This window comes from Sylvia atricapilla, chromosome 10 (genome assembly GCF_009819655.1).
Source record: "Sylvia atricapilla isolate bSylAtr1 chromosome 10, bSylAtr1.pri, whole genome shotgun sequence".
Classification (NCBI taxonomy): domain Eukaryota; kingdom Metazoa; phylum Chordata; class Aves; order Passeriformes; family Sylviidae; genus Sylvia; species Sylvia atricapilla.
Window position 1 is genome coordinate 7,955,661 of NC_089149.1, and position 121,896 is coordinate 8,077,556.

Consider the following 121,896-nt stretch of genomic DNA (forward strand, 5'->3'; position numbering starts at 1 on the left):
CAGATGAGAGCAACAAAAAGAACAGACTTCATCAGAAAACTTGAGGAAACTGGATGATCTTCAGGTTAAAGAAGTAGGATTATTTTCATATCATATAATACACGTATTGCTCAGTATTACACTTTATATGGGCCAGGATAAGAAGAAAAAATTTACCTATTGGTGAAGAAGATCTAGGTTAGAGTTTCAGAAAAACTTAATGGTTTGGGGGATATTGAGCTTTTATGATTGATTTTTAGGAGCAGCTGGATGACCAGGATTAGCTGGTACAGCAGGCCTTGGGCAGGAGTGTGGGACTGGAAAACTGCTGCCCATTTTATTTCTAGAAAACAATTGCTAAAGTCCCACTGATATCAATGGTATGAAATATCTGAATGTATTTTTGGAACAAGCAAAACTGAGGATAAGCAGAAGAGAAGGAAATACAGTAACTTAAAAAACATGGAAGACTATTTTGCTTGCTATGGCTCATCATAGCATAGCATAGTTTCTTCCAGATATATTTTAATAAATAATTCATGGGCAATATGATATCAAAAAATAACACAAAATCAAATCAGAGAATATTTGGTTCTATTTGCCAATTTATAAATGTGAAGTTTCCTTCTCTGCTTTAGAATACTTTTTGTTTCAGGAAGCAAGAAGTAGAAGGAATAGTATGTCAGATGTGCACTTACAAAGAATAACTTCAGTAAGGTCTACATGAGTAGGGATAAACCTGTGGCCCAGCTTGTTCCCACTAAAGTCAGAAAAGCCTGCTATTTTTTCAGCTGGATGATCTCAGAGTTATTCTGGACAATTAGGTTCACATAATGAATTAATTACATAAAATTATAAAGCAATTGTAGACAAATACAAAGAAATTAAATTAGCTGGATAAATTATATGCTGTGACCCACTCATCTATATACTTATCTTTTGCTATGATGTGCCCCTAAAAGTATTCCAAATACGAAATACAGTTTAATAAAAGTTATTTTAAATATAGTTGTGTACAATATTGTGTAATTGATAGGTGGATTATTTTATAATTTTTTGGTGAAATTATAAATTAATTCTAAAACATTTTGTGGAAATATATCACAAAACACCATTACTAGCACAGCCTCTCTTGTTTTTCTGAGTCCAGCATTAAATCTGCACTGGATGCTGTCCCTCCTGGCTGTTTTTCATTGAGCCAGTGAAATAATTTCAGATTATAGCAGTGGCACAAATCCTAGGGTAAAATCAGAAACAGGGTCAGGTTGCTCACAGGAATTCAGTGTTCCAATGCTAGACACTGATTTATTACCAACTAGTTTGATTATAGCTATCTTAGATATCTTCTGGCTACTTTGAATTATGCATTGTTGACATACCCTCAGCCAACCTCCACTGATATTAATAAAACATGGAAACAACAGATATTCAACCAAAGACAGAGTAAAAAATGTTTGAAGACCTCTAGATTTGTTTCAACACAGTGAGGCTTAACATCTTATAGCAATAGCATCAGTACTGTACATTTCTGTGAACAAACATACAGTACTGCCAGAAACTGGCAGAAGGCTAAAAACCAAACTTTTCATTCATCAGAACCATTAGCAACTAAAAATGTCTCCTTTTCAGAAAGGCAGGCGATGGAAAACAAAACTAAAAATATGTGAGGAAATTACAAAATATGGGAGATTTATAGATTTACAGCTGCAAGCAGGCCTAGATGGAGTAAGTGAGACAGCAGAAAAGGGATAGGATAGGATTACTTATGCACTTATATAACATTTGTTCTAAATTTGATTACAGCACTCAGTAAAATGAGAACTCAGTATTCATCATGCACAGCAAAAACTTCATGTCAGCATCTTCATTTACATTTGCAAAAAATAATTAGGAATCATTTGTAAAATGCTTTAATTAGTTAATCAGCCAATGTTTTGCTACACTTTGAAGACATAAAAGATTGTAGGAACTTCAGACAGAGCAACCATATGTTTGTTTTGCCTCATTATGGCTGTAGGAACATCATCTGTCATGTTCACAGCTATTTTTTTTTTTTTTGTCTGCAGAGTCCCCAGTTATCCCTGCATGGTAGATTATTGCACCCTACTTCTAGAATATTAGGCCGTGAGGAGATTTTTAAAAAATAATAAATAGATGCACACACCCTCTCAAATTATGAGTATCCAGCTTTAGATTTATAAAGCTAAAGTGCTAAACACTTCTATGGGTGTATATATTCTGCAGCAGCTTCAGAAACTTGACTGGAATGGTAGACAGTTTTTGAAACTGAGGCTATGTGACTTTCTTAAAGCTTGGCTGGAAATGAAATGTGAAGTGTTGTGGAATCAGTGCTGCCACGACCTGTCATTAGACTTTACATATACTTTTCCTACTGATACAAACTTAAATCTCCAACCTAAAGGTCAGGAAAGACTCATTCCCCAGAGCAGTGTAAATCACCACATTTTACTATACTTTATGCCAAAATAAAGATGGAAGATAAAAAAATCAAACCAAAGCCTTTTTTTTTTTTTTTTTTTTTTTTTTTTGTGTTGTGTGTGTGATTGCTATTCAAAATTGCATCAGTATGAACCCAAAAACAATGTGCTGTGTCTGTGTGAGAGAAGCCTGACTGACATGCCAGGGACAGGGCTCCAGTGGGAGGGAGCTCAGCAACAGCTGGGAGCCAGCCTGCATTCCTGGAGGACACACCTGCATGACAGAGCTGCCCAGAGGCATCCATGGTGTTATCAGCACACTTGAGAGCACACTTGGTTTGAGTGGGAAGGATGGTGGTTGAAAGGAAAAGCTGGTGGGAAGACCAGGTCCCATCATAAATACCAGCTGGAGAGGTGATTCATTTACAGTTTCTGAAGAGCCAAAACTTATTGTAAACACTGTGTTGGAAGGAAGAAGTGTTTTTGCCAGCTTATTCTGTTTGGTAGATGCTTTTGTAAAACTCTTTTGCTGTATAAATGTATCTCTGTTAGCAAAAGTTGCTTTTACAGCTGCACTAATGAACAGTCACTCCAATGCTGAGGCAAGTACAAGTGATTTTGTCTTCATCTGTGAGATCCTCTCCTACCCACTGATATATCTGAAACCTGTGTTCATGGCCAATGCTGGCAGAACCTCTTTTATTTTGTCCTTTGTCACCCAAGGTGGCTGTATCAGTTTTAGATGAGGCATTGAATTTTCTTCACCTCCTCAAAGTGTCTGTCTTGCCTCTCCAAGCCTCTCTGCCTTGTTTCCTCAGGCATTTGTGTAACCCAGACAGGCTGGAGCCCTGGGCTTTGCCATGGACACACTGTGCAAGGAGTACCACTGCTCTTTAAGACACCTGTACAAAGCAAGATACAGGGGTAAAGTCAATGGACACAAATTAATCTCTCACCCTTGAGAAAGGGAGCAACTCGCCAAAACTGACAATATCCTAACACTTACCACTGAGGCACAGGTTTAAATGATGGGGCATTGATGGAAAGCACTGAATTATAAGGCTCTGTTAAAATTGTTTTCCCTTTTCCCTAGATGAGTTGAGAGAAAGGAAGACCCTGAAAAGGAACCTGTATAATTACAGCTCTTTGCTGCTGGGGACAGGTAAGATCCACAGGCCTCCAAGTCAGGTTTTCAGTATCAAGCTGCTACAATCCAGCCAACAGCACAGCAAGGAACACCTTCATAATTGAGTGCAGTATAGGAACATGTTAGCTGGCATTATAGGAGCTAACTCAAATACTAAAAAACTGTATCCTGGACACAAAAATTATGTTCGTTATGACAAGCTTATTTCATATCTAAATCCGCAGAGATTTATATGACTTGTAAAGTCTGACCAGAAGATGAAAAAAAAAAACAAACAAAAAAAACCTGTATCCAATTCAGCAGTTTGCCCTCCTAGACATGGGAAACTGAAGTACATGAGGGTGCTTGAAATCCTACTTCCCACTGCCTGGAGAACATCCCATATAGTAGATGTTACACTATTTTGAAGCAAGCTATTAAACCCAGAGAGAGTGTACAGCCATGAATAGAATCCCCATGTCCTTCCCCACAAAGATCTCAAACTCCTTTCCAAGGTAACATCCCATAGGTGTGTAACCGTTTGTATTACAGTTTTCAAGGGTAATGTCCCAGGTGACCGGTGTCAAGAGACCTGGATACCAGGCCCTGTGTTTATTCTCAGAATTCAATCTGTCCTTTATCCACTCAGTGGTCTTAACTGAGGTGCTACAAAGCAGAAAAAAATCCCCATAGATTATTATGAGCTTTTTACTGAGATGCACCATTTTCTACCTGGCAATTTTTTACAAAGGTTAGCCATGAGGTGACCTATGAATGCCAATAATCACTAGGGCTTGTAAATTCGAAAAGGAAATTGTTATAAAAAGATGAGGATAAGAATGAATTAATTGGAAAAGTATATTTTTATAAATCATTAAATAAAGGGTCTGGAAAAAAATTCACATTTTATAAGGTTATCTTTGTTTGTAATACAGAATTGCAAAATTATGTCACTGTCAAGAATATACTAGAAGTTAACTGACTTACTTAAACACATTTTCTAACAAAACTGTTGTTTTGCAAGATTATGAGTCCTCCACTTTCCATCAAAACAAGGCCATTGGAAATATTCCAAACTTTATGAGCCACGAGTTGAAAAAATTTATCTCTTCCCTAAAAAAAAAAATGAAAAAAAAATAGAGCATGAACAATTAGCATTTATACTTCATGAAGATAAGGGATAGGTTTTCAGGATTCCTATTTCTTCTAATCGTGGATTGCTTCCCCGGGGAAAAAGAAAACAAAACAGCTTTAGAGAAAGCCACAAGCTGAACATTACGGCCCACAGGCAACACATAATTAAAAAGTTAACAGTGAGGCTGAAAGGGAAGATGAATTTTAATGCTTTCCACAGTTTCCTGTTATCCTGGGGCTTTGCAAACTGAGTAGCACTGATTGTAAACTCTCCTGACTTGCATTTAGCAAGCCAGGCCATTCCACACAGCCAGGGATGAGGTAAGTGCAGAGCATCTTTTGGTGAAGCATGGTGCAGTGCAAAGTTCTCTGTGCCTGCAGGGACTGACAAGTTTGACTTTCTGCATGTCACACGGAGCTCCTCACCTGGCACTTGGGATCCAGCTTTCTTGAGCTTAATGTGTTGGTAAAGGTTTGAAGTTCTACACTCTCAACAAAGCTCTCAAGTGTAAGAAAAAAATTAACAATGGAAAGGTGAGGTTTTACATCAAGATCCAGGTTTTAACAACTGACAGAAAGGGTAAGAACAAATAAAAAAGTACTGCATTATTGTGGAGATCCAGTAAGTGTCTTGGAAATGTCACCTTGTGCATCCTGTCATTTAATCTGATTTTATTTCTTTCAAGGCACAAAAAGGAGTGGCAAACTGCACACAAGGTTTCCCTTAAAAAAGTTCAGTTTGTTTTCTAACTCTTTTACTTTTTTCCCTGAAGACTGGTTGCTCTAGGTAAAATACATGTCTTCAGATGAAAAGCCTTGTGACTGAAATCAGCCACTGATTATCTCTATATAATTGATGCTTCAGCCAGTAAGTTAATGCTTGAGGAATAGAGATGTCTTGAAGAAACCCTGTGTCTCTAAGGCAGACCTTTCTCTCTACGGATTAGAAACAAAACAGGCATCTTCATAGTGTACATTTTTAATTGGCATCGTATTAGCAAGTAAATAATGCATAGATTAAAATACTCATTTAGAGAAATTAGAAAATATTTAATTAAAACCTAAGTAATGACTGAGGGGAACTTTCCACCAGGAAAATGATACTGTAAGGAGCATTACTGTTTTTTGCTACACAAACCTACATCCCTACTCTGCACCTCTTTGGCTTTGCTGTTTTCAGTCCCAAAGGACAGAGGTGTTTTGTAGACACAACGCAGGAGCTGGGCTGCCCCAAAGTCAGTGCACTAGATGAGACCACCCCCTTTGTTACTGCGTGCCTTGCCTGCATTGCAGCAGCCCCCGGGAGCCTGGGATGGGGCTGGATGGGGCAGGTGAAAGGGCTCAGCTGCTGAGCACTCCAGAGATTTCCAAGGCAGGAATGCTGCAAGCAGCTCACCCTCTGGCATCAGTGCTGCACTTCCATCTCCTCTCATCACGCACTGGATGTGGCCATACAGCCTGACAGCATCTCACCAGTTCCTGCTGGAAAAAGGCCCAAAACACCATTCAAAGCTATGGAAATGTGTGAGTGTCTCGCACAGGAACAAGCTCAAGGAGCAGCACCAGCAGCCTCAGCAACAATTTGATAGTTGCATGTTCAGGCAATGATTCTGTGGTTACGAATGTTTAATTTTATAAACCTAAAGTAGCACCATTGATTATATAAGAATTACTCATGCACACATAAATAAAAGCTTGCTGGACCTAACATTTAAGTATGTGTTTTTATGTTTATGTAATATTTCTTATCAGATAGCATTTGTATCCCGATCTTGCTACACAAACATCTGAAATCATTTCTCTCATAGAAACTAAAGTGGAAAGCTTGGAGTCTAATCAAGAGAGCCTGGACAATGGGTTAAACCTAATCTTCAGAAGGTGACTTTTTTTTCTTCAGCAGCTGCATTTTTTTTTCTATATAAACCTGCTGTGTGAATTAAGGTGAAGCTCCAGGGCACTATTTTAAAGTGGGGTCTCTGAAGTGGGAATCTTAATTCTTAATACAGTTGACCTCTGATTTGAGAAGTGCTGGAGTGCTGGAGTAATCAATATCTGGCACGGCTGCGCTGCTTCAATCTTCTCTTTTGGAAACTATTTCTCTCTCAAGGGTGAGATGAAACTTCATAAGTGTCTGGTGTGGGCTTTTGAGCAATTTAAAAGGTGCAAGTTTTACTAGGCAGGATGCTAGGAATGGATGTTTTTCTAGTGAAATTTTCTTCACATTTGAAAAGGTACAGTCAGAGCCTTTGCTGCACAGAGCAAAATAATTCGTCCACTAAAATACTAACATCTTAAAGCGAAAAATACAAACTGCAGGGTTCAAATCACTTGCAAATTGCTTCCAAGTTTTGTCTGGTGAAACAGTATCATTACAGCAAATGTGGAACAGACAGCGCCAAGCAGCTTTATATAACACAACTGCAAGCCATGGAAACAGAGGCTTGCAGAAAGTGCAACTCATACTGGAATTTGGCAGGGACAGAGTGACAAATATTCTTGCACTTCAGAGTAATGGCACATGAATTTTAGTGTGTAGTGCTCAGGGACCTGTTCTACATCTGATGATAAAAGGGGCAAGAATATTGAGTGTATCAGTTCAGCTTCTGGCTTAAGGCCACTCTCCAGGCAACGTGCCACAGCTATGAAATCACTCTGTTATTTTCGACTTCACATTAGATGAATAGGGTAGTGCAAGCTGTTTGAAACTCAGCTTTGATGTATTTAAATGTTTTGAAATAATGCCTAGCATTTATACCGAGTTTTGCTAACATTAGCTTTCCTAAATGCTTGACAAAAATAGTTTTATTCCCCGCTGTTTAAACGTTATTTTTCTAATTAAATGCAGATGCTTAAACCATCAGCATTCACCACAAGATTCCGTTGCTCAGACATAGATCATCCATCTTAAATCTTGAATTACGTTCTAAATTTCTATATGAACACTAAAAACTATAGCAGCTACGATTCTGATTCGTTGCTAAAAATCCTAATTCCCTGGAACAAATGGGAGCGGCAGGAACAGTGCTCTTCACTCACAGAAACACTTCTCTTTAATTCAGTGTCGAAATTGTCACTGACTTCAGTGACAACTGTGTTTGGTCAGAAATGCTCAGGTCTTTACTGCTTAAAATAATCTCCTTTAGTTCCTAGTCACACAGGCACAGAAGCTGCAGACTCGTATAGGTGTGTCCAGTGTTTGGCGCTGAACACTGTTTTGTTTCTGTAAGCAGCAGCTGTTTTCAGAGCAAAATCACAGATCTGTCCAGGTTGGGAGGGACCTCTGGAGATGCCCCAGCCCAAGGCCCTGGATTAGCAGGGTTACCCAGAGCTGGTGACACAGGAACGCGGCCACGTGCGACGATTTCTTCCAGCGGAAGATTTCAGAGACATCCCTGCCGACATCAGCGCGTTAATACACGCGGTTTTAACAAACACCAGTTCATGGCAATGCTGCCAGCAGCAGGCGCCGATCCTCCAGCACCCGGCCCCTGCTCTGGAGACGCGCAAGCCGCCACCTTGGGCTTTAACCTTACATCGGTGATTGTTATCTGCTCTCTTTTCAAAGCCTTTATTCCAACACGTGTAGGCTTTGCAGTTCTTTCAAAGAAAAGGAAGATAAAAACAAGTTGCGAAGAAGCTTCCCTCGGGTAGAAGAGGCGCCCCGACAGGCTGCAGCCCGGGCTGAGGGCGCCGAGCGCTGCGGAGCGCGGTGCGGAGCTGGGATTCTGCCCGAGGGTCACTCGGCTGCGGGCGCGGCTCGTGTGCCGGAGAGGCCGCGGCTCTGATCGGCCGGCGCAGGCCAGGGGCAGGTCACGGCGGCTCCCCCTCACGGCTCCATCGCCCACGGCCGCCTCTCTCCGCCCCGCCACGTCACTTCCCTGGGCGGCCGCAGCCGCCGAGTGTCAGGGCGGTGATGGCGGCGGCGGCCGCGGCTCGGGGCGCCGGCGGGGCTGTGCCGCTCCTGACTCGGCGTGGGCCCCGCGCCATGGGGAGCAGCCGCGGCGGGCCGCTCGCCTGAGGCGGCGACAGCGGAGGAGGGCGCGGCACTGCCGAGGGAGCCCCGCCGCGGGGGCCGCCACCCGCGCCGCCGGGGATGCTGCGCTGGGTCCGGCAGCAGCTGGTAGGTGCCTCCCCGCAGCCCCGGGCCCGGCGGGCGCTGCGCTCGGGCCCGTCCCGGCGGCGCTGCCCGGGCCGCGGGTGCGAGGGGAAGCGGGGGAGCAGCGCCGGGTGCGGGAGGAGGAGAGTCCTTCCTCCCACAGGGCCGGGGGACCCGCGGGCTGCGCTTGGATCCTTATTGACGGGGTTTTAAATTTTATTTTAACCCTTATCGAGGGGTTGGGGTGTTTCGGTGTTTTTGGCTTTTGGTTGGGTTTTTTGTGGGGTTTTTTGTATTATTATTTTTACCTCGAAACCCCCTTGGCACAGAGGACGGCGAGTTCCCTTACGTGTGGCCCCCGTTGGGAAGAACTCCCCAAACTTCCCGGAGAAATGACGGTGCCTTTTTCCCTGGACCGGCACTCCAGAGATTCGCAGCTCCTTCCTCCTTCCCGTTGCGAAATGTTTTAAGGCTTTTCCACCCGACGTGCGCCTCTCTCGAATATTTCCCCGTACCTGAGCGCTTCGCAGCCGCTGCGTGCTGAGGATTTGAAAGTGAAAGAAATGGAAGGAAAACATCTGTGAAATGCTTTTGGTTTTGGGGGGAACCAAAGGCAGCAGTGAGGTTGTCTGTGCCCGCACACAGGCGCTGCGCTGGGTTACAGCGGGCAGGGGAAACCAGGCGGCCGTGGCTGTCAGGTCTGTGCTGCTGCAGCAGGGAAATACATCGAGTTTCACTGCTTTGGTTTGAAGTATTGGTAGTGTTTGAAGTATTGGAAGTATTCCTGCCCCGACCAGCTTTATCCTGCTTGCATTTTCTCTAAGGGAAAAACTATTTCTAAATTATGTATTTGTAAAAGAACTTGTTCCATTCATTGGAGTTACTTCGCATCACGGATGTTGTCCAGGTTAGTGCAAGAGCTTACGTTAGTTAGGTTTTCAGGTTTTGATTGTTAAAGCTTTCGTCTCACTAATGATTTAATTTGTTCCGTTGATTTTTACCAAAAAAAAAAAAAAGGTTAAAAAATTGTGTTTTCTTTTTTCCTGCTTTTCTTCCCTGACCTCATTTCTCATGGCCCATAGATTTTCCCAGTTCTGTGTCTGAGGCAGAGCTTGTGATGGTCTCAGTGCCAGCTTGACAGTACTCGGTAGTTTGGTCTGACACCAAGAGTTACTGACCTGGAAATTAATTGCTCTGTTTGAGCTCTGACTGCATTCTTCTGTTTCTGTTACAGTCCTACACACATTTTTTAGAAAAAAATCCTGTTTGCTGTAACAGAGCTGTCATTTTTTCCACTTGAAGGTGGCTTGAGGTTTGTGTTTGTGGTTTTTTGAGCAACATTATGCTGTCTTCTGTAGAGTTTAGATTAGGACTGTATCAGTGCTAGCAACTCATGTATCAAACCTGCTTGCTTTTTTCACTGCAAGTAGTACACTGACCAGCTTTCCAGAAATCTGTTTGCCTGTATTGGAAATAAAAGATTAGTGTAACAGGATGAGCAATAACTTGGCACTTGGAGGTTTTAGTGCTTCTTAAAGGAAGCTGGTGGAAAATGACTGTTTAAACTTGCACTCGTTTTGACAGGGAAGAATTAGTGTAGTAGAAAAGCAGGACAATAAAAAGTCAAGACTCTTGGCAGACATCTAAATATGGTACTGCTGAGAAAAAATTATTGCAGTGATAGGTGTTTTCTGGGTTTTTTCCTATAGACGTCACAGATGTTAATGGCTTGGTTGTTTCACAGCTCATAAAGATGAAAAATGGCTTAAGATAGGTATCACACTGCGTGTTTCTTCCTAAAGACACTCAGACAACTCATCCCTGTGTGTAATTGCTGGTTTAACATAGATCCCGCCATATGTTTGCTTCTTCCCATGGCTGTGATGTTTGGGTTCTGAAAGAATGTCAGAGGGCTAAAAACACGGGGAAGGGTGCTGACAAAATAACCAGAATGAGTGGGAAGAGTGGAGTGACAGAAATATTCAAATCAAAAGGTGCCACATTCTGTGTCTGAGAGGAGAGGAGGAATGTGTGGGTTTGGATGCCTTTGGAGAGTGCGTTTGTACCTGTGCTTTGATGTGGCAAGAAGTTTTGAAAAAGGGTTCTTATCCATACAGGAGGGTTGGAATCAGGCAAATGTGTGGGAGTGATGCAAGTGGGATGTTGTAGTAATACAAAAGAAAAACGTTGGTGTGCAGAAATGCTGGAAAAAGTAGTAAGGGATTGGAGAAAGGGGGAGGGACTGGTGCTTGGCTGAAGGTGCTTTTAGGTAGTTATTAAATACTCTCTGTATGAAACCAGTGAATTATTTTGCAACTTCTTGTTTGCTTAAGAGAACAGTATTTCATACACTGAGTGCTCATGAGTCTACATGGTTCTGAGAACTTGCATTGTTAAGAAGGGAGGAGAATGAAGCAAGTGAACTTAAAGTAATGAGAAGACCTGGTATGGAGTTCAGACTGTTTTAGCTAAGTTTTGAAAGTGGTGACTTTGCTGTGTTTTGTGAATAGCTGTGCATGCCTGTAGAGCTGCAGAATGGGATAGAAAGGCCTGAGCAGTCCTCTGGGGAGACATGCTGAGAGTGTAAGACTTCCTTCATCCTTACTATCATCTTACAGGTCCCTAACAGTTTTTTAACTGAGATTTTAGATATTTTTCAGTGATTTGTTGTATCTAAGAAGATGGTGATAGTAGTACAGCCTTCAGTGCCTACATGGCAGAAATCATCAGGTGGTTTGGTGTCTTGGCCTTCAGTCTGGTTTTCTTGCTCTGAAACAATTCACACCACCCTGCAGAGACAGTTTGTCAGTTTTTTTCCACCTAATGCTGCCTCACGCTAAATAAGCTGCATAGTAAGTCATTAACTTTCCAGTTAATGTGATGTTATAGTATGTAGTTAATAATTGGAAGTACTTAGGTTTTAGTAATGAAAAAATACAGAGCCAAATGGAGTTACAATTCATGGCTTTGAGTAAAATGCCGTGACAAAGATAAGCTTTGGGTTGGGAGGGATGTTTAGGTTCCAGCTCTGTTACCTTGAGATCTCAGAGAGCAGTAAGCGTGTGGATTTGGAGGGTTGCATAACGCCACAGGCACAGCCAACTCTGCTTGAAAAAAGCAGCCGGATAAACAACAGTTGATAGGAAGCATCGTTAATATTCAGGAATAGAAGATAATGTTTTATTTGCATTTCCAGAGATGATGGGTTAGACCTCATGGCAGATCTGTGTACCAAGTGCTGTTGTGGCTCCCATGGTTGAGTTTATGCAGTACCAACACAAAATGAGAGTACAGTGACATTTGTGACACCCACTGGACCAGGTTCCACTTCTCGTTTGGGGCTGTGCTGCTCTGAGGGTGCACATGGAGTGCAGGAGCTTTTGCAGTGCTGTTAACAGAATATACTGACACCTTCACTTGTCCGGCAAGGAAGTCTCTGAAAAATGTGGTAGAACACCCTTGTATGTATGATTTTAGCTGCATAATTTTAAATTATTAGTCCTGTCAGTTGGAGAAGGGTCTCAGGATTTCTCTTCTATTGCTGTTATGAGGAGTTGGAGCCTTTTGACCTGTTGTCTGACAGCTCAGTGAAGTACAAAGGATACTGCATGGAGAAAACCTAAAAGCTGCCTGCCTTTTATAAACAACAAATCAAGACAAGTGTTGTGCTGGATTTGGCAGAGTATCTTCGCAGTTTAAGGATCTGAATGCTGTAGTGCACAGCAGCTTTAAGGCTGTGGAGAGCTGGGTATTTGGGCAAATGCAGCTTTCTTATTTAACTGAAAATCGAAGATAAAATCTGTAGATTAGCTGGAAAACCTAGTTACCAGACTATTTTATTTATTGTTTGATTATAAGAAGGTTCAGATGGGGAGGGATGTCAGGAGTTTATCAAGTCCAGAAGTTCTCTATAGGCTGCGTTGAAGGGGGATCACAGGGAATGTTTTTGACTGCTGTGTGTAGGTAGTGCCTGTCACACCTCACACCCTCCACAGCCAGCACAGTATCTGTAGGAGTGTTCTTCATCTTCTGGATGTGTTCTAATGCAAAATTTCTGCTAATAAGGGAATGTCCTCAAATAGATTAGCACTAGAGGATTGTATGTCTGGGATGTTTTTTTTTTTCCTTTCAGATGCTGGTTACTGTTAAGATGCTGTGAGAGGACAGATGGTATTTTGTAATACCTTGCAGTTACTGGCATTCTGAACAAGGTGGACAGCATTTATCTCATTGTTTGCACTGACAAGTGTGTATTATTTTCACTTAATCATTTTACTGAATGCAGTTACTTTCTGCTCCTGCCCCCCCTTCCCCCCAGAATTCCCTCTATTTTCTGAGTGCCAAAAGTACTTTAAACTAATCCAGTGACTGAGAATCTAGCTTCTGAAATCACCTTGCTATTCTGGAGTAACAATTTCCCCCCTCTTATTTGTCAATGAAGCCTCTTCCTTTTTCTGGCTAAAACTAACTAACTACTTGTTATTTTATGGTAGAAAAATAAATGCGTATTTGCCCAGAAGAGTTCCTGTGGTACAGATTACTTAGTTGATACCTTCTGAATTCTCACTGAGGGATCAGCGAGGTGCGTGTTTGAGCAGCCCAAAGGTTGCAAAGCTTTGCTGGGGTAGTTTGAAAGCTGGGGGTCCTGTAACTTAGCATAGGAGAAAATGTGGCCTTGTTTTTTTTTTTGCTAGAGATATTCTTTGATCTGCTGGACTAGTGCTTCTGTGTGTTTGGGTCTTTTAACCTTATTTTCTCTCTGTATTCTGTGACTGCTGGGGGCTGATCCATTTGCAGCACAGTGTGTTCCAAAGCGTGCAGAACCTGGCCCAGTCTTCAGCCAGCTGTCTGCTCCAAATGGAGACATCCGTTGTGTCCTGTGTGTGATTCCTAAGTCTTACCTCATGAAAATTAAACTCTAAATCTCAGAATTGCATACCAAAACAGTCAAACCAGTCCTGACACTGATTCTTTCAAAGACTGTTTTAAAAATGGGAAGATCAGTGTTGTCTGCCTTGCTGTGAGACTTGGATATCTGACCTGTACCTTGTCCCATCCTCTTTTCTTTTTTTTTTCCTATCCATCAGCTTTTTAACCAGTAAATTTTGTTGTGCCAGATTTCCACTTATCACTCAATAGAGGACTATTTAATTGACTCTGATATTCCTGCACTCAAGGGTCCTGCTTCCTTTAACTTCTGTCTGTTTATGGTTTTTATGTGACTAAGGGAAAAGAGGGAGAAAAGTAGAATTTTGTTGACAGTGAGCAAAAACAATTTGTGTTCTGGTCAATAGGGAGTATCTGGTGGGATGGGTGAAAGGCTCTGTTTACTGCTAGAAGATTGTTTCTGTACTCTCAGTGGAAGGTAAAATTTGTAATCTAAGGCAAGTAAATATGTGCTGGATTTAGTAACATTCAACATGTGTTTTGAATATCATTGGTATTTGTTTTTCGAGTTTTAAGTGGGTTGGCTGACTTCATTAAAACTGACATTTGCTTTCCTCTGGGATGGAGAGACAGAAGTTATAAAAGAAAAATATAAACCAATGCATTTAAATTTCGTTAAAAGGATCATGACTTGTGACTTTCACTGACTATCTGCTCTCACTTTTTCTTGACTGTATTGTGATGTGCTCAGTAGTTATGACTGTTTTTGTAATTATGTCACCAAGAAAAAGTTTACCTCTCAAAAAAATAATTGAATTTCTCACATAAAATCTGTTTGTTAAGCAAGCAGATAAGAGCTGCAGCAAAATAGATGTGACAAAGTGTCTCTGTAAATGCAAGGTCATATCTTATTGCAAAACACAGGTGACATATTTGCAACTAGAGCTTTTTTTTAATACAAACCTCTTTTCACCTGCTGTTGAGAAAACCGCTTAGCATTAGTACAAACACTGGTAGAAAAGATAGAAAGTGGGACTGAGAACTACACTGTGATTTAAAAAACAAACCCCTGCAATTCCTTGGCCTCCCACATGCAGTGACTTAAGAGGATTTTTCCCTTGTTTACTTGGAGTAAAAATAAGTCTGGGAAAGGAGAACTTTCCTGTAGATGGGAAGGAGAGATAATGGTGTAGACAAAAGGCAAACTGTTTGTTTTTATCCTGAAATGTTTTACTAGAGGATGAGGTTTTACATGGTTTATCCCCCAAAATATACACTGTCATCTGTTGTTGCATTTTGTTACTCCTTTGCACGTTTTTGTGCTACTTTGTGTGGCTGTGCACATTTGTGTAGATATTTACATTTCTGCTCGAAAAGAGAATTGCAACAAAATGGAAAGGAAGCTTGAGATTTAGCAAGCTTTAAGGATAGACTAGTCTGTACACATGGCTGAAAGCAGGGCATTAAACTGACACTTAAATCAGAAATCATGTTCAAAATGGAATTAGAACTAAAAATTCTATTGGGTGGATGCAGTAGACTCAAAACTGTGATGTTTTACAGGACAGGCTTTCTCAAAGCATGTTAAAAGGAAGAGCTAGACAGTTCCAACTATGAACTAAATTCTCTCCTGTGAAATTTGTTGAGCAGCCACTGTCAGCAATTGTCAGTATAATTTTGGCACACCTTTCAAAAAAGCCCTAAGATTTGTTATTTAATGGTGATTTTGAGGGAGGATGCTTTTTGAAAGTGTTTATTGGGTTCTTTCCATGCTGAAAGAAAATATGAGTTAGACTCACGGTGCAGGAGCTGATTGGCATAAATAACTATTGCCTACTAGAGCAAATCCAAATATTGAAAGCAGAGGTTTTCAATAATGGCTGTATGAGTAGTCCAGAGCAGGAGCCCTTCATGCTTGTGTGAAATACTTTTATAAATGATTCTTCAAAGCAGAGGGTAAACAGCATTTCATTTTAAGATAATAGTGTATATAGTATGCCAGTAGCTGAAGGAATGTATGATTGCTCTGTATTTTTCCTGTCAGGGACTTGACAAATGTCATTTTTTTATGGTGAAATTGCTATCTACAAAATTTGAGCTGCTTTCTAGACTTAAGGGAAAGTTTGTAGCCTGTCACAGATTTGAATGTTTTATTTAATATTGAAAATCTGCTATAAGCCTACTTAAATACAAGGTCTGTATGGAAGGGATGCACATGGGATCTGAGATCCTATGGTCATTCGAGGTATGTGAAGGATTTGTGTGTTAAATGTTTCATTTCTTGCATTGGTTCTGTATTTTTTAGCGTGGCCTGTTTAGTAGCTGCTATTTCTGTGATTGATTATTGCAGAATTGTAGCACTTCCCATGCTCAGTGTAGTTTATATAGTTTGAGAAGTCTTATGAAAACCTGGCTTGTGAGTTTTGAGCTGTCAGTTCCTACTTTATAAAATGTGGTGCCCTCTAGTTATCTCCTGATGAGGTCTGAAGTCACCCTTCAGCTTTAAAAAATCTTGCCTGCTCTCCTTTTGTACATGCCTGACAGGAAGATGATATTGCAGATAAAGAAAACTAATTGCTGTAGCCCACAGAGGGAAACTTTTAGTTCTGAAATTAGAGCTGTGTAGTTGGAAGTTCAAAAGCATCTCCATTTCCATGTTAGAGTAATGAGCTGCCTTGGGAGCATGTGGCAGAAGTCCACTCATTTTGGACTGCAGACACTGTCAAACCTCAATGTCTCTTCAATTTCTTGGACTTTATGTAAAGTGCTTTTTTTTATTTTTTTTTTTTATTTTTTTTTTTTCCCCAGAGGAGAAAGAATTAAGAGTGCACTGTCTGGCCTTGAAATGTAACTCGGGAGCCACTAGCCCTGCCTTTGGGATTGAGGCTCCCTTCTTAGAACCCGAATGTTAACTAAGTTCTTTCCTTCATTGGAGTTGAAGATGCATTTATTGTAGAGTCTCTTTTCTTCCAAAAAGCGTCTGAGCAAAAGTTATTGATGATCTGTGTGTCTGACAGGGAGCATCCTAAAATAAAGCAAAGGACAAGGAATATATTACAGGCATCTGGTTGGTTAAGCACATTGAGGCAAGAGGATAAGCTCCATCCAACCTGGCCTTGAACAATTCCAGGAATGGAGCAGCCGCAGCCTGTGCCAGGGCCTCACAGGGAAGAATTTCTTCCTTGTACCTAGTCCAGATCTGCCCTCTCGCAGTTTAAAGCCATTCCACTTCGTCATGTCACTGCATGAATTTGTAAACAGTCCCCTTTGGCTTTCCTCTAGGCCTTTTTGGGTACTGGAGTAATAATCCTGTAGGAAAAAAGTGAATCTTGGCATTCTGTGGAAGACACTCATGAAAGAGCAGCTGTTATAAGGTCCTAGGTTTGTATTATCATCTGAAGTCCAAAATGGATTATGCTTTATAAATACTGTGATTTAGATTGTAGGGGAGGATAAGAAAGCCATTTCCTTCATTGAAGCAAGTTGGACTGTTTTTGAATTAAACCGTTTACCTGAGTCTCCATTCAAATCCTTTGCTGCTGACAGGGTCTGGACATGCCATAGCAGCCTTTGAGAGTGCTGTGTTAGAAAGCTTAACTTGTCTGTTCAGCTCATTTTTCCTCTCTGATTTTATTGATGTTACAAGACCAGTATGTTTGGCATCGGTGACCTGAGCAGAGAAACTGGCGTGGGGCAGTATGTTAGCAGTGAATGAGGCCAGTTTACCTTGCTTGTTGTATTTGCAGATAAATAAAGAGAAGATAAGTGATTTTTTTAAAAAATTTTAAGTAGGGATTTTTCCAGGTTATTTTTGGTGGTCATCTTGACAAAATCGTGTGTAAAGAACAACTTGAGCTCTGTGTGAGCAGGACTTGGTGGCAAGCACCAGTAAAACTTTTCTTAATGCAGTTCTAGGCATATTTTAACTTTGTGAAAGGTTATTGCCTCATAATTTTGCAGGCCTTGTTGCCTAGAGGGTGTGTTTTCATAAAATAATGTAATCTGGTTATAGGTCTTTTAGGAGGTTACAACATGATTTATTATCAGATATTTTGAGCAGCTGTAGATACAGTAAGAGGGAAAAGGAAGTTGCATGAACAGTTGCATGACTTAAAGTAGTTTTATTTCTTTACTGTACTGGTGTTTAAAAGGGAAGGTACAAATTGCATGGCCCTGTGTACACATCAGGGTGCTTCAGCTGATTCACTATTTTAGTTGTTAGAGCAGTGTTTAAAATTGCTGTGAGAGGCTGTTTCTTCCTTTATGTTAACCTTTGATATGGCAAATTCAGTTTGACTACTGCCGAGTTACATGACTGAAAGAATTATTGGCTGACTGTATGGAGTACAAATTTACACAGACTTCTGAAAATGGGCATGGAGTGTGAATAGATCATCTTATCTGACAGAGGGAAAAGTATTCTATGTATATTCAGAAGAAAATCCAAAGCAAGAAAATCCATTTCCTCAAAACACCTTTAATCAAAATATATCTTGACAGCAGTGTAATAGCAGACTTTTGGGCTGTCTGCCAGGAAATGTGGTGTTCTGCTTCTGCAGCCATGGTCAGTCAAGTCACTTCCCTAGGAAAAAGGGTTTCTGAGACCAAGTTTTCTTCTGTTTATTTGCTTTATTAAATAGTGTGTGATATTCAGAAAGGTTTTGGGGGAACTGCTGCTTTTGTCTGTCATGTTCAGTGTGGGTTTTGAAAGGAGGAAGATGTTCTTTCAAACCCCTTTCACTTTGCAGGGGTCACACAGCAAAAGTTCTTCAGGTAAATATAAGTTTGGGTTTTCTTCCCCCTCTGTAAAAGCTGTGAGTAATGAATAAGAAACCCTGGGTGATGATATTAAAGTATACGAAGTTAATGCAAGTCATAAGGAAAAAACCACCTGCCAGATGATTTGTGATTATCAAAGCACATATTGAAATTGATGTGTTGTTTGCAGGTCTCCCGTCAGTAATCCTGGCTGAGAGGTCTGTGGATTTCTGCTGTCACACATAACAGTGCTGTACAGTGTGTGGGGAGGGCGTTGGTGCACCCTGCCAAACGTTAATAGTGGTATTGAGGTGTTAAAAGTCTTGCAGTTGATGTGAATGTTACAGCAACAAGTTGACTACAGAAGCATTTCTTTCTTTTCTTCCTTTGCACTTGCAGGTGTTGGGAGGGTCTTTTTTGTAGTGCTGATCTGCATTTGCTTCCTGTGTGGTTGCCTGGTTTGTTATATGTGTTATTAAGGCTTCCTCAGCAGCAGCGTAAAACTCTTCTTTCATGGGGAAGCTTTTTATTATATGACCTGACAACTGGCATGACATATTAAAAAAAACTGGAAGAAAAAACCCAAGACAAAACCGAAAACACAAACCAAAGTGGGAAAATGGATGGATGAGTTTTCCTTATCTGCTGGTCGATGGGCAGTTCTCCAAGTACAGTGGTTGAGATGCAGACAAAATGTAGGAAAGAGTTGTTTGGGGGCGGCTGTGGAATCCCACGTCTTTCATGAAATAAATTGCATAAAATTGCAGTCAAATATTTCTCCTCAGTTCCTCAGGATATGTTTTCTGTGCTGTTTTAAAGGGGCCTAATTTACTGCACAGAGAATATCTTTGTCTAACTTTTAGAACAGTAATGAAATCACTGCTGAAGAAGTTCAGTAAAAATTACTTAGACTTAGCTTAGAGTCATTCAAATTTATAAAAAATGAAAGCTATGAATCACTCCTTTCTTTTTCTTGTTTTAAAGGTTATTTTCGTTTGTGCTTTACAAATCAGCTTGACTGGAGTATCTGTGTACTGTGTGTAAGTGGCATGCTTTTAGGCTGTTTTCAGAACCAAAGTATTAAATTCATCTGGATGCAGAACTTCTGCTGGGGAAGTGTGTTTCAAAGATTAAATGAGAGCTGTATTCCAAGGCTAGATAACGCCTGGTTCGTGTTGATAAATCATCTGAAGGACTGAACCTCAGCCAATAAATCTAGATTTAATTTGCAACATGAAGGGAAGAAAATCAGGTCACTTCATCTTAGGGTCAAATTTTATTTAAACATGATTTGTGTAATATATATGCCTGTAATATACCTAGCCAAGAAGCCTGAAATACCAGGCTTTGTAATATATTCAGCATTATTTGTTATGAAGTTGGTGATCTGTGCACTTGGGTAGAAATCACTTCACTAGATAACTGCAGGAAAACTAACTTTTTTTGGAAAGAGATCGGTGACAACTTAATCATTTTGCAAGACTCTAATTTAGGGTTTCTCTGCTCATGCTGTTTAGCTGCAGAAATCCTTTGACAAGGGCATGTTACCCTACTTTTGCAGCTGAGTTGGAGAATGACGTTAGAAAGAGAGAGAACTGTCTATTAAGTGAAATTAGGAAACAGTGTGCTCTCTGCACTGCTTTGCTGCCTGCACAGAGCTACTGTGGAAAATCCCTTGCTGGGCAGAAATTTGGACCACGAATCACTTTAGTGTAAGGAGCAGTGTCTATGACCAGCCTCATAATTAGAGAAGAGTTAAAGACATTTCAGCTCTTGAACAATGAAATTCAGTGCCTGTGCAGAATTTTCCTTGGAGAGATGTGTAATTAAAATTTCTCTGGATGATCTGCTTAGTTGTGGTCTCATCAGCTAATTATGAGACAGCAGAGTTGTTTACTAATTTCAAGTGATTTTTAGTAGTTATAATTGTAAAACTTAGGAAATCTGGGGTTTGTTCCCAGCTCTGACACTCACTTCCTGCTGTGACTGGAGTCAAGTCACTGAGGTTGTCAGGGATGTGTCCTTTTCCAACTGCAGCTCTGACAACTGAGGGGTTTTTGTCCCCAGCCTGCCTTGTGTGTGCTTTGTGATCTGCTGACTGCATAGCTTCTGTGCCTTCTCTGTGGCAAATGTCAACCAAACAGAATTAAATCTCTACAGACTGCAAATTTAAGCTGTTTTAGCTCCACAATTGCACGTGTAAACTTGTATGGCCTGAGATTCTGATTTATTTGGAAAATAAAGTTCTTGCTTTTAATCATCTGAGCCTGCTTCAGCAGAGGAATTCATTCTGAAAGAAGTGCTTGTGCCATGAGACTGGAGTTGTACAAAGGTCTTTACTCTTCATCATAAATGTCATCAAACTCATCAGCCTTCAGGTGCTCAGATAGTGGCCTAAAAAGGGCATATAAAAAATTCACTGATATCCTAGTCACTCAGTAATCTTTGCTTTATCTTTTAATAGCATTCAGCAAGTGGCATGCAGGTTAGCATTTATCACTGTCAGAAAGAAGACTGCAACTTGTTTTCATTGCTCTTTGTGCTTTTTTCCTTGCTTTACATCTGTTTGATTTAGAGTGGAATTTTTTTAGGCTATAGAGTCTGACTTTGCAGAGTGAGGATGTCTGGCATTTTGTGAGTGCCAGACGTGTTCTGAGATGTAGAAGGGAGCTGTGTATGAAGTCTGACTAATTAGGTGTCTTTTTTCTTGCTTGCAAAACACTTTCATTTGTGGCATCTTCTGGATTGATTTAGAAATACTGTGTCACTGATGTCAGATATCCAAAATGCTTCTGCTGCAAACTCTCTTCTCTTTAAATTTTGTGTCAGCAGTTAACAGGTACATTTTTTTTATCTTCATTTCATGCTTGTATTTCTTTTCTTAAAGCTGTGAACAGTTCCTTGCATTTTGCCTTTGGTATCCTGTGTATTTTTTTCCATCCTTTCCCCTATCTACTTTTTGTCTCCCTGCTCCACTCTTATCTTTAAACAAGTTTTCACCCTGGAGCATGTGACTAGACCAGCCTTCCACTGCTTGTCATCTAAAGTTTATTTTCTTTCAAATATCTTTGAAAAATCTCCCTTCCTTTCTTTAGACTCTCTTCATTATTCTGGACCTCCTTCTTTCTAAAACAGAATGTTTCTGTAGTAATGATGCCAAATGCAAACATTTGTATGTTTGAGAGGATTTTTAAATTATTCCTTTACTTTAAAATTACACCATTCTGAATGTGAATGTATCTAATGACCTGCATTAGAGATATTAATGGAGTAAAAAAATCAATGTTTGGTTATAGCAGCTATTTTTTATGTCAGTCATGGTGCTCACTGTTCATCTCCCGTAGTTAACTGGTACAGAGATATCTTCTGCAGTTCTGTGAAATGTCATTTTTTATTTGACATGGGTAAAGCTCTGAGCCTCATTCACAAGTGGAGCAACACAACTGCAAATGCAGTTTCCTCACCTGCAGTAGTGGAATTGATAACACCCTTTCTAGCAAAGGACACCACCAGTTGTCCTTGTACTTGGCATCAAAGAGCAAGGAGATTGTGTAAACTCTGCAAGTTGGTTCTAAGATTAGGAATGTGTGTGATGCTGATGCTGGAATTCACCACTTTGCAGACAGTCATTGATTCCTAATCAAACAACAGTTCCACATTTAATTTCAGTAGTTTGTTTCATGTCTAAAAGCTTTTTGCCTTTTTCTTTAGTAGTTTTCTTGGCCTATTATCTGAATTATTACTGTTTTGTTGTCATCTGCCATCACCTGCTTCTCCGGGTCAGAACATTTTTGCTAGGAAGGGTTCTAGTGAGTCATGTAGCCCCAGGAAAGGCTCAATTAAACATAGACTTGAATGTCCCAGATATAAGCCCTTATGTTACAGACATTACAACCTTTCCTCATCACTTATTTTGGTGTTTAATTATTCCTTTCCACAACAAAGGACTCTGTTTGCTTTCCAATACCCGGACATAAGTTTTCTTACCTGCAGCTTAAGCCCGCTTACTGCTGTTCTTTGGCCTTCAGAGCACTCATTTTCTCAATGGAACAGTCTTCTGTGTATCAGGAGATTTACTAGGATATCCCAAGTTTCCTTTCCTCCAGGCTAAATGACTCTAATTTGTTTGCTCTTTGCTTTTTAGATTGTTCAGCCTTGCGTTATATGTCATGTTTTCAGGATCTCTTGGGGCTCATGTTGCGCTCCTCTGGGTGCTGTCCAGTTGGTTCACAGTGCTTCAGCTGTGGCTCCCACTCCTCCCCCAGCCTCCTCTGCACTGAAGGCCTTTTTCTCAGTGGGATGATGTGGATGACTCATGTCTAGCCTGTGATCTGTTATAGCCTTTGACATTTTTCTTCAAAATTCCTTTATAGGCTTTTATTCTCTTTTTCTAGATGCAATTTCTTTGTGCTGGATCTTTGTGTTCTGTGCATCTGGTTGGTCAAGAATTTTCCCTTACTTGGTGTTCTTGCAGTCCCAGGGTGCTGTCATCTCCAGGTTTAACACTTGTGTTCCACTTCTTCTTGAAGATGCAGATGATGAAAACACTGACCATTAGACCTGAAACAGGGCTTTGATTCCCAGGGACCTCACTGAGATCATCTCTTTTGGCAGGAAATATGCTGCTTTTTTTTTTTCCCCCCATGAGTTTGGTTTCACTGTTGCACCATTCTCATATGAATTGGTGGTAATGGCAGGAAATCACATTTGAAATGAGATAAAATGTTAGTTCTTGGAGCTAGAACTTGTTTGGAAAAATGCTGCTGTCTAGTCAGATGCACGTGCTTTTGGCTTTTCTCTGGTGAGAATCTTTTCAAACTCCAGTTACCACAGCAAATTGGTATAGCTATATTTTGATCTTTTATTTTTCTCTATAATCTGTTTTATTAGGGTTATCATAAGCATGGCTGTGAGGTTTTCTAAATTACTTTTGTTTTCATTTCCATTTCTGTTTCTTCCTTTTTAAGTTTTGCAGGGCTTCAGGTTTGCATGTTAGCAAGTGTTCTCTATCCTTGAGACAGAGTTTTTGTCGTTATTTTTTTCAGAACAAGTACACAACCTCAAAATAGAGATTTTGGGTTTTTTTTCTCACAGCTTTTGAAAATTGTCTGGACACAGCAGACTTCAGTTTTATACAGTAATTATCTTTACTCTTTGAAAACTGCTGCTTGATATCTGAATGTCCCTTTCTACAGAATTTTACAAAACAGCAGTTAATAAAATCAACTTTCTTGCTTACTTCTTTTTTTCTTCTCTGTTCCAGGGTTTTGACCCACCGCATCAAAGCGACACAAGAACTATTTATATAGCAAATCGTTTTCCCCAGCATGGCCATTATGTTCCTCAGAAGTTTGCAGACAACAGAATCATATCATCCAAGGTAAGGAATCAATCTGTCGTGGCAAAACCACTTGATTTGTTCCTTAAGAACTTGTGTGGCCATTCTGCACGTGTGTATTGTGTCTCGTGGTGTATATACAATATTCAAAATTGTAAACTGTCAACTGTTTTGAGGGAGAAGCTGGGTTGCTTCATATGTAGTTTGTCTCGTTCTCTCACCCTTCTTTCTTCAAAATTTGAGTACAGAGCACTCAAGCAAGTTGGTCAGGCTTTCTGAAGAAAAATAGTTTTTCAACCAGTGTTGCCTAAACTACTGAAAAGGCAGGATGAAGCTGGTTGTGAGGATTTTTAAAATAGCCTAATTGAAAGCCAGTACACTCTGCATAAAATAAATCAGCAGTGGACTGCAGTTGCGGGTTCCCTCCCGGTGTGTCCTTGGATTGAAATCAATAGAGCTGATGGTGGGGATGTGCCTCGTCCCTGTAGTGTTGGAGGGAATGTTACAGCTGCAGGAATTAATTTCTTTCCTCCTACCCAGGACACAAGCAGCCAAATGACTCCAGCTGCCCCTGTCCCCGTTGGAGGAACACATTTTAAACTTGGCCTGTAGAGGAAATGCAGTTGCTACTCTGCTTCCCTGCTAGCTGTACCAGAAGGAATAAAAAGAAATGGACAAAAATTGGATACAGGGATACAGCAGTTCTGCGTGGGAGAAGAGCAAGGTCTGGGGGAGGGGGTCTGAGGAATGAGAAGATTTAGGTTAGGAAAGTTCAAGGGGAGTGGAACTGAATTTCACTGAAAAATGGTGCATTGAGTAGTAATTATTCATTTCTCTCTCCTTTTTTTCTTTTCAGTATACTGTGTGGAATTTTGTTCCAAAAAACTTATTTGAGCAGTTCAGAAGAGTAGCCAACTTTTATTTTCTCATTATATTTTTGGTTCAGGTAAGTTGAATAACACTCAGGAAATTGCAATTTTTTTTGTCAATTCTGCCACTGATTTTTGTTCCATGAATTTAACTTCTGTACTTATATATTTTGTCTATAAAAACACATTTCCAGTTTCTCTAGGAAAAGAACATAAATTCAAAAATAATTACGTCCAAACTTAAGTATCACCCTTAGGTTTTACCCTTACCCTTCATGAGTGCTAATGTATTTAAGTGTGTGGCTTCAAAGTCCATTGCACACTCAGCACAGGGATTAAATTGTCTGCCTCAAGTACAACTTAAAATCTCTTAAAAGAGAAATGAAATTCCAGATACACTTCTTGTTTTCGTGGGTGTTGTGGTGTTGAATATTTGTATATTTTCACTGTGGGTGGTTTTAAATCAACAGACTGTTGTGATATAGTTTGAAAATCCTCAAATTCAATTTGTTCAGATAAAATGAACACACAGATGTTACAGTTAAAATCAATAGTTTGCCAGTTTTGAAGACCTCAATTATTGCTGTTATTGTTACAGTTTATGTCAGAAATGTTGCTGTGGCTTTTGTAGCAGACCGTATTTCTTTTAATTAAGAACATCCACGAGCGGATTAGGACAGTCTGTACATTTTCTGATCTTTGCCTTTCCAGCTCTGTAATGTACCTGAATGCTGTGGAGCTGCTGCAGCCTTAGTAGGTGAGGGATAAGTGGGAGAAGGGTTCTGAGGAGAGTAACTTTTGAAAGACTAATTAATATGAGGCAGAGACAAGATTGTGCGTTACACAAACTTTTCTTTCATTATAAAATAGAATTATTAGAACAGGTACAGCCCTCCACAATGATTAACCAACATTTAGAGTGTGCATCTGAAAAAGATGGCACCTCATTTCACAAAGAGCAGGGATAGCCAAGAGTTCATAAAACTTGTCTGTGGTTGTGTAAGGTGTCAGTATCAGGGCCAGGTCTGCAGCTTTTAATCCATTGCATCCTGTGTCCCTTGATCTTGTTCTTTCACGTTTAGAAAGAAGGACATTTCTAGGCTGAAAATTCCTGTGCTGGACTAAAGTCATACAGTTCTAACTTAGGCTAACAAAATGTGTTGTCCATCACATCTTCCTAGCTAAGAATATTGACTGTGCTATTCTTATTGTAATGTTTCATGCTGTTGAACATATTGTAACATGAGGAAGATGGGAGCATGCTGAAGGTGGAGCATAAATTTTATTAAAGTAACCACAGATAGCCGTGGCTTTTATTTCTTTGTAATGCAGATTTCTCTCTTCAGTTCAATATTGTGTCTCAGTTCTTTCAAACTGTTGGTTTTCAGTAGTATCTAAATGTGTCGTCCATGAATAAATAAGAATCTAAGGGCAGAAATTCTGTTCTGAGTGTGATCCTTTTCTCTCAGTTTGTGTCAAGTGGATGTCATTGTGTATGGGAAATGTCTCCTTGTCTATGTCTCTGGGTTCTTGGAAACAGAACAGCAGAAAAGTTGAAGTAATTTTTGTTAATTTGTTAGAATGGAATTCTGGTTTTGTTCAAATCCCTTTTGGAAGTTCACTAATATCTAATATTTTTTCTTTTTATGAAGCAAGGCTGCCTTTTAAAGCCGACCACCATGGTACCTTCCCTGCTCTATGAATCCCGTGTGGCCAAGATGCAGTGTCTGTCATTTCCACCTTTTCCACTGGGGATGGCAGAGCTGGGGCAGGGTCTTGTTGTGTGATTTCAACAGCACAGTCCAGTCCACGTTGTTCACCACACATGTGCATGCCCAAAACAAGGTGACAGACTGCATTTTGGTGACACGAGGTGTGCCATGGATGTGTGTCCAGCTGTGTGGCAGGCAGAGGACCATGGTGTCCTTGTGGAACATGACAGTTCCACCAGCACAAAACCTGCTTCATTTTCATATATGAGCCTCTTTTGAGGAAGAACGAGAGAGTATAGATGGCAGAAATGCCATGATTAATCCTATCCAGGCAAAAATCAGGTGGTTTTGGTAGGGTTTTTCTTGGTCACGATTCTCCTAAGCTGAAATTGTAGTGCTGCAGTTAAAGAACAGCAATATTGCAGGCTAGGTCTCATCTTTGTTGTGTTCTATAAATTGTCTGTTTCAGTAAAAAAAAAAAACAAAAAACACCAAAACCTCATGTGTGCATTGTAAAGTGGCATGATCTGTTTTCTCTGTGAGATTCTTTCCCCATAACAGAGTAAACTTCATGTATGACTTTTTTTTTTTCCTTCTCTAATGATTCCCAAAGCAATGCCATAAGTCTCAGGTAAAGTGGATCAAATCAGTGTCTGTGGTTTTGACAGTTCTTGTGGATATTTCCTTTACAGCACTTGACCATGTTGGTTTTTTCCTGCAGCAGAGGAGAACCACTAACATCCCCCCCACATACAGAACCTTAGTGTGTACACTGCACTTTTGGCATGCCAGCAGTAATAGCACAAATTGTAAAAACTGCATGTTAACTTGGGGCAACCAGAAAGGTGCAGTCTAAAAAAAAAATGTTCTCTAATATCTAAACCATTGGGAATTACTGTTCTTAACTTTATTTTCACTTTTGAAGTTTATGATGTTATACTCTACACTGCTGGTAAGTGTAGAAACTTACACTGCTGGTAGTGTTGAAACAGCTTCATGAAATGCAGATTTCCTTCCTTCGTAATATGCTTTTGAATTCATTTTTGTAGGATGAAATTACACCTTCCTTTTAGTAAGGACCTTTAAAACTGACATGTGCTTTACAAATGTCACTAAGCCTTTACTATGCCCTGAAACATTTGTTTGCATCATTATTGACATACTATTTAGTTGTCAGAAACTGAGTTTTGCTTGAGAAATTTTGCAGGAAATGCAGTAAAAATAGTCACAGGTTATAATAAAGAGTTTGGAAAATAGTTGTCATTTTGCTTCATTTGTTGGGTTGTTTTTTTTTTTTTTTTGAAAGTACAATTGTAAAAGTAAAATTTGGACTAATTTCCCTATTTTCTTTTCTTTTAGCTCATGATAGATACCCCTACCAGTCCTATTACCAGTGGATTGCCATTATTCTTTGTCATAACTGTGACAGCCATAAAACAGGTAAAGTGGAAAAATTTTGCAGCATGAAGTCCTGCTGAATTAAAGTTACTTAACAGAGTCTGACTAGGGTAGTGCTTAGATACTAAAAATACATTAAAATGGTGTAATTTTTAGAAACGATTTTGGATTTAATGTTTCTAGTTAGATGCTTGAGCTTCAGCATTTGGTTGGTTGTCAAGCACTCAGTGACTCACTGCAGTACCCTAAAATGGACAGTGGATGACTGTCAGGCAGCATTTTTGTCTAAACATGTCACTTGTTATCAGACCTTCTTCTGAAAGCTCCTCACTTATTCCTTTGGCACACCTCACTGCCTGTTAGAACCAGTCCTCCCACATCACACCCTGAGAAAGGAGCTTGAGCAGATGAAGCAGTGGTGCAGGATGTGTTTGTCAGTAGTTAAAAGGCAAATTTTGCCCCAAGGGGTGTGTTTTATGTTGTAAAATGTATATTAACTGTGATCCTGTACCAGGTAAAAGCTCTGGTTTAGAAAGCTCCTGGTCTTTGGTTGCATAAAACATTTTGGAGTGTTTCATAGTGCTTGAAATATGAAAAATTTTCTCAATTTAATATAAATCTTGTTCAAACACCATATTACATCCTACTGAGACATAGAGCCTCTGGAATCAGAACGTAAAAAGAAAAGAAAAAGGAAAGAAAAAAATCTTCTGTTTTCTTGATGTCCTTAAAGCAAGAGGAAAAAGAAACAAGCTCATAAATAAAGAAGTGATGTGGATAAAAATTATAATCTCTTCTGCAGGGAGGTAATTTTCAGGAACTATCCTCTTCAAGGAGTTTGACAGTGCTGTTGGGAATAGACGCAGCCTCGCAACTGAAAAATAAGCAGGAGACTGTTTCAGAGCTGTAACTGGAATTTCAATTTGCCTTCTGTGCCAGAAAGACCCAAAGCCACCCAGAAATAGGGCAAAAGTAAAAATAGTTCTAGCTTTCAAGCAGATGGAAAGGTGTTTGGGACAGAGTGGTTCTTAATGCTAGTGTAATATTTGGACTAATATTTCATCTTTTTGCTGTGGAGTTTGTGTATGTAGAATGCCCTAATCCTATTCAATTGCAGTTGTTACCATCACCCCAAAAAAACTCACGTGTTCAAAAGCTATAATCATAAGTAGGCAATGGATAATAAAACTGTGTGAATTAAAAGAGATTATGAAACAGTTATAAATATTAGATCACTTTTTCCAGAAAGAAGTTGGACTGGTGTAAGCCTGAAATAGTCCAAAATAATCTTAACACCACCTTGCTTCCAGATGTCCAATCTTATATTGGGAAATTTAACTCTCTTACCATCAATTTCAAAGAACAGAGATTCTGTCCTTCCTTCTGGAAGCTTCAAATTGTTCATGACTTGCCAGGCATCAAGAGATCTTCTGGCTGTCTCAATATTTCTGCAAGGACTGCAGGAACCACCTAAACTGATCTAATGGACTCTCATGTTTCTCCTGCCTGCTGCAAAGGAGGCAAGCAATATTCACAGGCTGTTATCTTGAAGGGACAAGAAGTTGTGCTATTTCCAACAGGCTGCCGTCAGGGGAGAAAGATAAATCTGTTGGAGTACAGAGGGAAAACTCCCCAGTATTGCCTCAAAATCAGTTGCCATTTTCTCTAAACTGGAAGTGTAATAGGAAGCCAATTTTAAGGGAAGAACCCCCTTTTGAAAGCTGTGGGGCACTGCCTCTATACAAAGTTACATCAGGATGAATGTTAAACTATAATTTAGTATGCTGTCAAAAGATGAAGGGGAAAAATAGAAGCATTAATCATATGAGGGTTTGAGAAGCTTAGCAGTGGATGGAAAAAGTGCCATGCCTTCCAGAAGACTGGTCAGTGCGGTACCTCTTGCAGACCTCAGAACTCAGCCTTGTTTTAATCTCAGCCAAGGAGACAGAACTTTTTCTACTTGGAAGTGTAATTTGCACCTAGGTCAGAAGAAGGACATACAGGACTGCAAAGTGATGCAGCTCATGCTGTGTCATTTTGTCTGTCTTGTTCGCCAGAGCACTTTCCTCCTTTTGCCTCTGAAGTTCTATATGCTGTCCTCCAAGGAGTTCAGAATTGGCAAATAAATAAAAGCAAAACAAAAAGTTAAAAAACCCAAGTCAAAATACAACAAAATAAAGGTATTTCCCAAGGAACTTTAGGGAACAGTGCATTTTAATAAGTTCATAGGTATTTAGCTGATGGAACACAGATATTTACTCAACTGCCAGGTAAATTATAAACAACTACTTTCCAGGTTTTGGTTAACTCTAGACCTAAAATGAGAATGAAAAACCTGGTCGTATAAAATGCAGATCTTTTCTCAATTACATTAATGCAGTTATTTAAGTGAGACATAAGAATATAATTTAATTGAGCGATTTTAATCTTTAGTTTCTTTTCTTGCAAGTAGGCAACATTCCCTGTATTCCTATTGCATCTTTCTTTTTCACTGTATTTTTCCAATGTTTTCAAGTGAGGATAAGGACCTTTCAAAAATGCCGCAGTAGGTAAATCTGGGGGGAATTTGAACTGACCACACTAAGCTGGCTCTTAAGAATTCCCTGGTGTGAGGTGTCACCCTTGTGTTGGAGGTGTCAGATGGAGAAAGCGCTGAAATCTGTGCTTTCTAAAGAAGGTAAATTTCAGTTCTTTGCCAAATGCCCACATTGCTCAGCTGTTCAGGTTTGAGAGACAAATGCCCCAAGGTTACTGGATGTTAGTTAAATCCTTGTTTTCTTCTGTCAGTCACCTTTAACAAGGAGCTGTAGGTACTGACTCTTGCTTTTTCATACTGCTTAGGAAGGATTCTTAAAAGAGTCGTACTTAGGGACTTTGGGATTCTGATGTCCCAGTATCTCTGTGTATGGCTGCTATTGCTGCACACTTCTCAATGCTTGATTTTGAAGCATTTGGCACATAAAGCTCTTTTCCCCAATCCTTCTCTCTTTCATCTTTCTTTTCAAGCATGGGTAGTGCAGTTGTGCTGTCCTTATTCATTTGTGGTAGTTACACTGGAGATTTGTTGAGGTAGAACTACAGAACTACTTTTTGCAAAATTCATCATATAACTTTTCCTACAAACTCCAGTCAACCACAGACTCTCTAAACTGCATCTGCATTAGTACTTCTTGTAGTATGACATTCATACAATGTTTGTAGGATGAGTTGGGATGTATGCCTGCTGTTTCACACAGCTGCCTTCTTTTGTCTGCAGACTTCCAAGGAACTTCTTTCACAGTTCTTATACCTACAGAAAAGCATTTCAGGAAGTCTCTATTGTTGCAGATCAGTTGTAGGAGCCTTGACAGGTTGCAAGAGACAGTTGAACTTCCTGCATGATTGATCCATTTCCTGTGCTTGCTGGTGGGGCTTTCCAAACAGTACCTAGACTTGGGGATCAGAGATTATTATTATGCTATTATTATCATTCTTAGGCTGTTAAGATCTAATGCTATTAGCTTAAACAAGCAGTGGATTCATACTTTAGGAAAATAGGAGGGTGATAGTATACTTGGATTCACAATCTTGAGTGTTTGCACATGGTGTGTGCATGGGATAAAGGCTGCCTAAACAAGTGTGAAGTATCAGGTAAAGGAAGGCTGCTTAGTTGATCAGTTAAAAGCTCACTTGCTGCAGACTGTTCCATTAGGTCTCAAAAATCCTGAAAATCTTCTCAGTCATCTTCTTTTACTGGACAAAGCTGATGTGTCAACAGCATGTCACACAGAATTAAATCTTGAGATTTCATGCATGGGCTATGGCAGTTACTATAAGAAATGCTATATGGTATGACTTGAGAAAGTAATTTCAGTCTGTTACTTCTAAAAAAAAATGGAATCCCCAAAGGAGCCTGAGGACTGACTGTTCCCAGTTTTGTGGTGTATTAATCCATATAGATCAAAGATTTAATGAGTGCCTGGTCATCTGATGTGCAGAAAATGTCACTGCCTGTTTGTTTTAAGAGAACATAGGACTGTTAAGTTTCTTCCCCACTTCGGTTACTTTATTTGCCTTTACATGTTTATGTAAAGTGACAAAATTAAGAGGTTCACAGGTTCTTGAGTAACAGCTGGAGCAGAAACTCAAGAGAAGTTAGTAACTGTATTCACACAATGCAGGAAGTAGTTTGAACACATTTGCTTAACAGATGAAATTTAGTCTATTTCTTAGTTTTCTTGCTTAAGAAGTAGATTTCCATGTGTTTTCCACAGGGCTATGAGGACTGGCTACGGCATAAAGCAGACAATGAAGTCAACGGTGCTCCAGTTTATGTTGTTCGAAGTGGTGGCCTTGTGAAAACCAGATCTAAAAACATTCGGGTAAAGGACAAATTGAAAATTGTGTTTCCATTACACAGCTAAAACTCTTGTTTTCTTACTAATCATTGTGGTTTGGTGATAATGCTGAAACGAATTCTGCTCTTTAAACTTCTTTGTATCTTTCTGATCATTGTTCACGTGTTAGGTGGGGGACATTGTCAGAGTAGCCAAAGATGAGACTTTCCCTGTTGATCTGGTGCTCCTGTCGTCTGACCGAGTGGACGGTTCATGCCACGTTACCACTGCAAGTTTGGATGGAGAGACCAATCTCAAGGTCTGGGTTACCAATGTGAAATAGAGTGTTGTTAATTGGTGGGGCCACTTGTTGTTCAGCCTGTTGAAATACCTGCCCTTCTGCCTGGTAGCTCTGTAGTAACCCAATGGGTCCTGTTTTGCAGACACACGTAGCAGTCCCAGAAACAGCAGTGCTGCAGTCTGTTGCCAACCTGGACAAACTGGTAGCTGTTATAGAATGTCAGCAGCCAGAAGCAGATCTATACAGGTATCACTTTATTAGTAAATATTTTGGAATTAAGTCAAAATGAGGTGTTTAATACTCAGAATGTTACAGGTCTTGGTAGGATTAAAATAGCTTCAGACATCTGAAGCTGTTTGAATTTTAGGTTTTAATAATCAGCTTGTGTTTATACATATGTACTTACTGAAAGTTGCAAGTGACAAGTTAAACTTAAGTAGTTGAGTAGTAAACCAGACATTATATTATTTGTCTTTTTTATTTTAATTACGTACATTTCAGTTCTAATCAGTAAACTTGTTTCTAGATTTTTAAGAGTTAAATGGCCTACAGTCTGATCAGACTAAAGAAAGTTCTATAAGGTTCTGTCAGGAGATTTCAATATTATATAGGATATATTGAAGTGGAATTGACTCTAGTCTAATTCTAAAGGATATGTGTTGTTCATATTTATTTCACATATACTCCAAAGAAGATTTGAACTCCATTCTTCAACAGCAAAACCTTAGATAAAAAACAGGGATATCTGAGAGTGCTTTAACATCAGCAGGCAAGGTCATAGACTCTGTAAAGCAGCATCATGAGTAGCAGAAGTTATGTTCCCATCCAAATTTCTTCTGAATTGTATAATGGAAAATGGTAGCTGTGAAGTGGTTTTAAAATCCAAGCATATTATCACAGCTGTTCTTAAATAAGCTTGGAAATCTTTGAGAAATAGTTAAGTTTTTTTAAAACTAAGATATTTAGTTTGAACAGATGTTCAAATATTTGATATTTAGCAAATTAAGGTACAATCACTGTAGAAGTTTGTGTCCTTTTTCATGGAGTCATGCTAAATAGGTGCATGTCAGATTTTTAAAAGTGTAATAGATTGGCTTTATTGAATGAAGAGTTACTATTTCTGGTGGATAATGTGCAAACGTATTTGTTGAGGAATTATTTCTTACTGAGTCATCAAGTAGTCACAATCTGTTTTAAATTAATAGAAATTTAATCTTTTGTGGTAATTAATCAGAGTTAATAAGCTTTCTCAAATGCCTTTTCCTTTGAGGGATAAATGTTTCCGTTTTAAATGTCTCTTGTAAAATTATTCAGTTTTGCCATATTGGTTTAGTTTGATTGTTAATAAAAGTTGATATATTTTTTACTTGTGAACCATTAATGACATTTTTGTAAATATAGAGAAGGTTTTTACATTTTTGAGTCTTTATGTAGATACTTCTAAGACATATACATCTTTCACAGGTTTGTTGGAAGAATAACTGTAAGTCAACAAGCTGAAGAAATAGTACGGTGAGTAAAATTGTATAAGATGATTATGTAGAACACATGGAGTGGTTAAAATCTTGACCATCACAAGAGTTACTGTTGAATATATGAAAAGGGGGGGTATTTTTACTGAAAGTATCAACTGCAGCTGCATACCTCAGATGGAGATGAGAAAAAATGAGTGAAAGGAGTTCATTACAGACCATTTTTACAGATTTAATATAAGAGTTCTGGAAACCTTGGCTGTTGTGAAGTGGGTAATTTTTTGACACTGGTAATTAGCTGCTAACTTTGTTGTTATTTGTTAATTAAAGCATTTATTGATCTGAAACAATTTCCACTGACGTATTAACTATACTACAATAGATCCCCTGTGATCAGAGGCACTGAGAAGAAGTTTTTGCAGTTGAAATCCCTAGAAATTCCTGGTTTAACAAAGCCTCTGCTATAAATTTGTAATTTTTGGTATCTATTTCAAACTGCAGCTGGTCTGTCCAGCTAAGTGCTTACATGTATCACAGGCAACACAACTGTATGCAAATAACCACGTGCTCACCACCTTTCCTTGTGCAGTCACAGCAAATAACAAACACACATGCAAATATAAAAATAAACATGTGGAGTCATTTACAGACTTGCATCTCGACATCCTGGAAAGATTTCTAGTTGCTGTGGGTTGGTCCCAGCTACCAGCGAGGAATCCAAACAGCTGCTCATTCAATTCCCCCCCCACAGCAGGGTGGGAGAGAAAACGGGAAGGACAGGAGTGAGCAGGATCATGGTGTGAAATAAAGACACAGAAATCATTCACAGGATACTGCCAAATTTTCAGAAATATTTAGCATTCAAGTTTAGTTCTTTTATCTTGGGAGTTGTTGATTGTCCAGCTTTCAAAAAAACTTTGCCACCTCTTCTGAAAAGATGAAGTACTCTGTGTAAATTTGTCACAGGAACATGTAAATCTGTTCTGATTCTTTCGTTCATCTAATGTCCAAAACGTTATATTTTACACTTTTTTTTTTTTTTTAATTTCTACTTGAATATTAAAAGAGTACTGTGTTTCCATGTAATAACTGCCTGAGGAACTGAATGTCTCTCAGTCTGAGGCTGTCTCAGTCTCTTGTCTGTCAGCTTGGGATGGGAGTCACATGGAGTTTGGAGTTTTGCAAGAGACAGGGAAGTGTAGCAGCCAGATTACTTTGCCCCAGGTTCAGTGGCTTAGTCACCCTCACCAAAAAGCCCCACCCATGGCACCCCCAAAAACCCACTCAGCTGTTTTCTAAGGTCGCTTTTGCTACTTCATTGGCAGTTTTTCAGAATTCATTACTGCCAAGCTTTATGGGTGCAGCATTGGGATAATCTCTCAGAATAATTCAACTGACAGTGTAAAACTGAGCTGGTTTCAAGGGAGGTGAAAAAAAATAATTGCAAGTCCTGACTACTAGTGGAGCTATATCTTCTGTCTAAGATAAACTTTTCTGGTCTGTGTTGCACTGATTCAGGTTTGGTATTTTGGGTTTGTTAGGCTGATTTTGCAGAATTGAATCCAGAAATAAAAAATATGTTTCTTATATGAAAATTTTAAATGCTCAGGCATTTAGTTGCTTTTAGTTCAAATTTTCAGTTAAATTCTGAGTCTAGCCTAAAATATTAATATATGTATGTTTAATTTAAGGAATCTCTCATAATCTTTGTGTATAATCGGTATACATGGTATTTGTGATGGTAACTGTTACATTTGCAGTAACATTTAACTAAATTTTTGATTGTGGCAGGTGGGTCGTGGGTTTGGCTTTGGTATTTTTTTAATAACATCACATTATACTTTCAAAGGGACTTCAAGTTTAAGAGGTTTGTTTATATAATAGTGATCATGACCTGCATGTAGCCACAGCTAAAGGAAAAGTAGGGTAAACCCAAGGGCTTGCATGCCAAAGCACTTAGCATCTGAACTTTTAATTCTTCTGTTTCTACCCAATATGTCAATCTGGCCACTGCGGTTGTTAAAGTTCTGCTTTCATTTGAAATAGTGGGAGAAATGCCTTTTTTTAAATTTCAAACCAGCCCTGCTGGCAGTTTCTAAAGATGATACAGCTGCTGCAGTAGAACATATGGTTCTGACCTTATATTAACCTTGTTTCTAACTAGACCCTTATTTTCACAGCACTGCTTGCAGTGAACTTAGCCAAAAAAAATGAATGTGTTATTGTACTGTGATAGATGTGAGGAAAAAACATCTGTTTTACCTCCTGAAATTTTACTTTCTGTGTTAGGAAATGAAATTGGCATTGCTGTTGGTGGTGTCCATCTAATAGTTTGTTTCTTTGGTATGAATACTTTTGAACTTCCTAGATAATTTCAGTCTAACAGAGGGGTAGAGGACTGGTAAATTAGCCGAACCTAAATCAGCACTTTGGGTGCACTGAGCTCAGCTGCTTTCTTGCCTGCTTCCTTCCCAAGTACCTTGTGGCCATTTGGAATATTTAGCTCAGTCAGTGGGATATGGAACAGTGGTGGGGGAGTATGGCAGTGACCAAAGCAGACATGAAAGGAAACAGAGAGCTCTGTGGAGATGTGTGGGAGGTGTGGTGAAAGGGGTAAAATCACTGATTGAGTTGCTGCTTTGGGAATTTATAGGGGATATAGGACAGCTTTGCATAGGAAACTGGATTTCAGTATTTCTCCAGAATACAGAACAGCTGATGTTTACATGCTAATATGTCTATTTCTTTTTAGACCTCTTGGGCCTGAAAGTCTCTTACTTCGTGGAGCAAGATTAAAAAACACTAAAGAAATATTTGGTTTGTAGACATCTAAATATTTAAAGAGTATTCTCTTCTTAAAGCATGTTGATGAACTATGTTTTAATTCCACTTGCACTGAAGAAATTGTAAGAATCTTGCTGACTGTTACCTGAGGGGATATGATTATAGATGAAAGTAATGATATTATGCTGAAGAACCTCTAAGGATATAAAGTTCCAGCTCTACTCTGTGAAAATATTTGAAGTGGTTTGATAAAGGAATAACTTAACTTCAATGGATAAATGACTGTTCTTACTGCTACCTATTGTTCAAGGCTTTCTCCTGAGATTTACCATGCTGATTTCCATAAAATACATATTGAAGAGCAGTAGTCATAATAATGAACAGTGTTAAAGTAGGTGTTAAAATTACTTTAGTAGTACTCTTCTACTATAGAAGAGTCTTGCAAATAGTACAAAATACTGTCTCATAGTAAACACAAAAGTAGTACCACCTTTTTGATTTTATGCTATATCTCTCAAAATGAAAAATTCTGCAAATTGTATTTATGCAGAAAATGAAGTCTGACTCTTCCCTCCTTCCTTCCCAGGTGTTGCTGTGTATACAGGTATGGAGACAAAGATGGCATTAAATTACAAGAGTAAATCTCAGAAACGGTCAGCAGTAGAAAAGTATGTTTATTTTCTAATATCTCTTTTATTTGTAGAGCTTTAACTTAGTTTTTCTTGTGTAACCATAAAACCCTGGTGGTCTCATCATTGAATTGGAGGCAAGGGGAAGAGAGTGTTAATTGCTTTGCCTTCAGTAGGAAGCTATAAAGATAAAATCCATTTCTTGATACTTCATCCTTTAGCAGTGTACGAAGTGGAAATAACCAAGATTGCTCCTGATTGCAGGATGGGTGTTACTATGATAGATACTTATATTGAATCTCATGATTTATTTCAAAAGGAAAAGGAGTTCTGATATGTTACTAAATATCCACTTACTAAAAATCTGAAAGAGTCCCCTGGCATTCTTGTGTGAATACATACATAGCTACATGCAAACAACTGTATATAGCACAAGAGAAGTTCAGTCATCAAAGCAAGAGCAGGAAGGATGGTCTGGCTGGTTACAGAACAAGAAGCAGGCATCACTGTCCTGCTTAGCCTGGTCTGGGTTAAATGCTCAGCTGCACATGGCAGTGCTCATCTAACTGAGGAAAAGGTGCAGCTGTGGGTTTCTGCTGTGCTTGTTGGTACTGCCTGCACAGCCTTGTGAGCTCCTTGGGGAAAAAGGACCAGTGTGCGACTGCAGGTGTGACACAAGTCAGCTGTTGGGGTGTTCCTGCACCTTAATCTAGCCTTCATATTGCTATATAGAGAGTTTATCTTAGTCAGATGTAGAACTTCTTTCCCATTCTGTTGCCTGCTTGTCACATAGAAACTTTATATCTGTATCAAGCACAGGATACACTTCTTTAAAAAGGTCCAACAAGTTTTTTATCAATTCATGTAACCACACTGTGATAACAAATGAAGTAAAATAAACTGAAGCTTCTTGCTTTATTTTTTTGCCGCCTCATAGGTCCATGAATTCCTTTTTGATTATTTATCTAATAATCCTCCTCTTTGAAGCCATTCTGAGCACTATTTTAAAGTATGCATGGCAAGCTGAAGAGAAATGGGATGAGCCTTGGTATAATGAAAAAACAGAGCATGAAAGAAACAGCAGTAAGGTAATGTAGTTCTGCCAGTCACATATCTGAGGAACACTCAACCAATACACACTCAATGTCATGTATGTTATGTCTCTGTTCTATGTGTAACCACCACATGATCCACTTGCAAGTCTCTGTGCTGTTGTCTCAGTGATTTTTGAGTTAGTCCCATATAGCCTCACCATTGTGTAGAAATATTTCCACCTCTGTTACTGGTTGGACTTTTTCTTCCTTTATTAAAAGACCAGACTTTTTGAAAACTTTTGAAAAGGCTTTGTTAGGACATATTTCTGATGGTCTGTGTTCTAATTATTCTTCTTTAGGATGTCTTTTGTCATTCTATAAAGGAAAAGAGGAGAAGGATGGCTGTTCTTGTGTATGTTCTATTGCAGTGATTTCACAGTTCAGGAATTTTGTATGTTCTGTGATGTTGAGATGGTTTGGGCAATTTCATAAGGCTGTAATTTTGCTCAAGCTCCTGCTTGCCTGCTCAGTTCTATTTAGAGATTGAAGGGATACTTTAAAGTGTCCCTGAAATCTGTGGTTCTGTAAAGTATCTCTTCTTTTCAATTAATCTGGGGTTTTTTTCTGTGTTCTCTTTAATTTTGATTTCTGTATGAGTCTGCCTTTGTCCAAAGCAGTTCTGGAGCTTAATTTGAAATAATTGCTATAAAGGTTAGTCTAGCCTGTGGAGCATTTCAGTTCTGAATAGAATATTCCCTCAGTCTTACCATTCCTTTGCCATCAGGAAAGTAGAGAGCCATGAGTGGTTCTGCAGCATCATTCTCCTTCTGTCATGTCTTTGTTTTTTTGTCTCCTGTGTTGACTTCCACAATCCGCTTTGCATTTTTCAGCATGCTGCCATCCTTACTCAGAGTGCTGTCCCTGTCCATCTCCTCCTGTGTGTGCAGATGTTATTTAATTGCCATTGCTTGAAGAAACTGTCTAACTTAAATAATTGTCACTACTTCTCTTAGATGAATTACTGCTCTCATTTTCTATGTCTTTTCTTGTTTAGTTTGGAAGATCTCTTCAGGCACAGAACTTGCTGAGTTTTTATCAGCTACTTTAATTATTTATTAAATACTTACAGCAGTGCTCCCTAAAGAAGAAGAACAGACATTATCTAGCTTTGCAAATTGTTGACTACTTTTATGCTTATCTGGTGGAGTTAAAAGAGATGGCCTGGTTTTTGTCATCTCTAATCTCCCTTGCACAATATTCAACTGTTGATAAGAGTCTTTCCAAAGTACAATTTAGATACTGAGTTTGTTGTGCAGATGAAAAAATGATCGTAGTGTTGCATTTCAGGGTTTGTTAAAATTATCATGCCTAGTAAAAAGAAGTTTCTCTCCTGTCACACAGGTGTTTGCCTGAAATGTGTGTGTGGAACACAATGATTTCTTCAAGAGGCATAAAAGAAATCAATGTGGTCCTTTTCTTTTTGTGTAGTCTGGGTTACCCAAATCACTGGGGAATGCCAGCAGACAGGAACCCTCTTTGACACTTTGCTGTCCTGAATAACAAAGTGCTTGCAGATTCCTCTGACAGCATGGAAAATCCCTTGTTTGCCTTCACAATTTAGGGTCTCTAAGAAAAGCTTACATAAATTATGCTGCTTGATGGAATGGGGAGCACATTCATTTTCTCAGACTGGACTCTGTTTCTGAATTGGAAAACAGAATCAACATGGCAGTTAATATTAATTGGCAGATGCAGTAGGGAGAAAAAAATTAATGAACTTGTGAATTGAAACCTCCAGACACAGTTTAAGGCAGACTTTTTGCATCAGTGTGAAGGCGTGTTACTGGGGCAACCTGCAAATGCCTGTGTTGTCACTGGAGTGTTGTCTCTCTCATGTGTATGTGGGACTTGGGCTTCTCTGACTCTCCCAGTTTGTCATTTTTCATGCATATTGAAGCCTTGTTAAGTCACCATGTTTCACATGATCACTGTGGTAATCTTCACATTTTCTTTTTTTCTCTTGTAGATCCTGAGATTTATTTCAGATTTTCTTGCCTTTCTGGTACTTTACAATTTTATCATACCTATTTCACTCTATGTGACTGTTGAGATGCAGAAATTTCTTGGATCTTTTTTTATTGGCTGGGATCTTGACCTCTATCATGAAGAAACAAACCAGAGAGCACAAGTAAACACTTCAGACCTCAATGAGGAATTGGGACAGGTAAAAAATATATTGTCTGTTGGGGTTTTTAAACCTATTTTCTACTTAGTTTTTAATACTAAAATTTGTTACTGCAGGCTTTTTACTACTTGTGATATGATTTCTGACTAATTTTAAAATAAGGTATAAAGGTGTGATGGCAGAAGTTAAAATTCTTATATGATTAAAAATGTGTGAATAGAAAATGTGAGTGGAGATTGATGTATCTTTTTTCTTCTAACAAGTACATGCAATTCCAAGTTTGGTTTTTTGTTTTGTTTTACAAAAGGTAGAGTATGTGTTCACAGACAAAACTGGTACTTTAACTGAAAATGAGATGCAGTTTCGGGAGTGCTCCATTAATGGCATAAAGTACCAAGAGGTCAATGGTAAACTAACTCCAGAGGGATTTTCTGAAGATTCTCCAGATGGAAGTAGGCATGGTTTGGTAAGGCTCTTTGGTTTTCCCACCATTTGTCATCCTAGATGGAAAGTGTTTTATTTCAGAGAAATATTCTTATATCATTAGCATAAAAAAACCCCGACCTAAACATGAATCAGAATTTCTGAATAGTTTGAAGCTTTCAAGTGTCACTGAACAAATAATATTTATTAAACACGTTGAGATGTGATTATTTAACATGAAATGCTTGGCAGATTTGTAAGTAAAAGCACTTTTTTCCTTAAGTGTGTTCAAAACTAGGCTGATATATAAATGTTACAAATCAAGTTTTTCTTTCTTCTAGGTGAAAGAGGAGGAGCTTTTCTTGAAGGCAGTTTGTCTGTGTCACACAGTGCAGATCAATGCAGATCAGACAGATGGTGCTGACGGTCCCTGGCACGCCAATGGAATAACATCCCCACTGGAATATTACGCTTCTTCCCCAGATGAGAAGGCTTTAGTGGAGGCTGCGAGCCGGTGAGCAGCACTGCCAGGGCTGTCTGACACAGGAGCTGCCTGCAAGGGCAGCCTCAGAAATGGCTCAGGACATTTGGTGAAGCCCAGGGCAGCACTGTCACCTTACTGGGAAAACACTCAGATGTAAAATGCACAACCCTCAAGGTGTATTATAAAGTGATGATTTAAAATAATTGTGAAAATACTTGAGAAATTTCAGTGGTCAGAGTATGATATGAATAAAATACTGGAGAAATTGACGTTTTTAATCTTCCCTAGAAGTAGAGTATAGTAATGCAAGAGTCTCTCTTTCCCTGCCATCTTCCTCTCCCTTAATTAATAGGCATTATGTCTAAAGTGGTAATTAAATGTTTATTTTCTTTACTTTTAGGGTTGGAGTAGTATTTACTGGAATTAGTGGAGACAGTATGGAAGTAAAAAGTCTTGGAAAACCAGAGAGGTATTTGTTTTTTTTCCTTGATTATTTTGAAGGACAGAACAGTAGTGAAAATTAATGTAATTCTCTCCTCTTAATCCTCTCTGTTCATAAGTAAACCTTGCCTTTCCACAGCCTTCTCTGTTTAATGCTTTTCCCTTGATGTCTTCAAGACAGCTTGCATCTTATTCCTTACCAATTGTAGCTGAGATGCAAGAATTTTGTGTGAGTTACTCTGTGTAGGTGTGTGTTGTAACAGTTTGTATCTTTGCCCATTCCTCAAAGGTTGAGACTGTAGCAGAGTTGGAAAACTGAATTGCTTATTCAAGTCTTGTTTCAGCTCTAGAAATTCCCAGAATCAATCTCATCTGTACATAATCTAATTAGATATTTTAAATTTCCCCAAAATGAGTACAAATTATTAATAACTGTGTATATGCAGTATGCCATAACTCCTTCTACTCATTTGATCTGTGTCAGCTAGTTGGCAGTACTTTGAATTTAAATGTCGGAAATTAATTTTCTAAGCTAGTGGTAACATAACAAAAACTAATCCACTTACCAGGGCACACACACTTTTTTGACAGTCTAGAGTTTTTATAAATTTGTCAGAAACAAAACGTGTTCAAAGTTATACTTGAAGTAATGACAGAAGGATGAAGAAATAGATCGGAGCTGCTTGTAATCACCAAATGTCAAGTTAGTATTCAGAAAGCTATTCCTGTTGGTATTATTTTATTCTTACAGAATGGAATTAAGCATATATAAACTGATAAAAAACAATGAACAGTGGTTGTTGTTCAGCGGTGGTAGCATTGCTTTTGGAGCTCTGTACAAAAATGACACTTTGAGGAAAGGTCTTTGGTGTAAGAGTCTATTTATAAGTAATTGTCTTTGGAAATTTATTTCTAAAAAATGTTTTCTTCCTGTTCCCTATTTTAAAACACAAAATGCAGGTATAAATTGCTTCATGTTTTGGAGTTCGATCCAAATCGCAGACGGATGAGTGTCATTGTAGAGAGTCCCTCAGGTAGGTGATCAGAAATTGCACAAGCAGCACTTAAGAACTCCTTCAACGAAATTATTTTTAATTTCAGTTCTGTCTGACTTTGTAGGGGAGAAACTTTTATTCACAAAGGGAGCAGAATCTTCCATTCTTCCTCGTAGTAAGAGTGGAGAAATAGATAAAACAAGGATACATGTGGATGAATTTGCTTTGGTAAGTGTATATGTTTGCCCAACTGCCAGCCTCAGCTGATCAGAAGAAAATTCATGGAGTATAAATTGTGACTTGAAGTGAACAAATTGCTGGTGACACCTTCTTGTTAGATCAGAACCTTGTCTACTCTGAATGTAATCTTTTATTTTCCTGCAGAAAGGCCTAAGAACTTTGTGTGTGGCCTACAGAAGATTCACCCCCGAGGAGTACCAAGAAATTGGCAAACGCCTTCATGAGGCCAGGACTGCCTTACAGCAGCGGGAGGAGAGATTGGCAGATGTGTTCAACTTCATAGAAAGGGATCTGGAATTACTTGGGGCTACAGGAGTAGAAGACAAGTATGCCACGGAGTTACTGCTGTTTGTGCTCAAACCCAGCGAGTTTAGGATTTATACCTGAAATATGAAGTGTGAAAAGTTCTCCCACTATGACCAAAAGTTCTGTACTATTCTTGTTGGTATTATTTACCTTTGGATTTAGGCACATTCAAAACAAAACTAGAACCAACTGATTCTGTCACAAGTACGGTGATGTACAGTGTGTTTCATCAGGAGAGTTTTCATGTGAAATGGAATAGTTGCAGCAAATATTTAGTGTAACAGAAAATTCCTTGGGAAAGCTTCTATACACAGTCCCTTTGCAAAGCTTTTGCTGGTGCTCTGTGGGTCACAGCGTGTGTTGTACACTGAAGTGAGCACATGGGGCATGAGAAGCTTTTCATGCACCACAGTAGCCAGGAATTATTGTGGGCTGTTTTAAAGCTTCTCAAATGCAGTGATGGTGCCTAGTTTAAATCAAGATATGCTTATTACAAATTTTTGATCCCTTAGCAGGATTGAAGTTCTGTTTTTGTTTCATCAAGGCCTTTATTTTGTTGCTGCTTACAGAATATCATCTGCCAGACTGTGATTCTGTGAAAATACATGAAAGGTCAGAAAGGCAGGCTTAACTCACATGACAGTGGGGTTACAGTAGTAACATGGAGTTACAGTATTACTCTTTTGTTTTTAAAGTGTTCAGTTGGTTATTTAAGATTTTTCTTGTTTCTAGACTGCAGGAGAAAGTCCAAGAAACTATCGAGGCCCTCAGGCTGGCTGGTATCAAAGTGTGGGTGCTCACTGGAGACAAGCACGAAACAGCTGTTAGTGTCAGTTTATCCTGTGGACACTTTCACAGAACCATGAACATCCTTGAGCTTGTGCAGCACAAGTCAGACAGTACCTGTGCAGAACAGCTGAGGCAGCTAGCCAAGAGGTAAAATACCTGAGGTGTCACTATCTCAGTGATGATCTTAACTTGGGTTCCTTTTATTTTAAATTTTTTGGCAGTCTCTTTGATACATGTGCCTAACAAAGAAGTTGTCTTTTAAAAATATATTTATTAATATCATAACAGACTGGAAAAAGTAGTCTGACAGATTAACTCCTTTGCTTCTTGTCTGGCCAACAATATAGTTTATAGCAAAATTGGAATTTTACCATTTATACTGGTACAAAGTCAACATTTTTGTCCCCGAACAGAATAAAGGAAGACCATGTTATCCAGCATGGGCTAGTTGTGGATGGGACCAGCCTCTCTCTTGCACTCAGGGAACATGAAAAACTGTTCATGGAAGTTTGCAAAAACTGTTCTGCAGTGTTGTGCTGCCGCATGGCACCCCTTCAGAAAGCAAAGGTAAGGGAGAATGTAGTCAAGATTGCCTTTGAAGTACTTTTATCATGCTTTGAGGAGGCAAGGATTTCTGAAACTGCTTGGTTTGCTTGTGTGACCCTTTTTGTGATCTCTGAATCCTTGTTACATTCAGATCTAGAGTAGTTTGCTCAGAAGTTTCTACAGATGTGTTTGAAAATTTGCAAGTGGATGGAGAAGTCAAAACACTGCCACCAAGCTCATTGTTATTCTGCCTCTCGAGTGTTCAGTAAGGCAGCAGCTCTCCTGATCTCCTGCATGCTTTTACCTTAGCTGCTCCATCACTTCTCCAAACCAAAAAAACTAAATTGAAAATTAAGGAACCTGAAAGGAGAAACTGTGCTTCTTTTAAAATACTTAAAAAATACCCAAGTTTGAGGAAGAAGTAAAAGGGAAGGGAAGCCAAGACCTAGTCTCCAGGAAAGGTTTGCCTTGATACTCTCTTCTAATACCATTTTTCTTCACATCTACTGAATTTTACTCAAATATATGTTGTATAAGATTCAAATTCAGATTTTTTTTTTTTTAACTCCAAAAGTTAAGGACTATAACATTCTTTCCTTTTGAAATTTTCATGAAAAGACATCTCTTTACCTTAAAGCACAACAACTAGGAAATGCTTCTGTGAGATATTAGATGTTCCAGAGGCAGGCTGTTTTACTGTAACAGGAGTGACCTGTTTGGAGTTTAGAGGTCACTCTTTCTGCCAGAATTCTCATGCAGTCTTTAGAATCACTTCAGTATAGAACTGTTCACCTGGTATAGTAACAGTTTCAGTAAAATGTTGAAAGGAAGCTGTAGCTCTGAGTAAACCAATCTGTTGGATATGTCCACTCTGTACATTCTTTCAGCTGAAATTATGCCATCCTCTCTCTTTAGGGTGTAGTTATTTGTCAGTGTCACGTCCTTGGTCTTATTTTGTCAATTAACTTGATTTGTAGTGTTTTGTACTGGGTTCCTTAATTCCTCTCCTCATCAGCAGATGATGGAGATTATTTCCTATCTTGAGCAATGAAATACAGTAAAATGTAGTTTTGATTGCATTGAATTTTTAATTTCAAACATTGAAGTATATAAATCGCCAAGACAAATCCCATACAACATGAGGGATAGGGAGGGAAGTGCAGGGCAGTTTAGTCTAGTCTTGCACATTAATTTTTTTGCTGAAGGCAACCTTTTTGTGAGGTTTATTCCAAGATTAGGCTGAAACTCAGCTTAATGTACGGTTAGCAGTCTCACTACTAATTTTAGTATGTTTTATGACTCAAAACCTTTTTTAAACATCATCATGTCAGTCATTTGGAGCTGCTGCTGATTGCTGCTGCTAAAATTTGCCAGAGGATTCGTCTTGACCTTTTCACATAGATGTTTGTCTGTCCAAATTACCCAGGCCTTGGGCATCTCAAGAGGACTGATCTGGGTGATGTCCTGCAGCCTTGTTACCTCTCTAAGGCTGCTTCCTAGGCACTAATGCTAATGTACTTGAAATAATTACCCCTTAGGAATGGGGAACCTTTAAACTGGAATATTAATACCTGCAATTAGGGAATGCATTCCCACAATCAGGTGGGAATCAGGATTTCTCTGAGCTGTGGACTGTGTTTAATCGCTGTTGCATTCCTCGTGCGAAGAGAATTCCCACTCCTGTGAATCAATGCCCTGACACTGCTGGCTACAACTCAATTACTCCAATACAGTTTTTTGTGTCTGCTTGACCTCATGCAGTTGCTCCATTGATATTTCCACTTTGGGGTTTCTGGAACATGAGGGGGAAAATGGTTTTTTCGTGGTTTTTTTTTCTTGGTTTTGGAAAACCTCTTGAGATCTGCCTTTGTACCTATACCTGCAGCCCATTTACAACTGAATTAGTGAAATTTCTACTTTAACCTAGAGCTCTGTGGGAGGTTAATGAATCACTAATTCTCGTTAACCAAAAGCTTCATCTAACTCCTCTGTATTTAGAGTATTATTGACACTTACATTGAAGATGTGATATCACTGCTCCTCTTCTGAGTATTTTAGGGTCTTGCATGTCAACATTTTTTCCCCTCCTTCTGTCATATCTTCTTCTCTTCTTTTGTCAGTTGAGAATACCCCTTGGTGATAAAGAAGTTGCTTTAGAAAGAAGCTATTTTCCTTAATAACAGCATATTGATCTTCTAGCTAATGCATTTGCTTTTTCAAATTTTTCTTTCACCTGGATTAGTTCAGTGAATTATAAATGTGAAGAATCTGGATTATTAAAGGGCATTTAATCTGTGTTACTCCATAACTAACTTTTCAGTTCCATATTTTACTTGACTTTATTTTGTATGATATAAAGCACCAAACTAAGAACGGTAAAAGAAGATTGAAATAAGAACAGGAAAACAGGCTCAAGGCAGATACAATATTTAAGTCAGGCTTGTGTTCCAAAACAGGCAGGTTTTCTAAAGAAGGAATTAATATATGCATGTGATATGCCAGAGATGTTTTTATACCCAAACATGCATGTTCATAAAACATTAATTACATCTGCAGATAGGCAGCTAACCAGGGTATAGTGCTTGGAAATTCCTAATAATTCCTAATGCTTGGGAACTGGTGACATGGTTTCTAGGTAGGCTGTCTGATCTGGAAGTGTTTCTTTTTGTTTTTCCAGGTGGTTCGACTGTTAAAAACCTCTCCAGAGAAGCCCATAACGTTGGCGATCGGAGATGGTGCTAACGATGTGAGCATGATCCAGGAGGCACATGTGGGCATAGGTAACTTCCTTCTGTCTCCAGCAACTGGGGCTTCTTTTTGTGAATCAGCATCAAATGAGCAGCTTCCTTTAGTTCTAAGTGTGAGGATTAATACCTTCCTTTGCAACAGAAAGCTGCTGAGGTCCTTACAGTGTTGAAGTGCAGGAAAACAGAGCTGCAGCTTCAGATGTATGTTGCTGGGTTTTTTAAACTTCAGTTTTCACTATGCTTAACCTGGTTTGTGTTTTGTTTCCCAAACATTACAGGAATCATGGGCAAGGAAGGAAGGCAAGCTGTAAGAAACAGTGACTATGCAATAGCACGGTTTAAATTCCTCTCCAAGTTGCTTTTTGTTCATGGGCACTTTTACTATATTAGAATAGCAACCCTTGTACAGTACTTTTTTTATAAGGTGAGTTCTTTTCCCAGCAAGAAATTTATTTCAGATCTGGGATTTTTGTTGGTATCAGGTTAAATATCTCTGTTTAAACATGTTTTCTGGGCTTTTTTATTTTGTATTTTGCAACCAAATGCAGTAGTTTAACTGTGAAATTGTTTAGTCTTTCCACGTAGAAATAGGCCTTAAATACTGCAGTGAGTTTGTCTGGGTGAGAGGCTGATTTGTTTGTTTTCTCAAGGCAGAGTTGTTGGTGGGGGTGCTTTTGGTTTTTTTTACTTGTTTATCAGTTTTCATAACAAGTCAAAACTCACTATATTTATTGGATTTTATCTGAGATTTCAGCTATGGCTCCCAAGTCTCTTTTGAAGTTGTTTTCTTTCATTCAAGGGCAATAGCATGGTGTTATATTTCGGTTTCTGCTTTGTTTGCTTCCATGCAGCAAACTCACATGAGGAGGGCACAGCTTTCTTGAATAAAATGTGGAATCTATTCTGCAAAGAAATTCTTAAAAAGAAACTGAAGTGGAACATGAATGGGTTTCTTCTACTAAAATACTACTTAGACTCCTGTAGTGAGCTGTGCTCATCAAGCACATGTAGTTGTTCATGTTTTTCAGATTCATTGTCCCAAAGGACAAACAAACAAAATATCCTCTCAAGTAAAGCATCTGGCTCTACTTGGCCAAGTAAAATGCTGAAAGGCTTTGTACTCTCCCTGTGTATTTTTACCAGCTTGTAAAATTTAGCAATTTTGTATGGGGCTGTGAGGTGTGTACTAAGGATTAATTATTTCCTTCACTTCTCTTTATTTCAGAATGTGTGCTTTATTACACCACAATTTTTATATCAGTTCTTCTGTTTGTTTTCACAACAAGTAAGTATTGCATGTGTGACATCTTATCTGTGAAACACTTGAGGTCCAGAATTGAGAGAATAGGAAAGAGTGACAAAAGGAGCGGTATAGATGTTACACTTAGCAAATACCCAGCTTCATTTTCTGTGTTTGATAGCTGATTAAATTGTTAGTGAGTGCAGCTGTTTTCCTGACTAGCATAATCATGTAACTCGTCGATCAGTCATTGCTGCTATAAGTGCTATAACTCTTCCTGGATTCCAAGGCATAAAATGCATTTTGCTTTCCTTTGCAGACGCTCTATGACAGTGTATACCTGACTTTGTACAATATTTGTTTCACTTCCCTGCCTGTCCTCATCTACAGTCTTTTTGAGCAGCATGTGCACCCGCATGTATTGCAGAGTAAACCTGTGCTCTACAGGTACGTATGTCCTGCATCACTTCCCACAGGGGCACATCTTCTACAGCAGCAGAGGCATCTGCACAGCTCTGAACTTGCTATTAGGCTTTCGTACAATAATCATCTGTAATTAAGGCATTTTTAGTGACTGTCTGGATGAGGAAGAATTGAAGCTACGTGCTTCTCATCCTAGGAGTTAATTAAAGGGAATATTTTAAGTCTTTTTGTGTCAATCGTGTTACAAGTGAAAAGCATTGAGCACTTGGTCAGCTTACATGATTGGCAGCCTTCTTTTCCATTACATGTAGGAGGTGAAAATCACTCAGACAGGAGAAGAAAAAACTAGGACACCATGGTTAGGGGAATGACCACAAAAAAAAAAATATCCTTTACTAAGAGGAGTGATTTCCTGTAGAATTAGATGTCCTCCCAGTGGTAGCATGTTGCACTGCATACTGCTTTTGGGAGAAAAAGTAGGGTTTTTTGTAAAAAAGAGATGTCTTCTCTTAGATGTTTCTCTTTTTGTAAAGGTCTTTAAAGTAGAGCAAGGGGTAAGTATCAGGAGATCTGGCTTTTTCTTCCTCTTGCAGTTCCACCTCGAGGGACAAGAATTCTAGTTTGTGCAATTCTGAATTTGACCCATTAGAGACCTTGGCCATTGGTGATCGCTCCTTAAAGCAGAGCCAAATCATGAGAGCTCAGAGGGGTTTTTTTCCCCATGATTTATTTATTTTTTTCATATGTCAGCATTTGTTAAATGTGTCTCAGTGCAGCTGAAAGTTACATTTATTCAAAGCAGTGGCAGTCATACAGTGTGGATAGCTGATGGTTATGGACAGTATGAAATCCAAAATCTGTTTTATTTCTGCAGAGACATCAGTAAAAATGCCCATCTGGGGTATAAACCATTTCTTTACTGGACCATCTTGGGCTTCTTTCATGCATTTGTTTTCTTTTATGGCTCATATCTTCTAATGGGAGAAGACACTTCTCTGCTGGGAAATGGCCAGGTACAATATCCTAAGTGTTATTCTACCACTGTATTTTTGACAAAATTTCTTAATGCTTTTCTGAAAAATCCTCCTGTGTCCGAAAACTTTTATTTTTATGAACTACGATTATCAAAGACTCTTTGTCAGTATTTGTTGTGTGTACTCTCAAGAGTAACATTTCTTAGCATGGAAATTCTAAGGAGTTGTCAGAAGGGATATGTCCCTGAAGAACATATCTTTCAAGAGAAAAGATGTATCGTGGTTGTCTTAAACTTCGTTGTATTTTGTAAACTGTTTTCATTAAAATCCTATTTCATAATGTCACCAAACAAGAATTTATAATCATTCCTTCAAAACTCATTTTGAATTGGACTTAATTGCAGTGTCAAGCAATGGCTTCTCTTCAGTATCTGGTATAAAGTTAGGCTGAAAGTCGATGGAAGTCTTACAGTTTCTCCTGAAAATAGGTTATTCTATTTACTCTGATTTTTAAAAAAATTTAGTGGTGCAAGCTGCTTTTAATTTACGCATTTTATTCAATAAATGTTTTTACGGCCAAAACTTAAAGAAATCATCATAAACTAATTTGACACTTTGTATTTTAAAGATGTTAAAGTTCACAGGAAGAATCATTCTCAAAAAAACTCTAAAGCTTGAATGAAACCATTTCAAGTCTGTTTCCTTATTTCCCCAGGTTCTGAGTTAGTTAACTCAATTTAGAACAATTAGATACTGATTTTTCCCTCATTGAACATGGGTAGTAATGGAAAAATACATTTGCTTCTCATTATGCCATTCTTAATACTGGCACAGAGAACTTGCCATTTCTCATAGTGCTTGGCAGAGTTGCAAGTTATGGCACAAGGAACAAAAGCAGCATCCTGCTGAATTCCCATCTTCACGTGGTGCCAGGGAGTGGGCGTGAGCTCAGGAGGTTTAGTCAGAGGTGCAGTGATGTACAGACAGTGATCAGAATGGTCCTGAGGGGCTGCAGGCACAGCTGGGGGTTGGCAGTGTCCCTGCAGAGGGAGGAGCAGTGAAGGGGGAGTGCTGCAGCCACCTGGAGCACCCACTCCATCATCAGATGTTTGATAAGAATGTTAAAGTAGTTGTGCTTTAGACTAAAATGTCTCTTTCCAGCTGAGGCATGAGTGTGTCCTCTCTTGTCATTTGTTGCAAGCTGTGGGATTTGAAATTCTTGTGAGCTGGTAAAGGTCCTTCAGGACTTGCAGTGAGGTAATTTTAGACTATGAATCAGTGTGTGTGGTGCATCCGTCTTCAGCTGTCAAAGCACCTCGCTTCAGAATTGCGTAGTAAATGTCCACGAGGCAGGAAGAGACTTCTTCCATTGTATTTGGTAACAACTGTTTGCTTTGGGGATTGGCAGCTGCCCTTTAGCTTCTTACATGATATGACTTCAAATAAATTCTAAATTTTCTGGGTTTTAGTTATTCTGCCTCTCTGTGTTTGCTGAAAGATGGTGACTAGAACTGGTAGAAATGTGTTGCAGGGAAAAATACCTGCATTGCATAGTTGCAAATTTAACGTGTGCCTGGAAAAGCCAAAATTAAGGGCAAAGAGGATTTTGTGCACTGCCAGGTGCTTTTTTAAATCCTCAAGAAGGGCTCACCTGTATGGATCTGTGGTACAGGGTAGAGTTAGTGCAAGGCCTCACGTTCCCATTCCAAGTTCTCAGTTCAGAGCACAGCAGAATAGAATAGACTGTAAATAGTTTGTTAATGCTGGTGCTTTGTTGGGCTTACCTCAACACATTGTGCAACTACTTGATCTTTTAGTTCTTTTTTCTCCCCCCTTTTTCATGCTGTGCATGTCGTCAGATATTGAAACCTAACAGGCAAATGGTAAGAGTTTAGAAGAGGAGGAGATACAAAATATTGTATCTTGTTACTTCATAGGATTAAAGGATGCAGCATTCACAGTGTAAATGTGTTCAAAAATAAAATGGTGGCAATAACCTGTTTGTGTTTTGCATTCTAACTCTGTGACCATTGAGAGCAGTGTTAGCAAAGACACTTTCTTTCACAGGTCACTCAGGAGAAGAAGTTTAACTTCACTTCTGAGATTAATATTGCAGCAGTTAACAACAAGCATGTTAGTTGTTAACCATGACTGTTGTTGGTAGGACAAGTAAATCCAAGGCTTCAAGAAGGCATATTATCACAAAGATCTTTAAAATTATCAGTAAATCCAGACTCATGGCTGCCTCAGTTTTGTACCTTGTGTATAGATGAGAGAAGCAGTTGTGAGATCTGTCCTCAGGCTGGTGGGATGTTTTTGTCAGAGCTCTGCAACAAGAACTACAACTGTGTGAATCCCAGTTCCCTGTCCCTGTGCTGTCCTGACACATCAGCTCTAGGATGACCCTGGTTGTCTGTCTGCATGTGGTACCTTCCTCCTTGCTTGCTTAGTCTGCTACCTGTAAACACAGAGTTGAAGATTTGGTCATTGTTCAGTCTGTCAGTGGCAAAAGTAGCTGCAAAACAGCAACATCTTCCCTGTGATCCCCCAGCCAGTTCCAGGCTGGACTCTGTGTAGAATGGCAGCTCTGAGTAGCATGTGTGTAGATAGATACAACCTCAGCATCCCTGCTTGGTTGTCAGAGCTGAGATTTTATTGTTGTAGACCTTGTTCAGAGTTTCGATAGTTTAATTTATGGGCACAAGAGAATATGGAAGTGACAGATTTCAGTGTTTCAGAATTAGAGCTGAATTTTGTGTTTATTAGCCTTGAAACAAAGTGTCTTAGAATTTTCTTTATAAAATATTATGGCACCATTATTTTTGAATTGTAGTATTGTGCTTGGGGTTAAAAGTGAACCTTCATTTGATGCTGCATGTTTAAAATTATTTGGAAGTGTTTAAACTCAAAAGTGTTTTGCTCTTAAAGTGAATACCTTCCACCCAATATTTCCTTTCTATTGGACACTTATAATTAATTGATCAAATTGGTGTCTTCATTTTCCTCTCATTTCATATTTTTGGTGGGGCTTTTTTTTTTCATATTTCATGTAGATTTTCTGGTGATTTCTTTTGAACCAAGAAGAAAGATGACTTGTGGATTGTTAATTTTGCTCTTATCATAACTTGCATTTTTTTCTGGTAGTTTATGTTGTATCCTCCTTGCTTTTTTCATGATGATTACTTGTCACAAGCTTATGTCTTATTTCTTTAGTGTAGCTGACTTGAGAAGAATTTTAACTTATTATGAATGCTCTTAACTGATTTTTTTTTTCTTCCATGATTTTTGCCTTGCCATTTTCTTAGATGTTTGGGAACTGGACATTTGGTACTTTGGTCTTCACCGTTATGGTTATAACTGTTACGATGAAGGTGAGATATCACACTGACTGCTCTCTGGGCTTGCATGTTTGGGAAATAAGTAATAAAGCAGTAATTTAAAATTGATTCCTAAGTTACTGATTCTTGAAGCTTCCAGGTAAGTGACTTTTATGTTTAGTTTCAACAGTGGTGGAAATTTTTCTTTACTTTTTGTGTGTTATAGCAATATTTAGTGTTTGGGCTGGAAGTTAATACATGTGTTCTTACTGATCTTTATCATTTTCCATGAACTGGGTGGAAAACAGAAGCTCACTGAAGTTATCTCTCTTTTAGATGGCACTAGAAACTCACTTCTGGACATGGATAAACCATTTTGTTACTTGGGGATCCATTGTATTTTATTTCATATTCTCCTTGTTTTATGGGGGAATTATCTGGTAAGTGATTTTTTTCCCCCATTTTATCACATGTCATATCAATGAAGCTAAAAAAAACACTGAAATATTGTGTTCTAGCCTCTTGCTCTGAATTTTGTAGCAGGTTTGTGAAAAAACTTTAAAGTCTAGACTGGCCACTTGATTTTGATGATTCCTTGAAACATTTAATAAGTGCTGCTGTGCAGTCCTGTGCTCAAGGACACACAGTACCTGTCTCTGACAGCCTGTAACTATAAAGGTATTTTTAAGAAGTAAATAGGTTCCCAGATGTGCTTTGTAATAGGTAAATAGTTGCAACAGAAATAAAGATGCTGGGGTTTGAATCAGTAAAGTGAAGTATTTTTCCTCATAGTTTGGAATCTGGAGAGATAGGGTGGTGATTGACTCTCTGCAACACAATTTAAAATTAAATCAGAACCTTTTCCTCCAAAGTTTAGTACTCTCTTTCCCTGGAGCTCATTCACAGGTCAGGTCCAACAGGTTGCTGGATTTCACATGGACATGGTGCAGTTGTGACTCTGCATCCCGAGTCTCTCTGGTATAAAATAAGACACACTTGACACAGCCTGTGCTGTACTTTTGTTCCTAGAAGTTCTTTTTAGTAATTTCCACTTCTTTTAACTTTTCAGGCCATTTTTACATACCCAGGACATGTACTTTGTATTTGTTCAACTGTTGTCAAGTGGTTCTGCTTGGTTTGCCATAATCCTCATAGTAGTTGCTTGTTTGTTTATTGATGTTGTGAAGAAAGTGCTGTACAGACATCTGCAACCAACAAGTACCGAAAAAGCTCAGGTAATGTTATGCTTTTTTATCCAACTTGACCAATAGTTACCCTCTTCCATTGCTGTCATGTTGAATGCAGAGAAGTCTTCCCATTTTGAAATACACTTGTTAATTTAAAATTAGGCAAATGAGGACACCATTTTACAAGGCAGTAATGTTTATGTTTAATAATTGGTAAAAAGAATAGAATTATTTATGAAGGGGTCACTCAGTGTTTGGCATCTCAGCCTGCAGCTGTATGAAAGGATCATACTGTGCATTTTTATACTGCTTTATAGATGGTAACTTACTAGTTGTATAGGTATTAGAAGAATTAGAAGCTATTGCTCTATTTGGCACTGAATAGTTCTTAAAACGTGATGGAAACAATTTTAAAAATTGCTTTAGTAAAACTTGTTTTAATTAGTATTTCTTAAATCTCTGTTGTTTCATATGCTATGCATTTGATTGTTGATTTGATTCTGTGATTAAAGCTAATTACCCATGTGGCAATTTTATAGATTCATAGACAAGGTCTAAAGTTATGCTGTGGTAATGGAATCTTCCTTCTGCCTGACACAGGCTACAAAAAAATCCTTTAAAGCATTCTGGTGAGATTAGACTGTCTTTTAAGTAAATATCTCATCTCTGAATGTTTTCTTCTTTTTAGTGAGAGTTATGGAGAAGTCATCCTGAACTGTTTTTCTAATAGTGACTGTCTCTCTGGTTTCTGTTTTCAACACTTTTTCTTGTTATACTACTTCTAAGCTGAGAAGGTTTCTAGTACAGTTTTTGGTTTTTTCACAGTTAGCTTTATGATCAAGTTAATTTTAGCACTGATAGGTAGATTGGACTGGCATCTTCAGTCAAAAAGGTTGGTTTAGAATCTTCTCATCATGCTTGTGTTTCTCCTGTAATTTTCACTCTTCTTGAACCTCGTTTTGAATTTTGAATTTCACCAGTGGACACAGTATTCCAGCACAGCAGACAGCAGTGTCGAGTATGGAAATAATGAGTCCCCAGCTACAATCAGATTACAGAATGACATACATCAATAAACTGTTGTCTTCTGCATCTTCTACACATCTGCAGGTGGTGATGTTGGTTTCTTTCAGGTCATTGATGAGAGGTCAATTAGCACAGGGCCAGCTAATGAAGAACCCAGCTGACAGAGACATCCCGTGCACAGTTATGGTCTGAAACCTCTTAGCAGCTTTCTGTCCACCTGTGTGCCAGATCGATTTTGTGGTGTCCTAATTGCCTAATGCAGGTGGCACTGAGCTCTGTGCCATGCAGAGCTCCTGACTGCACTGCTTCACTGCTGGTATCTTTAGCATCTAACCTTGTAATTAATTTGGTGTAAGTGCACATTGATTTACTTAAATTATATTACCCTTCTAATTTGTGTGTTAAAAATAAAATCCGTGTGGGATGTTCTCTTAATTTGCCTAGGATCAACATCATGCTGACAAGCCTACTGCTAGCCAAAATATCCCCCTAGTCCCTTTCCAAAACTGGAGTACTGGCTGCTTTTTCCTGTCTTGGAATTTAGTAGCTAAAAGCCAAGGTAAATAACCTCTGGCTTTTCCTAAGACTGTTCAGATGAACCTGGTAAGACTCTGGATTGCACATTACTGCACTTCTTGGGTTAGAGTGTCTGTAGGTGATGATACTTACCCATCTTTTTTTCTCCCTTTGAAAACTAACGGCAATATTTATCAGACACTCCCCTTCCTTCATTTCTGTACATCACCTGTTGCTGCCTAGAACAGTATTTGTGTGGTTCTTGAGGTTTTTCATGTTCTCAAAGTGCTTGAATTAAAACCCAAAAAGCCACATGGATTTTCCTGCCTTTATCCATATACTTCCTGCTGCATTCTCTTGCTTTAGGAGTCCTTTCTAAAGAATTTTTGGGTTCAGTTTAATGCCATTACAGCTGTGCTGTCAAGGACACAGTAGGACTTTCTGTTTTTAAGACAGAATCTTGATGCATATCTAACACCTTTCCTGTGGCTGTACCTTGATTCCTGGCCATGGGGATTTTGCTTTCTGCATCTTTATTAGTTATCTTTTTTTCTTTTTCTGTATTTGCTTTCTATTTTGCATGTGACAGAGTCAGCACTGGGGTCTCTGTTTACCAAAATACTGTCATTTCTCTGAAAATTCTTAATTCCTGATGCTGCAATGTCAAGGTATCCAAAATGGGATTTGACCAGAAATTCTTCAGCAGCCATCCAGTGGTTTGTCTTTGTGTGTCTGATAGCGAAATTTTAGCTACAAATGTATTTGCAAAAAGAAGTCACCCTTTATTCCTTTCTTGAGGTTTAATCTGTGGAGACTTTCCTACTCCTGCTTTAATGGGGCAATCAGCTCCACTGGATTTCATTCACTGTTCTTGCAGACAGGAAGTGGATGTAACTGAAGAGGAGCAGATGATCAGCTTAGCACATTTGTTGTCAAGAAGTGACAGAATGCTTCTTTTATGATCATACCTCATAATTTGTGTTTAAAAATCCTAGTAAATATTTTTCTTTCCGTTTCCAAGCAGAGGAAGAGACTGATTTTCAGATAGAAAGGGTTTGGAGAATATGTTGGTCCTAAATGCTAAGGGTGGTGACTGATGCTAATGAACTCTGTGGAAGTCATTGAAGGAGTAAATATGGAACTTTTTATATTGTCCTTTTAAATTATTTTTCAACGTGTAGGTGAACCCTCTGTAACTGAACATGTTTAATTTTTTATTTTTAATTGTAGGACTACATTAGTGTATTTTCATATTGGGGGAAAGAAAAAGCTTGGTTTATAGTTACTGCATTTTTGTCATGGCAAGATAAATTGTTACATCATCTAGTTCCTTGTTTTTAAATTGCAGCTATTTAGGTTAGTTGTTTCTGTCTACCATAATTTAAATCCTAAACTAATCCCAGGAGCAGTGAGCAAAACACGCGTTTCTCAGCTGAAAATTCTTGCCCTTATTGTTTTAATTTTTCAGATTTTTTTTTGTGTGTGACTTACCTGACTTAGTGCTCTGAATTCTCTGTATCTGTAGGAATCTGCCTTACCTTGATTTTATATCTTTTTCTTAGTATAAGCTGATAGCATCAAGTGTGAGTTTGCCTCTGATCTGTTAGATGTTACATGTAGCTAAGTATAATAAGAGAGCAGAGAAATTTAACTGTTATGAGAGAGAAATTTGATAGGCTTTTGAATATAAATACTGCTCTGTCATTGCAACTTAAATCTCAGTCATTCGTTTTGGGAAACTAAAAATTAAAAATTTGATAGACAAGTATAAGTTGACACTTACAGAAGATGAACTTGGTTAACTTAATGTTCCTTAATGCACTTAAGGTGAATGTGTGTTACTGTATTTTATTTTAGTTTTGCTGTGTTTCAAGGGGTTTTTGCTGGCCTAAAGAAAAGCTGTCTTATGTTTCACTGAGGTCAGTTGCCCTGAAGTAGCTTGTGGGCAATTTCTCAATATAGGTCTGTTACAGAATCATACAGAAGGAATTGGACAGTAAGGTAAATGTGAATTAAAATATAAATCTTTGGGTGAAGAGAAATCACAGCACTACTGAAGGGAGAAAGCAATACAAAATAAAGGTGTCTGGTAAAGCACAGATGTAAAAGTGTGTAGGCCTTTTCTCTCAATTTGAAAGCAAAGGTACTTTAAGAATGGTCCTGCCAAACAGTGACTGGCTGCAATGGTCCCGGGAGCTGTCTTGAAGGTACCAGGCTTGTGTTCTGTATATGATGTGTATTCCACTTAAATAACAATGTGTTGTCCTGTGCCTTTCTCTTAGAAAATTACTACTGCTACTTACTGACATGTGTGTTCCATCCCTTCTCTGTCCAATTGTAGATGTACTCCAACAGAGTTGCTTTAAGTGACGAGTTCATCGCACTGCAGCCATTGTCCAGGGCAAGGAATCAGCTGAGCAAAATTAGGTAGAGTAGGAGGGACAGTTCCTCATCAACTCTTATGCATGCTCAAGGTGAACTAACCAGTGCTGAGAGAGATGGGAAGAGGCATGAATATATATTAGTGGGGTTGAGAGGGCAATACCTGTAGTGCAGAGACATTCAGTTTGGTGATTTCTAAGCTTTGCTCTGTGTTCCTGAGCCAAATGCTTCTCCTAAGTAGCATGTGTTGGACGTGCTTTTTTTCTTTTGAAAAAACATCCCTAGCATGATGCTCAACTTCCAGAATAAAAATCAGCTGTTCTTGCATCCGTTTTTAAATAATAGTAGTTTCTAGCATGGTTATAATGCTTTTAGTCTCTTAATGATAAAAGTTAAGTGCATTTTGCATGCTGGATAATTTCAGCTTTATAAGGCTGTGACAGGAAGATCCATGTACTTCAGACAGCAATTTCTTGCGAATTATTTGCCCATTTTAATTTGCTTTCAATTGTGTTGAAAGAGCAGAAAATGTTTGAAGCTTGGGTGTGTCCATACCCTCGTGCAGCTGAGGCTTTTTGTGTCTGTTTTGTGCAGCTATGAAGTGAGTGTTGTTTGTTTTCAATGTGTATAGATACATATTCCTAAAGGCATTTGGCTACAAAGTCCCAGAAAATTATTCAAAACAAGATCAAAGCATACATGTGTCTGTTTAGGTAAAACATGATTCTGCAACTCTTCAAACACACTGAGTTCAGCACATGAAATACTGTCAAGTGCTGATTCTCTTCTGTAAGACTTAAGCATTCATATGCATCAGCAATGTCTCAATCTGTTCAATTCCACCAATATCTGTTTCTAAATCCTACGGCAAGAATTAATGCAAAGATCTGATTCCTTTTAAATATTTTTCAAGGTGACTTTGTTGTTAAAAATGTGCAAATAGGTGCCTAGGAGAACCAACTAACCTACAATTTAGGGACTTAATTGCCATTTGTTTAACCAAAAAAGTTTTGTATTTCCTCTGAGAGTGCACTACAACTTTACAAGGCAAAACTTGAAATGGCCATTGTGTTGTTGTGTTAGTGACCCCAGTGTGAAACACAACACCTTGGCTTTCCAAACACCCAGGGGGGTAGTGGTGGGCTGGTTTTATTTTGTTTTGTTTTGAATTCAGCACTTGATAGCTTTAAAACAGGTGAAGTACAGTATAGTTTTTGAAAGCTGTTAAACTTAGCAACATATTGGGGAGGTTCCTCTACAAAAGCCTTTACAAGTTAGCTTTTCAGATTCTTAGTTTATCAGATATCTTGGTTTATCAAGTTACCTTTAAGAACTTTGGATAAGTGTATATAAATCTCTTTTCTCAGTGAATTATTTAAGTGAATTACATCACACATCATATCTACACCAAAGGTTTTAGAACAGAAGATTCCGTTAAAATTTCAAAAACGAAAAAGTCTTAATGGTTATGCAGCTAGATAGTCAAAGGAAAATAAAGCTGTCTAGGAGTGCAGCACTGTAGCCATGAAAATGCTAAAACCAGGAGAATCCTTGCTAATGTGAGGCAATTTTCTTCATATTAAACTTAGGGAAGAGTTCAAAAAAAAAGGGGAAATCTGTTTTGTCCATGAGAAACAAATGATTATGCAGATCTAATTCTCTTGTAATTAATTTTCACACTTGAGTATCTGATAGTACCTGAAGTACAAGCACTGGCTGCTTTCTCGTATGCAGTTGAGCTTGTAAAGTGCAAGAAGCAAACAAGGATTCTGGTTTCTCTAGTTCTTTATTCTGTCTTTGGACAAAGTTCAGAAGTTGTCCTGTGGATCCTTGCCTAAAACAAGTGAAAAGGAAAATCAATTGATAGACAGAAACTACTCACTTCACTGTACTCAATCAAATACAATGTAGAGTGAAGAGCATGAGGTGGTTTTTGTGGTTTTCCCAAAGCAGTAGGGCAAAGAAGACAAGGACAACTGTAGGAGCATGAAACAAAACAGCTGCCTGGTGAACAGGTAGCTGTAAAGCAGCTAATCTGTCACACCTCATTTGTACGTGCCCACCCAGGGATTGCATCCTTTGTGACTGCAGAATGCATGGAGGTTGATGAACAGACTTTGGCAGGTTTTTGTTGTTTGTAAATATGTATTAAAAGTCTCAAAAGGAGCATAACTCCAGGTTAAACTGAGTTATGCCTTGTTCTGCCAAAATGCTTACTCTTCTCTTGAAATCAAAAGCAGACTTCAAATTAAAAGACTGCAAATTAAAAGAGCAGTATGATGTTAAAATAATTTTTTATTTCTGTAGGCTTCACAGTGTGCAAAAATTGTTCAAATTTATATTGAGTACATTGGTGAGGTACAGTTAAGATCTTTGAGGGGATCTTCTAAGTGTCCAGGTGATCCCTGTAAGTCAGAATTGCAGTCTTGTGTGTGCCTGTTAAAGTCTTGCCTGTGAACTTTACTGTCCCTTTTGGAACGTGGGATGAAGAGGAGATGAAGCAGCACAGGCAAGTGCAGGTGTTGTGCTTAGCTGGAGTCTGATGAGCACTGCTTTCCTCCACAGCTGCCTCTCCTGTTCTTGGAATGTGTGAAATCCATGTCTTAGGGTACTAACTGGGTCCCACTGTATCTCATTCCATGTTTTTATCTGTGAAGAAAGTGTTCTGTGTGCATGTCTGTCTACATGTCTTGTGCTTTTTAAGAACTGTCAGAAATCTTAAGCCACATTCGAGAAGTGCTGCTTGGACAGATGTTTAAATTCTGCTTACTGATGGGATTAACTATGTTTACAGAGTTTCTACCTTTGGACAGTGTGCTATGAACTGCACCCAGAACAAGGGAAATGTAAGGCAGTAGTAAGGGTTTTATTTACAGAGAAGGCTCTCAGTGCACAGTGTTATGTCCAGGGCTCTGGAGCATTTACCTTGTCACAGACAAACACTGTTCTTCCCCATTTCCAGCCCTATGAGTCTGTTTTTGCTTGGTTTTCACTTCTCAGTCCGGATCTGCTCTTAAGCTGTCTCCAGAATTCCAGGCTGCAGGCCCTGGCTTTGTGGCCTTCATTCCTTGTCTGTATTTTTAACTGTTCCTGTTCCATAGGATTTCCCCCCTACAGCTTTCAGTCTGACCCAGCCCAGCTGTGTCAAGTCGAGAGCAGAGAGGTCTCTGTTCCTTTTACAGCCTATGTTTTCTGTAAGGAATGTGTAATTTCTGAGAAAACTGTCCCAAGTGGAAGCATGAATTCCCGGGTGAGGTGTGCGAGGACACCCTGATGTGCTGCACTTTAATCAGGGGGAATCTCTTCCTTTACAGACCTGGTCATTGTGTTAGCAATGGCTTGGTGTTGGTCTGTTGGCTAATCTACAGAATCTGTCGCAGGAAGATGAGGAAATGACAGAAGATTGCACCATTTTGGATTTGACTTCAGTCACAGAAGTGCACATACAGTTTACCGAAGAAACTTTTATCTAATCACTTGGAAATAATGAAATAATTCGGCACTTGTAGGTTCATTTGATACAAAGAATAGAAAAAGAAGTGATGAAATCATCACGGCAGTGAAGTTGTTAGATGTCAACATTCCTATATATTTTCTTTAAAATTTTATATCTAATTGTTTGGGATTCTGGTATGCAGTATATTAAGGGTTAGAGATAGTGAAATTTACAGTAGGGAGCAAGTTTTAACTTAATTGTGGAATAGTAATAACCAGCTCATATCAATTTTCTTAATCATACATGTGGCACCAGAATGTTGGCAACTGGGACCTGGGCTCAGGAAAATACCCTGCAGTGCTCTTAACTTGGTGTAAAGGATTAAACACATTCCCTGTTTCTCAAAGTCCCAACTTTTCAGTGTGGTTAAATCTTGGATTGAAATGTCTGTCTTGTGGCATATGGAATAACCTGCAGTAAGGCAAACAAACTGAAATGGTCTTTTCTGTTAGAAGGGGGAAAACAATAAAACTCCAAAACCTCAGAATTTTAGATTGATTCCAGATTTTTTGGGTTTCCTTGTTGTAGTCCGTAGAGCACAAAAAGGCCAAACACTTTTAACCCTTGGGCACTGAGAAACTGTATATGATCCACCAAAAATAAAAACTGCCTCTTGACCTTGTAAATGTGCCTTGTTCTCTCAAGACCAGACCTGTGAAAGTTCATGTAACAATGGTAACTGTTTTAAAGCAATGCAAGCATGGTGCTTTATAAGATCTGTTGCTTTTCTGTCCTTCCAGATGGAAGAAGATAAGGGTTCAGTCAGCTCAGCAGGTGACTTTGCTGAAAGCAGGCACAGAGGGGAGGACAATAGGCAGCTGCTAGACCCATCTTGCCTGCCCGACAGTTCTTACCTCCACTAGGTAGTACTCCCACTGTACCCTAATGTGTGTGTATTTATTTACATATATCATACAGAGACAGTCATTGAGCCAGCTCCAAAATACCCATGGTTTTGGTATCTACAAGAAAAATTGTATCATAGAATGTTGATTCTTTTGATTTTCTTTTTCCTTTATCAAGCTGAATCATTCTTTAATTCTGCACCTCAGTTGCTTTTTGATTTATTACATGCAACAGGCCATTCTCATATGAAGTATTATGTTTCTTGAGATTCCAGATCTTACCTTAAGAACATACTTTATTTGCTGCCCTAATGTTAATAATATCTGCTATTTCTCTATACTGAGTAACTTTTTTAAAGCATTGTCTCTCCTGCCTTGTGTTTCCTGAGGGTTTGTTTCAGGTCTCCAGGGAACATTATGCCTTCCTGCCTCGCCATGCCAGATTTTACTTTGGTATAAAACTATGACCATAATTGGCCTCCACAGAAGAAAGTGAGAAAAGGGACTCTCTAGCATATCTGTCTTCCTTCCAGGCAGTGGATGTAAATACAAAAATTCATGTTCACCAGGCAATAATAAACAATATATCTACATATAAAATTTAATTGGGTTTTTTTGTCCTTAGTGTTCTCACAGTATTTCTTTACACTTAACTGTGAGTGTGACAGAACAGAATTGTTGTTTCCAGGCTTATGTAAGGTCTCATTTGCCATTTTTTAAAAAAGTGATATTAACTTTTCCATAAGTTGTGGTTCAAGCATGATCCTAGCTTTTTGTATCTAACTTATGAAGAATAAAGCAGTTTCTCCAGAAAAAGAGACATTAGACCAGAAATCCAGAGTTGAGGGTTTGCTCCTTGGAAGCTCATTTGGGTTACTCTTGGTTCTTCTTTCTGACAGTCTTTGCATAATACCCTGAGAGCCAGCAGTCCTGGATAGCAGATTCTAAGGAAAAAAATGCTCTGGTTCATCTGATCCAGCATACAGCCACTGTAATGTGACTTTATGCAGTAACTTTAAAGGTCTGCTTGAGGATAATGGATGAGCTAAATACTTGTTTGAAATCCTTGGGTGTAGGAATGTTCCAGTTTTGTATTGCTGTGACAACAGCTGTGAAGGTCACTCCATCTGCAGCAGGGGGTTTGCCTGCTGACCTCCAAATGGGAATTCCTTCTGCTCTGTATCATCTCTTGTGTCACAGCTCTGGGAGCACAATCTGAGGTGACTCTGAAGGTCATATTTGTTGGTACTGCAGTGCTGCAAAGCATGCAGTTCCTGATTCTGGTGTCTTCTGTGGCACTGCAGCTGGGACCAGTCGTGGTGGTCATCACATGAGGGAGTTCAGGGACTGAGGCTCTGTTGAGGTGTGTTTTGTTTTGTTTGTCTTTTAACCAGAACCCCTTTCAGACCTGTCACTTACAAATCTTCTGCTCCTGCCTCTCAGGTACAGAAGTTCATTGTCACAGTAAATGTTCCTTTTGTGTCGCAAAGACCCCCCTAGATGAGTGTGTGAGTGAAAACATGTTCTGCTTGTACTCAGCCACAGCCTCTGAGGTGCAGCATCCACAGGGTCAGGGGGCTCAGTCTGTAGAGAATCCAGTACATTCCAGCAGCTGTTGAGGGGCAGTTCTGTGAAGATCACGAGTGGTGTGATGGGAAGGTCCAAAGGGGCTGTGGGGGATGTGGTACAGGGTGAGGAAGGGGCAGGCACAGGAAAAGGTGCATGGAAACAAACACCAGTTCTGTCTGTGTTCCTCTTGTCCTACCAGTTGAGATTTTTCTCTTGTATTTCCAAAAGCCTCTTGTTTCTGTCAGCTGCCTCTTCTTTGTTGTGTAGGCTTCTGTTCTGTTGTGAAGCTGTAAATGTGTCCAGCTGCCTGTTTGGGGGAATTAGGAAAGGGAGTGTATCCACTCATAGTAAACCATTCTCATAGGGAGCTCTTGAGATTCTTTTCTTTCCTTGCAGTGTTTGGTAACTGCGGGTGGCGTGGAAGAAATTTGGGCTCAAAAACAGAATCTTCAGACAACAGTGACCTTTGGTGTCACAGTGAAAAGTTGTGGGGAGGTCTTAAGTGAGCTGTGTCTTGTCATGGACTAAGATGCCTCCTCCCTGAATTCTTCTTTCACTGGTAATTCTTCTTTCACTGAGGAGAGGGTAATGGATGCTTAAGTTCAGCCTCTGTGTTCAGTATTTGTTTGACAGGATGCTCTCATGGAGAGTTTAAAATTAAATTAAAAAGCATCCCCACAATTGACACTTTTATTTCTCTTTGGAATGGTTGCTGAAGTCAGTTTAGGGTATTCTCTCTGCAGAAGTAGGAGATTACAGGTATGCTGCAGCTGGTGCAGCAGTGCTGTAGAGGAGCACACTGGTAGGTGGCACTTACACCCATACATCTGTTACTGCTTTCTTTTCATTTTTTTACTTTTATTCCTTTTTTTTTCCTCACCTACAAAACATGAGTTGAAAGAGTTTATTATGCTGATGTTGAATTATTCTTCATGCTGCCATGTACATGACTAAACCTTTCTGACATTAGCCTTCTTTGCTTTTGGATAAACCATGTTCACACAGTCAGGAATGTGCTTTTGTTCTGTACCTAGCAAAGGGTATCTGTGGTAGTGATTAAATGTCAATTATTCTAGGAAGTTGCATTGTGCACTTGAGAATTACTTGGGGTTGTGTTGCTGTGTTGAATTCTGCAGCCTGAAGCTTTGTCTTGATAAATTTCCCTGAAAAGAGGGCTGAGCTGGTATAAATGGTTGTAGGGCTGCAGAGGTGAATCAAGGCATCCCAGCTGGAAGTGCATGTGCTCTGCTGTGGGGTTTGTTGGAGGGGATTCCTGACCAGTTCCTTCCCAGTGTTAGGCAGATGCTGTGCCAGGCCATTTCCATGTGCTCAACAAGGCTGCACTCAAACCTTGGGAAGAGCAAATTTTAGTGTATGTAGACCTTAGGAAGTGGTAATATTGTTATGGTAGTTCTGCTAGAAAATTGAAAAATATTCAACACTCTAGCTTAAGAAAACCTGCTTTTCCTAAGTGTTTTTTGGTAACATCTTCATGGCTAGAATTTGTGAGTACTGATTTTTCTTTTTTCTTGTTTTTTCTTTTTTATTTTTTCTTTCCAGCTTACTGAGGCAGGTTCAGGTATCAACTGCTTGGACTCCATGTGCTGCTTCTCAGATGGGGAAACAGCATGCACATCTGTTAGAAGAATGCTGGAACGACTAATGGGAAGGTGTAGCCCAACCCGGGTCAACAGGTGTGGCATTTCTCTCAATAGCCTTTGCTGCAGACGATTCTCCTATAAACTGGAACCTGATGAGCCTGCAGCAATAGATGTCTAGAAACCAGCTGCAGGTTTGCTTTTCTAAGTAGAAAATGCAACCCTTTATTGTACTTTTTTCATCCTAAAAGATTAGCTTGTTTCTTTTTGAGTGGTTTCTTTTGGGATGGGAAGGGGAAAAACGGTTTTGGAAAGATTTCTGTTACAGTGTTTAGTTTGGCTTTACAAGCTCTTGTGTTGTATCTATCGTAATTTCTCTTGATTTGTACATTCTTCTCTTTAGAAAATCAAGCCTTGCTGCTGTTTTTGTTCTCCTTTTTATGATTACTTTTTTTTGCCTTCATGAATCAGGAGTCGTTTGTAAAGTCGAAAGACTTTTCCCTTTGGTTCTTGATGTACAACCTCCAAATATTTACCTTGGAGCTTGCAGTACTCCTGAAGGTATACAAAAGGCTCACATTCTCCCCCTTAAATCTAACTTCATTGTTAGGAGGAGAGCCTTTAAATCTTTCAGCCATTGATTGATATGAAGATGAAATATTTTTGTAGTATAACTTTTATAATCTATTTCTAAAATGAGTGATTGACAGAACAGAGTCTTCAGGTTCTAAGAATTTTCAATGTTTTCTGGGTTCCAGAAGGTATATTGTCAAAATCATGTGTGCCATTCCAAAGTATGTGCTAAATAAATCTTCCCTTCACAAACCACATCTGAAACAAACGTCAGTGGCATAAAAGCACGTTGAGTAATTTAATATATCTGAGCAGCAACACTGCTCTTGCAGTCAGCCCAGCTGGGAGAGGAGCTCTCCCTGAATCCTCTCATGTGCCATCTCCCCATTTCCAGACAAAGAGGGATAGCAAACAAATATGGAAATATTTGGGGGTAGAAATAAAAATAGTCATTTTGTACATCGTAATCTCTGTCCCTGAATGATATCATGGTCCTTCATAGGTCAAAAGGCAAACCTGAAAACACTGAACTTCGCACATTTTCAAGGAAACTCATTTTGTATTTGAAAAACTTTGTCTCTTTCAGTTAAAGGTTGTGATATCATTCATTGGGTATCAAATCTCGTGTGGATAATTTTCCCTGACAGCTTTGTCAGCTCTGATTCTGCCTTTAGGTATTGCCTGGTCTGTAGCTCATCTCTGTTGGAACTCTTGTGTTGAACACAGTGTCTGTGCTTTCAGTCAGTCTCTCTCTCTTCTGGCTTGCTTATGAAATTTATTCAATGTTTCTACCAGTCTAGGGTATGAGTATGCAAGAAGTTTCATTCCATATGAAAAATGAGCTGTTACAATTAAGTACAGTTTTAATTCAAACTTGCTGTGTAGAAAGCGGGCATGATGTGTAAAATAAACAGTTTAATAGAATTTTTAATCTACAAGGTGAGCATTTAATTGGTCTAAAAATCAATATTTTGGTAGCAGTTGCTCTAACTTTCCTGGGTTTTTTTTTTTTTTTCACTTCTCTGTAAAACTGTGCTTTCCAAATGAGGAATTTCTCATGCTACTTCTTTTCACTTATAGTTATCTAATTAGGACAGATTGTTAGTTAACAATTGCCTTAGTAACCTGTAGTCTCATAAGGTAGGTATTCTTTGTTTTATTTTCTGCAATGGATTTGCAGTTTTAAAATTTTCTCTTTGTTCCACTCAAATTTTCTTTCTTTAAGAACTTAAAAATACTTCTTGAAGCTAACTCATATTTGACAGAATATTAAACACTTTTTCAAGACTGCTTTTTTCTCAGGTTTCTTTTCTGCTTACCTCATGTAGTTTTCAGATGAAGTTCCATCTAGCCAAATAATTTTAGAGTTCTTAGAACACAGACATTAGGATTAAGTTCAATGAATATGCAAAACTATCTTGGTGCTACACTAAGGACTGTGGGTTTTGCTTCTGCCTCTGGTTGAAACTGCTCTGAACAATCTTCTAGTTTCACTTAAATTTATGTGCAGTACAAATAGAAAAGAGATTTTTTTAAAGTCAGTCCTGTTTATTTTCTCCAATGATTTTGGCTCCTTCCACTCAGTATTGACACTTAAAACCTGGTCTAAAAGTCAAGGGACCATTTTTTCCCGTATACTTTTTTGCTAATATGAGAAATTTTTTATTCATTTTTTAAATTATTAATTGTTTAAATCACGTGAAGCAGTTACAAGTCATGAAATGCTGAAGGTGCAATTAAGAAAACTGTTGGATGATTTTAAAATTGTTTAGCCTTTGTTCATGAGCTTGAGCTGCTTTTTTTTAAATTTAAATCTCCAGAAGATTGTGCAGTCCAACAGAATAGTCTTTTGAGTACTTGCACCCTGTAAAACAGCCAGGTATTCAACCAGGAGGTAGCTGCAAACTATTTTTGTTGATTGAAGTGATGCTAATGAATATGTTGTTCTTGCAAGTGCTGTAGAATGAAGAGCACTATTTTAAATAATGTTGCTGTGGCCAGCTTATGCTGTATTCTCTGCTCCTGATATTCTGTCAAATATGATATTCTGTCAAATATAACATGAAATTGTATGAAATTTTGATAAAAACTTTAATGAATCAAAGTCGTACAAATGCTTGGAGTAGTGGGCCACAGGAATATAGTCTCTTGTGCTTAATTTATTGCTTGTAAAATGTATTTGAGAAGTATTTTCTATAGCTTCATTCACCAGTTAGAATATAAAATGTGTGGTGTGGTATGTTAAAATGCATTTTTGTCTGTCTGTTCCATTAAATTGTCTGTCGATTTGTCAGTCACTAAAATATTACGAATGCTGGATCACATACATTACTTGTACAGTAGAAATCATTGTTGAATTGTTGGGTCTGCCATTAGTGGTTCTTGTGTCAAGGCACTGCATGGAACAGTTCTAAAGAAACAGCAGATTTCTGACAGAGCCTAAGTTGGAGGATAAGCTCCTTGTGTTTTGATTTCCTGCCTTCCAAACTTCTTCAGCTTTCCCCATAGAGTCCTGTAATGCTGTCCAGCCAAGAACAGTTTTTCTTCCCAAGCTGCCACTTGTCCTCAAGTGAAAGTCATTGTGAGACCCCTCTGAGTCAGCAGCTGTGGCCTCTGGGGTGGTTCCCTCATGTTGTGAAGTGTAACAGAAGGGATGAAACATGTTCCTGGCTGGAGATAAGTTTTGCCTCTCTCAAATTTTCCTGCTGGGACATGGCTGTGCCAGGTTTGCAGGGCTGGCTGTGTGCTCCACAGGGCTCTGCTGGAGCAGCCTCACGGTGCCTCTGTGCACAGGCAGCACTCACAGCCTCCACAGCACTGAAACTTCAGCTGCAGAGCAGGCATAGAAGCCTCTGCTTAATTCATAGTGGTGGAAATAGCTGTAGCTGTGTGCTAATTACACAGCAGGCATGAATTGGCCTGTTTCCAAAGGTCTGAATGAACTGCAGGTACCTACATGAAATCAGTAGATTAGTCCTTTAAAGAGGTACATTTGCCTGCTCTCGTAACACTTTCACCTTTTGCTCTCACAGACTTTCTCCTCAGCTCTAGAGTACAAGTCCCCAGTCAGCCAAACTTTTCTTTTATTGTTACTTTAGATCATGGAGTTCATCGGATCCCTTCTATGCCAACGACAGGAGCATCCTGACTCTCTCCTCAATGGACTCAGCCACTTGCTGACAGGGACATTTTTGAATGCCTTGTGGAAGTTGTGTGGTGCTCACACACCTGTAGCAGGTGCTGAGGCGAGCTCCGTGTGCGGCGCTGCCCTGGGAAAGCCCAGAGGACTCCTGAGTCCAGGCAGGGCTGGTCTGGCCTGGCATGATCTGCACAGCAGTCACTTCCAGGATTTTTTAAATTATATCTACAAATTGCTAAATAAGTTGGGGTTTTTTTAAGGAATGCTTTTACCTCTGACCATTTTATCCTTTTTGTTGCTGTATGAGCAGATTGGAATCCTACATTTAAGACTTGAGACGTCCCTGTAGGGCAATGACAGAAATCTTTCTCCTCCCAAATTTGAGTGATCCAATTTGAATCAATTTGAATCTCCACAATGAAACTTTTAAAAGTTGTGTTTTTCATGATGACCCTTCCCTTTAAGCACACATTCATTTTGAGCTGTCTTGCAGATGCTGACTTAGCAGTTTGCAAATCAATTTTGTTACTTCTGTGGACAGTTACTGTATTCTACAAGCAATCAGTTTAGTAATTTTTGAGAGTTAAATGCAATTCAAATATTTATGCTGGTGTATGAGTGGCAATATATTACCCATTGCTTTGGAAAACACTCTCCTGTGACAAATCAATAATTGGAATAATAAGGGATACAATAATTCACTGTTGTCCTAAAGTACAATTCCGAAACCAGTCATCTTTTAATATGCCCTGTTTGTTTTATTAACAGTTCTGGATCCCAACATGGAAAAATTGTTAAGAATTGATGGAGCAGAAGTCTCACTAGCATAAATTCTTTGAATTATTGATCCTTTTAAAAGTTGGGGAATTTTTGCATGTTTTGTTCTTTTTCATGTATTTATATTAGGTCATGTTGTACTTTGAAGATATAATTAATGCTTAATTATCTTCGTCTATCGGGAGGATCCGAGACCTCGATGGCAATGTTTTGATACCTGAGTATGCCAATAAAAACAAATTGCACAGTTGGAGCTCCGGGTGGTGCATCCTGCAGCTGCCTCGTGTCCCAGCACAGCCGTGTCTGCACGCTGGGGGCTGGGAGCAGCTCCATGCCACTGTTCCCTCAGCCAGGGTGATGTGGGAGATTTGGGATGTGGGAGATGGAGGTGCTGCAAGGGTGCCTCAGGACCGTGCTGCTCCTGGCTGGGGACTGGGGACAGTGCTGCTGCTCTGGGACACACCCCTTTTGTCACCTCTGACAGTGACAGCCCATCAATAACTGCAGTACTCGTCCTGTTGGACAGTAAAGATCCATCTTAAAATTAACTCTGGGTAAAAAATGTAAATCTGTGCTGCTGCAAACCTGGCTGACTGTAACTGGGCTGCTGCCAGGGGAGTGTAACCCTCTTGACATCCCAAATTCTCCCAAGTTCAATGAGCACAGAACAGGTCCCACTTTCCTGGGATCAGATCCTTCAGATCTTCCTTACCTATAAACAGCTCTGCTGTTCATGTTCCTGCCCATGGCTTTAACTGGGATTATTTCAGCTCTCCCCTTGGAGCTTTGTTTTTGCATTAAGTGCCTGGCAGCTGCGCTCAGACCTGAATGCTGCAGGTACTGTGGAGTTTTCAAGATCCCTGTGCTCAAGGCAACATCTGTGTAGGAAAGAAGTTGTCATTGCAACTTTGTTGTTAAATTTGTAGTGACTTGAACCTGCAGCACACAAGGGATCTTTCCCACTGTTTTAGGTGGAGATCAGTTCAGAAATTAAAAAGCTTCTAAAATAAATTACGAGACAAGAAGAAGAAACAAAATGCAGCAAACTTTCCTTTTAGAGAAGTGTTTAATTCAGCGTTCATAGCACATTTCTGTATCATGTCTTCAGATGCCTGAGTGCAGCGAAGCTTGAGGTTGAAAATGTCAGTGTGCTCTAGATTCCCCCCAGCGAGTGCCCAGGGGCTGAAGAAACACTAAAACTGAGCCTTGTCTTCTCATGCAGCAGGTATGGACATGTGACTAATCCCACTGCAAAGGGCTGAAAACCTGGATCCAGCTGGAGAGGCAATAACCTGATTGTCATCCATCCAGATCCCTCCATAGTAGCAAAATACACTTACAACTCCTATAACTTCCTGTATATTTCATATCTATATTAAACCTGGGTTTAAAATAGTAATTTTCTTCCTAGTAGTTTCTCCTCCTAGGAGTCTTCACGCTGCCATGGATACCTAGGAAATACAGAATTATTTTACTACTCTAATCAGATATCTGCTGTTTAGCTGTATTTTACACCTCAACCAGAGTGTTTCACTTGTCAGCAGTGCTTGTTTCCGTGTCAGGCACAGCATTGTCCTGTCAGTGTGTGTGACCGTGTGCCCTCATCCATCCGTGTGGTCCGTGTGTCCTGCCCTGGCACCCAGCGGGGTTCATTGTGTGAGGGGGAGCAGAGGCTTGGCCAGAAACCCCACTCCAAGCATTTCCAGTGGCCCAGCTCTGTAGGTGATGTATTTTGGCTTTTACCACACCAGTGTGTTGAGTAGATTTGCACAGAAGCAGCACAACAGTCGTGTATTTGAAGAATAATTTGCGCTCATTATGTGTTTCTTTAAAACCTTCCATCTCCTCTCCTCCCTTTCCCCCTGCTTCCCCTTTTCCCAGTGTTTGTAAGGTTACCGAAGAAACTTGCATTTAAACAATTCAGGAAGGACTTAAGAATCCATCCCTCGGCCCAGGTATATTTTTCTATTTGCAGTACATCTAAGTCAGTAATGTCTCATTGAGTAAGAGCATAGATGTGGTTTGCTTAAGGGCAGGTTTTTTGGTGTGACAGATACTTTGTGTGGAAGTCACTGGGGTTTTGTGTTGATGTCACAAGTGTTTTAAAAATGTTCTTATTCAAGAAAGAAAGACTTTGTGTATTTCTTTGATTGCTGAAGTGTAGGAGCCAGTTCGCTGTGCCCTGGGCACGGTGCAGAGTCCTTTGTGAGGGAAACTGAAAAATCCAGTTAATTCAGTGTAATGCTGGCATTCACCTCCCAGAGTGATGGTGGACGGGTGGGGGAGGCTTTGCCATGGAGAGGAAATGTTCTATTTTTTACCTTTTAGCCTTGAAATCCATAAAAGCCTGTAGTAGATGTTTGTAGCTCAAAGCAAGAGTGGTGTACACTCACTTTACTATGCAGTGTCCCTGAGGAAGCACCTTCTCCACAGCCACTCCCAATGGGATCGTGTTCTCTGCAGGTCAGTTCTGCCTCGGGGAACAGCAGGGTTTGGTTGTGTTACTTAGGAAGACAATTTTAGTTGCCAAACTCCTGCTTTTAACAGGATGCAGTGGGAAAAAAAACTGAGATGGTCTGAATTGTTTCAAAAACTAAAATGAAAATATTCCACTTAAAAATACTCTGTATTTTTTAAGATTTTACAGCAGGGAAGAGGGAACAGAAGCTTCAAAGGAAGGAATGCTGAAAACTTTGGTTTTTCATTTTTAGAATGATTTGAGAGAAGCTTATGCAACATAAAATCCATATTGAGCACCTATAATTTCTTATTGAAAATATTTGGTAATACTTTCAAACGTGTTTTTTATGATAGTGTAACTCCTGTATTGGAATAAAATACCATTTTCTAGTGCTAGAAGCGTCTCAAAGCTGCAGCCTAAATTATTTTTCACAGTTCTATCTGCTACTGCTGTACTTCTAAATATTTGTGATTTTGGTGAAATTCAGTGTTCCAAAGTGCTCGAGCAAAATGTGCTTTTGAACCACTTATTTCGACGTTGTCTCTGTGTGTGCAGGATCCCTGATAACTCACCATTGTCACTGCCTTCGAGTTTTACACAGATTGTTACACAGATGTCACTGCTTAAAGGAGCCTCTCCTAGAGCCGGGCAAACCTTTCACCAGGGACTCATTTTAGCCTTTATCCTGTTCCTAAATTACTTCCCAGCCAGACTCTGTCCTTTGCACCTCTGGGCTGGGAATTTTTTCTGCAGCTGTTTTTATTGTTGGGTGTTTGGCTCGTTCCTTGCTTCTGTTGTGTCTGTGCCCCGGCAGTGTCCCGGTGTGCAGCAGGAGCGGGGCCGGGCGCTGCGGATGCTCGCGGCTCTGTCCGCTCTTGTCGCGCGTTCGCAGCGGGGTTTGCCAGATGTGCCAGATGTGCCAGGCTTCTGCTCTCTATGGATTTCTCTCTCCCTTCAGCTCAGTGCTGCTGCAAAGGCGTCAGGACTCGCTCAGAGCCGCGTGTGCTGCCCTGGTGCTCCTTAGGGGACGTTGTTGTCACCGCCCAGCCCCAGCTGAGCCCGCCCGTGTCACCGCGGAGGGTGAAGAGCTCTGCGGGACACGGGGACGGCAAGGCGCTGCCCCGGGAGGCACCGAGCGAGCCTTGCCTGAAAGGGAGCCCGGCCGGCACCTCCCTGGCCTGGGCATTATTCATCTCTCCTCAGCAGTTTTCAAGGGAGTTCCTTCAAACAGCAGCCGGTTCTCACCCTTTTTACATTCTGACAACAGGATAAAATATGATCTATGGAGCATGCAGTGGAAAATGGTAAAAAATGAGGCGCGCCTTGCTGCGGGAGCATCTCATTTGTATCTCAAATAATATATTTTTACAATTCCTAGTTGCAGTTCCCGTGACAGATTTCAGGTTTTATGAATACAAAAATAACAACTCATCATCTAGACTCCTGTTTTTTTCACTGGAGTGGGATTAAGCTTGCTTCTTTGAAGAAAAAAAAAAAAAAAACTGGAATGGTCTCATCTCTGCAAGAAGTACCTTCTAAAAGATGTTGATCCTTAATTTTAGGCAGATTAGGGGCGTTGCCCACTGGAAATGAGCAATAATACAAAGAATTTTGGACCTCTGACACTGTGGCTGCCTGATGTTATTTTTGCTCCTCTGACAGCGAGTCCGTGTGCTTGCTCCTTGTACAGCTTGGTCAGTAGTTGTTTTGAAAATGGTTTATGAAAATTATATTTATTAAACAAAACTTTCACTTCTAGCTGAGTCATTGTTTTAATTATGTAAGTGGTAAAGAGCACCCTGGCCCAGGGACAGGCAGGAGCAGGGCTGAGAGAAGTCACTAGCAAGAAAAAGAAAAACCTGGGCCTCTCCCCACACAATTTTTACAGCCCCCTCATCTCACCCTCACAGGTTCCTTGCTCTAATTTGATTTATTCCTGACTCCTGCCACTTGTCCTTTGAACACCGAAAAAAGCTTGAAATGTTATATTCCAAAAACAAAGAATTGACTTTAGAAAAGAAACAGTAGCAGTTTCCTGCAAAACATTCAAATTGCGTTTAGGCAGCTTTTGCTGACTGAGAATTTCCAGGAGCTGGGCGTTTCCTACCAGTTTAAAAGGTCAGACTTGGCCCTCAGGTACAGGTGCCTATTTAGAAGCAAAACTCTTGGAATTTATTTCTGAAGACACCTGTAGAGGTTGGTACTAAACCAGCTCCATCTTTACAATGCTAAGGCCTGGTTTTCATAGATGAAATTATAATTACATCAAGTATTTAATGGTGTGTCAACTGCAGGAGAGCTCAGAGGCCTGAAGGGCAGCACTGGTTTTTGTGTAAAAGCCAACCCAGTCAATTTACCATCGTCAAATAAAATCTACAGAGACTTCTGGCACCATTATTTAAATAAAAGTGTGAATGACAAAAGTTTATTAAATGCATTCTTTAAAAAAAATTATATCTTTCTTAAATAAAGATGTCTCAGTATGGATTTCATTGTAAAACAGTTCTGAGGCAAGGCATAAGTTACTTATTAACAGGTTGATCAATAAAAGTGGCTTTACTGCTGTACTGGAGGCATCTGTGAACCACTGCAGTGTGTGTGGTGTCTTCCTCCAGTGCTGGGCAGGGCCAAGGGCTGGGAGAATCGGCTCCAGCTGGGATTTGTGAACACTGGGAACCAGCAACAGGGAAGGTGGAGGAGCAGCTTTCAGATTCCCCCCCCAAAAAAAGACCTGCCCTGAACAGTATTTGATGCAGAACACACATATTCCATGGTTTTCCCTCCCCACTCCCTAAAAGCACATTCCAGGAACAAGTTTTACAAATAACACACTGAAACAATGCAGTACAAACCTCAGTCATGGCAATTCCACTGGAGCTTTATTGCCTCTGTTGGTAATGAGAGGGATTGTAAGAAGTTACATTTTGAACTTACAGAGATATGTAAATGATGGGATTTTACTAAATATAATCTCAAGATTAAGTGTTTTATATCAGGGCACTTCTAATTTTGTACATATTTTAATGTATAAAAACAATTTACAAACTTGATGTTTGCCTTCATTTTTTTTTTCCTTGACATTTGGCAAAATTAAATCGATCCATTTGCAGGGAGATCATCAAATTGAAGACGTAAGCACTTACGAATTAAAGCAATCCAAGTAAGCAACTGGCTGCATTCTTTAAAAAAAAACAACCAAACAAACAAAAAACCCCACACATATATGAAGGAAAAAAACCACATGGCCACATCTGAGCACGTTTCAGTACAAAATATTCCCAGTAACCAGGCATTTTGTCCTTAGAACAACACCCTGTTAAATCAATGTTTCAACTTCAGTCATTTTGAAAAACTTTTTAAGATGCCATGATAGCACAAATAACCCTTTTCTGCAACGTAATTAGGCAAAGTTTTTATGTATTTCTTTATAATTACACAGTAATTATAAGCATGTAGTACCAAACTGATGACAACACTATTTTGTTGGAAAGATCTTGCATTCAAAAGGAAGAGTCTCTAAAACACCACGGGCATTTTGCCACTGCCCAATCCCAGACTTTTTTGAGGGACAAGTCTGCATTGGGATGAAAAGCAAGTCAGTTCTCCTCTCCAAACACAGCATACTTGAACTAATCAATCTGAAACAGTACCAAAACCCTCAAGACAGAAAACAGCACGCAGAGATAACCTTGTCGAGCTTTTTTTTTTTTTCCACCCCACCCACCCCCATAATTTCAAGTCCCCATTTTTATTTACACAAAACTGAGAAAGGAAATACTGAAGGCAGCAAAACACACAGTTTTTGGCATAGCCAATTCCAGTAGCTGGAGAAAGTCTGCAATGTTTTTGAGGAACTGTATTTTTGGAATAAATGCACAACTGGATCTGCCAAAAGGGCACTGCTGTAAGGGGAGCCAGCCTTAAGGTCAACTGCACAGAGTACAAATAAAATTTTAGCTGTTCAATAATCAATTTTTCCCTAAAATACTTTTAGCATCTGCATAAAATCATGCTGCAGTCTAGTGCAAGTACCAATGACTCATCTCAGAAATAATTCTGGCCTTATCAGGGCACTATTTAGAGTGTGGACTGAAATCCCCTTGTCACTTGTAAGTAAGGTCTGTCTCCTCTCCTGGAGCTCGTTCTTTCCAGCTTGTTTTCCAGAGCAGGATTTATCAAATCCCTTCACAAGTAACTCAGTGAGAAGTAAAAAACCATAAAAGCAGCTAAAGAGCTCTTATATTAATAAAGAACTGCATCTGATAAAACCTGCTTTGATCCAAATGAAGCGATTTAGTCAAATGCAGTAAGACAGAGTAGTGATGATCCACAAAATAATTTAAACAACCAAAGCCAGTGTAGTAGTTTGTATCTGATCTCTGCTTGTTTGGGAAAGCTTTACTCTTAATTTCTGTATTTGGCAACCACAGTGATATGTCAATTTAAGGAAAACTCGGCAAAATAATTTAAAAAAAGGGTGTCATCCATAATGGCAGTACCTTTATGTTATGAAGATTTAACTTACCAGGATAATGGTTTCAAAACCCAGATTCACATCAACCTCACCAGCTTCTTGTACAACAGGGCCATTTGCTTTGTCACACCTCAGCCATAAAAGTCACATATCTTAATTTAAAATACTGTATTGTGTAGCAGAACAATTAAGACACAAATTCAGTATATTCAAGTGTTTGATTTCCACAGAAATGAAAACCCTTTCTTTGACAGACAGGTAAGCATTTCAAAACTGTAATGAAATCTGGTTTCTCAGAGTAACCTCGAGCACGCTGGGCTCTGTGAGGACACAGCTCAGCCCACTGCGGGCTCTGCCACGGCCCACGGGGTGGGAGTGCTCGAGTTGTGTCGTCCCCCAGCTGTCCCCAGAGCAGCTGAGCCACCAGCAAACCTCAGCCAGGCACCAGAGACCCCAACAACAGCCCTGGGGCTCCTGGGTCACTCCTGTCACTGCTGTGACCAGGGACTCAAACGCAGACCACACCTGCACTTTTCCAGAAAAGAAAAAACTCGGACCCAGTACACTTAAATATATCACTCTTGCAGTGCTATCAGTACAGTCTTTGCAACTAGCCCCAAGTGTGTATTTAAGGATTCTTTTAAAAATTGTTTTGATGTTGATCTGTATAATTCAGATGCCATACAACAGTTGTCTGATGATGACCAGCGTTGTGCTTTATGTGAAATCAGAAACCTCAAAATAATTATAAAGCTTCTAGGACTTATGGGAGATGAAAACTAGGGTGATCCACCAACAAAAAATAAATCCATGATGAAATCCACAGTGTTGGAATTTTAACGGGCAAGAGTGGTCCAGACTAGAAGAAAAGCCCAAACCACCAGTAGAAGAATGAAATATGATATGGTCCAAGATGTATCCTTAAAGGTTTGTCTCAACCCTCAGCCATATTGTGAGGATTGATCTTCAGTTCAGTCCAGCCAGCAGAAATTGACTGTGCAATTTTCCATTTCAGGTATTTGTACAGACTATGTACACTCTAGAAGGGTCCTTTAATGCTACACTGTCGTACTTTTTGTCCCAGCAATTTGAGGGCGTGCAAATTCCACAAAGTCATCAATAAGAACTGGCCATGCCCCTAAAAGAGGAAAACACCAGAATGTAAGAACTTGGTTCAGCAAGGCTTTCTTTCACAAGCATCATACCCAGACAAGCTATTTGCTTTCCAGTACTAAACTAGGCAGAGTTTGAAGCAAAAAAATATCATTTTATTTTCCTGCTTGAAATTTAAGATTAAAGATTTCTGCTTCCTTTAAAGCCAGTTAATACACATCATTTAAGGGTCATCTTCCAGAGAAAACCAAAAAACTGACCAAAATCCTAACTCAAAACTGACGAGGGACTGAGGACAGTCCATAGTCAGTAAATGAAGTTGGAGCAGTCTGCTGCCCTCTGCTCCAGAGGTATCACAAGTTTAGTTTCCCCCCTCACTGAACTGATGTGCTGCCAAGGGCTGAGGGTAATCAGCTGTTCTTGGCTGCACAGGGACGGGAAGAGGAAAGATCGATACAAAAGTTTACAAGGAACACATTTGGTAGGAAGTGAGTTCTGTTCTGCAGCCCCTGTGTGCTGCCAGCTTCACTTCTATGTCAAAACATGTCCAAGCCTCGCATAAACTGAAGCAGCCAGACTTAAAAAACATTCTCAGCTATGAAATGCAATAACCAGAGGACCCTACACAGAGCTGCACAAACAGGGATCAGTTACTTGGATGAAGATGCCAAGAACTGCACCAACAATCTGTGGGTTTTAAATGGACATATAGCAGCGTTTGTCTCAATAAGAAAGAATTTGGGGTTGTCTCAGTAAAAAAGAATTTGTGTCTGAGCTTAGAAAGAGCAAAAAAAGAAAATGGATTCCATGAAAGCTTCAGCATTTCTTTTTTAAAACATCAGTAACAGATGATTACAACGTGCATTAAAGCAGCTCTAACTGGACTTCAGCTCACCAGTAATACTCTACTGGAGCTGGTTTTGAGATTGGGCCAAAGCAGATACACAGTAATAAATGTAATATTAAACACAGTTAGAAGTTAATGAGAGAAAATGGCAATTTTTACCTTCCTCATCATAGTTGGACATATCATCTGCTATCATTGTACTAAAGTCTAGAAGAAGGTTCCAAGTATCCTTAGGAATTGATCTTTTATGATGTTCCTGTTTGGAGAGGTGGAAAATTTATATTTAAATAAAAATAAATCAAAACGCTATTATACATTCATTTTTACTGTCTCAGACATACCTACATCCCCAAAACATATTTCTCTTGTACACACTATGATTATCTGGGATTTAGGTCAAGACAGTCTATTTCATCTACTCAATAACTTAAACATGTTTATCTTCCAAGTTCTGAAAATACTGCAGTCCAGATTATGTAAAGGTTTAAACTTACCAACAAAAATTTGTTCCACAAGTCTAGAAATTTAAATCTTCCATTAAGTACTAAATTCCAGTAGGCAATGGCCATTTCTAAATCTGTAATATTAAAATATATTACTTTTAGAGATATACATATCAAATATATCATCTCCACAAGTATCTAACACCAGGCTGAACCACATATCCATAAATGTGAAAAGATTAAACTAATGCAAATATACTCATGGATCCTTTACAAAAAGGCAACCATAAATAAAGTATCACATATTTTATATGTTACAGAACTGAAAATTGCCCATATTAATATTTAATATATCCAAAACCCCCCAGAACATTTCATATGCCTCTTGATATCTAACAATACTCCAGTTAAAAGTCAGCAAAACATTTTCAGTTAAAGATGCTATTGGCTTGAAAAGAAAATTGGTAGTATTCTGTACTGAGGCTTTCTTTTTTATTTTAATGTATAAAATACAATTAAGATAAAACCAACTTTTAATTATTTCATTTTCAGGACAACCTTGTTACAGCTGCTGCCTTTGTAAAGAGGCTTTTATCACGTGCTCATTTCTGCAGTCAAGATTTCCTTTTGATAAAAGCAGTGTCCTTAGTTAGACAGGAGATAGTTGGTTTATTTGTTGGTGGTGTTATTTGGGTTGAGTTTTTGCTTTTGTTTGGGGTTTTTCTGTTGGTGGCTTGGGGTAGTTTTTTGGCCCTTTTGGTTTGGGATTTTTTTTTTCCTTTTGTTTGTTGAATGTTTTTTGTGGTTGGTTGGCTTTCGAGTTTGGGTTGGTTTTTTTTTCTTTCAAAGCCTCCTGCTTGTTTGGAATGAGTGAAGCCTGACCTGGCACATTGGAGAGCAGCTCCCAAAAACCCAGCTGGTGTGGATGGAGGGAAAGACAGAGGCAGCTCCCTCTCCCTGGGGAGTGCCAGGAGGGGCAGGCAGGAGCTTGTGAGCACACAAAAGACATTTGGAACCCACAGCTCTGCCCAGGGGCACCTGCACTGCCGGGAATCACCAGGGAATCGCTCACCACTCACTGGGAATTACCAAATTCAGGATCCTCAGCCACAGGATCTCACACAGTGACCCCAAAAGGCTGCTAGGTAAGTGGTATCTTTGTAACAAAAGCTCTCATGTATTTGGCAGTCCAGCAAATTTCTTCTATAAACAATCCCTATGTGGAAGCTGAGGGAGAAGGCACAGGATCAACTGCACACCTCAGGAAAAAAAGAAAAACTCACACTGATAACGCAAAACTCCACTCCTTTCCTTCCTTCAGGATGCCCAAATATTTAAAGGAACCCAGGAGGTAGATCTTGGAGGTTAAGCCAACAGCAAACAAAACAAAGTATGAAATCTGCATTGCTGGAGGGTAAATAGAAGCTGATGGGGAGTTTCTGAATTGTTTAGCATCTGATATTAAAAGTTCTCAAACAGCAGAGTCATATTATAATACCTCCTGACCAAAGTACAGAATAAAATTAGTGAAGGATTTTCCAGCAGCTGCAAAGAGGTTTGTTTCAGACAAAAGTGTAAGTTTGAATCTCAAGAAGCAGAGACAAATCAGACCGAAGTCACTACTTCTCAGTAAATAAAAATATATCTGAAAATGGCAACTCATTTAAGAATGTAGAGGCTCAAAATCTCTTTAACAGGAGATTCAGGTATAAAAAACAGGCATTTTAGCTTTCAACTGAAACTACTGCCTTTCTAAAAATTAATAGATACAAACCAGAAGAAGCTGATCAGCTCCTCAAGGAAACAGATTAAAAACTAAGTTTTATTTACTTACACTGCATTAATGGTGTGCATACAAAAAGTCAAGGTCATCAAATCACTGCATTTTACAGTGGTTTGTAAACAATCACTACAAACAAACTCTGCATTCTGACACTTTTATGCTATTTTGAGATAATTCCTGTGGCTAAGCAAAGGCGGTTAAAAGCCAAATCTCAGGATGCTGCAACCTCAAACTCACTGTATGAGTCCAAACATGTAAAGCATGACGACATAATGCCTTGGGACAAACTACATTTTCAAAAAGAAATTATATGAAACAACAAAACTGGAAGGTAAAGTTACAATTTTAGGTGTCTGTAAGTGTGAGAAATGCTCAGTGAAATCCTCCCGGATCAAATATGAGTCTCAAAATACCTCCTCCATTTTGAATTTTATCCAGAGAGATCCAAGAGAAGCAAATAGTGTTTGAGATGAACACCAGCTACAGGGAATTCTCCAATGAGATGCAAATATCACAAGAACTTTTCAGACACCCACAGTACTTACACAGTAGTAAGGAATTATGCAGAAGAAATGCATTTCCAGAACTGCCCCTGAACTACTGCACAATGTTTGCAAGATTAGAGGCCAATATACATTAAAATCAATTTGCAAGTTCCTACAAGCAGTTATTTAGACACGCCAAAATTAATTGCCTAACTAGCAGCACTTACTTTGCAGCACTGTACTCCTCCCAGTATTCTTTTGCTCCAGGGTTTCCAGAATTATTCTGCCCTGTTCTAAATTCATGCCTAGAACTGTGTATTTATGAGCACCAAAAGGGCTGGTAAGCATCCAGACTTCCAGCTCAGTTCTACATCACTTCCAGACCCAGATTTAAAAACAAAAACAGTTTAAAAACCTATCTTACACTATGTATATGCTACATGGATCTCAGAAAACTGCACTTGTCTGCCACTGCTAGAGCTTAACCTACATGAAAAAGCTTTATGATGAATGAGAAATAAAGCAAGTGAATCAGTTTTCCTGGGAAATTTATCCCACAATTCAGTTGCTGTCCACATTCTCCTTGTTGTAGCAGCCTAAAAAAAATTATTATGACTTCCTACAAGAAATACAAATCAGCCTATTCATTTCTTTGCATGATTCAGAAATGACTACAAGCATGCACAAGTATTTTCAGATGGTGTAGCAGCACTTTTAGCTCCTTTGGATACAATGAAATTCACAATCCACTGAAAACAACAAACAAGATACAGCAAAACGTCAAAGAAGGACAAAGAGCTTTTGCTTATTTACGTATTTTTCAACACTCATTTTAAGCCAAAACTTGGTCTGTACATAAAAGCCAATAAAACTAAAGCAGAAAGCTCATCTTTACCCAGCCTGGGAATGCAAAGCTGTCAGTGGCAGCCAGTTTAGAGCATTTTCATTACTGAAAAAAACAAATGCACGAGCTGCCCAGGAAGAACCTACCAGCCTTTCCATATTTTATTATTTCTCAAAACCAGAACAATTAACTTAAGAAGTTACAGCACCATGAAATGCTAGTTACGGCTAATAGTCAAATCACACTGTAGAGAAATGAATGTATATTCTGCCTATTTAACATCACTGCTCAAAAGAAATTTTTATTCCCTCATTTTTGTTGTCTAGAATAGACAGAGCTACAGTTTGTTCCTTTAATTCCATCCAAACTGTGGTGTTCTGAAATTATTTTACTAAGTTACTCTTCCACTCCACCTGTTACGCCAACCAAAGCCACACTCAGCGTGTGAACGCTGAAATAATGACAAAAAAGCCTCCAGTGAGGTAAGGGGGAAAAATCTCTGTGGGAAGGCACCAGCAGGCCCAGAACACAGGAATCCATTTGAACCATTCCAGTTCCACCCTGCTAAGACATTTGCAAGCATTTTGGGTGTTACAAGGGACTGTACAAATGTGCTTACACAGAAAATGGTTTTATAGCTTCAATTTATTCTAAAAGTAAAAATTCAATTAATCTGTTCAGTGCTGCAAATTTTAAGTGGTGTAATTATGTCTTTAATGTAAGACCATAATCCACTGTGCTTACTGAGAACTGCACTCACTCTGAGTGAAAGACTAAACCCTCTCTCAAAATTCTGTAGCCTTCATTAATAATCAATTTGAATACCTTAAACTGACATCTATCTTTCAAAACACAGAGATGTATTTTATCCCAAGGGTGATTATCTTTCATTGGATCACAATAATACATTCACCTACTGCTTTAATTAGTCATTTCCAGTATTTATGAACAAATGCTTATGAATTAAATTACATACCTAAACCTTTCTGTCCCGGGTTCTTTGCAAAGTTGAAAGTAAATTGATAAAAATCCTTAAATCTTCCTGGCTCTTTTAATTCTTGTTCCATTTTAGGAATCTGGGCCTTGAGTTTTTCTATGCTGTCACATCTGCATTTTAAAAAGCACGTTTGTTTATTTATTATTCATTTTGCCACAAAAACATGAGTTAAACAAAAATCTATAAACTGTTTGTAGAGTACAAAATGATTACCAAAACAGAATTCAGGAAGCCTTTAATGAGTCTGCACCTCTACAAGAATTTCATTTATTATTTTTTCACATTGCATTTGCACATACACCTGATATATCAGATTCTACAGTCCACAAAAATTTTAGGAAAATGGGATAAAGACTCCTGCACTCTCACAAGGCAGGGAAACCCCAGGTGTGCCAAACATGCCTGCTCTACCTACCAGAGCAGCTCTGTGCCAACCACCACACACTGCTCACACAGCCAAGGCAGGGCTGCATTTTTCCAGAGGCAGACAAGCAATGCTGGGCTCTGGAACATCTCAGAAAGGACACCAAGCCTGAGAACTCCCCCAAACAGGACACTGGACCATACTGTCACCATCCAGCACCCAGTGAGCACTTACCCCAGCTCAGTCATTCCATCCATGAACTCCAGCTTTGAGAACTCACACTGTGTTGCAGCCCGGAATTTCCACGCAATGATGAGCACGGTGATGCTGGCTGGGTCAAGAGCTAAATCATCACAGAACTGCTGGATTCCATCTATACCAATCTTGTTTTCATCTTGAGGATCTTTGGGACATCAAGAAAAACAAGATATTTGAAAAAGCTGGTTTGTTCAACAAGTATATTTAAGACAAGGAAACATTTTCAAGAAGTCATTTTTGGGATCAGCCCTTTTAAGAGAGTATTTTAAAAACAAAATTAAATGAGTGTTCCCAATGGCAAAGCTTTAACAATTGAGGCAGTTACTGCAATAATGCCTCCCATACAATGAAGCTCATGTTATTTCCATTGAGAGACAAAAGCACCACAAACATTTGTTTTCTGCCTAATAATATGCAGGATCTTCTGACTCATTCCCTACAGAGCACAGTGGTTCTCTCCCCCCAGCACACTCCATTACTGGCTCTTTGGTCAGACTGATGAGCTGTGTTCCATTGGAAGCCATTCCTGCAGGGTTCATCTCCAGGCTGTACCAACACCCAAATCTGCCCACCCACGGCTACCCCAAGAGTAGATTTGGGCTTTTCCTGGCACACAGGAGGTTTCCAGCAGGAGACTGGACACAGAAACCTCCGGGGGAAGTTACACTGCCCCCTTAGTCAGCCAGGCCCACTCCTCTTTCCACAAAGGAATCAACATCTGGTCTGGAAGTGAGATGCTCACATTTCAACTGTGCTAACAAAGATCTACTAATGCAAGCCAACACAGACTTCACAAAAACGGTATTTGGATTATACACATAAAACACAGGAAAACTGACAGAAAACAGAGCACTCATTTTTAGATTAAGTGCTGAAACACAGGATTTGTTCTGCCCTACTGAGTCCACTTTTAAGTGGCAGGTTATCAGTTGAACGCTGGCTATGTAACACATACAGAGGCTTTGTTTTCTTTTACAATCTGTTTGTAACTACCTGATAGTAAGAACAAACTGAATGAAAACTAAGGTAGAACCCGCTCCTAGTATGGAACCTTCTCCTTGTCAGTATCAGGTCCTGTGTGATATGCCTTCCCCAGGAGACTTACCTAAAATCCTCATTAACCATTACAATTATTCATTGTACACACAATTCCAGCTCAGACCCTAATGTCCTACAAACGTAGATACATTCAGGGCACATAACAGTAAGTGCACATAATCCTTGTGAAACAGAAACCTTCCTATATTTTCCTTTTGATTTGTATTATTGGTGTAGAAAACACAAGCTGAAAGAGCCAGTTAAGATTTCTCAGCACAAGAGCACATCATCACCAATACATTGTAAATAAGAATTATACAAGTAGGAAATAAGCCTTAAAATTCAGGGTACTTACCTTTGTATCTGTTATATAGTTGTTCTAACTTCTTTCTGTCCAGTGATCCTTTAACACTCTCTCGTATATAAAGTTCAGGGTTTTGGAAAAAGTTGTCTGTTGCAACATCTAACTTCCAGTCATTTTGAGACAGACAACTCACTGCTGTCTTTTCACTAGATTGTGTGAAGACCATAAACTGACGCACTTTATCCTTCTGCGATGATTTCAACTTGTTCTAATGAAAACAGACAATACTGTAACTAGAAATGTCTACTGGCAAAAAAAAAAAAAAAAAAAAAACAAAAAAACCAAAAAAAAAAACACGAGTAAATAAAACCCAGTCTCTTACTGTTTTTCAAATCAGCATCTTTATCATTTTCCCAAGCAGTCAGGATATCAAACTATTTGATCAAGTTCCTCCAGAGGAGGGGCAGAGCAGGCCACAGGACAGTTCAGCACCACTGAGCATCAGGCTGGTGTCCTTTTGGTCCCAGCTCCTGCAGGACCAGAGCCACACCTGGAACGGGATCTCCTCAGGTGCCTCTTGATGGCAGCAAGGGACTAGGCTGGGTCATCCATTTCAGGGAGCTACACACTGAAACACCTTAAAGATTTCTTCTTCTTTAAAAAAGAGATTTTTCACTTTGAAGGTTCTCAGCTCCACCTACATGATTTGCAAAACATTCCTGCGAGGAGGCATTGTCTCCATTTCACAGGTGCAGCAATCGAAGCTAAGGGAAAAAAAAGGTAATTGTGCCTGAGGCAGGCAGGGGAGTGAGTAGCCAAGGTGAGAGCTCTGGAATTCCCGGCCTCCTGCCCAGCCCCAGCCATCCTGCCCTGCTCTGGCCCAGAACTGAACACAAACTGCTTAGCAGAGAGGATTCCCAAGGATATTTCTGATGAGGAGACGCACACTCAGGATTTCAAGGGTATGAGTTACACAAAACTAACTGCTCATCAGCAGAAAGCAATCACAGCTCCTGCATTACACCCAAATTCAGTTCTACAGTTCACTCAATACAGTCAAAGCAAAGATTCCCAATGTTATAACTTGGTAAATAAAGTTCTGACAAAATTTTAAGTCAGGATTGGATTTCTTACATGGCACAAATATTTCATTTTTAGTTTACTTTGTATTCTAACCAAAACCTGTATATTCTGTTCATTGTTGTAACTGTAATTTCAACAGCTCCTTATCAGGGAATATGGAGAAAAGGGCAAAAAAAAATCCCAAGACATGATAAAATTCAGCCAAAGAATGAGTGATTTAGGAGCAGTATGTGCTCAAGCTCTTAATTCCAAAGCATAATTAGTGTTCAATCACATTATCACTAGAAAAAAGAACTAATGCTTCAGAACACAAATTCATCTGTCCTAAAAGTCAGGATCAGTTTTCTGTGGCTTGATGAGAACGAGTGTGAACACTTTCATTACTAATAGTTATCAGCTTCAGACTTACACCACTGGAAAAAAATACAGGAGAATCATATTTGGTTTAAACTGATACCCACATAACATACTAAACAGAACAATACCCTTAGCTTAAGTGTCCTTTAATAAAAATAATCCTCCCAAACCAAAACCACCTTCTATCTACAACACTCAACCGAAGCCAAACTTCTAGCTCAGACTGCAGACTTCAAACAGAGTGGTATTAGTTAGGCTACACCATTTTTAACGCTATTATGTGTTCCTGCTTTATTTCAGTCTCTTGACCTAGTGTGTCACACTGGATCTCTGGCTACAAACACAGTTCTGAAACGGAGATTTTCAGACGTGGTTCCAGGTGAAGGCCAAGCCACCAGAGCAGCTCCTGTGGACCCCATCTGTCTGTGCTTGGCTCCACTGCAGACATGCAGCACCTTGCACCACTGAGCTCACACTTCCACAGAAATCCCACTGACAAAGCCATGCCGAACCACTTCCACAAGTGACTAATGGATTTTTAGTTGCAGCTTGTTAAAATGTATTGTAAATTCAGATATATGAAAGCAAACGACTGAATGAAATCCCAAATGAAGATGAAACAACCCCAAATTTAATTTTCTCTATCAATTACCAGCTTCCTCTAATCAGTTCCACACAGCCAGACTGCTGCATCACCACAGACTCAGCTGCACTATAGGGCAACCATACTTAATTACCTTAGCTTTGCTTTTCTTTTTTTTCTTTCTTTACATAGTTGGTGCCTTTACTCTTCAGTATTTTGATTTTTTTAACATGTACACATAAGTATGCATAGCCCACTTAATAGCGAGTACTCTGTAAAACCTAGGGAGACTTTGTTCTGCCCTGCTCCTGTGAGGATGAACTGCAAAAGCAGTGACATCCCACAAGAAGTCAAGGAACAGGTTTAAATCGGCTTTACCATGGCTGCCCAGGACTACAAAAGGTGGTGTGTTCTGCATCTTGTCACATAAAAGAAGAGCGCAATCTGTTAAATCAAAAACCTGCAGCTTAAATGCCTTTTATGATTAAATTTAAATTCTACATATGTACATGAGATTTCCCCATGCTTGGGGCTCCCTAAGTGATAGTAACAACATAAAACCTTTTTAAAACCAGATCGAAATTGCAAAGAATCAAGCAGCTAATTATACTAATCAGTACAGCATTCAATAAGGTATAAGATGCAATAAATCACCCTGTTCAGCCATAATATTTTTCTTCGATAATCATATTTTTCCTGGTCAAACATGAGTCTATTTTTAGTGAAGAAGTGCCAAAACCCTTTCTTCGTGTTGGATGAATACTTCTGCAGAACCTTGCCAGTGTGGACACGACACTCCACATCCTAAGTGACTGGACACCCTTTGCAGGCCTACTCCAGGACAGCAAGAGATGGAATTACTGCTGAGTTTTTACTATCCTATTATAGCTCTTCTTCCAGCACATTAAAACCCACACTTCAAGTAGGTTCCAAACCTTCTGCACTTTTAAGGGCTATTTCTAGACACTGAGCACTAATACTCTGTTATTGTTTTAAGTGCAATACTGAGCAGCACATAACCTTTAATCCTACAGTCATCAGGCAACACATAACTGACACTGAAATTGTGCTCACTGTAATGCAACACAAGCCACTTAAAATATCTCAACTTTAACATAGGCTAAAAAGGAAGACAGAATTATATTTAACAGATATGTGTCTTGCCTAAATATACGAATGAAAACCAATGGAAAGCAAATGAAATAAATTTGAAGCCTTATTTCTTGGGTTAAGAGGAAAAGGAAAAATTCAGCTCTGCAAGCCTTTGATCAAGTTTGTGTGGTATCCAAGCTACCTTTCATAGTAAGTATTTCATAATAACAAAGATAACCTCACTTTTAAAACACAGAAAAATTTCTCCAAATCAAAAGCTACATTGTGTAGATTCATAAAACTACACTCATTCTAATTAACATCTGATTCTATTACTTTGATTTTAAAATGAAAATTTGCCTCTTACCATGAAGAACCAAATTTGAATATTCTAATTCAATACCTTCGCCTTGATCAGATACTTCAGTGAAAAACTAAATAAAAAACAAAATACTTGGACTTGGTACTCCTGGTCTTGGGAACAGAAAATGCTAGAACTTCTCTACCAACTCTGACTACAGCCATTTTTTCTTTCCTTATCTTCTGCACTGTTTTTAGTCACCCCAGATTCAAAGATAAGTTCTGCGCACTGGTCACTGACATTTTATAGACAGCTAAGAGCCAAATGAGGGCTCCATTCTCCTGGCCAAGGCTCCTGGGAAACAGCACCAACCTTTGTCCCACACTGCTGGACTGCAGGGCTGAGGATCCCTGCTGGAGCCCTGCTCTTGGACTTGGCTCAAAGGTCCCGTGCAGCCACCAGCGAGACAAGCAGGGCACGATGAGTTTTGCTGCCCAAACTTCCTTGTGGCTCCCAAGAAGGCTCACCCAGTGTCTCCTCAGTGAGCGACTGCTCTGCACCTTTCCCTTCCCAGCCACTCACACGGATGGTCAGACTCCGGCTAGTTTCACTGCTAACTAAAGGAATTCCAACGATGTGACATCTGTGCTTTTGTTTCAGGCAGGACTCAAAGAAAAGCCTGTTAAGTTCTCATGCATGTGACAGGTAAAAGCCTTTTCTAAAATAGTACCAACCTTCACAAAGTCTCGGCCTTTACACTGCCTGCATTCAGACTCCAGCCAGAGCTGTGGCTGAGGGAAGCATCCCTGCTCTTCCCAAGGACCCCGGTGACATCAGCTCAATCCCAGAGGCCATGCAGCCCTCTCAGCCCAGTGCCACTTCTGTCCCCTGGTGTGGCACCAGGGAGCTCTGCTCCTCAGTCATCCCACCATACCCATGAAAGGAACCACAAGACACCTAAAAATGTCAGCTTTACTGCTCCTATTCAACAAACACATGCCTAAAGCTTAGAAGGCAAAATCGTTAGTATTTTTCTTTGTTTAGTAAGAAAAATGTTAATTACAACAAAAATGCACAGAACTGCATCTCAATGCACAAAGAGTGATGGTAAGCAGGTATACTACCCTAAAAAAATCGAAGGTGAAGACAAAAACAATGAAAGTAAATAGCCACAGTTTCTGCATAATGTAAACAAACACGTCCTTCAACTACATTTTGTTTTCCACAGCAGCTTCCCTAAGAGAGGGCACACAAAGTAAGAAACTCAGGACATTCGTAAGCTTCTGTGTCAAACTGGTGTGAAATCACTTGGCTGCAGTGGAACAGAACAAAAACACTTACAAAGTCTGTTGAGATATAAAATCCAAGGGAAAAATCACAACATAAAATTAAAGTTGCTTTCTACCCTCTAAAATGTTGTTTTAATGGATAAAATATTTTCAGTATTTGCAAGCTGGCAGAAGGTCAACATACAGCTATCCAGATTGCTGTAGATATAATGGTAACTCATGCTAACCTGAGAGGTGAAGGAAACACAAAAAAATCAAGGCTTTTCCAAATTAAAAATGACAACATAAAGCAGCCAGTTGTTTAGAATTCTTAACTCTGGGCTAGGGCAGAAGCTGTATTCATACTGTATATTTGCATTGGCACCATAAAACATGAGTAAAATATCAAGAGCTACATAATAAATTTCACACCTTGTTCTCAGAGTAGTTCATATTCTTGAATTTTTTTTTCATGGCTCTAGTTAAAAGTGATTTAAAGTATTAGTTCAAAGGCGTCTCTGGTAAGCTAGGAGAGGAAACAAAATCATGCACCATCTTGTCTAGCACTCTGACTACTCCTTCCAAAGTGTAATGCCAAGAATCTAAAGTTTTACTATGGGACAACCAAACCTCAAATATTTAATATCAACAAACTGCTACAGACAGGCACATGCACCACAGATTACACGTATAAACAGCTGGCCTTGCAGAATAGCCTGTTGAGTTAAACACCACATAACAATGCCATGAAGTACACCAGCATTACAGGAGACAGAGTCAGACACGGAATTCTTGTAATATTAAATTTTACAACTTCCTGTCAGCTGAGGTTTGCAGTAAGAAATTATGTATTTATCAGCACAGAAATATTTTTCAGAGAACACAAACTGGACAATATAATAGACAATGGAAATAGAGACAAGGCTAGCATTTGGCTCTGGGTAAAGATGTAGATAACACACACTTGCCTCGATTGCCACATACAGTTCTAAATTCATTAAATCATTCAGAATTGTACAGGCAGTGAAGATGGCTGAGAATAAAATGGACCAGCTTACTGCTGTGCCTTGATTCATGGGCACACCACCGTCCCCAGGATGAGAGGAAGCAGAAATCCCGTAAGAGGGAAGGTGAAGGACAGCTCTTCTACAGGCACTGCTCAGCCAGCTCAAGTGAGGAGTGGGTAAGAGAGGCTGATGCTCTCAGCAGCCCAAGGAATACTGGCAGCGTGGTGTCCCTTCCAGATCTGGGACAAAGATGGTTCAAGGGCAGGAAACCTGTGTCCTGAAGGCTCTGGCCATATGGACACTGGTGAGACCAGAGCCAGCAGTGCTCTATCTGGCAGTGCTGCATGGACAGGAAGGAGCCAGGCCCCAGCTGCAGGAACCTGAGCCATGGCATTTGCTGTGCAGGACAAGCCACTTGGCCACAGCCACTGGGAGGATGAGCCAGAGCAGTTGTGTACACGGGCAGAAAAATGGGACATGGAATCTCATGTTTCTGGATGGGCATCTTCAGACCTCTGTGAAGTCTCCCTACCATCCCCCTAACCAGATTCTGACATACCAAGTACAGGTAGAGAAACCTACACCCAGGCACTGGAAATCATCCATACCTGTATTTACTACTTCTAAAAGCTGCAGGCTTGTCATTTAGTCCCACTTCAGTGTCTATGTCATCCTTTCACCTGGGTGCTGGAGTCAACAAGCACAACCTGGAACACAGCTGTTTGCACAGGGCCTGAGAGCTCCGCTCGGGGCCATCACTGGAGTATTCACACACTCCCTCCACTCTGATAAATACCAATCTAGCAGCACAGAACTGCTACACTGAACATGTCTGCTGGTTCTTCAGTTAAGTGTTTCCAGGAAGACCAAGCGGACAGAACTCTGCTGTTTCTCAAAAAAAGTTATTCTCCAAATGATGGGCCTCACTATTTCTGTTATAAAGCCACTTTCTATAGTATTGTTCATTTTAAATTTCTAATCTCATGGCCACCCAATAATACACGTACATGCAAAACATCAACTATATATTTCATTAACTGTGTAATTATTTTGCCTACCTACAGTGGGTATACTGTGAGACAGCTCTAGATGATTTTTATGGAAAAAAGTCCGTATAAAATGTTGTGTAACATTAATGTGTAAGCACTATTTGAGACAGTCCCAGACCTGCAGAATTACAATAAGACAGACCTTTACGGTCTGAACTTTACTCAGACTTCAGTCTTAAGCTCTCGTAAAAAACACAAAGATCTACATCAAACTATTCAATTAAAAATTATACTGGTTACACAGTGACAGGTTTATTAGAGGTCTGCACACCACTAATTTAAATGCTGGCTAACCAAATTTTTATGCCAATGTAACTCCATCAATTAAAGGTGACGTTGTAATTTTTTTAATATGTTTTTAACACTGCTTGTCAGAATAGTATTAACAGAAGCATAGAATGTCTTTATACCAATAAGCATACACCAGTACATCTTAAGACTCCCTCCCACAGCCTTCCTAAGACTGTATCACTGCTACAGAAAAGTACTGCTTTAAACTGTACAGGTATAGTAGCTAAAGCTGTTACAACATTTGAATACGGAGAAAGCCTGGAAGTACTACTATAAACTGTTCCCTCTGGTGCATAAGACACTGTGCAAGAAACCAATGAGGGCCCCCTTAATTACACTGAAGGAACATATTTTTCTTTTGTTCAGGCAAACGACACCAGCAAATGTTGTTCTAAACACTGCAGTTTCCCTCTACAAGAAGCAAGGGAGAAAGTCAGTCGATTTGGGAGTGCAGAGCAAATCCTCAGCTAAAAGGACAGTATTACAAAGAAAACGCAAAACAAACCTTTACAAGACCTTTACCAGGAGGACCTTTGCAAGGCCCTCCTTTACAACACTTCTATGAATAGAACCAACCAAGACCCTAGAACAATTATCCAGAAATTCTCCAACATAATCCCAGCTCGAGACGCATCAACACCCCCAAGTTCTCCCGAGAACCGACAGCACTTAGCGGGCCCCGAGACGTCTGAAACCCTGAGGAAAAGCTCGGAGCAGCCCCCGGTTGCTGGCAGCCCCCGGCAGTGGCTCCGGGCGCTGCTGCAGGCACGGGGCAGGCGCAGGGCACAGCCCGCACAGCGCTGCCCCCGCCGCCGCCGCCGTCCCGGCGGTGCCCGAAGCCTCAGCCCAGGAGCAGGGAGCCCCTCCCGCCGTGCCGGGCCTGCCGGCGCCCCGCGCCTCGGAGGCCTGGGCGGGATCCCGGCGGCGCCCGCTCAGGCCCCCGCCCGGAGCCGCCCCGGCCCCGCGGCCCCGCACGCCGCTCCCGGCAGGAGGACGAGCGGCCCCCGGGCCGGCACACCGTGCCCGCCTGCGGAGCACCGACGCCGGCCCTTCGGCCGCTCCCGGACACCCAGCGCGCCACGACCAGGCCGCGCTGCCCCTGCCCGGCCCCGAGGCGCCGTGCCGGGCCCGGAGGGGCCCCGGGCCGCCGCTCACCATGGTGGGGGCTGTGCGGGCCTCTCCCCTCCCGGCTCGGGCGGACACTGAGGGCGGCGGCGGCGGCGCTTCCTCCGGCGGCGGCGGCTCCCGGCTCCTCACGGGCCCTTCCGCCGCCTTCCCCCGCTCATGCGCAGTGCGGGGAGCCGGGAGCCCTCACGGGGGGCGGCCCCGGCCCGCGGGCCTCGCCGGGCGCTGCGGGCACCGGCCGGGGCTCGGCCCGAGCGGGCACGGGAAGGGAAGGGAGAGTTCCCCCCGGCTCCTGGAGGCTGTTACGGGGTGGGCTCGGAGCGGATGCGGAGCGCAGGCGGCGGTGCGGGGTCCCAGCGGCGCCTCACCCCGAGACGCGCTGTTCGGTGGGGAAAACTCCCCTAAGTGTTCCTGTTTCGTCACTATCAAAAAGGCAAAAACACTTTTGGAGCTCCCGGTTGTGAGCGCCAGGGTCGTATGGCCGCCGTTCCCGGGGCCCTGGACGTGGAAAAGGCGAGATGGGGAAATCCCTCGGGCTTCCCAGGCTGGATTCGCAGAAGAGGCAGAATCATTGCTGAGCAGCCACGGAGACCTGGGGAAGGTGAAGTCTCGGGGCAGCAGCTTTACAGAGGAGCACTTGCACACCTGTAAGATTTCCCGGATTTCCCTGCTCCAGGCTGTCTTCCCCTTTGGGCAGCTGTGGGCAGATGTAGCTCTTCCTGCAGTAGCAGAGCTGTACTAGCAAAAGGGGCTGCGGTGGTTAAATCACGGTTTGTTCCACTATCCCAGACAGTTGTTTTTTCCCAGGAAAGCTTACTCTACCTACTGCAGGCTTTTGGCAGCCGAGGGAGTTTGGAGAAGCAGAATATTTGCTGATAAAACTCACAGTGGTGGCAAACTGCTGTTGTGAAAGACAAAGGTTTGAGATCTGATCTTGTTCTCTCATCTCCTGCTGAGCTTGGAGCTATTAAAGTAAGCTACTGTATTTATATTATATAACCGGTATGATTGCACACACCACAGAGAAATTAAGACTTCCAAAAGCCATTCCTCATCATGGATGTCCACAGTTTATGCATGTGTTTTTATAGAAAAGGGTCTGAATTGTTTCTTGCTTACTTTGCTGAAAATCAGAGCAAAGATTAGAAGAGAGTTTGAGGAATTAGGTTGTATTTGGTGAGGAAAATCAGGCCTGTCCTGTGAAGTGTCCAGTTTTGCTGAGGTATGAAACAGTAAAATCCAGAGCTTGATATCAAGTACATGGGAATATAGCTGAATTCAGCTATCCTTGGAGACAGCAGTTGCCTGGATACCTTGAATCCTACCAAAAAGTATAATTTTGAAATAGGGGATGGATGCTAATTGGCCAGTGAACAGCCACGAACACTGCACATCAGCCCAGTCCATGTAACCATGGCAGGGGAGGCAAAGCCAAACCTGGAAATCTCTTTGATTGAGTTGCTAATTGCCATCACTGTAACGTGCTGTGACAGCCCTCCTGCCAGCTGAAGACACAGTTTAGACCTGGAGAATTACTGCGACATGTAACAATAATCTAAGAGATGAGCTGTGCATGCAGAAGATTCCTCAGGAGAGAAAGAATTTTTAAGTGGTTTGTTTTTCTCTAATACATGTGGATCTTGCAGGTTTCTTGTAATGCAGGGTCTCTTAGTGGGTTTTTTGAGTGTATAGGGGCACACTATTTGTGTTTAGTTTTTTGACTGGCTTGCAATTTGATCTCCCTAACTTACTAGATTGCTCTACATTATGAATTCCTGTTGGATGGAAAATTATACATAACTGCTTCTGAGCAGGGCAGATAACATCATAATCCAGTGATGCAATAATGAAATGTATTAAAAAAAATGAAATGCATATTGCTGCTATTCACAGCATGCAGGGTAGTTCTTGTGGGTTTTTTTCCAATTCAGTATCACTCCTAAGGTGAAACTGTACCTGAGAAAAGGAGTGGCTTCCTGCTGCCATTTAAGCTGTAAGTGCAGCGTTACTGATTTGAGTTGGAGCTGCAGTGTTCTGTCTTGGTTTCCAGAGAGCTTCCATGGGGATATGGCTGAATTTCTGTATCTGAGGTTACCTTACCCAGAGCTGTTGGCCACTGTGGTCTGACGAGACTGAGTTACTTTTCCAAACACAGCTCACTGCAGTAGGCAGGCACACACCTCAGGACACAGCCAGATTGCCCCAGTTCCTCCCACATCCACGTGCTTGAGCCTGCCTGCAGATGGAGATGGGCACCTGCACAATGTGTCTGCTGTCTGAATCTCACCCTCATCATTTCTGAGCAAAACCAGATGCTTTATAAAGTGGGAAGGCAGCATGAGGCCCCCAAAAAGTGTAAGTCACCTGAATTGGGCTTGCTGCATGTTGGCTTTTGTAGATGTCCCTGCAGGATGGAGCCCCAGGTCAGAGCAGGGATACCCAGCCCTGCTGCTTGTGAACGTGACACGTGCACTCAGGCACACAGAGGAGAAGGAAATGGCATTGTGCAATGTGCACGCAGCATCATCACCATGACCAGGGTAACACGATGACTTGTTTAGTTTATTTTAAGGCTGACACACTTGCCTTGTTTTGTTGTGTGAGCCAATGATTTATCTTCTCATGTGAACCTCAGGAAAATGAGGCAGTGATTTTTTTTAAATGAACTGTGTCAAGTGCATAACTGAATATAACACTGTGCTGGTTTGCTGAGCTCTCTTCTTGAGCAAAGAAGTCTCACGTTCAGGCAAAGCAGAATCCATTTAGTGTAATCTCCTGGCTGAGAACTTCCACTTAGAGCACTTTCTGAGGAAGAGGCCCAGAGATTTATGAAGGATAACAGTAACCTGGGGCAGCTTGGCCTGGATGTGTCTTTCTAACCACATCTTTTTGGCAGCTACTTTGTACTCTAGAAACTGAAACCACCAAATCATCAAATACTGATGGAACAGCCATAGGCTGATTACAGCTATGGCCCTTTGCCTGCAAACTGACCCCATGGCTAAGAGAGAACAAAGTCCCATGAACTACCTTGTTCAGCAAGGAGATTTAATGCCTCTCTGTAGGCATCCAGAGGTGCAAACCCAATGGTTTGCTCCTCTTGTGCTGTTCAGCTGATGCAGTTGGAATGTCTCTATAAGCCTATTATGGGTTTTTTTCCTGTACTGAAAGAAGCACAGAGGAAGTAAACAGTGTGAGTCCTGTAGGTCTGAGCAATTTAACCTGCAGTGACACAGCACCAATATCAGAAGATTGTTGTTGATAGGTTGCAGGGAAGGGTGTTCACCTTCTATTAAGTTCTTAATTCTTCCTGCATTACACAAGAGGTTAACAGGTTACTACACCCAGTCCAAGGCACTGTTAGGAGCACTTTTCCATGTGACAGCATCTCTGGGAGAGAGCAGGACAGCTCTATGTGACAAAGCAAAATCAGGTCAGAGAGCCTAAGAAAATCTGATAATTTCTCATGTACTCCACCTTACCCGGCAGGCCTGAATAAACTGAAACTTTCCAGGACACCTAAAAGGCAACAGATTGCTAGGCTTCTGTATTTACTTTTTATCTAATATGTACTGAGATACATGCACTAAAAGCAAGGCATTTTAAGAAATACGAATTAGCAAATGGGAGGGCAATAGGAATTGACATAACTAGTTGATTTTTATATGGATATTTTTTAGTTCAGAACTTAAGTAATACAAGGTTTGATGTTTGTAACCAGACTTATCTGAAACTTTCCCAAGCTGTAATCCACACAGTGCCATCACAGCTTTGTGATGAAAACCTACACCTTTGAAATGTAAGCAGCTTTCCATTCTCACTACAAAGAATTACAGGTGATTTCAAGAATCTAGAAGACTGAGACACAATTATTTTCCCTATCCCAGTGATTTTCTGTATGTGCCATCTATGATTGTTCAATATAATAAAAATCAGCCATTCCAATGCAAAGCACCTATTTTGGTATTAGTATACAAAACAATAAGTTACTTATATTGGAGGTAGTCTTTTGTCTTGAAGGTAGGCACACTGCAGCTGTACAAAGCAAGAGCAGTAATATGGATTTTGCCTCCTGTCACATGTTACACACATTCAGCCTTTTCCACTCCTCCTTGTAACAGCAAACTGATTCCTGGGCTCACCTCTACTCCACCTGGCCAAAAATATTGTCCTGATTGTAACCTCCATGCACATGACTGGCTGCCTGCATCAATACAGTGGGACAGGCCTCAAGGAAAATGTGCATTCACTACATCTGTGTGCAACAGTGCTGGGTTTAAATGGGTTTATTCTCATATTTTACCCCATTTTACAACTAGCAGCAGTTGTCTGATGTTTCTGGGATGCTTAGCCCAAGACACTAAACAGGTGTGGGGTCTTTGGTGGCAGATCTCACCCAGTATTGGTCACTGAGTGTTCCTGTGTGTGAGTGAGCAGAATGAGACAGCCCAGGAGAGATGTCACCTTCCTTTTCAGAGAGCCCAAAGAGGGATGCAGCTCTCAGCAGCAACCTTTTTCACCACTCTTTTGGAGCTTTGCTGTGGCACCATAACTGTTTAAAGGAAAAGAAGCCTGTCATGATTTAACCCCAGCTGGCAGCTGCTCACATCCAGTGGGATGGGGAACAAAGGAAAATGGGATCTGCCCCTTCACAGCTCGATGGCATTAGGATGCACTGGTATCTGCTAGAGCCTTTCACTCATGTGGGTCTGTTGTGCCAGGCCATCTGATCCACACAGTCCCACAAATATGACTATCCTCCACCTAGCTGGAGGCAGGGCCCCTCTAGTACTGGTCTTAGGATTCCCTGCTTCTTGTAGAAATGGATCTGAATTTTTTTCCATAGGATGAGGAGTTGGATTAGCTCTTCCTCTGTGTGGGGAACTGCCCACTGGCGACTGGAGCAGCAGTTTTCCTGGAAGAACCCCCATTTGTGGTTGTTTTTTATTTATTTCACAACCAGCAATTCTATCATAAGCCAGTATAATAAAATACAACAGAATCTATCTTACCCATCCCTTAGAGGTGATAAACAGCACAAAGGAACTTGGACACCAAGGACGTCATCACATGACACAAAGCTGAGAACAAGCACAACAACTCTGAGAACAAACAACACTGTGACCACTGACTATTAAATTAATATAATGAATGCTTGTAACAAATCTGTTTTACACACTGTGGTCAGATCTGTTCTTATCTCCACCCTTTGTGCCCCACAATGGGCACCAAAAAGGTCCGTCACAGTTTACTCCATCCAGCAATTAGGTACCATGCAACTGCTCATTCACCACCCTCACTTCCTGATGGGATGGGGAGGAGGATGGGGGCGGAAAAAAACAAAACCCATGGTTGAAGTAACAACAATTTAACAGTTGAAATAAAATGTAATAAATAGTAATACTACAACTATAATGAAAAGACAACAAAAGGAGTGAGAAATAAAACCCAGCAGAGACAGGTGATGCACACTACAGTTGCTCAGTGCTCTTGACTTGATGCCCAGAATGTCCCCAAGCAGCAATCAGTGGCTCCTGGCCAACTTCCCCCACATCTGTGCCTGGAATGTCCCTTGGGCCTGTCTGGGTCAGCTGTCCCAGCCCTGCTCCCTCCCAGCTCCTTGTACACCTGCCTGTTGGCAGAGCATGGCAAACTGGAAAACCTTCCACTTAGAGCAAGCAGTACTCAGCAACAACTCAAGCATCAGTTTGTTATCAACGTTATTCTCTCACTGACTCCAAAACACAGCCCTGGACCAGCTACTAGGAAGAAAGTTAACTCCCAGCTGAAACCAGGACACAGATTAAAGTTGAAATCCAGCAGCCATTATGATTCTAAAACCCAGCAGGACTCCAGATGTGTTTTATTAATTACTGCTATAATAAAAAAAATGGTGTATTCAACCAGAAAATCTGAATTTTAATATGAATTCACTGTATAATCAACACGTTTTAAACTAACATCAAATGTCTCAAAATTGCTTTTAGAATCCAGGCTCTCTTCCAAGAAATTCAGAACATATAAAAATAAATACCAAGGTTTCAATTTTCAATTTCTGCAATATTGATTTTTTTAACACAGCATTCAGTAGTGTGTATGATTTTCCAAACAGAATTCTTCTGCAGAAGGATATGCCCCAGTATTATAGAGGTACTAAGTGATACTTATCTTTGAGGCATTTGTGTGTAAAAATCTATATATATAACATAACTCTACAAGACACTGAAGTATCTGTTGAGAATATACTTTGTAAAAGCTGTTAGTTCAGAACTTAATTGCCATTGATTGTTCAGTGAACACATTCTACTCAGCACAGCTGAGCTTTTTACAAACAGAACACACACATTTCCTGATCTGCTTGAAAAGGATTATCCACAGCAAAGAATACACCTGTGCTAGTGCACTAGTACCTATTTCAAGGGACATACCAACAAGTTTTTTTTTAATAAAAGTGTTGTGTGCCCAGATGAAGAGGGTGTTTTTTCCCTTACCATTGACTAAATTTTAAAGGTCCTGCCAAAAACCACTTGGGTATTGATTTTTTAATCAAGATGAAGACTTGAAGCTAGGATTTCCTGGTAACTGGATGGTACAATCATTACAACAAAGGACACAATACACACTGGAAACTTTGTAACTCTATGGTATTGATATTTGGTGTATAAAAGGTTAAAAGAAATCCTTACAAGTAGAGTTAGTCTACATCTGAAATTACAATTTTTCCCAACAAGCAGAGAAAATTATTTATAAATCAGTGTGTCAAAAATTTTGCAGTGTTTTGATTGCCATAAACCTCATTAGAGGAAACAGGTAAGTATCTACCAAGTGACTTGCCTGAAGCCACAGTGAGTCAGTGGCTGAAATAAGAATGCAGTCCTGCTCTCCTGCTCCCCACTCCCCGTGTCCCATTCCTGGTCCAGCACGGATTGAGGCTCCACACCACAGAGCTTCCCTGGGCGCAGGCCAGGAACTGGCAGCAGCTGGAGAGATGGGATCCCCACAGGGGGAGAACTGAAGTTTACACAGGGCTCTCATTGTGGCCTGGCACCATTCACACTGCTGGGCAGGATGATCCATTCCTGATCCGAGCTGACCAGTGCTCAGTGTCACTCCCTGACCCTGTGACCACCAACACCTTCGTTCTTTCCTGCAGAACATCAACTGTGGCTGAGTTAAATACCCATGACACAGCCTCCTCTCCTCTGACAGCAAGAGAAAATCATTACAAATGAATCAGTTCAGATTCATTGTTCCTGTAACATCTGTTACCGTTCTTTCAGAACAACAGCACTATCTGAAAAGGTACATTGATAATAAATTAGTAGCAGAGATTATCCCTTTAGGCCAAATGCTAAAATACTGCATTTTTAAATATTAATTTTTTTTCTTAATCTGCCATTAAGTGTTTTAGAGGCAACACAGCTATGTTACTGTGCTAAGGCTCTTACCAATTTACATTAATAACAAAAATTTCTTTGTAATAAACTGAAGAGCCATGAATATTTTGTTAATTAAGATACTGGTATAGGAACAACCCACCTTTAATAATTCTTTGAGCATCTCCAAATTCAATTAAATCCCACTGCAGTAAAACATTTCAAGTGTGTAAACTGTGACAGTGACTTCTGCAAGAGATTTTTCTTAAACAAATAAAACCATCACTATCTGAAAAAAAAAATCTATCTCAGTAGAAACCTATAGAGATAAAAACCTAACAGCTAATTTTTGAGAAGTGAGGGGAAATGAACACTGGTGAGATTATTTGTCTCTCCTGGCTCCTAAGGGAGGACATTTTGTCAGCTCCCAGGGAATGTGTTTTGCTGCACTGGCTGTGTGCAGCCAAGCTGTGCAGACTGAGCAGGCAGAGAACCTCCTGCTGGGAGTTTTAATGTTTTGGTACAGATTCAGTGCAGCAAAGTCGCTCTAGAAACAGCCATGTCACAGAGAGAAAAAAATAAATGCCAAGCTGCTGAGTGTCTTCAGGGATGAGCTCATGTTTCTATATGGAAATTCAGTTCTGGATAAAACGAGTGCCTAACCTTACCTGCAGTGAAACCCATCACGAGTGTCTGGATTTCTGCCTCCTAAATGTGATCTGCAGATTGGGATCATCAACATCAGATGATACAGAAACAGCTGCTCAAACCCTCTAATCCAATGCATGAACATTGGAAAGGAAAGAAGGAAGGAAAAGAACAAAATGGAGAAAAATCAAAACAAATATTCAAAGTTATGCTTAATTTTTATTTGGCAGAAAATAAAAATCACTGTGGCAATATTCTACAAGATGATTACTGGAGTTTAATTATTTGCCAGGTGACCATAGGATTGGAAGGAAAATTGTAAAGTATTAAAATATGCTTTTAATACACAGATCATCCAAAGCCAAAGTGCTTTTTTACCACTTTTTTTCTGCATTGCAGACAAGGCTGCACAATTACAAAAGCAGATCAGAGAACTCCCCACAATACTGTATATTGATTCAGAAGGGAGATTTCAGGTAAGGGTGTATTTGCACAGATTAAACTACAGGTTTGGGATCACTGCAGCATCTGATTGTTCCTTTCTGCAGTGTAGAACAGATTACTGAATTTAATTAGCATATCAAAACATCACATGATAACAGAACTTCACATTAACTGAAAGATAAAAAAACTTTCAAAGTTTGCAACAATTAAAATATTTTTCTTTGCCTTGTTTCTCTAAGGTGCAGGTTAAGTAAGTTAAAATAAATTTATGACAAATAATCAGTATGCTTAGTCTGAGAATTCTTTTTCTTTGCATATCCAAAGACCTAACAATTTTCCCTCTGAAACCCTGCAGATACAAAAAAAATCTATTATTCTTAGTAACATTTCATGTTGTTATAAAGACTGTGGTGTACTTCATTCCAGCCAATAAGAAATACACTAGAACATGAACAATATGGTAACAGTAATGAAGATTTTGAAGTCAGTATTGTATTTTGGCACACTAAGTATTAAATAAGCTTATCTTTCTATGTCACTACTTCATGTTTAAAGTTCAAATGGTATTTTTGGGAAGCAGTTACATTTTAACTTTGATTAGTGTAGCAAATATGTTTGAAAAATGCTTTGTATCAGATATTTTGAGGTATATTAAAATAATTTTGGAAATGCAGATTTTTTTTCACGACTCATTGAGGTAAACAGGAAAAAGAGATGCACCAGAAATGACTGAGAGGAATTCTGGGCTAAGGAACAATTCTAAATTCCCTATTAAGGCAAAAACAAAAGCCACGAATGGGAATTTTGCCAGAAAATAGAACAACTGTCTTTCAGACTTCCTTCAAATCAATCCTTGCATATTTAAGGGAAAAAAAGGCAGCTGTGAATAAGTAGGCAGAAGACCCCAACAGATCTGTACCTTATAGTCCTTATTAACCTCTCTGATCCTTTCAGAGCTTCACATCTTCTTCCAGTCTAATGCCTTTCCACAGGCAAACAACCACTGGACAACAATCACATAGGTCCACAAGTTATAAATACAATTACAGTATAGTGATACCTAAATTTCAGTGAAGTCAGCATAATTTACAGTCAAACTATGCAGGAAGTGGAGAGGAAACCAATCCCCCATTCATACAAAACAGTTTGCTGAAAATATGAAGAAATCTTCCAGGAGAAAATCAGCAAAGTAGAAAAAATAAAATGCACCTTCCTTGGATTTTATTTTGACTCAGTCTCTTCATCCATGAATTCAACGAGTGGAGCGTGTCTGTTGGCCTGGGCACCTTCTTGGAAATTGACCTTTTTAATCACTCCTGCCTTGGGAGCCCTTATGGTGTGCTGCACAGGAACACAACCAGAGTGAACAGTGACAACCCACGGGGTTCCCTCCCCTCTCTACAGCAAATGCTGCCATTACTCCTTGGTCCAATTAGAACTGACACACTTAATTCCTTTCTCTGACAAGGTTTATTTTAAACCTTCTTTTAAATGTTGTCCTAGTCCATTTTCAAGTTCTATTTTCTCATGAATATTTGTTAAGTATACTGGGGAGAAAAATGCCATATAATGCATTTATATGAATTATCAATATCATATGAATAATCAGTATGAATAGATGACTTATTTTACCTCATTAATACTTTCTGTTGTTGAAATAAATACCAAACACAAATAATACAGATTTAATCCAAAAAGTTAATCAGAGAGCAGACTAGTTCCCTTAAGAGAAATTTGCACATTTACTAAAGATATTTCTGTTTTCTGGCCAGGAGGGGTCTTTAGTGGGCAGATATTTGGCAAAATGCAGATAAAACACAAATACAGCTACTAATGACAGTAAAGGAACAGCATGCTTACACACCAACTGGCCTGCCTGTCATTGTACCACGTTAGTTTGATACTGTAGCTTTGCCTCTTGTAGTGCTCTACACAGGGTTAGTCTAGCATCAGAACATTTAAGATCAGATATTAAATCCTCACATCTAAGGGCTCTTTAAATAATAATCTGCTTTTTAAATTTTACATTTTATATTTCAATAGCACTTAAAAGGTAACTCATATAATGTCAGTCTGGATATCAGCTGGAGAGGCACAAACACATTTAGCATCCAACTGCAACGAACTTTGTGTGTAGGTTTTTTTAGTGCACACAGTTTTATTTAATAGAATGTGAGTGCAATTAAAAAAAGAACACGATAAGAGAAAGGCAGATTTTCTCAGCAATGTTAGTTCTGCTGCCACAAGCTGAGATTTATTTTAAACTAATAGTTAAATCAAACCAGTTCACGCTACAGAAACTGTAACTCAAGTAATCTGAGCCACAGTCAAGAACTATGACAAGGTAAAATGGCCAAAATGCCAGTCCTCTGAATGCTGTGTGGATAATTACACAGAATCTTTAGTGCGCTCCTCATAAAACTTAATGATAATAATAATAGGATTATACACAAGAAGAATCCTGTGCCTATTTACAAAGTCCCCATTAGCTAAATCTCTGCCTGAAGTAACTGCAGACATCCATGTCTGGACCACAACCAGGGAGCAAGAGACACACCAAGACAGGTTTGTGCTGGAGAAGTCAAAGGAGTGGAGGGGACAGAAGGCCTGACACCACCACCCAAATGCATGTTAAAACAGCTGCAGAGTACCATGGATTACATAATCAGCATTTGTCAGTAAAGTAACAGCAAATATAATCCTCTGAAATCTAGTCAGACACAACACTGACGTTACAGCAGATGAAGTGATACTGACATCTGAAAGCTGCACTCTATACTGAACTTCAATAATGCAATCAAAAATTATTAATTTTTGAGCCAATTTTTATTTTCTCAGTAATTAAAACCTTTATATGTCACTTACCTCCATTTTCATAGCTATCATAACCATTAGAGGGTCTCCAATCTGAACCTTATCCCCTGCCTTCACAAACACCTGCAATTCAGGAGAAAATTGGGGAGGAAAATCATTTATGTCTGTACCACTCAAAATCAGCTGGATCCTGACTAACACACTGCACAGAGAGAGTGAGGTTTTGCAAAACAGCCTCATATTAATCTTTATTTTTGTTGGTCTGGGTATCTGAGTTCTCTAGACAGGGAATGGAAGCCCTAAAAATCCCCTGGGTGGCTGCTGAAACCTCAGAGTCAACAAAGCTTTTTCCAATCAGAAGTCACACAGCCCTGGCCTTTCTGGCCCCAGGTCCTTCCAGGCAGTACAGAAGCACTATTTCTGGCAGAGTAAATTTGAATATATTGGAGAATTCAGGTCCCACCCATGTTGTTATAATTACCTTTTCTACTGTGCCTGTCATGGGTGCCACAGCTCCACTTTGCTGTGCCCCTGAACTCACTGCAGACAAGTACTTGGGCACAGGGAGGCCAATCTGAGCCCTGCCTTCCTGCAAAAAGAAAATCCAGGACAGGTGAGTTAACAACATGAAATAACAGCACCAGTAGATGGGCTGAGAGAGGGAAAAATCAGTCCAGCCTTAAGGCAAAGCAGTCAGCTCTGAGGGTGGCAGACCCTGGGCTCAGGGCTGCACTAGGACTGTCATGGTCACTGCTTTGCCAGTGCCTGAGGCCTACAAAGTCACACGTGCTGCTGGAAGGACCAGCAAGGAAGGAACAACCCCTGTGACAAAGCAGCTCCACGTGGGCCTTTGTACAAACCCTGTATTTGTACCTTCCCTGTTCATGCACCAGAAGTGCAGAAGGTTTTGAGAAATGCATAAAGGGAGGCAGGCAGGTTGCTGCAACAAGCAGGAGACACGCTGCCATCCTCATTGCCAGCCACGGCCAACGAGTGCTTCACAATTTACAATGAAGTTAATTCAGTGCTAAATTTAGTCAAAAATTCTCACTGTTATTCAAAATCCCTTAAATCCTCTCAGAGTTGCTTCCCATAGTCTCTCAAAGACTCATTATCCCCTACATCCTTCCTATGAACTTAAGTCCTGTGATTTCTTCTTTATCACTCACCCCAGACTCCACCCTGATGCCACAGGACAACTGAGCTTTGCCATTCCAACACGGGTTACTTTGGCCTCAGCACTGCAGCAACAAAGTTTCTGCAGCACTCTGCTGAAAGTCTAAAGGGGCTCTGAGCTAGAGGTTAATCACTAAAACTAATTAATAATAATTTATTTATTTAGATTACATTATTATTGAGTTACTTTAAGGCCTTGCAATGTCTTAACTGCGAATAAAAAATTACCACCCTAATAATGCAAGTTAGGGTACTTCTTTAAAATGTCATTTACATATATGCAATGCATATAATGCCATGGTAACTCATAATTGCATATTTTAATATTAGCTGAAGTTTTCCTTCCTCAGACCAATATTTATTTCTTGTCATATAATTTAAAAATTGTAACTGAAATTAAAACACCTGTTACAATACCTTTCAAAAATTTGTCAGTTTGAAGTTCTTGCTCCTGTTCTGTGACAAATACCTGACAAATTTAGTATTTTAGTATTATTTTCATTTAGGATAGTATTTCATTATTTCATTATTTTTCATTTATTCATTATTTTCATTTCATATTATTTTCATTTTATTATTATTTTCATTATTTTCAGTATTATTTTCAATTAGGATAGTGTTCCCCTATCCTAAAGCGTCATTTCCAAACCTGACTTACCAACTGTATTTTAACTTTCTAAAAGTAATTCATTCTCTCACTCACCATAAGCAATGAATTTCTAATTAGAACAATAATCCAATGAGTATCAAAACCTGATAGGACACAGTAAGAAACTGAAATTGTTCTCCTTCACGTTCTATTGCAAGTTGTATTGTTCATTTACATGGATAAAATTCCAAAATTTTAAATTTGTGATAATAAAGAAAGGAATTTTACCGAGAAGAACAGGTAGATGGTGTTGTCCAAAATGACCAACTTGGACTTAGACACTGTTCCATTTACTGAAGACCTTAAGTAAAGTGAATCATCTTCTTTCAAGATCTCTCCAGAAATCAGGAACGTTTTATCTTGAATCTGAAAGTTAAATGCTTTTATAAGGACAAAGGCTAACTCTTCACAAGCAATAAATCAAGACTGTACTTGTACCCTCATAACCTGTGATTCTGCATAGACAACTCTGGAATTAAAAAAAAAACAAATTAAAACCTTATGTATCCTTTCTTTTTCAGTTAGGAGACTGTTCTGTATGCAATACAAACAACTCAGCAAATTATCTAATACATTCCTTCAGGACAATTTTTATCTTAAACAAGGATATACTATTTCTTAAGAAAAACAAACAAACAGAAGACCACCCCAGAATACTCAGTTTAGTGATGCTAATAAAATCCAGTATTTTATATTTGTCCTAACATCCTGACTTCCTTCAAACTGAAGAATCCATAGCATTCAGCTGACATATTCCACAATGTTTTCCAAGAGAGGTGACTGCCTCTGTCTTGGAAGTTTGCAGGACAAGAACTACAACATATTCAGTAAACCTACAAAGGAACAGAGCAGTAATGGAAATGGTGCCAACAAGACACCAAAACTGCAAAAGAAAGACCAAACAAAGGTCATTCATTTATGAGAACCCTTCATCCCTTCCCACCCTTTCCTTCAGTGGAAGCTGCACCTGTGCCACAACTGCAGCACACAAAGACTGTAAGAACACAAAGGGAAATACATTACATTCCACTCATAGGTTTACTTCCAACTCTGACATCACTGAGCACGGAATCAGAGATTTGCTGGTCTTCCAGGATAGTGCAAGTAGAAATAAAACTCAAGTCTTCATTTACATAGCCGCAAATTATTCTTCCACTGAAAACACGCACTGAAAGGATCCTGTTGATCTGACACTGACCCCTGACCAGAAAATGGTTTGCTCGAGCACTGAGTGCCTGCCAGCTCCAGGCCCAGCTACCTGCTCTGGTTGATTTGCCTCAGGACAGGTTCTGTAACACTCCAGAGTCACTTTCCTCCTCAAAGTGAGCCCCCAGTTAGGTCTTTACATCTCTTTTTTCCAGCTCTTCTCCATTTCCATGTCAACCGCTATTCTTCCTTCTTCCCTAGGATTGTACATTCTCCCTCCAGAAACGGTCCCTACATCCCTTCCAGCCCCTTTTCATTGTTGCTGATGTGACTTCTGAGATAAGGCTCAAGTGTCAAAGCCGCCAGGCATTACACAGATAATCAATACACTCAAAATAACCCAGGCATTACAGGAGGGATGTGGGTTATCTCCACCAGTAAAGGTCTGAGTTATCATGATGTGGTTATACCCTTGAAAGCACAATAATTTTATCCCTGTCTTTCTATGACACTGATCTCTATACAGTCTTAAGCAGTTCATAAAATACTTTCTCTCTTAATTCCACTTTTCTGACTATTAAAACAAGAAGTAGAACTATAGAGACTGCATTCTTGAGTCTGCAACCATTGTGAGTGACAAATCTGAGAGAATAAGACATTCAGCTACAGGGAATGAAAGAAGGATATTCAACACAAATTCAAACACAAGCTCCTTAAGCCACAACTGGAGACTCTCACATATGCACACAGAAAATTATCTACAACAAAGGCATCTTGATCTGTTTACTACAAGAGCTCTATAGCAAGGACAAAAAAGCCAATTCTATGGGGTATCACCCAGTTATCTAACCAGAAGATTCCTCAGCTCATTTGCTAATCACTCTCCAATTTCCATCTTCAAAATAAAATGTTATCTTGCAGATAATGCTCTAGAAAGCTTTTATTTATCCCACAGGAGATCCATTCTCATGCACAGAATAGAGCAGGAGTCCTGTGGAAAAAAAGTCTTTTAAAATGCAGATTTAAATCTAACTTCCCATGTTTTAAACAGACAAATTTAACAAGGAAAATAAAGAATAAGATCTTTAAATACTGAAAATACAAATGCTTTTCTTAGCCTTGTCAGAAGCATTTTAATAGCTCTTACATGCCAATCCAGCATCTAGCATAGATAATTTCAGGTCAAAGTAACAGTATATAGCAATGGATACAAGCAAACTAAAAACAGAATCCTGCATCTGTGATCACCAAGCAACTTTATTAACAATTAACACTAGGAGTAATCTACAAGAAATGGGTTCTTTTATCTAATGAAGTATCTGAAAATATTGTACTTGTTACCTGCATTGTGTATGACCCATCTTGATTGTAACTTACAGCTACATCCACAGCTGTTCAATAAAACAAAATATACATGTGTGAGTAGATTTCATTAGAGTATCTAGAGAATTATGACATACAAACAGTATCAAAGCTTTCCTGATTCCAGACATTTTTTTCTTTCAAGGATAAACACCTGAAATCATGCTCTGAGATCTCTATTATCTGGACAGAAAACAAGTTTGTCAGAGGAGAATATACCAAGCTCTTTCACACCAAAATGAAGTTCAAAGGAAGTAAATGGCACTCTGCTCTATTTAAAATCTCAACCTCATTCATTTAAATGATGAACATTAATTAGTAGTCATTTGAATTTGGTTTACATGTCCTCAGGATCTCACAGTGTGGATTAAACATGCAATTCTGTGAATCCCCAGCTTACACTGCATAAAACTCGCACTGCTCCTCTGATGTTTCTTGGCCTGAATTTTCAAGTATCAGTTCAAATAACTTTACCCATCAAGTACCTCCCTTCCCTCCACACACTTTTATTAACTTACTGCTTTCCCCATCCAGCAGAGACAGTTTTCTAGTGTAACAGATATTTATTCTTCTACCAGTACTGGATGCAAATGGTGAGAATTTATCTAAAACACAAAATACAGACACGTGATTTTTATTCTACTTCAGCAAAACATAACACTTAAAACTCAGGCCTTAAAATCACTGTCCTACTGTTACTACTTTCATATTTATGTATTTATATTACACAGAAAAGACTGGGGAACTACAGTCACAGAGTGACAACTCCTTGATCTCCAACACTGAATAATGTGATGCTGTGTGACCTACAGAAAACATGACATTCAGAAGGGCACAGGCTGTTCTCCATGAATACATCCTTGAACAAGACCAGAGACATGGGAATTCAACCACACCACAGCAGGTCCTGATTAACCTTGAGGTGAAGGTTCCATTAAACCCCACTGCCCCACCCACTCTGAGCAGAGTCAATTTTGTCTGACGACCCTGGGCCAGCTGCAGGAATAACAGAGGCAGAAGGCCACTGTTTGTGCTTATCAAGAGCAAACAGCTCACAGAGCCACCAACCATGAATCCCAAAGTCTTTCAGAGAGTGCCTGTCTGAAGGGCTTTGGGAAGTACTCTGGACATTACAATGGGGACACATTCCATATCTGCTCCTGACCAAAAGCTATAGTCTGCTCTGTATTGTAAGTATCTGCGAGATGCCAAAACGCAGAACCCTGAGCAGGCACAAAGTAGGGCAAAGAAAGAACACTGAAATTAAACAACTCCACATGAACTCATAAAATAAAACAACACAAAACAATGATCCTTACCATCTGACTGATCTCTAAAAGCATCTGTTAGCATCTTCTCTTTCAGTATGAGCCCTAGAGCTGCCTGACACATCACTTCAGGTGGAGTTGCTTTTTTGGTTGGAAACAGTTCATCATAGTGTTGAGGAATGAAATTAGTGTGCACATTTCCAGCCTCAAACTGTGGGTGTCCTGACAGGCTCAGTAAGAAATCAATATTAGTGCTTAATCCTACAATCTGTAAAGAAACAGAAGCATATTGCCAAATTGAGGTAGTAATACACAGCTTTCTGCTCACGAAGTTTATCAATAAAATGTAATTCATTCAAGTGGTCTGTTTTATTATCAATTAAGCCACTGACTGTAAAAAGACAAAAAACCAAAACAAAACCCAAAAGCTGCTTTCTCAAAAGCAGTTTTCTAAATGCTGCCTTTGTCCACTGTGAAGTTGAGCAAAGTTTCCCAGAAACAGTAATAGGAGGTAATTTCAGAAAAACCCTACTTTTGGAAAATCGTGCTCTGAATATTTAAAAGAACATTCTTAACTTGACAAGTGCTTCTTATTAAAAATGAGTTACAATAGTTGCAGTATCCCATATTTGATCTTCTAATACTAAAAAGTAAGAACAGGGACTTCTGTAAGTTTATTATACTAACCATTTTGTTTGCAGTAAATTTACTCTTTAGCTAAAACAGTAAGGGGCCCAACATTTTCACTACTTCAGTAACATTCATGTTGCTATTTAAGTGTAAATTAGTTCTGCACAAGTAATATTCAGTCTCACCTCAAGCCAAACCTTCTGAATTCCTCTTTTGAAAACAGTTATAATACCTGCAGTTTTCATAGGGGAAAAATGGAATGTTTCTTAAAAAGAACTGACAGCGTATTTCTTTACATGTATAGTCTAAAAACTTAAGTTCTTTTTATAAATTAAAAATTAAAATTGTCTGACACAAATTCCACCTAAGAAGCCCTTTAAGTGTGAGAAGCTCACACTACAAGTGAAAATGTTGTTTAGCCTTACCCTTCTACACAGTCCTAGGTGCATCTTCCAACTGAAGATACCACAAACTTAAAAAATCTATCTGTAAAACTGATTTTTGTATCTGTAAAACTGGGCTTCCCACTTATTTTTACTCACTCCACCAATGAAAACAGTTTGCAAATTCGGAAAAAAATACAACTTCTGCAAACAACTAATGAATTTGAAACGGCAGTAGCAATGCAGGCTCCCTTTTGGAAACCAGTTTTGTTTTAGAGCAGTATTTTCTGCACCCTCGAGGCTCAGGCTGTGATATCACACTGGGCTCCTCCCACTTACGTTGTACTGGTGCAAACTGTAGCGCAGCTTTCTGAGAGCTGCCTGTCGGTCCTCAGCCCACACAACCAGCTTGGCAATCATGGGGTCATAATGCACAGAAACCTCATCACCTAAAACGTGGCAGTAAAACAAAAATGCTGTAACGTGCAACCAAGTATTTATGAAAGTTGGTAATGCAAAGTACTGGGCACCACATGGCATCCAACTCGGGCACAATTCATGGCCACATTTCTCTCAAGGTTAAAGTTCTTTAAGGACATGATGATGCGACCCCTGCATTTCAATTTCAAGGGCAACTTCAGCACAGACTCCTTATAAATTTTTGTAGGAAAATAACATTACTCAAATTCAATTTTCTTTACTGCAGTCAGAATGCAGGATTGCTAAGCAGTGAGGAGAATATCACCACCATGACTCGGTGCACATTTATTTAGGTATAGGTAAAGAAAAGGTAAATAAAATATTCAGTGACTGACCAAAAGTACACGGAAAATCGTAAGTAAGAATAATTCTGTAGGGATTTGTCTTTATAACAACACTCTTTGAGACAAACTTATTTAGGCCAACGAGGGAAATGCTTACAAAGACAAGTTCTTGATGTTAATTATTTCTTCTTCCATCACTGCCTCCAGTTTTACCTTGCCTGACTCCGGTCTCTATCCTGGTGAAACGATCTGCTGGGGGCGTGGATAAGTGCAACAGGGGCCCAGCTCCTGGCATAAAGTTATTATTAGGGTCCTCAGCATATATTCTAGCTTCAAATGCATGGCCCTGGAGCAGGATCTCTTCCTGCCTTAGAGGAATCTTCTCTCCTGCTGCAACCTGAAAACAATAGGTTTTCTCTTTAATGCAGGATCAATATTCTGGAGTTCTGATATATGAAATATTAACTATATTTCTTCTAAACATGAACATGCTTCCTTCTAAACTAGGAAGCACATTCTAAAAAGCACAAGGAGAAAAACAGTGCCAAGACCACTGAACCTGTCCACCTACTCTCTTTCTTTCTTCCAGTGCTGTTTGATCCCAGCTATAACTCAGGATTCAATTCTCAATTTCCATGCCCAGATACAGAAGACAAATGTTCCTTCTTTTTGCATCAGCATTTGCCATTTTAATTTTCTTTCTGATTACACTAAACACTCCCCCACCCTTAATCTCACACTACTTAAGCTGCTGTCCTCACTTTTGGATTTATCCAAACAGAAATGGGTTTTATTTCAAGTTTCCCAATACCCAGAAGTTCCTGTGATCATTTGAACGTGTGAATAATCTCTGCAAATTGGGTGTGTGAGGAAATCCCTTGCTCCAGTCCACCCCACTGTACATTTATTTCACAATGTGGCTATACTGGTATAACACCAGACAGGTTTTTGGGAAGATTTTTTCCTCCTACAGCTTGATGCAAGAATGATTTTTGGGCCACAGATACATTTCAATTAGAGTTTTAGAAACCTTTCAGCATAGCAAAGGAAAGATCAGGACCCTACTCCCTCCTACTTCCCACATTGCTTGTAATGTCTTTAAGTACACTTTAAAAATGTTTTCTCTCTCCACAGCTGGGAGAGGACTGGTTGAAATTCAGAGCACCTACACAATGCTCTACATCCAAAACAGCAATGTGAGATGTTCCTGTGGAGCAAAGGAAACCTGACCCTGTCAGCTGAGCAGGAGATGAGGGTATGGAAACCCTTCTGGCCTCTCACAGGCAGTGTCACAGAGCTCTCAGCAGGAACTCCACATGTAAAATCAATTAACACTCACCCTGAGCTGCCATTCCACCAAGTCTGTTCCAGTGATCATCTCTGTAACTGGGTGCTCTACTTGCAGCCTGGTATTCATCTCCATGAAGTAAAAATTATGTTGGGAGTCCATAATAAATTCGACTGTTCCTGAAGTATTTAGCAAAAGGACACTTCACCAAAGAGCATCTTAGGTGGCCATTTATGGAAAAGACACCCAAGACACTCAACTCAACTACACTTTTTCCAAATCAGACACACTGAATTTCATTAAATTCTATACAAATAATCTAAAAGGGTCACAGAATTGAGGTTTGACAACAGAAGGGTTGTTTCCTTGTACATTTACATAACCTGTGCTGTTTAGTAGCCATTCTCTACAGTAAGAGCTGCATTTCATTAGCACTTTAAAAAGTGCATCAAGACTGAAAGCATTCTGAATATTCATAGGGTATGTAATTTTTTTTTAATAAATATCCACATAAAGCAGTGACAAAACAAAGTTACAAATAATTTTAGGAGGTTATTTTTCATCTGGAAAATGGTGTGGCCTTTAGAGTAAGTTGTTTTTCTTTTAAAGACTTTACTGTTTGCATATAAAGTATTATCCTTTGTATGCAAAAGAGAAATTTATTTTCCCCTTGCTCAGCTCCAACTTACTAAATGATAATGCTCACTTTCCCACAACAATTGAGTTGACAAAATTATCTGCTCTGAAATGTTTTCTTTCTATGCTTAAGCTGCTACTGGCCTTGAGCTCAGGTATGGTAATTTAAATCTGTAATTACATCAGATTTAACTACATGATTACTTGCTTAAACCTCAAAAATTTGGGGGATGTGTGTCATACTCCTAACAATCTCAAAAAGATGCCATTTGCTTGAGACTTCCAGTCATTAAGTTAAAAGCTGCAGCTCCCCAGACTTACCTGCCCCCACATAATTCACTGCTTTAGCTGCTTTGACAGCAGCTTCTCCAAGTCTCCTTCGAACCTCTGGACTAATTCCTGGCTGTAAATAATGATATTAATAAAAAAAATTACAAACTATTGTTAAGTTTGGTGATATTAAACCTGGAATGCATAAATACTTAACAGCATTTAACACCTATAGTGAAACCTTTATTTATTTCATACTTGAAATCTACATAATAGTTCTCTGAGAAACATTTTCCTAGAGAATGTGGGGTTTTTTTCAATTAAAACATCTTCTGCAGCAAAACTAAAACAGGTCTGAGAATTACAAATAAATTATAACCCACTACATATAATCAATGGGGGATATAAATTACTATAAAAACATGTCAGTTCATAAAAAATATTAACAATTTTCTGCTCACCCCTGGTGCCTCTTCAATGATTTTCTGATGCCTCCTTTGCACACTGCAATCTCTTTCAAACAAATACACTGCATTGCCATGCTGGTCACCAAATACCTGGACTTCAACATGCCTGTTCCATAAAAATAAATGTTTTAATGTATTTTAATGCCCCAAACAGACTTCCAACTTGTACATTTCAGTAGGATTTCTTTTAAGTGTCTGCCCTTAAATAAATGCCAAAAATGTAGAAGTGAGGCTGCTATTACGCAGGATTTTAACTGGTTTAGACTTACTCAATCTTTTAAATTAAAAGAGGATTCCCAATACCAACTACTGCAGTGAAATCTCACAGGCTGTCGGATAAGCAAGACACATATCTGAAGGCTGCTACCTCTTTCTTCATCACAATTTAAGTAAAACCACTTCATTATTAATTTGGTAATCATTATTTCCCTCATAATTTACTGTGCAGCAATTCACAAGAGACAGCTCAGGAACAACACTGTTCACTTCAAAACACCATTTCAAAGGACAACTCCTAGGTGGCAGAATTTTTTTCTATATATAAAACTAATAAAAACACATCACCACTCTGACAATCCCCTGATCCTGGCAAAAGAAATTCCCCAGTAATGAGTTTTTTCTCATGCCCACCTGACAGCATAAAGCACACCCTCTATTTCTTTGGAATAAATGCTTTCTCTATAGTGATGCCTCAAGGAAAAACAGATGTAAAGTACAAGAGTATCAAACAGATCTGTGTGAGACATTCTTCATAAAAAATAAACTGGTTCAGTTTCACAGGTCAGGTATTAGCTAGACACTCCTATTTGAAATATCAAAATAGAAGAAGATTAAATAACTGGTTTAGGACACCTGAGGGCAGCAGAAACACTATCACAGCTTCACTAAAGTCTGTAGTTTAAATACTATAGAGTGATTTTTTTCCTAGATGTGTATCAATTTTAGAAAGCTCCCTTACTGCCGTGTCTCCCAAGTAGTAGCATTTTAATTTCTGTCATTCAAAATAAAGCCACTACAAGAAATTCAATAAATTATAAACAATTTTGACCAAATTAATAATTTTCACAGTGCAAATCAGACATACAAAACTGATTTTAATACTACAACTAAGCTAGTTATGTTTATTCAATAGCAGAATAAACATTACAGTGCTTATATTGAAACATCTATTTCTTACCTTGGATTATCTACAAATTTCTCAATCAGCATTGCATCATCATTAAAAGACTTCTTTGCTTCTCTTCTTGCTGATTCTAGTTGGTCCAGAAACTCCTTTTCAGAATGAGCAATCCTCATGCCCTAAAATACAGGAAAAAACCTTATCTAAATGTCAAAAATTACAGCACACAATTAAAAACCTTGTTGCACACACAGAGTGAGAAATGAGCTTAAAAATAACACTTTTTCTTCTTTCATAAACCTTAGCATGATTGTGTATCAGCTTCCAGTGAGATAATCCTACTAAGCCCCACTGAAAGTGCCAAAAGAAGTGTAAAAATAGATATTATCATTCCATTGATATGAATGAGCACAAAATTCAATTTTGTCCTCAAATATAATAGAAATTTTCCAAGGTTGGCAGAGAAAACCTTGTTTTTTTATGAAATAAATTCTGCTGTTTTGGAAATAACTAAAATTTTCTGTATGTAATTTTTATAGACATTTATTTCAGAGTAAAATCTGATTTAGACTGGGAGTTCACCACTCATTAAAAAGTATCTAGATACAAAATGGTATTTCTAATGATTTCTTATGCAACATTTAAAACTGTTAGCAAAAGAAGTCACAGAAGCTATTACAGAGCAACAATTTAAGGTCATCTCATTTTGCACAAATCCATAGCACAACTTTTCTGCTTATGTGAACTACTGGAGATACACTGAAATAAACAAAACTCTTCCAGTTTATTCCAAATACTTATCTTCTGCATATCAAAGGGAAATGAGATTTCATAGTGCTAGATTGGCCATTAATAACAGATTCTAACAAAAAGTGCTTTTCCAGTTTTTGTTTTCTTTTAGAATATCGAGTTACAGATCCTGAGACATGGAAACTTTACAGCACATGAAGAACAGATGAGTTCCTTACCTTTCCTCCACCCCCACGGACAGCTTTAATCATTACTGGGTATCCAATTCTCCTGGCATGTTCCTTCAGACACTCATCAGACTGATCTTCCCCATGATAACCTTCAACAACAGGAACGCCAGCAGCAGACATTATAGCTTTGGAAGTGCTTTGACAGAACAGTTTTATATTTAGAATGATAATAATGGTTTTTTCTTACTTTAAGCTACAACCTGTCTAATGCTCCCAATGTTAATTCTTTCCATGAAAACAGCTCCACAGTAGATCTCTACAGGTTGCAGAGAGTGCAACCCACTACTTGCATAGGTGGGTTACATAGGATTGGACTGTAATTCAGCACATGCTTTAAACAAAGATTTTTATTTCTCCTAGCAGGACTACACTTTAGTTTGACTGCTTTTTCCACATCATAGATGCCAAAATCTAACATTTTCAAATTACAACACTGTATCCTACAATATTTAAAGTTGTACAAAGGCAAATCTATTCATTACACAGGCTACATTCACACCACACATAAAACACTCAAGCGTAACAACTTTAATTTCCAAAATGCATGCAAAGCTTATTAAATTACTGAGGCAATTTACTCTCACATTATGAGGTGATAAAAAAGTTAATTCTCTCTAACTACTATTATACAGTTCCTGTGTCGGTAATAGCTTCATTTCCATTTTTTGATTTATACTTCATACCTTAAAAGTCTTTCTTTGATCTAAGTAACTAAGAATAAGATCCTCTGTGATGAACTAAACTTATCATTTTATATGAGCCACAATATCCCTGATGATCTGGTGCTTCTTTTCTACTGCTCTTTTGACCCATCCAATCTGAACCTTTACCTACATTACATTGCGATGCTTCAATTCTGGAAAAGTAGAACCATTACTCACTTAATTAATAAATTATTCTACTTAAATAATAATTAAAATCCCAATAACTGAACAATCTTGACCCTTTATAACTCTGTATGAATCTATAAACCTGGAGTTTATTCCTTTGAAGGAAACTCTAAAAATACAATGCAAATTGACAGAATAAAACGATTACAGACCAATTGGTCATTTGTTAACAAAATCAGCTTTGCCAAGCTGTAAGCTGCATAACCAAGTAACAAATGAGAAATAGATACCTTTTAATACCCATATCTCTGATAGCAGATGAAGGAGGACCTATGAAGATGATTCCCTGTTGCTTACAGAGCTCTGCAAACTCTGTGTTTTCTGAGAGGAAGCCATAACCTGGATGAATAGCCTAAAACAGAATAATGTTACCAGCCAATTTTTTGTATCAGTTTAGCTTAGAATACTCAGAAACTTTAAAGATCATTAAGGAAAAACAGGATGACAAAAATAAAGAACTAAAGACATGGAAGTAACAGAAAATGGAACGCCCTTACCTGTGCTGCTGAGGACTTGGCCACCTGCAGTATTTTCTCCATGGCCAAGTAACTCTGCTGTGAGGGTGGTGGACCAATGCAATATGCTTCATCTGCCTGTTTTACAAAAAATACACACAACAGAGACTGTTTACTAGCAAATTTAAATGAGTTTCCCAGCTAATTATATCACTAATCAGTCTACAGTTTAAATCATTGCTTTTCCTCATGGAGAGGCTTAACTGGGTGAAACAAATTCTGACTTTTTCCCCAAAATCACAGTCCATTCTCTAACCCCTGGCTGTCCAGAATCAGAGACCCAAATTTGAATGCAGTTCCTGTAAAGCTCTCAGGTGTTGAGACAGAGACCAGGCAAACTTTCCACCCATCCAAGGAAAACTTTGCAGTGGGTCTACAGGAAGTGAAAGTCAACTTCGCATCAGCACCCAAATCTGCTTTACACATGGAACTTATCAATGAAAAATACTGTTCTGAAAGAACATCAGCCACAAAGTCAATGAATATACTTCACCATTGCTACATGCATGGAATTCCTGTCTGCTTCACTGTAAACTGCCACAGACTTCACCCCCATTTTCTTGGCTGTTCGCATCACCCTGCAGGCGATTTCTCCTCGGTTTGCAATAAGGATCTTCCCTATGCTGTGACCTCCTGCTTGAAAGGATGAAGCACAGTAAGAAACCAAGCCACAGAAACATCCCTGGAAACAAAGCAATTTTAAAATTCTGGGTTTTTTTTGCATTATTTATAAAGTTTATGCATTTCTTCAATAATGAAAAACGCATGCTTCATCCAAGCTGCTCTTCAAATTTTAAATTCAGAATCCTTTTGCAGAAGCATGCTTAAGCTATTCTTTTTCCTTTTCAGAATTCAAGAAACATATCCTAGCCCTAAAAAACCCCACTTCTACATAACAGCTGATGCTTATAGTTGTGCTGCGCATCTTCTGGACTAACTAGGAAACAATCTCAGCTGTGTTGTGCCCCTCACAACAGAGGTGATTTACACATGAAGTGCACTGTTCCCCCTTGATACACAGTGACAAAGAAATAACAAGTAATTAACTTTTTAAACGGCTTTTTTAAGCCAAAACCAACCTACAAAGTGACTTACAAACTGTCATGACAGCAGCCACAACTTGATAGAAGTGTAAGGCCAGCACTGACAAACTTCTCAGTGAGAACTAAATAGCTTAAAACTAAACGATAAAATGAAAACAGATCTCTGAATTCTCAAACATAACTTTTTAGGTAACATGACACGGAGTGAGTTCAAATGATCTTGCTAAACCCCTTTACTCTCCTTCATATATTAAAAACCATCATGCCTATAAAACAACTCTCAGAGACTTTGAAACATTTGTATCAGAAAAGGACTCAGAGAAAAACATCACAAAAAATAAATAATTTTCAATAATTTCCATATACCTAAATATGACAGATAAAATTATACAAAATTTTGTTTAAACATTAAAGATGATCGCTGTTAGGTTACCTACGGGTTCCTGTTTATGAAAACTGTGAAGATACTGAATATTTATTTAAAAATCCTGCAGTTTTTCAGCAACTAAGACACTAAAACCATCCACACTGCATAGCAATTTAAGATAGTAGGTAAAGAAGTTAAATTTCATACCTACTGTTGAGGCCCATTTCACAAATATTCGTACTTGGTTCCATTGCCTGTGCAGTTATAAGGAGACAGAAGTGTTACAAGTGCATATGAAGAAGTGGCAACTGAGCTGCTTTTATTTTTGGGTGAGAAAAGTATAGCACTGAAACTTCTCATACACCTAACAGGAGATATTCAGGTATAACAAGAGAAGTTGCTCAAACTTCACCCGGTCTCTCCCTAAGTACTTTCACTTGGACACAATAAAAATCATCCCCTTGCTTTTTCAGTAGCATTCAAACAGAAATAATCAAGGAGTTTTCTTGAAACAAACAAGCAAAAAACCTCTTTTTGGTGGACAGAACAACCAACAACATGCGTTTATTTATTACAGAGAGGCTAACTCATAAAATATTTGGGAAAGATGTGAGCAACCACGAAATAAAAAAGTTTCAAAGGCAACAGAAGCTATTTTTGTAGAGCAAAGGTACTAGAGAAAAGAATGTGAAAACAAGAGAAAGCCACGGAGTCTTTTAGGAACGGAAAGTTGAACTTGGGCTGATTAATGCTAAGTAAATGAGATAAAGGCAGTGAAGCGACTGGATGAACTGTGAAAACAAACTCCTGAACTGTTTTAATTAGTATGTAAAACAACGTAAGTCAAGTCCGGCATTCTCTAAGCGTTATCGGACAAAGACACGGGACGCCCTCGGCAGCACACAAGCAGAGCTCGGGTATAACGAGGGGAAGAGGAATGGTGCATGTCCCGAACACTGAACACAGCTGTCACGGCCACCGTCCCTGCGCACAGCCCCTGTGCCGGGGCAGCTTCACGGGACCCCGCTACAGCGCTTTCCCTAAAGCCCAGCCGGGTTTATTCGTTCTTCCTTCCCACAGAGCAGCCCGGCCCCGCCTGTGCGCCCCTGACAGAGCCCCTTCCCCGCCCGCCCGGCAGCGGGCTCCGTGCCCAGCTCCCCCGCTCCTCAGGCCGCCCCGGCCGCCCCCTGCCCGCGCTCGGGGCCGCTCGGGGTCCCCCGGCCCGCACTCACAGCCGGCGCAGCGCCCCGAGGCAGCCGCGGCCCCGCGCGGCCGCCGCCAGCGCCATGTTGGGGACGCGGGGGCAGCGCGGAAAGCCGCGAGGGGCAGGCAGCGGGCGGAGGGAGCGCGTCACGGGGCGGAGAGCCGGGGAGGAGAGCCGGGCACGGCCGGGCCGCTGGGGCCGGCCCGGGAAATGGCTGTCGGGGGCGGGGCTGCGCGCCGCCGGGAAACCGCGCTGAGGGGCAGGTTTGCGTTTCGTCCGAATGTGGAACGGTGCGGGGCGGTGAAGGGTTGTCGGCGCGATTGGTGCACGGGCTCGGCTGGGCGTGCTTCCTTCAGGAATGGAATCTGGGATTGTAATGGGACAGCGACGCACAAACGTG

At 39.7% G+C, this 121,896-nt stretch overlaps 3 protein-coding genes across 8 annotated transcripts; 1 reads left to right on the forward strand and 2 right to left on the reverse strand.

The window, feature by feature from the left end:
* The first annotated feature begins 8,590 nt into the window (after positions 1–8,590).
* ATP11B (ATPase phospholipid transporting 11B (putative)) lies at positions 8,591–74,708 on the forward strand. 6 transcript variants are annotated; one of them, XM_066325808.1, is made up of 31 exons: positions 8,591–8,797; positions 23,682–23,798; positions 24,613–24,702; positions 27,697–27,777; positions 31,989–32,096; positions 32,242–32,370; positions 32,495–32,598; positions 33,817–33,864; positions 36,577–36,641; positions 37,195–37,276; positions 38,175–38,325; positions 40,298–40,495; positions 40,764–40,922; positions 41,221–41,393; positions 41,764–41,832; positions 42,765–42,838; positions 42,924–43,027; positions 43,184–43,365; positions 44,078–44,281; positions 44,548–44,701; positions 47,358–47,460; positions 47,706–47,851; positions 48,653–48,712; positions 48,987–49,114; positions 49,965–50,103; positions 53,370–53,435; positions 53,718–53,821; positions 54,451–54,616; positions 65,963–66,096; positions 72,371–72,444; positions 73,909–74,708. In XM_066325808.1, the coding sequence occupies exons 1-30, from the start codon at positions 8,771–8,773 to the stop codon at positions 72,402–72,404; spliced, it is 3,399 nt and encodes a 1,132-aa protein (XP_066181905.1). In that variant the 5' UTR covers positions 8,591–8,770; the 3' UTR covers positions 72,405–72,444; positions 73,909–74,708. The 6 variants fall into 6 exon arrangements, with proteins under 6 accessions (XP_066181905.1, XP_066181903.1, XP_066181902.1 ...); XM_066325806.1 differs by lacking the exon at positions 73,909–74,708 and adding an exon at positions 58,452–58,537 and having other exon boundaries at positions 72,371–72,827; XM_066325805.1 differs by lacking the exons at positions 72,371–72,444; positions 73,909–74,708 and adding exons at positions 58,452–58,537; positions 69,672–70,742.
* A 1,104-nt stretch (positions 74,709–75,812) lies between these two features.
* On the reverse strand, positions 75,813–94,202 carry DCUN1D1 (defective in cullin neddylation 1 domain containing 1). Its single transcript, XM_066325794.1, has 7 exons — positions 94,087–94,202; positions 85,952–86,168; positions 84,535–84,703; positions 83,916–84,046; positions 79,879–79,961; positions 79,544–79,640; positions 75,813–78,562 (listed from the first exon to the last, which is right to left on the reverse strand). The coding sequence occupies exons 1-7, from the start codon at positions 94,087–94,089 to the stop codon at positions 78,483–78,485; spliced, it is 780 nt and encodes a 259-aa protein (XP_066181891.1). The 5' UTR covers positions 94,090–94,202; the 3' UTR covers positions 75,813–78,482.
* An 8,084-nt stretch (positions 94,203–102,286) lies between these two features.
* On the reverse strand, positions 102,287–121,605 carry MCCC1 (methylcrotonyl-CoA carboxylase subunit 1). Its single transcript, XM_066325795.1, has 19 exons — positions 121,525–121,605; positions 120,500–120,546; positions 119,376–119,515; positions 118,865–118,960; positions 118,598–118,719; positions 117,466–117,613; positions 116,555–116,676; positions 115,372–115,483; positions 114,962–115,043; positions 114,056–114,183; positions 112,930–113,113; positions 112,292–112,401; positions 110,991–111,207; positions 110,190–110,276; positions 109,651–109,700; positions 107,392–107,529; positions 105,820–105,927; positions 105,390–105,461; positions 102,287–103,865 (listed from the first exon to the last, which is right to left on the reverse strand). The coding sequence occupies exons 1-19, from the start codon at positions 121,578–121,580 to the stop codon at positions 103,746–103,748; spliced, it is 2,139 nt and encodes a 712-aa protein (XP_066181892.1). The 5' UTR covers positions 121,581–121,605; the 3' UTR covers positions 102,287–103,745.
* Positions 121,606–121,896: the final 291 nt, after the last annotated feature.

Excerpts from the sequence above, each read along its gene's own strand:
- ATP11B (XM_066325802.1), top strand. The coding sequence starts at position 8,771 with ATGCTGCGCTGGGTCCGGCAGCAGCTG. Across the intron at positions 44,282-44,547 it reads CTGAGGCAGCTAGCCAAGAG|AATAAAGGAAGACCATGTTA; the intron begins GTAAAATACCTG and ends GTCCCCGAACAG. Across the intron at positions 49,115-49,964 it reads AGTAAACCTGTGCTCTACAG|AGACATCAGTAAAAATGCCC; the intron begins GTACGTATGTCC and ends TTATTTCTGCAG.
- DCUN1D1 (XM_066325794.1), bottom strand. Across the intron at positions 84,047-84,534 it reads GATGGAATGACTGAGCTGGG|ATGTGACAGCATAGAAAAAC; the intron begins GTAAGTGCTCAC and ends TTTAAAATGCAG. Across the intron at positions 78,563-79,543 it reads GTCCAACTATGATGAGGAAG|GGGCATGGCCAGTTCTTATT; the intron begins GTAAAAATTGCC and ends TTCCTCTTTTAG.
- MCCC1 (XM_066325795.1), bottom strand. The coding sequence starts at position 121,580 with ATGGCGCTGGCGGCGGCCGCGCGGGGCCGCGGCTGCCTCGGGGCGCTG. Across the intron at positions 111,208-112,291 it reads ACAGTTTGCACCAGTACAAC|ATTGTAGGATTAAGCACTAA; the intron begins GTAAGTGGGAGG and ends GTTTCTTTACAG. Across the intron at positions 110,277-110,990 it reads TTTTAGAGATCAGTCAGATG|ATAAATTCTCACCATTTGCA; the intron begins GTAAGGATCATT and ends TTTGTGTTTTAG.